This window comes from Micrasema longulum, unplaced genomic scaffold (assembly GCF_059751315.1).
Source record: "Micrasema longulum isolate JH-2025_06_02 unplaced genomic scaffold, ASM5975131v1 h1tg000200l, whole genome shotgun sequence".
Classification (NCBI taxonomy): Eukaryota; Metazoa; Arthropoda; class Insecta; order Trichoptera; family Brachycentridae; genus Micrasema; species Micrasema longulum.
In genome coordinates this window covers 1-102,741 of record NW_028277405.1, presented here as the reverse complement: position 1 = coordinate 102,741, position 102,741 = coordinate 1, and the positions used below count along the sequence as shown (strand labels likewise).

General features: G+C 34.8%; 2 protein-coding genes across 4 annotated transcripts; both read right to left on the bottom strand.

Annotated features, from left to right (window-relative positions):
* Window positions 1-1,882: 1,882 nt before the first annotated feature.
* LOC148283765 (uncharacterized) lies at window positions 1,883-27,388 on the bottom strand. 2 transcript variants are annotated; one of them, XM_088243300.1, is made up of 5 exons: window positions 27,169-27,291; window positions 19,026-19,126; window positions 18,138-18,287; window positions 9,220-9,270; window positions 1,904-2,042 (listed from the first exon to the last, which is right to left on the bottom strand). In XM_088243300.1, the coding sequence occupies exons 2-5, from the start codon at window positions 19,114-19,116 to the stop codon at window positions 1,936-1,938; spliced, it is 399 nt and encodes a 132-aa protein (XP_088099426.1). In that variant the 5' UTR covers window positions 19,117-19,126; window positions 27,169-27,291; the 3' UTR covers window positions 1,904-1,935. The 2 variants fall into 2 exon arrangements, with proteins under 2 accessions (XP_088099427.1, XP_088099426.1); XM_088243301.1 differs by lacking the exon at window positions 9,220-9,270 and having other exon boundaries at window positions 1,883-2,042; window positions 27,169-27,388.
* Window positions 27,389-32,955: 5,567 nt separating this feature from the next.
* On the bottom strand, window positions 32,956-96,094 carry LOC148283764 (tyrosyl-DNA phosphodiesterase 1-like). 2 transcript variants are annotated; one of them, XM_088243302.1, is made up of 20 exons: window positions 96,009-96,094; window positions 90,124-90,339; window positions 89,232-89,390; window positions 88,849-88,935; window positions 88,167-88,376; window positions 81,592-81,678; window positions 78,118-78,339; window positions 77,291-77,380; window positions 70,622-70,750; window positions 53,870-53,971; window positions 51,578-51,934; window positions 49,437-49,622; window positions 47,056-47,158; window positions 45,846-45,968; window positions 42,681-42,776; window positions 40,815-40,985; window positions 39,213-39,381; window positions 38,474-38,676; window positions 36,736-36,946; window positions 32,956-34,221 (listed from the first exon to the last, which is right to left on the bottom strand). In XM_088243302.1, exons 1-20 carry the CDS (start codon window positions 96,088-96,090, stop codon window positions 34,096-34,098), a joined length of 3,129 nt encoding a protein of 1,042 aa, XP_088099428.1. In that variant the 5' UTR covers window positions 96,091-96,094; the 3' UTR covers window positions 32,956-34,095. The 2 variants fall into 2 exon arrangements, with proteins under 2 accessions (XP_088099428.1, XP_088099429.1); XM_088243303.1 differs by lacking the exons at window positions 70,622-70,750; window positions 77,291-77,380; window positions 78,118-78,339; ... (4 more) ...; window positions 90,124-90,339; window positions 96,009-96,094 and adding an exon at window positions 54,062-54,226.
* Between the last annotated feature and the right edge of the window lie 6,647 nt (window positions 96,095-102,741).

Here is a 102,741-nt window from a genome sequence, read left to right as displayed (position 1 = left end):
CTTGTAGGGACCGCCACCGCGCTAGACTAAGTGTAAAGCTAGGGTTTCCTAGGACAGCGGTGCCCGTATTTTAACGGCCGTAGTGAACGGTGATGCAATGGACAGCCGTCGTAAAGGTGACTAGAGTGTGGTTTTCTAGGAAAACGGTGTTATCAACACCATTTAACACCGTTTTCCTAGGAAACCACTCTCTAATCACCTTTACGACGGCTGTCCACTGCATCACCGTTCACTACGGCCGTTAAAATACGGGCACCGCTGTCCTAGGAAACCCTAGCTTTAGAGTTAGGGATCTCGGTATGTGTTCGAAATGAGCTGCCTCTCCAATAAAGACTAGTATTTGTCACATTCGGAGGTAGCCTTTTCCATACCAATGCATTTAGAATAAGCATCTTGTATCTTTAAGTGGCGAAATGGAGTTCCGAGGGTTGCCCTCACACCCCCATAGTCTATGGTGAGTCATGGCTTTGGGATGGGTTGTATTGTCCCCGATATACGGGGTGCCTCATAGGTCTTTTGATGGTGGGCAAATATATATTTATATTTTTTTATTTACTTATTTGGTTATCTTTTAAAGAAATATTATAAAAGAAAGAAGTTTTTTTTTTTAATACATTTTAAATTTAAGAAATCCAAAACGTATTTTTTTTTTTAATTTTTACCTCTTTTCTCCGTATATCAGGGGACGGGAGGGGTTGGGTAAATGATGGATATTGGTCCTAGTTTGTAAATTAGTTTAAGTATATTTTTGAATGTTCATTGTTTCGCGCTGCGCTGCCACCGCTAGAATGCCGTTAGAACTGGAGGGGGGAAGCCTATATACGTGGAGGGAGGGAGACAGACAGAGATTCCTCACATTGATACCATCACTAATAAGGCAATGAAATGTCTTGGATATTTGCAGCGAACTGTAAAAAAATTTTATTCCATCACTACCTTGGTTAGAATTTGGAAGTTATTTACTGCCTTGGTTAGAAGTAATTTAGAATTCAATTCAACAATTTGGTCACCTTATTGCAATGTTCATATTTTAAAGTTAGAAAGAGTACAATGTAAATTCCTTAGATTCATCAATTACAAACTTAATATACCCACTGAAAATAGTAATTATGATAATTTATTATCTACACTAAATATGTCAACTCTTTGTAAAAGATTTATTAAATTTATATAAAATAGCAAATGGCGTATTGGACGTCCCGGAATTAACTAGTGTTATCAGCTTGAAAGTACCAGTTCGAAATACACGGCAGCTAACGTTATTTTTTTAATCTCCAGGGCTGGTATTCCAAACGAAATTATAGCGCGGTATAGCGCGTTTTTACGTACTAAATACGCATTATAGCGCGCTGTAAACGCGTTCGGAATACCAGCCCTGGGCTGGTATTCCAAACGAAATTATAGCGCGGTATAGCGCGTTTTTACGTACTAAATACGCATTATAGCGCGCTGTAAACGCGTTCGGAATACCAGCCCTGGCAGTCACAATTATTATTACAATTCACCAATACCTAGACTACACCGGCTAGGTAATGAGTATGGCGACGTTGATATATTTCGTCTGTCTTTATATAAATATAGGTTAAGTATTCAAAAGGTTATAAATTAATTTGTATAAAATTTCTTAATATTGTTCTTTATTTACTATTTTTTTTCTCATGTATCTCTATAATAATGTATAAACTTATATGTATGTATATGTATGCGTGTATGTTTTCATATGTGAATTTATTAAATATTTTTCTATGTACCATATACCTATGTTGGTACATTTCCTGATTTTTACTTATTATTGTATCTTTTAGCTTTTCTTATGTTATCTTTAATTTTAACTAAATTTACAAACTCATGTTTCACTGCTGCACTTGAATGTAATTTCTAAAATATGTAAAAGCCCGTAGGGCGTGTAAATTAATAAATAAATAAAATATATTTTTATAACAGTGCAAACTTACAGTGAGGGTGCAAATTGGATTGTAAGTGTGCGACCTTAAGACTTTTGCACATTTCACTCTTCGTGCACTTGGGGATTTTCATCTCATCTGCAAAAAAAGTACAATTAAAAAACATAATTTTATGTTATTTTAATTTCTGTTATTTTGTTTTATTTAAATTTACGGACAATGTCCAATTTAAACAAATTATATCGCAAAACAATAAAAAGGCAGTAACAAATAATAGAAGCGATACAACAAAGAAAAGCAAAGACAAGTTAATACATTAGACAGGCATTATGGAATCCAGGTTCATTCTAAAAATATACAGTCAATTTATTGGGAATATTTCTTCAGTCTTATTGTAAAAAAACTCAATTTACAATCAAAATCATTTTGATCTTGATTTTCATTTACAAATCTCATCATTCTGGGTAGAGGCGCATGGAAACCATAATTAGTCTTATGATGACCGAGGAACCGAATTTCATTATTTCTGAGTCCACGTGAAGGAACATTAAGAGATATTTGTTGGAGAATAGTCGGGACATCGAATAAACTATTAAATCTACATTAAATCGACGATGTGAGAGACTGGATATATTCAGGAAAAGTTCCATGTCGGTATACGAATAGTGATATCTTGTGATTTCTTACTTTATATGCAATTTTTCTTATAAATTTATGCTGAACTGATTCGATGCGATTTATATGAGTAACATATTAAGGAGACCATATTACGGAGGCGTGTTCAAGAATGGGACGAACCAATGAGCAGTAAAGTGTTTTTAGAGTTAATATGTTTTCAAAATCGGATGTAGACCTATTAACAAATCCAAAGAATTTAAGAGATTTTTTAATGATATGGTCAATGTCATAATTATCAGATCAGTCCATAAGTTTGTTAAGTGCTAACCTTTTGCCTTTTGTTATATTCAAAACTAGCTCAAACCCTTGTTAGATAATTGCCATCTCCCACACCTTAATAACTTATATGGTATCGTAACTATTTTATTTTTGATCTTTAGCTTGACATTTTATTTTAGCCAAGGGTTATTTATTAGTCGTAGTCTCTACTCATTTGACGATTTATATCTAAAGTCTATACGCGTCTAATATTTTACCTATCTTAATGCTCCACCTGCAAGGGGCGGATGTCCCAAGGGCAATATTGTCTTTTTGGATTGACTATTTAGATACACCTTGCGATGCTCCAAACTGAACCTTTCTTAAATTAACCTATTATAATCCCCTCCATTTACTGAAAATGCACACTTTATAACCCAATACATTGGTTCCAGGAGGACACATTGAAATTAGATTCCTAACTTAGTACGTCGTGACTACGACAATTTATTATTAAATGTAAACTTGAATATTATTAAATTATAAGTACAGTAAACCCAACGAGTGTAGTTGGACACATCTTGTTCTCTTCAAAAGTGAACTAAATAAAACAATACCATCTTCGAAGCTGCCTTTTATTGACTACTGGAGGGCGATTCAATTACTCATTACAAAGTGCCCCTCAACACCTTACACGGCACATAACAAGTTCGTGCGCATTTTTCAATGCATTTTTTATTTGAACTGAAAAATACATCATTGGAAAGCTTCATTTCTTAACTATTTTTCAACATAATCACCAGATTTTTCAAAGCATTTTTGCTGACGACTAATCCACTTTTGGAATCCAGCTTCAAAGAAGCCCACCGCCAGTCCGTGGAGGAATTTGGTGACCGTTTCCTGCGCTCTTTCATGAGTCTCGAAACGCTGTCCACCCAAGTGTTGCTTTAATTTTGGAAACAAGTGAACAAGTGACTCAAAAGGGACATAAGTGGAAAGCAATTTTCCACTGTGAAGGAGGTAAAACAAAAATCGCTGGAAGGCCTAAAAAACATCCAGATAAGTGAATTCATTTTTTTTTTGAAATACGGAAGGATCGTTTGCAAATGTGCGTTGTGTTCAAGGGAGAATATTTGAAAAGTGATCAAAACTTGGTGCAAAATATCAAAAATAAAGAAGTTATGACGAAACTCCCGTTTTTTTTGGGTCCCCCCTCGTACACACGTAACGTTGCCATACGCCATGCCAAGCGCAATAATGAGTATTGAGTTTGATTACAAAGCATGAAAAATAATCACTTAAGGGACGACAAAAAGCACAAACTACAACAAAAATTAGTAATATCTTAACAAGTAAATATTGTTTTATTCTAAATATGAGGCAGTGCCTTATGGACCGAAATTTTTGACCTGTGATGCTAAAAGGAAAATTTCTGTGAGAATGGCGATTTTTTTAAACTTAACAGTGCCCTATGGATTGAAATGAGGTGGTGCGCTATGGACGAAATAATAAAATATTAATTATAAAGTGATTTAACGGCCATTTACAAAAATTAAATGTTTTCTATGGAGTTATCATTATTATTCCCTTTTCGCACCTTATGGTGAAGAGGGCACTGCATTGGTACAGTACAGTGTATCTTAATCATTTTTGTTACATGTAGGTAAGATGATCAGTCTTACGCCAGTCCAGGGACTATGAAAAATATTCAGATAAGTGAATTCATTTTTTTTTTTGAAATACGGAAGGATCTTTTGCAGATGTGCGTTGTGTTCAAGGGAGAATATTTGGAAAGTGATCAAAATTTGGTGAAAAATATCAAAAATAAAGAAGTTATGACGAAATTCCCGTTTTTTTTTGGGTCCCCCCTCGTAAACTTGTAAAAAAGCTAACAACTTTTAAAAAGAGCAAATAAAAATGAAAAAAAAAATGTTCGTGATTTACAAAAATGACGCCATCTTAATGTCAGTAAACAGTTTTTACAATTCAACTAACATATATGTAAGAGTAAAGCTAAATCTGTGCGTCCAGGTAAACTAAGTAAAAAAAACAAATAAAAAGTCTCCATGTTCCACCGTAAAATTACCGGTATTTTACTGCGCCTTTTTGCAAATTCATCCATTTTAATAAAAGTATTGAAATTTACAAATATACAGGTGGTAGGTATTACGAATACTTTAAACAGTGTAAATATTATAAAAATATTTTAATATTACATAATGCTACTTCAGGTTTGCCTGCTTAACAAGGCATCAAGTTCTCGGCGTCTTAGACCTCCACTGCTAATTACGTTGGTAGTTCATGTCACAACTACGAGATGCGAACCTGACTTGTGAGGATGCACAGGAGCTGGCAGCCGACCGAGATGCCTGGAGGATCTTTGTGAACACCATATGCTCCAACTAGGTAGCGGACATGGAATGATGATGATGATGATGACTTTTCGTAGGTCAACTATCAAATAATTAGTAAAAAGTTAGTGTAAATACCGCTTTTCCGCTATTTTTATTAAAATGTATTTGATGTTCAAACGTGTATCTTGGAAAATATTGGTACAAAGAAAAAAAAATATGACGATTTTTAAGAAAATTTTATTTTCTCGGACTTTTGTATACTTTTTTCTATAAAACCTTCAGGGCCATAATTATACATAAAAAACTGATTTTATGCACCATTTTTTCAAAATCGCGGCATGAGCGGTGGTCGTTCAAGGTCACAAACTTAAAGTTTTACTTAGGACCCTATGTCATCGATCCTGTTAAGTTTCAAAACATAATAACCTTTTTTATTAAAAAAAGTTAAAAAAGTACATACCGAATGACCTTGAACGTCCCATACTTATAATAAATCTCGACAACCACCTGATGGATCTAAACCTGGTTTTTGCAGTCATGTAAAGTGTCCTAAAACAAAGCTACTCGTATTTGTAATATCTTTGAAAAATAAAAATTAGTACGTCAAATTCGTTTCTTACCGAAAAATACCGTATTTTACCAAAATCTGGTAAAATTCCCGTAAAATACCGCGGTAATTTTACCGACTTGCATTTCTAGGCCTACCACACACTCGCGCGAGTGGCATGGGAAGTAGCGAGGAAAGTAGGCAGAGACGTAGTTTGGCAACATTGCTCGTCAGCCGCACGTCATGCTTCTCGTCGCGCTCATCGCTTCCTATTTTGTCGGTTTTTTGAGCGCGAGTCAAAGGACCGGCAATATGAGCGCTAGTGGCTGGCCACATAATCGCGCGGTCGCAGTACGCATCAAGCGCTCACACAAGACGCGCGAGTCATTTTCGAATGATGTATATTTCTTTGTATGACATTGATATAATTAGCCATACTAAAAATGCACAGTGCGCACGCTGCCACAGTTTCATCGTCCTTTGTATAGCAAAGGCAAATGACAAGTGCGGAGCGTCGCGATTAATTGCGCGAGTTGAGCAGTGTGTGGGCTGAGAGGGCAACATCGGGCGAGAGGGCGGCAGCGCGAGGAGCAAAGAGAGGAGCAACGCAAGGAGCATAGTGTGGCGGGGCTGTTTGATGCGATGAGGATGTTCTTCTATTTTTTCACTGGATGATAAAATTTACTATGAATTATTTAACTATTTATGATAACTTTCACAGCGAAGCCCAGCGCACGACGAATCCAAAAATTCGTATGCAATGTGATGTGATGTTAAAATTTTGTTTATCATCATCATCATCATTCCATGTCCGCTCCCTAGTTGGAGCATATGGTATCCACAAAGAGCCTTCATGCATCTCTATCGACTACCAACTTCTTTACATCCTCCCAAGTCAGATTCTCGTCCCGAAGTTCTGAGATAAACTACCGATGAACAATTAACAGAGGACGTCCAGCACGTCGAGAACCTAATGCCTTGTAAAGTAGGCAAGCGTGGTTAAGGCTCTCATGGCCAAGCCAACCGTATTGCCTCAGCTTGATGACAGTTGTCACAGGAGTTTGCTGCGTCCGTTTTCTTATTACTTCATTCCTCACAAAGTACAACCACCGCAAACCCAAGATTCTTCTGAGACACCTATTCGCAAAACTCCAAATTTCGCTGTTTTGAGCCTAAGTGAGGTACCATGATTCGCATCCGTAGAGGAGAATAGGTGTTATGCAGGCCTTATATAAGCGGCATTTGGTTTTTACTGAGTAAATATCCGATCTTCGGTCAGCCTTCATACTTTTGAATGTGGCACCTACTACTCCTAACCGCACTCCCAGTTATTTTTTAAAGCTGCCATTTTCTGAAACAAATACTCCCAGGTATTTGAAACTCTCGACCCTTTCGAGGATTTGGTTTTTTTTCAGGGGATTTTGAGCATCAAAGCACTAAGTATTACACAGTACATGGGTTTAAGCGATATTGATTTGAAACCTATGCATGCGGAGTACTTATTTAGATTATCCACAGTGACCTGAAGACCCCCGACTGAATCGTCAATAGTTTAACCGCATCATCGGCATACTCTAGGTCGCAGAGTTTTTGAGAGGGGGAGATGGATATTCCTCGATCTAGTGAAATTGACTTCCTAAGGATGAACCTCCATAAGGATTATAAAAAGGAACGGTGCAAGGACGCAACCTTGGTGAACTCCGGTGGTGACCTCAAACCAATCCGTGACGACATCGTTAATTCTGATTAGGCATTCACTACTTTAATGAAGGCTTTAACAAGTTCGATTAGTTTTATAGGCATCCCATATGTTTCGAGTGTAGGTCTATTCGGACTATCAAACGTTTTTTGTAATCTACGAAGCACATAGCCAAGGAACTATTAAGTTCCTTGTTCTCCTGTAGAATTCACCAAATGTTGTGGATCTGATCCACACATGACCTACGAGGTAGGAGATCCGCCTAGTTCTCTCTTGATACTCGCATAATGGGTCCTCAAACTCTTTCCAGTATTAAGTTTGCAAGTACTTTTCCCGGTACACCTAAGTGTAAACGCTTCTAAAAGCGTGATGCCTTGTTCCACATTATCTCTGGTGATGCAACGATAGTTATCACAGTTTGATGGATCACCCTTTTTATGTTTATGATGTTCCAAACTCAAATGCTCTATTTATATAAATCTTCTATCTTGATGTTAAGTAGGTACCATCGGGATGGGTCAAGAGAAGGTTGGGAAAGAAAAGTAATCGGGCAGGAATAAATCGATAAATGCTGTTTTATATTAAATACTATCCTCAACGGAGAAATGGCATGACGATAGTAGTAGCCATATAACTTATTAAAAAAAATAACAGATATTGATATAAAAAAACATTCATCCTCCGAAAATTGTAAAGATGTGGAGTCATATCACTCAATTACTTCGGGAATTACACTAGCTACGTTTTCCACAGAGGGTGGAATACAAACTCTGTTGGCTTATGTATAAATTACTGCACAACTCTGCTCCGGAATATCTAAGGGAACTATGCATTCCAGATGAACTAGCTGACGGGCGTCTTACGCTTGGATCTGCTACGTCTACAGCGAGAGAAAAAGTTATTAACTAAATTCGGTGAACGCGCATTTGCGGTCGCAGGCCCTATGGCATGGAATGCTCTCCCAGCAGAGGCAGAGGTGCGAGGCTGCGAGAGTGAAGTGATGTTTCGGAAAAAACTTAAAACCCACTTGTTCTCTAAATCATTTGAATAAATCAGCAGCATTTGAAAACAAAATAATATTTTTTAAATTAAAATACAAATTTAAAAGCATCGATTAAATTTATTTATCTATAGAATCACTATGCAAAGCGCCCTTGAGGTATTATATTACGAAAAAGGCGCTATATAAGTTTTCCATAATAATAATAATAATGATAAAGTTAAATCGGGTTGTGGTGCGGTGGCTAGTGTCTCGAACTAACGGCTCAAAGGTCCGTGGTTCGAATCCCACTCTACCCCAACTTGATTCCCATTTTCTAATAGTGAGTTATTTACAATTCGTTGAAAATGGCCCCTTAAAATTAAATATTTGGGTAAATCATAAGAACGCAAATATTTATTTAGAAATGTATTTTTTTTTAAGTTATAACTCCATTATCATTCCCCTTTCTGTACCTAGTGGTGCATAGGGCGCTACATTAGTAAACCAAATGTAGCGCACTTGGATCATCTGCTTCAGGTGCCAGTCCAGGGACAAAGGGACATTTTGTAATTTGAACAACCTTTAAAGTCATCATTTCATCATCACAGGAATCGAACCCGGGACCTCGGAATGGTAGAAAATCGCGCCAACCACTTCACAGCGAAGCGGCCTTGCCTCCGCTCGATTTCCTTATTCGGGATTTTCACCCGAGAGCCATCGAGTGGAAAACACTCATCCAGGGATCCTGTCCTATTTCGGACGCAGAGTTAATAATGGTGATCACTCAAACCAGCCAATTAATGACTTTCGCATAATAAAATCTCCGTTGAGATCCTCAAATATAATATGATAATTACCTTCACTATTACTGCTCGATGGTGTCTCGTCGCTGTGTTTCGACTTTTGTTCTAAAATTAAAAAAATATTAAGTAATTATTTGTAGCCCAGTATAAACGAAACTTTTAAGTTCCGTTGTTTTTTATTTCCTTATTATGCTGGTGAAAACGTTACTTAAAAAATAAAAAAATCAAACTGACAATATACATTCTCGGTATTGATATGAAGGAGTGCAACTATGAATAAATAGGTAATTACCTCGTTATATTACACCAATTAGTATATAAAACATTTAGTAACGAAAAAATGTTTTAAAAGACAATAAAAAATGGATAATGGAGCTAGGTAGAAGTAAAACGGATTGTCTCATTCGCCCAAACCAATATTGAATCAACCGCTCCACAAGTGTATAGCTTGTGTTAGGTTTTTGTTATTTTCATTGTGCGTTTTGTAATATAAATAATATAGATGTACATATATATCTAGTTTTTAAAACAGTCTGAATATTTTTTTTACTATCTCTGTTTATTAAGTTAGTCTTCTTTGTTTATTCTCAAATGTAAAAACATTCCAAAAAAGTATATTTTTAAGTGTCGTTGGCACGGGTAACCCCAGTGAGATCACATTATTTTTTATAGTTTGTAAGAGTAAAATATGAATAAATAAATAGGTTTCGGCCAATAACGAGTTTCGGCAACGGTTTTAATTTCGGTCAAAAGTTGACCGAAACTTCGGCTTAGCCGAAATCTGCGGTCGGGATGTGTCGGATTACATTCGGAATATATTTATTCGCCATGTAATAAATGCACCATTAAAACATCAACTTCGTGTCTTCTGTCCATCTCAACTGGGGTAGGAGCTCCGACCCTCAACGAGCAAATTCCTACACGCTTCAGGTGTAAAAACACTCTTTCAAATAAATATTTAATGTCAACCATGTTGGGAATTGAACTCAAGACCGAGATGTCTGCGATAGCATGGAGGGTATATAAGCTGACTATTATAAGCAAAAAAATTCGAGATAGAAGGATTAAGATTTTTAAATATTGAGAATGAATTAACGTATCAGATATAAACGGTATAATTCCAGAAATACTATCTTATCATTGAATTATTGCTAATCTATAAATTGCTAATAATACAAATGTTGCTAATCGAAGTGCCACTTAGAAAACAAATGAGTAATGGCGGAGAAAATAAAATGCCATGTCTTATCATTTTTTCAATGGATAAATTTAAGTCAGTTTCAGATTAAGATAACAAAACATACTGTTATTTGAATAATAAATTTTGTTTTTAAAATATTTTCTTGGATATAATGATCATCGTCATTAATTCGATACTCCAATGGCAGTGTACCTCGATGTATGTAATGATTACTCACATTAGTAAATGCTGTATGAGCTGGTAGAAATAATGCACTCCACGGGATGTACTTGGCGCCCAAATGTTTATCATTTAGCCATTTGGTGAGACAACGCATTTGCCTTGGGGCGGTACTAATCTCTTATGCAATACAAAAATTGTGCGTTTAAAGGGGTCGCTAATGGTATTCACCTGTGAACCATATGTGCTTCATCATGCGTGTGAAAAAAAAATATAAGTGTATGGGCACGCACTCACACGCTGCATTTTAACCGCTCGCAACACCGAGCGTAAGGCGTACACCGGAACTGCACGTCACCGGCGTGATCGAGGCACGGCAGACTCTCCGTGTCCCTCGTTGATCATAGTTCCTTTGCGTTTAGCCATTTCTAGGCCTTTAAATACCCACTTAATATAAATTTGTGTCACTGTTAATTCATTCAGTGTTGTACTTAATTTAATCGCTTTTTGTATAATCTTGTATTTATCTATTATCTGTTAAAACCTCAGAAAAATGTAAGTGAATCTTTAGTTTAATTTTATTCACCTCACAATAAAACTGCGGCTAGTCAAACCAACTGTTTCATTTAAACAAAAGAGTTTACTACGAGTGAATCTCAATCTATCACTTCCAAGAGGACTCAAAACTGAATTATATACCGCGAAACCGTCCAATTTTGCCCACTTTTTTGCAATTATATTGATTTTCTCAAAAAAAATGTAGGTTATGCTTTACTTTTTAACTACTAAGAATGACCTTGGTAATCATTGAATTGGGTTACAATGAGAAATTCCACTGTTTTGTAATTTATTTTTTTCTATTAGCGTACTATTTACAAAGATATGATTTTTTAAAGTTACATTTATCAAATACCGCGCCAAATGACTGTAATCAGTGAGTCACTTTTCAGTATAAACGTCATGAAACGGTTGGCGTTCTTACTTTCACTGACCGCGGTAAGTTGTACTTCTCCAGCCAATAACAAAACTGACAAGAATCTATGGAATATTGCTTTGATTACTTCATTTAGTTGATCGTAATTTGCTCATTTCTATGTTATGGTTGTTTTTACGAACGTTTCGATTTAGAAAAACGTAATAAAAACATAATTTTATTTTTACTATGACTTGTTTTTATGTCAAGTGGCAACAAATTAAATATTTTTCGAACAATATAATCCAACGTGCGTTGTCCATATTTATTTTTAAATTTTGGTACAACTAGGCCATCAACAGATGTAAATCTTGTAAGATAGCTGTGTTCTAATTTATTTTTTTATATCGAGTTGAACATCTGTTGGATAATAATTTTGCTCCATAAAATACCTTTAACTGGTAAAACATTTCATTTATTATACATAAATGGAGTTTTATTTCTCTGATTGTATATACATATAGGCAGTTTAGTAATTTCGAGGAGAAAAGTATCCGGTGACCGCTCGCAACAGACTAAAGTCCGATCTATCAAACATACGCCAATTGGCCGCAGGTTGAGGGGGCATATTTCAAACGCTTATGTTTACTCTAGTTATATACAACAATATTTTGAGTTTGTCCAAATTTTTGTAGACAAGAACTGGATTCAACTCTCTGGGGAGCTGTTTATATTAACATATTAAAACAGAGATGAAGAACATTTAAGAGAATGTAATATAGAAGTCTAGGCATCTACAGGGCTTATGACCTGTCAATGGCTGGTTTAAGTGGCCACTTTACACACTGTGTAACATTCACCATTCTGCCTATATTTGAACATCTACATTCCTTCAATTATTTCATCTGTTGATGTTTGTGAAGTTAAAGAGCTGAATCTCACCCGCATAAATAAAGGTTTCAGCTCTTTAACTCCACGCATCTATATTCCTTCAATTATTTCATCTGTTGATGTTTGTGAAGTTAAAGAGCTGAATCTCACCCGCATAAATAAAGGTTTCAGCTCTTTAACTTCACAAACATCAACAGATGAAATAATTGAAGGAATATAGATGTTCAAATATAGGCAGAATGGTGAATGTTACACAGTGTGTAAAGTGGCCACTTAAACCAGCCATTGACAGGTCATAAGCCCTGTAGATGCCTAGACTCCCATATTACCTTCTCTTAAATGTTCTTCATCTCTGTTGTAATATGATAGTTATATACCTTAATGTCTGTCCGAGGATAATTTTTGTAAATATATAATTCCTCTGTACGTGTGATGTCACCAAACTCCTCCTAAACGACTTAACCGATTTACGTGCGGTTTTCAGATAAATATAAATATTTGCGCTGTGCGTGTTCGTAGATATTAAAATCTTCAATCTAACATGTAGAAAAGAAGTAAGGACCATAAAGGTTTTATTCATCGATCTACCAAGCATCTACCAAGCATCCGAGGAGAATGCATTTACAAAAAAATAGAAAGATTTGGGTTTTTGTCTATAAAAAAGTTTGTTTTTGAATGTTTACAAACAGCATTTGTTTTTTGTGGATTTCAATCAGAATATTTCCTTAAATTCTTAATAATTTCTACCCATTAATTCATTTTTACTGGATTTTTGGTAAAACTTAAATAATATTAAAATCGATACATTTATAAAATCGTATTCTTACATAAGTACACCCCTCTGTTGGTGAGAAGACCGTAGTTTGACGTTTGCAAAAAGAATGCCATATTTAAAGATATATTTATTTTATGTTTTGGAATTCAACCATCACCAGTACCTACCTTAATTCAATATTTCAATATTAACAATTTTTAGTTTTGGAATTTAATCACAAACAAGTACCTAGGTACCTACTTATCAATGAAAAGTCTTTTTCCAAGGCAAGCCAACGTTCGGGCAGGACAACGTCTGTCGGGTCAGCTAGTTTATTATATTGGTAACTACAAATTTTCGATAATTGAGATCGATTCATAGCTGACATCAAATAATCTTTTTTTAAAACTAGTAAATAAGAATATTTCGTAGATCATAAATACAAAAAATAATCTTTTATAGCATTCAACGAGCAGTTTTATTTGAATGGTCGTTTTAAAATGAGATTTCAACTTCCATCTCACTGCTAATGTAAAAGTTACCAACTTGTTTTTTTTTTTAGCCCATCAACAGGCTTATGAAAGCCCTAAGAGATTGGCATTATTGACTATAAATTATAAAATAACACTTAATCTAAACCATCTTACTCTATTTAAATTTACAAAGGTATAATTATGGCATAATCATCGCGAGTCAGGAGTGACAACACCGCTTACTTCTTGAATGCTTGCCTTTGCTGTGGGAACACGTCGACAGTACCGTCTAATGAGTTTTTGTTCATTGTTCTGAGGATCCTAGGCAGAGGGCAAAAGAATCGGATGTTAGTTGTATAATTTCCCACAGCAAAGACAGCATTGGTTCGCAAGTTACGGCGAGGTACATTAAGGTCAATCTGAGCAAGAATATCATGAGCACCTATGCAGTTAGATATTAATTTGTGCAAGAATATCAAACCAGCCAAAATGCTTCTGAATTCCAAACTGAAGATATGAAAGTACTCTAGACGATCATAATAGTTTATTATGAAAGTATTTGATCCAATTTTAATTAGTATGAATGTATTATTATTTTATGTTTTTTCCTTATATATCCTATGTTTTTAATTTTAATTTTTCTTTCTCATGTATGTACTCGTATTTAAAAGTATATAAACTCCTATATACTTCTCCGGCGGCCTCCGTGGTGTAGTGGTCAAGGCGCTTGACTCACACATGAAAGGTTATGGGTTCGATTCCCAATAAGAACACAAAAATGTAAAAATTTGATTTTCCTCAAGCCTGGGTGTTCTGTGATGTAATTCACCACTGTAATTGGGCCTCCTGGCCTGTTGTGGTGCAAAAAAATAAAAAAATAAATGAATTAACAAATAAATAAATTAATTAATTAATAATAAATAAACAACTAAAACAGTGTAAGTCACCAAGCACAAGAGTTAGTCTCTTTTTTTGGAGAGTTACAGTGATAACATTTACTAGATGTGTAAAAGTAGATATGTTTAGAATTGTACAAAAACTTGTACTTTTTATGAAATTTATTAATATTTTTTTTTTTAATGTTTGTTTTTAATATTTATGATTTTAAAAATTTACGTTGCACCGATTCAATCCGCGATATATGAATATTATAATTAGGAGACCATATATATCTGTATATCTGGGTAGTATGTTTACTAGAGATGGAAATATGGACAAGGATATTGAAAGGAGGGTTAGTGCCGGTAACAGAGTTAATGGTGCCTTAAAGTCTGTCGTAGCAAATAAGTGTCTATCGCAAGAGGCTAAATTAGCAGTTCATAATGGAGTTCTGGTACCAACCCTAATGTATGGAAGCGAAGCATGGAGTTGGAAAAAAAGGGACGAAAGTAGACTGAATGCTGTTGAAATGCGATCCCTCGGGCGAATGTGCGGAAAAACAATGTATGATAGGTGCCCTAATGTCGAAATTAGAGCAGAATGCAAGGCTGAGTTAAGCATTATCGACAAAATTAAGAAAGGTCTTTTGCAATGGTTCGGTCATGTGGAGCGAATGAATAATGAAAGAACGGCTAAAAAGATTTATGATGCGAATGTGTCTGGTTGTAGAAGTCGAGGAAGGCCGAGAAAGACATGGCATGATCAAGTACAACAAATTCTTGAAAGTGGTCATGTGAAAAGTCGGAATAATCGACGTGCGTGCATGAGAAGATGTATGAATGTGAAGGAAGCAAAGGAAGTGTGCCAGGACAGAGTGGTGTGGCGTTCTATCCTCTCTGCCTACCCCACCGGGGAAATGGCGTGATGGTTAGTTAGTCAGTTAGTTAGGAGGCCATATTATAGAATTAAACTCAAGCAGGCTACGAACAAATGATTCATACAATGTTATTGCAATTTTTGGGCTTTTGAATGGCTTCGATATTCGCAAAATAAATCCACAGATTTTGGACGCTTTCTTTGAAATCTGGTCTATGTGACGGTTGAATTTAGGTTTGTTATCAAAAAGTTTACCAAGATCTCGAATTGTCTCGACCTAAAATTATGCTGTCGATTGAATAATTGAAAACGATTTTATTTATTTTCCTCGTGAATTTAATAGACGTACATTTATTTATATTAAAAAAAAGTTCGTTTTTCATTCATTTTGTAGTTTATGACAGTCATATATTGATTTTATAATTTTGAATTTTTTAACCCTTAGACTGCTAAACAACGATATATCGTTGTTGTTAATCCCTATCATAAAGTTCTAACTAGACTGATCCTGACGTCATAATCCCCAAAAGGGTAAATGAATTCGGGAACTGCTTGTTGCACTTAACCGTCAGTGGTATAAAACATTTTCAAAACATAAAAATTACTTATTCGACGGGTTATTATTCAGTTTCGTACCTATTTCAGCCCTACGGAAAATTTAATACAAAAAATGTTTTCTTACGCGCGGTAAAAATTTGAGCATTAAATTGTGTACAGCAAAGTTTCTCGAAAATTAATAAAAAATAATATATATAATATTTTAATAAAAACAAACTACTTTGAACGACATCACTTGTTCATATGAATCATCCTAGGTATATTTTACTCAAATTTTGTTTAGCATGCATGGAAGTGGTAGGTTTGATAATAAGGGCACTTTGCCCCGCAATCAACAAAAAAACCATCATAATACTGTCGTTTCAATAATAACTAAAAACAATGCGCCTTGAGATTGCTGTGCGAGATCATTTTTGTTTGTTTTTATTTTCGATTAAGAAAGGGTTTACAACCGCTGTACGAGAATGTGTTGCGGGCGGCACGAGTTGTCTATCTTGCTCACTCCACTGGGCTTGAATTAGATATTTATGAAATGGAAGATTTTTCTTAGAATTGCTATTAATTTTTAAAACAGTAGTGAGTTTGGAAAACAACGAATTCGATAAAATATTTTTAAAATGTATTAATATTAAGATTTCTGATTAGATTCTTGAAAAACTGCGTAGCAGCGTAAGGGTTAAGGTCATCTACGAATAAAAGATTTTTGGAAAATTTAATTTTTAAAGCAATATCATTTATAAATATCAGAAAGAGTAGAGGTCTGAGGGTGGATCCTTGGGCTTTTGAATGGCTTAGATATTCGCAAAATAAATCCACAGATTTTGGACGCTTTCTTAGAAATGTGATCAATTGATTGTAGCTGAAACCAGACGATTTTTTCTAAAGGGGGTAATCTTTTAAGCTTCTTAGTACTACAATGTTGGCCATTGGCGGTGTCAGTTTGAAACATATTAGGTTTTAATATAAGTTGTGTCCGTTTTTATCCAAATTTAAAAATTAGCGCCAAAAGTAAAACATAGTGGTAAAGGGTATACGTCATTCGAAAGGAAATTTTCTGCTCTACGAGGTATTGTCTTTGCTTTAACGTTATAAACATTATTTTATTTTATTACAAGCCTTCAAAATGGAATGTCAAGTTCACGTACGAGTAAGTGAGCATTTTCGACATGTTCTTTTGTTCGAGTTCAATCGAAGAAATAATGTTGTAAAATAATGAAGGAAAATATAATAATGTAATTTGTTGCAACAGAGAGGGAAAACATTTTTGAGAAGGGAATATGGAAGTATAGGCATTTACAGGGCCTATGACCTGTCATTGGCTAGTTTAAGTGGCCACTTTACACACTGTGTAACATTCACCGTTCTGCCTAAGTTTAAATATCCACATTATTATGAATTATGTTTCCAATAATCATGTGTTCATTGTACTATACGGCATTTCGTAGGCATCCAGATGTTTACTAACTGAGATGGATATGTTCTCATCATCACTATGGCAGCATCATCTGCATGCCATGTGATGTTAATGACCTTATCTCCCTTAGTAAATTCACTACTATTTTTTATTCTTAAAAGCGTTTTTTTAATATATTTATTCTGCTCGTGTAAGAAAAGGTTTTTGGCGTATATATTATTGTGCTATATTTAGTTATAACGGTGCTAAACTTGCTTTGTTTCTTTGTTGTTCTCAATATGTGTTATTTTCTAAATGTTAGTATTATTTATGTCCCAAATTGAGTTGTTGTAACTCCTGGGAATGTAATTCAACGTATTATGCTTGTAAAATACTTTGTGTTATATGATTTATAAATTAAAAAAAACATTTCCTCAACTCTTTCATCTGTTGATTTTTGTGAAGTAAAATATAGATGTACATAAATACCTAGTTTTTAAAACTGTCTGAATATTTTGTCAATTTTCTCTGTTTATTAAGTTAGCCTTCTTTGTTTATTCTCAAATGTAAAACCATTCCAAAAAAGTATATTTTTAAGTGTCCTCGGCACGGGAAACCCCAGTGAGGTCACATTATTTTTATTATTAATTATAGTTTGTAAGAGAAAAATATGAATAAATAAATTAATAAAAATATTTCAAAAAAGCATCCGCTAGAACCGTTATGCGTATGTTGTCAAACAAAACAAAATGGCCGCTAAATTGTTGCTAACCAACATCGCTTGCGTTCTGTGAAACATAGTGATAGGGCTTCTCTCTAGGTTACGCATTTTTAATCTGAGTTAACACCCAATATATTCAGAATACGATGTTTACCTTTGTATTTTACATCTCCTTGTGTCGAATATTTAGAGTCCTCAAGATTCAGCAAGTCGCGAATCTGCTTTTCAATTATTCCGGGAACTTTAAAGTGCTGGGGAACACGAATCACTCCATGTTTTTTGTAGCTCATCATAATTGCCTCCACTGTAAAAAAGTAACATATGGAAACAATCGATTGGCACACCGAACAATAATAGTAACAAGTGGAAGAAATATGTCTTTACAGAAAGTGAAAGAAAGCAAATAATCATAGAGTTTGTTACAGTAGTACTGGGCTATTAACTAGAGCTGGTGCGATCGCAAAACTTACGCATACCGTACGCATTTAAAACTTACAGGATGTTGATTTTAAAAAGGTTATATTGAATTCAAACCAAATGCGCTATCTTTTTTTAAAATCCTAGCTGGATTAGAGGATTGTGTATAATATGAAAAAAACACAATGGGATAAAAATATGTAATGTATTAATTTATTTTTACACGAGCACATTGTTATTTACAATAATATTTTGTGTTCATAATTTTCGACGAACACGAACTTGTGTGTGTCTGCTTTAGAATCGCAGCGCCTACTGTCGTCTGGCGTCAGCCGAACCGGGGAATCCCACGCCGGCACCAACCGGCGTAATTGTAAATCGAACCGGCGCAAAACGACGTTTACCTGTACTTATTTATGATTTTTTTTGTGTATTTTAAACCATTATTTATGCATATAATTATTTGTAGATTTAAGTATGTATATAATATGTATTATTTTATGTATATATTTTTAGACGCCATAATTTAAATAGGCAATGTAAATGAATACGAGTTGTGCCCAGTGAGGTTTTAATAAAGATTTAAAAAAATTTAAAACATGAAAATAAAAATATGAGAACTTACAATGCGGGTGAGATTGTTCAAGTAAATGCTCTTTATTAAGCCTGTAGCAATTTTCCCCGAACTCGCACAAAGGCTTTTTTGATTTTAACATTTTCCTTTATCTGTAAAAAAAACGCAAATTAGTCAAACACACACAAATTAAAAATAACCCTTAACTATCTTATTTGGAATAAATTCATCAAACAACTAAATGATCCGTCGTCTTCTTCCTGTTAACCTGTCAATCTGTTTCAGCAGACATCTGCTACGCTTGGGAAGTTGAAATCCAACCGTCCCTCCATCGTTCAGGCGGTCTACCAGGAAGACGACAGACAGACACTTCCGAGGAGTCGGCGACTTCTTCTCCGGAAAAATATCGAATAGATCACGGCTGCAATGATCAAACTCTACCTGAGATGGAACAGGATGAATTAGGACGTCTTTTGGACGGCAAGGTCGGTGCAGCGTTTGTACCCTCGATGGCGGTAGAGAACTGCCATCTAGAAAGCGCAAACTCGACGACTTCTGCCCGGTGTTTCAGGCGGAGCTCTTTGCAATAAAAGAAGCAAGAAGAAGTACTCAAAATACAAAAGTAGAAAATGAAATTAGCTCGCAAAGAGAACAAAAATATGGTGTTCCACAAGGGACAATTTTGGGTCCACTATTATTTCTGTGTGTGATGAAACCAAATGAACTATGTGATCTAAAAGAAGAAGGAGAAATTTTGTCGTATGCTGATGACACTGCTAGAAAAAACTAAGTCTTTGCCTTTTTAAATCTCAAACAAAAGTGGCCCTTCATAGAATTCGTTAATTAAAATCCACGATTTAAAATGTAATGCAGATATCTGCAATAAGCGCTACAAAATAAATTCAGGGGAAATCTATAAATATTTGGGTATACACGTGGATTATAGGCTAAAATGGGGAAAACATATAGCTAAACTAAACTAAACTTGCTGTTTGCCGATGACCTGAAGATTTTTAAAGTTATTAATAACGATGAGATTTTTTAGAATAAAAAACCCAATTAATTTGATTATTTGATGGGTAATATGCAATTAGGCTCAACTTCTGGGGTGCGCGACCTGGGTAAGGCCTGGGTAAGGCATGGCATCAGTAATGGACTGCACCTTACTTATGGACAAAAGTTTATTAAATCCTTTAAAATAATATTTTTACACTGGCAACAATGAATCATAAACTATAGATATTTATCTATCAACCGGGATGCATATCGCGACAATCGGCCATTACGTTAAAAAATAGCTAGCATTTAAAGGCACTAATCGAACGGCATTAGCGAAATTTATAATTTCTTGCAGAAATAATTAGTGAGGTGAGTAACTATTTTGTAATTAGTTGGTAGAAATTTTAGTAATTACTTATTGAAATATTAAATAATACCTTTTCTAGACATACCGTAGATACAAAATCAATTTAAATTCATACCTAGCTACTTGTATATTTTGTCAAATTTGAATGTTTATAACTGACTACCGATTTTCATCTTAGACCAGTGATGGACAAAATGTCCATAAATTGAGTCAAATAGTGTATCTGTGTTTTCATCGCAGTTACCTTCAATTTAAGTCTGTCATGCCGTCTTTGTTGTACATTATGTTTGCGGTACTGATAAGTGTACGCAATTTAGTCATGGACATGGGTGTCCAATACTGGTTGTCCATGAGTGGATCTTAAATAAAGGTTTATTTTGTGTTTTCTTTTCTAGCCATGGCACCTAAAAAAAATTATACGCCAAAACAAATGGGACGTGCCGTAGATGCAGTGAACAGGGGGGAAGCAGTAGGGGCAGCAGCGTTAAAATGTGGTGTACCACGAATAACTCTTCTCACCGGCATTTGATGTCGAGTCAGTAAACCTCGTTTAACGATTAGAACTGCTGACAATCCTGAGAAAAATATTATTTTTTTATCTTTTGAGGAGTCAGAGCAACACAAGTCATCATTGAATACTGATTATTTAACTGACAAATCAATACCGGCTGCATCTAATGTAGAGTCAAATAAGTGTAAAATCGACGAGAGAAACTGATGAGCCAAAATATATTACACCAGGAGCATTTACTATGGAATAAGAGCAGCTTGAGTCGACTAGAATTACTGACGCAGTAAAGGACTTTACATCAACTGCATCTGGTATTTAATTACTAGGCCCTAAGCCTTTTCATTCCCATAGCCTTATATTCTAATCTCGACCTAGCACTTCCCGTACTAATCCAGCAACAAAATATTGTACACCTTTGAAAAATATATTAAGCGATGTGTTAGGTATTACAGTGCCGTCGCCGTTCGAAAGAAATTGAGGATAAGAAAAAAAACAGAAAAAAGAAAGAAAAGCTACCATCGGCAGTTACAAGTAAATTATGGAAGCAGTATTAAGAAAAAAAAGATGAAGAAAAACGTAAATTACAAGAAGAAAAAGGAAATAAAACCAAGAAAGAGCAGAAAAAATAGTTTTGAAAGAGAAAATTGCCAAAGAAAAGAAAAATATGAATAAGAATAAAATGAAAAAGTTATAACAATGTTCGTCTTCAGACAACACCGACTTGGAAATCGAATATGCCGAAAGTGGTGAAAGTGAGTGGAATGAACACAGTGACTTTATTGTAGAGAATAAGGGATGTGAAAAATATTTCACGAAAGGACAAAAACGATTACCGAATGTTTCTTCTTATAAAGGACAAAAAACAAAAGAAAAAAAACTCTTCCCCTAAATCTTGACTCTGAATCAGATCTAGAAAATGTACCTTTGAATGAATTTACGTCCTCCAGCAGTGAAGCTCTTGTACAATACATAAAAAGGGGATGTTACCTAATAATTAGATATGAGGGAGAATATTTCCCAGGAATAATTGAAAACAAAGAGAAAAGTTTGTTTGAAATTAGTACAATGACGTTATCTATTGGAAACACCTTCAGATGGCCGGAAAGAACCGATAAGATTTGGTACAAAATAGAAGGCATTGTGGAAAGGATAAATGATCCTGTGCGTAAAGTAATGAAGATGGAAAAATATTTACCTAATATCTATATGACCTAAAGAGATTTTGTTACTCATACGTCCAATGCTGGACGTCCATTACTGGACGTTGTCCATTAATGGGTGTCCATAATTAGATTTTGTCTGTCCATCACTGATGATTAGAAGTAACTATGGTTTTTATATTTTTTTATTTAAACCTGTAACCTGTTATTAATTTTATAATTAAAAAACGATTTCTAACATACCGTACTATTATTATTTCACATCGTCTGATTTAATTTTGTTAAAAATGGATCGTAGGGTTATGCCATTTATTATTGATGAACAACATGGGTTCAGGAAAGACCGCTCGGTTGAAACCAATCTAATGGTTTTTACAAACTACGTCACGGAAGCTCTGGATGCAGGACATCAGGTAGACTGTTCATATAATGACTTCGCCAAGGCCTTTGATACTGTCGACCATGATGTCTTATTAAATAAGCTGTATGAGATCGGTTTCTCGGATGGTATGTTAAAATTAATGGCGAGCTACCTCCAAAACAGAAACCAATACGTCTCCTACGGTCTATTCGCGTCAGAGTGTTTCCATACTTTCTCGGGTGTCCCGCAAGGCTCTAACCTGGGTCCATTGTTGTTCTCAATTTTCATTAATAATATTAAAAATGTAATTTTGAACTCGCGTTTTCTGTTGTTTGCGGATGACTTAAAACTGTTTTTAAAGGTGACAACTTCTGACGATTTTCGTCTTCTCCAAGCGGATATTTCTAATATATCTGAATGGGGAAGGCGAAACAAACTTGGGTTTAATGTTTCCAAGTGTTCGGTCACGTCCTTCACTAGGGCCCAAAAAACTCTTTTTTTTCGCTACAAAATGAATGACCAGAATCTGATACGAACATCGAATGTTAAGGATCTGGGCGTTAGATTTGTAAGCACTCTGACATTTCATGAACACATAGAGACAATCAGTGGTAATGCATTGAAGATGTTAGGATTTGTTCTGCGTACTGCCAGGGTTTTCGAAAATACCCGCGTACTGAGAACTCTTTACAACTCCTTGGTGCGAAGTAGACTCGAGAGTGGCTCGATGATTTGGGGGCCACATGAACTGAAGTACTCTCTTATGATAGAGAAAATCCAAAAGAAGTTTCTGAGATATCTCTACATGAGAGAGTGCGGGTATTATCCTTGGCTCTACCCAACCGAGTTTCTCCAGGGTATGCTTGGCTACAACAGTTTAGAGACTAGAAGGAATGTGTATTTGACCACACATTTCTATCGATTGTTGCGCGGTATGATCGATAATTCTGAAATTATGATGAGCATTGGTTTGTATGTTCCTGATAATTACCTAAGACAGCGTCAGCATAGATTGTTTCATATTCCGATATTCAGGACCAACCTGCCTATGGTTATGCCTGTTGGAAGAGCTACCGCTATGTTGAACAACATCGCTCTGGATATTGATCTGTTCCATGTATCCGAAGGGGTTTTCCGGAGCAGGATTCTTCGACTCCTTTGACATGAGTCTCTTTCGTGTATTTTTTTTCCTTTTTTATAATATGTACGTATTGAATATATTTTTGTAATGTATATGTTATATTTAAAATAAATAAATTGAAATTGAGAAAATTAAAATTGAAAAAAATGAAGTCTAAAAACATTTTCTAAAACTGTCCATCACTGGTGCCTTTACCTTATCGTTTTTGATCAAAAATTATCCTTCATTAGTCACATAAATAACATTACCAGTAAATCTCTAAAAATGTTAGGCTTCATGTTACGTGTGACTAAGGAATTCAAAAACAAAGGCACTGTAACGGACGGTTAGAAATGTGAATAGAATATGCAATAATATAGTTAGGGCCCCCGGTATCTGTAGGCTAAATGTTGGACCTACAATAAAGGATGAATATTCCACTTTCGGGTCTGACTTTAGCGATACCGGGGTACTATAGAGTAGAAATTTGTATTACAGCTTGAAAGGAAATTAGTGGGGCCAAAGTCTTGAAAAAGGTTCTTCTTCTTCAAAACGACAATCGCAAATGGGGGAGTCAAAGACACCAATTCTCGCAGGGCGAGTCCTCGTACAGCAATGCCCTATCCTCATTCAACAAATGGTGGATGTATCTGATTTTATGTTCAGCAAAATTTTCTCAAACCAAAGACGTGGTGGGATATTAGGTTGACTGAGAGCGTAATGTTTTCCTTTTGAAATTTTGGAGGCGTTCCATTTGTGGGACCAGCTTAGTACAAGTAATAAGGACAATAAATGATAACAGGACACAAGTGAAATGGAAGGCCTACTGATGCCTATCAATGGTCCGGTCTGGCTTCTCTCGAATGAGTTTTTTTCTTCATTGAGCAAATGCGGAAAAGTTCCTATAAAGGTCCACAGGCGAAATTCCCTCCCTTTGCCAACACTTCTTAGATAAAGGTAGATACTAGTCCGGGAGGTAGCGTTGCATTTGAGGTAGCGTTTTAACGCCGATCTAATGTCTTATTCGATAGATCTGGCATGACTTTTAATTAAACCGAGTGTCAGCCGACTTTAGCTGATAAAAAAAGTGATTGACTATCTTTTAAAAAACGTTTAAGGCGTACTACCGCTTATTTTTTTACCACTTTCGCAGCCTCCCACTCCTAGGCCCACCGCTACTCGAGCAGCTGACGGTCGGTTATCTGATTAGTTGTACGAGATCAACTATCGATTTCAAAATCAGCCGGCTTACTGTGACTTTTTCATTTGCAGCGTTACCTCCCGGACTAAACAGTTTCACAGAAAATAATGCGCTATACATAGAATTAAGAATAGTCCAGAAACCGCATACGCACATCAAACAGAAGGCGACTAAACTACTCATAAATGAGTAGGTTTACGTTTTGACCTATTAGTTTATTTGTAGACGTCGCTCAGTACGCAACTCTTGATTTGAATTCAACTATGCCGTGTTGTGTCCTTTTAAAGTGCAGAAATACTGCTAGGACCTTAAAGCAACGAGGTGCAATCACATTTCACGTGTAATTAGCAAATGAATGTGTATGTAACAAATGCATTAATTAAAAATTGAATTATTTTTCTATCTGTCAAGTTGTCGAAGAAACAAAATGAACATTTCGTTAGTGTTGCCAGGGTAGTAAATTTTTTTACCATACTTTGCTCATCTAATGAGAGAACTAATGAAAATTGGATATCGGATTAAACAACTCTGCGGTGAGCATTTGACCGACATTATCTTTAAAACATCAAACATTATTTAACATCATATAAAAATATCCGTTTTATGTAAAATAAAATTTGTTTTATATTTTATGTTTAAAGTTCATTAATTCAATTACTCTTCTTAAATGACCCTTTACGTATCTAATCTGTTGTTTCAATGAATATTTCCGCGTGCACAATAAAATTTTAGAAAAATTAACAGATTGCTTTTTTTTAACCTTACATTTGTGTTATAATTTTATTTTTTCCCATCGTGCAACATTACGCGGCGGCATCACGAATGCGCGCGGCAAGTGGGGCAAAGTGGGGGAATTTTCGAACACAGTTCGATGTATTCAAATATGATTCTACGCTCCTTCTGGACTATTCTTAATTCTATGGTGTGGTTGTATTATGAAGCGAATAAAAAAAAATCTTCAAATTAATCACTCTCTAAACTGAATTTGCAAACTACGATTATGGACTTCGTATTTTATTTTATTTCATTGGAAATCCAACAGACATTTATACATTTATAAGAATCAATTATACCATAAATACATATCATAAAGTCCAATTAGAGGCTTCCACATAATATTGTTATTGTAAATGTTGTCACATAAAATTATACCTACATACTATAAAATAACTAATCATACAAAACTTATAATATTTCTAGAAATATAATACATATTATTCAAAATCGGTCACACAGTTGCACATTATTATTATTTTTTTTTATTTAATTTTGCACCACAACAGGCCAGGAGGCCCAATTACAGTGGTGAATTACATCACAGAACACCCAGGCTTGAGAAAATACACATTTTAATTTTTGTGTTCTCACCGGGAATCGAACCCGGAACCTTTCGTGTGTGAGTCAAGCGTCTTGACCACTACACCACGGAGGCCGCCAAATAATATATAATGCAACTATAGTTGACCATACAGTGTACATTTATAATGTGCCCACGTTCAGAACTGCACATAACCTGCATAATATAGGCTGCGGATTAGAGTGGGGCCGATGATGTATGAAGTTTTTTTTTTTGATATCAAAGTGAAAGGAGTCTAAAAAGTTGCCTTTTGGATCGCATTGAACGTAATCATTTCCATACTAATTTTGGCCCTCAACAGAAGTTTGAAGTTTATAACTGTCTGAACATTTCTTAATTATCTATATTGATAAAATTATTTTTCTGTTCGTAAAGATATAACTTAATCACATTACAAATTCAAACAAGTTTTAAAACTACCGAAATGCAAAAAGTTTACACTCCGCGGAACTGATTCCGTTGAGCACCTGACGAATATTGACGAAAACAATGGCACATTAAAACAATGCTACCCATTTATTACAAAACAAAGTGCAACTCACGCCCTTGGATGCTTATATAATAAGATTCAATGCAGATTATACAATTTAATTAGACTGATTTTCTTACTTAAATACGAAATGACAGCCAGTTTAGGGCAAAAATTGACTTTTTCTTAAACTTCGAGCTCTGGTTGAGAGCCAAAAGTAATATCAAATATTTTTTAATATACTGTTTGCATCCCGAGTAATCCAAAAGGCAACTTTTAGACCCCTTTCATTTCAAAATTCGGAAAAAAAAGTTATCGGCCCCCCCTACTGCGGATTCAAGGAGCAACATCATAACTTGAATTATTTTTGGAAATTTCACTTTTAAAGGAAGTGAAAGATATGTTATTAATATCAATACAATTTAATTTCGGTATACACATGTTGCAGGTTCTATTTACAAATGAATTTTGAAAAGATTTAGTGGAACATTTGGAAATTTTAAAAAGAGATTGGTTTCTGGTCTGCGTTACTGGGACTCTAAAATAAATAAGTTACTGGGACTCTAAAATAAATAAGTGATAGATATCTTATAAATATCTTTATTTGTAACATTTTAACAAAGCCGTTAAAATTAATGAAATGAATAACCTTTTGATATCAGTATGAATCACAACTTTCAACAGAACAAATTTCACTCTGGCTCTGTGTAGTTTATCGGGTGACAGATACTGCCTACTGACGACTGTGACAAGTACTTTTAAGAATTGCATTTATTAATAAACTACTTATCAAATTTTCAAATGGACAAAATGACGGAATAACTCAGATAACGCTACATGGTAAAATCGATCAATGTCAAATAAAAAAAAATTTTTTTAGAACTAACTTTGTGTTACGCAAGTCAACGGAGTCTAGGGGCCCTTGCGAAGGTCTTTTAATACCTTACAGCAAATCGAATTTGTTAGAGAGGGGAGTAATAATATTAATAATATTTGGTTGATAGCGCCATTTTTGTAAAAAAATCACCTCAAGGGCGCTTTACAATTGTATAACTAAACTTACATTCTACCTAAACTAAAGTGATGTATTATATTTCCAGATTTAAAATTGAGGGTATGATAGTGTAAAGAAGTGGGATTTTAGTTGGGATCTGAACTGACTGGGACTGTCAATGATTCTTAAGTTTGAAGGCAATTGGTTCCAGGCAGAGGGGCCGGCGGCGGCAAAAGCGCGATCTCCAAATCTAGTGTTTGGGGAGTGCCGGATTTCGACAAGTTTTCCTCTTCCTGAATCAATGGGAATGGGGAAGATTAGGTATTTACAGGGCTTACGAACTGTCATTGGCTGGTTTAAGTGGCCACTTTACACACTATGTAACGTTCACCGTTAAAATTGTTTTTAGGCGTAGCCTAGTATAATATAAATAATAATTCGATCAGATGAATCTCTTCGCAACAATAAATGTTTCGGCTCTTGAACTTCACTAAAATCAACAGATGGAAGAATCGAAGATATATGGATGTTCAAACAGAGGCCAAATGGTGAATGTTACAGTGTGCAGAGTGACCACTTAAACCAGCCAGTTGAAATTGAACATGTTAAATATTTGGGACTAACAATAGACAGACAATCGTCATGGAAGCTCACATCAATATTGTAAATATTTAGGACTAACAATAGACAGACAATCGTCATGGAAGCTCACATCAATATTGTAAATATTTAGGACTAACAATAGACAGACAATCGTCATGGAAGCTCACATCAATATTGTAAATATTTAGGACTAACAATAGACAGACAATCGTCATGGAAGCTCACATCAATATTGTAAATATTTAGGACTAACAATAGACAGACAATCGTCATGGAAGCTCACATCAATATTGTAAATATTTAGGACTAACAATAGACAGACAATCGTCATGGAAGCTCACATCAATATTGTAAATATTTAGGACTAACAATAGACAGACAATCGTCATGGAAGCTCACATCAATATTGTAAATATTTAGGACTAACAATAGACAGACAATCGTCATGGAAGCTCACATCAATATTGTAAATATTTAGGACTAACAATAGACAGACAATCGTCATGGAAGCTCACATCAATATTGTAAATATTTAGGACTAACAATAGACAGACAATCGTCATGGAAGCTCACATCAATATTGTAAATATTTAGGACTAACAATAGACAGACAGTCGTCATGGAAGCTCACATCAATATTGTAATCAGCAAAATGGCAACATTATCGGGTCTTTTTTCAAAAATCAAAAACTTTGTTCCAAAAACGGAAAAAAATCTTATGTATGAAGCCTATGTCAAATCAAAAATGCTACAACTATGGGGAACAGGAAACCAAAACTACATAAACAAACTACAACGACAGTAAAATAAAATATTGAAGCTAGTATATTTAATGTATGTATGTATGTGTATGCGAATGGGTATGTGTATATGTGTGTGTATATATGTATGTATATGTATGTAGTATGTATATATATATATGTTTGTCTATATGTATGTATGTATATATACATATATATATATTTATATATAGATGAGTGTATATATGTATGTATATGTATATATATAGATATATGTACGTATGTATATATGTATGTATGTGTATCAATATATGTATACGAGTAAGTTTATATTTTATTTGTCTGTTCTTTCTTTTAATTTGTAAATAATTATTATGTATTAAAATGTAATTGCCTAGCTTGGAACGGAGTATGTACCTCTATTAGCTGGGCAAAGTGTACAAAAAAATGCATGTAATATTAGAATACGTATAAAAAAATAAATAGTATTTGACCTCCCATATCTAACACCAACTAAAGAACTCTTTAAAAAAACTAAACAACTAAATCTCAATGAACTTTTTCAACTTGAATCTTTAAAATTTATTCATAAGTTAGCAACTGATATTATTGTAGACAAAGAACTAAAACTTGAAAAATATTGTGATATACGTGGACAATACAAGAATATCAGAACAATATCACATACAACATTTCAAAACGAGACAAGGACAATCGAGACTAATAAATCAGGGACTGAAATTATACAATAAACTACCAGACAAAACTAAACAAATGGCTCAGGCAAACTTTTTACAAGATGTAAAAAATATTATTATCAACAGAGTATGAATAAAAAAAAAAATGTATTTTTGTAAAATGAATGTATCCGTAAAAGTCAATAAATAAATTTTCAAATAAAAAACGATAGGTCATAAGACCTGTAATTACCTAGACATACAGTATTTTTTGCTATCATTGGGTACTTGATACAAGTTCCAGGAAGCCTTATCAATATTCACACATACTCTGTGGATATACATACACAACACTTCTATACTGGGTCAATCATTTTATATTCTCAAATAATAACAGGAAAAATATGTTTTATCTTTCTAGATAAGGATAGCTGTAGTCCTTAAAATGTAGCTTGATTAGAATGACATTTATCAGAAAAAGTGACGACATAAATTTGTAGCAACGTCAAAGGAGTTATTTATATTGACACACGAAAAATCATTTGTATCTGGCGTGTTAATTTATTTTTTTAATACAATGCTTGACACATAAATCAACATAAATATATAAAATCAGCTTAAAACTAAAACAAACCTAATTATTAACGACGTTCTTACAAGGTTACATCATTTTGCAAAAATGTTAGAGATAGGACAAATTGATCAATGTAAATTGATCGAATAAAAAAATAATTCATTGGATGTTGTTCATGAAAAAAGTATGAACGTCTTGTTTTTTGGTAATTAATTGTGTTAAACACACTACAAAAAGCTTGTTTTTTGCGTTTTTTATATCAATTTTCGGAAACAGAGTTTCGTGATTGCATGAAATAACTGATAAAATCGATTTGATCAGTGATCAGTAATTTCCCATCACTAATGAAATTAGTTTGACAGCTGTCATTCTAATCAAGCTATATTTTAATCAAGATAAAACCTGAACTGTATTTCTTGACTCGAAACAGAGTTTATACCTCAGAGTAATAATGCGTACCTAGAGAGGAGCCCAAACATAGGAAAACCATTCAATTAACAAATTACAACAGGGATGGAGAATACCTTAAACAAGGGAATATGGAAGTCTAGGCATTTACAGGGCTTATGACCTGTCATTGGCTGGTTTAAGTGGCCACTTTACACACTGTGTAACATTCACCATTTCGCCTATGTTTAAACATCCATATTTCTTCAATTCTTCCTTTTTTCCATTTGTAATGAAACCATTCTATGATTAACAATATTTTGAGTTTGTCCAAATTTTTGTAGACAAGGACTGGATTCAACTTCCTGGGGAGCTGTTAATATTAACATATTACAACAGAGATGAAGAACATTTAAGAAAAGGAAATATAGAAGTCTAGGCATCTACAGGGCTTATGACCTGTCAATGGCTGCTTTAAGTGGCCACTTTACACACTGTGTAACATTCACCATTCTGCCTATATTTGAACATCTATATTCCTTAAATTCTTTCATCTGTTGATGTTTGTGAAGTTAAAGAGCTGAAACCTTTATTTATGCGGGTGAGATTCATCTAATTGAATTATTTCACCTACATACTAGGCAACGCCTGAAAATGTTATTTTTTCAATTTCTATACTTCTTCGTGGACCAGGTAATTTATCATCCTTAATCCTTAAGCCCACCATCCACCCGCAGCTGTTATAGTTTATAGTCCTGGGGGACTCTCTGTCATAGAGGAAAGTTATTAAAAATATTCCTAAGGAATACAAACTCTATGCAAATTAAGGAGGGGGGAGGAGGATGTATGGACAGAGGCCAACACGTCGTCCCCACCCCTCAGGATCCCCTCAAGGCCTCTGTTTTTTACAAACAATTAACATAAATAAACGTATCCAAATATACAAAAACAATTTCTTAAAACTGTAGTAACACAACAAACATAACTTACACAACAAACATAAGAAAAAACATGGATATTTACAATGAGAGAACGGCCTTGAATAAAGAAGGACTCCCTGGGTGGTGAGAGACAGAGGATCCGAATACCACCCCCGTAAGGAGAGGACAGCAGAGAAGGAAGCGCAGTCCCAACTGAATGGGCATCCCACAGGAACAGCTGCCTGTCCCACCTAGGCGTCCGCGCATCTGAGGAGCTCCCAACGCGATGCCCAAGTCCGGACAAACTGATGGAAGAGTGCAAAATTCGTACTGTTGGCCATCAGATCCACATTCCACGCTGGTCGCATGACCTCTGTCAGACCATTCTGGCATCATACAATAGCGCACAGTGCCACAGGATGTGTTTGGCCGATTGATGGTTATCTCCGCAAGCTCAGCTCGAGACAGGGGCAAGTCCAAGCTTATTGTCTCTAAACTCTCCATGTCCCGAAACCATTTGTGCGGTATGATGGTCAAACACCAAGAACTTACTACACATCCTGTGTCTGATGGAAGGTAAAAAAGACCACGTCCATCTCCCCGTACATGCCATGTCCCATCTATTCTGCCATTGATTGAGAGTTACGCCTAGCATAATTTCACATAGTACGCTAAATCTTGTCTAAATCTAAATCTTGTAAAGTGAAATATTGCAGTGTTAAACCACCTTATCAACAAATATTTCATGTTGACCCCACAGGAGTCGATCCCAGGGCCTCTAACAAGGTGGGCGAACACGCCGACCACTACACGTTTTTTACCCGAGAGGCTATCGAATCAAAAAAAGCAGTCCGAAATTCAGGTTCTATTTCACACCCATGCCCGGATACAGATATTCTGAAAACTGATCAGATTTTGCACAATGAGTTTTTCCGCGTGTAGTTTGGTCTCATCAACAATTTTGACTTCAACAATATACATCAACCCCGATGATGGACGCTGTATTGCGATACAAAATTTCGGAAGAGAGCGCGAACAACACACCGCATAATAACCCAGAAGTTCTCGTGCATCTGAACGGCTGTGAAAATCTAAGAAATATAATCAGATTTTGACTCAGGTCGTATATTACACAACGCTACATGGCTGCCATGACACTTTAAAGATAAACATTCTTATATGATTCTTTTAATTATGTTTTTCTGTAAAATTCATTATTTCTTGTTTTCTTACTATTGATATTTTTGTTTAATTTTTTTAAGATTTATTTTCATAGATTGAATTTCTACAAGGTCAATGAAAATAAAATGTGTTTTTAAAAATGTATATTTTGAATTTGGCGGAGCGCAATTTTTGTTAAATTTTTCACTAAAATAAATCACTTTTACTCTTTGTTTTCGGACTTAAGAATTTATTTAAACCGGCTGATGACATAAGCTCCGTAAATGCCGGGACTTCCGAATTCCTTGATAAATCCTTCATCTCAGGAAAGCTTCTTTCTATAACAATCACGGGGTATTACGTTTGAAAATAAAACTGCATTTATGTTTTTTCTTCCTTTTATTGATATTTATTTGATAATGAAAGACGCAGGTGGATAAAAGTATTATGTGACGGAAACAAAACGCAGGGATATCTGGGGTTAAAGTTTTGAACACCAGTATAATTATTAACAACACCTTCGTTCACTGTTAAAATCGGTTTCCCGCTACTTTTCGATGATATAGTTGATTTTATAAAATCTTTATCTATCTACAAAAAAGTACATTTTAAAAAATTAGCGACATAACTCCTTCTGAACTATAGTCCTTAAAATATAGCTTGATTAGAATGACAGCTGTCAAACTAATGTCATTAGTGATGGGAAATTACTGATCACCGATCAAATCGATTTCATCAGTTTTTTCATGCAATCATAAAACTTTCCGAAAATTGATATAAAAACGCAAAAACAAGCCTATTATAGTGTGTTTAACATAATTATTCTCCAAAAAATAATACATTTATACTTTTTTCATGAACAACATCGAATGAATTTTTATTTTATTCGATCAATTTGTCCCATCTCTAACGTTTTTGCAAACCTTGTAAGAACGTTGTTAATAATTATGTTTATTTTAGTTCTTTTTAGTTTTAAAGCTGATTTTATATATTTATGTGTCAAGCATTGTATTGAAAAAATAAATTAACACGCCAGATACTAATGATTTTTTGTGTGTCAATATAAATAACTTCTTAGACGTTACTACAAAGTTATGTCGTCACTTTTTCTGACAAATGTCATTCTAATTAAGCTATATTTTAAGGACTTTAATAACATTTTCATTTTTCACATTTTATCTCTTTCAGTAAACAAACCTATGTCAAAAGAGATAAATTTACACATGAAATGAAATTTTTCTTAACATTCAAATAGTTGGATTGCGTAAAACTAGAATAGCTTCTAGAGCATACCCAGTCCGCGTTAAACTAGAATAGCTTCTAGAGCATACCCAGTCCGCGTTAAACCACAGAATATCATTTGAGGATCAAAAGCAAGAACACCAACAAAGCCAGTAGCGAAAAGACTACTCGCGTGAAGTTCAATGGGGAGATTTGAATGAATACCTGGCCTAAAATGGTTCAATTGCCGGAACACGGGAAGTAACAGTAGATAATAAAGAACTAGCGTTGATATGCGACTATTGGTGGAGGTATTCGAAGACCCAGGGAACTTTGTCCGAAGTGTAGGGGGCAGGGGGCAGATCGTAGGGGACCGGAAGCCTGTCAGGGTCGCTCAGCATGATGGAAAAATACTTCTGTTTGGTCTAAAAACAAACGAAAACATAATCTTTTTAGTAATGACGATAAAAGTTAAACTTTCTTTTACAATTCATATTTATTTATTTATATATCAATGGTTCAAGGAACCTTTTACAATAAAAAGTTTAACAGAAATAATCACAGCATTGAACAATTCATTATGTAATATATAATATGAAATGTGTAAAATAATGAATAATTTACACTAAACAAATTAGTTAAAGTAAAATATTTTTTTTTTTTAAAACTACAAAAAAGTTAAAAAGAAACATAACATATCCAAGATGACAAATAAAAAATAACAATTAAATTGAGAATAATTTAACATAAACATAAAGTGGCTAGTATTTAGCAAGGTAATAATGAAAAAAGAAAAATAATGCTACAATAATACTTTATAAATAATACGTTTTTTGGATCAATATGAAAGCTTAAATAATCTAAATAACACCTTTATTTTATCAGTTGGAATTTGGCAATAAATCCACAAATGTATAATTTATATATAAAGAAATAAGCAAAAATAAGTACCCAAGAAAACAAAGTTAAATTTAATAATGTATTTTTAAATGAATTCATTCCTTTTCCAAAAAATAACGAGTGAGATTACACTTTAATGTATTAACAGAGTAAGTATTGAAAATATCAAATATATTTTTTAACTTATTTCCATACCTATGTATTCTGGATATAGGTGAATGCATTTCGAAGTTGGTACGAGAATTGTTACAGTAAAATGATTCTGTACTTCTAGTGCACCTACCGGGTATTCGAATTTGAATTAGTTCAAGTAAAGCAGGGCTGTCAATTATTGATTTCATTATTTTAAATAGGAATAACAAATCAGCTATAACTCTTCGGTCTGACAATTCAGGTAATTTCATTTAACTTCTAAGAAAATAATAATTTAAGGCTTCAACGGGTATTTTTAATTTGTAGTTTATAAAGCGCAAGAATTTATTTTGTACCCTTTCTATTGAAAGTTTTTACCCTTGCTATTGCATGAGAATGAATTTCATAATAGGGTGAACAAGTTATCAATAAATCCTTAAAACTTTTTGGATTTATTAACGGAAGCACAGCTGACTTCAAAATATCAATACCCTTAAAACTCTTCTGTTCCCTAGTTCCCCCGCACCTTGAGTATTCCTCTGTTATTTGGTCTCCATATTGTGATGTTCACATTAAGAATATTGAATCAGTTCAACATCGATTTTTGAGAAAGATAGGCTGGAGGTTGGGCTTATCCAGAGACCTATACACGTATAAAGAGTTAGAAACTACCTTCAATATATCTTCTCTTTAAGACCGTCGAAATAAATCCGACCTTCTAGTCCTACTTAAAATTCTCAACTCACTCTTTGATGCGCCTAAACTACTGAGCTCAGTAAAATTAAATATCCCAACTAGAAACCTCAGACAAAACTTACTCTATCATACCGATAACCATAGAACTAACTATGGTTTTCATTCGCCTAAGCCCAGAATTCTCAGGTCTGCCAACAAACATACCAGTCTTGATTTCTTTGATAACAAGTTGTCTTTTTTCAAACGATCACTGAATATAATTCAATTATAAACGCCTCTCTCCCACTTCCACTCCCACAAAGTCTTCTATATACCATAGAGTCTTTCTACATTTTTGTAATAATTTTATATGTATAAATGTGTCCATAAAAATGCCCATTGGGCGTATATATAAATAAAAATAATTTTTTTTTTTTTAATAAATTTCATAAAATTTCAATGAAATTTCACAGTTATATATTACTTTAAATTTGTTGCTACAGAGAGGGAAAACATTTTTAAGAAAGGATTATAGGAGTCTAGGCATTTAGAGGGCTTATGACCTGTCATTGGCTGGTTTAAGTGGCCACTTTACACATTATATATTTTCTCTCATGAATTGGTTCAGCCGGCTGAATCTCACCCGCATGATAAAGGTTTAAGCTTTTTTACATCACAAAAATCAACAGGTGGAAGAGTTAAGGAAATGTTTTTTTTTTTTATAAATCATATAACACAAAGTATTTTACAAGTATAATACGTTGAATTACATTCCCAAGAGTTACAACAAATCGATTCGGGACATAAATAATATTATCATTTAGAAAATAACACATACAGAGAACAACAAAGAAACAAAGCAAGTTTAGCACCTTTATAACTAAATATAGCACAATATATACGCCAAGGACCTTTGCTTACGCCAAGTACCAACTCATCTTTTATTTCTATATCAGAAAAGGAAAAAGAAGAAGAAGAAAAAGAAAAAGAAGAAAAAGAAAAAGAAAAAGAAGAAAAAGAAGATGAAGAAGAAGAAGAAGAAAATGAAGGGGAAGAAAAAGAAGATGATGAAGGAGAAGAAGAAAAAAACGATTACGAAGAAGAAGAAAAAGAAGATGAAGAAGAAGAAAAATAAGAAAAAGAAGATAATGAAGAGGATATAAAAAAAAGAAGAACATAAAGATGAAACAGAAGTAGAGGGAGAAGAAGACAAATGTAATGTATGAACTCACCACAAAAGTTGGAATGAAGAGCACTCCCACCTCGTAGGAGTTGATTCGCAGGGCTCCGTTGCCCTTGTTGAAGACGCCCCAGGCGGACTTGGACACGTTGGCCGACGTCAGTAGGAAGTAGGCGGCCATGGCGCCGTCGGGCGACAGGCGCAGGTAGCTCTTGATGTGCGGCATGGCGTGCTGACGCCCCGAGTGCCGAGCATTCCACTCACTGTCGACGTTAATTCTGAGATTATGATGAGCATTGGTTTGTATGTCAGTAAAGATTGCTTCATATTCCGATATGCAGGAGCACCCTGCCTGTTGGAAAGGCTACCTCTACGCTGAACAACATCGCTCTAGATGTTGATCTGTTCCATGTATCCGAAGGGGTTTTCCGAAGCAGGATTCTCCTACTATTTTGACAAGAGTCTATTTATGTATTTTTTGTCTTTTTATAATATGTAAGTCTTAAACTTTACTTTGTAATATATGTATTATTTTAAATAAATTAATTGAATTGAATGTAAAAACATTAGTTTGCATTTAAAAACAAATGGTTGGACTCGTACCACTTAAGAAGTATATGGATATTCCCTTGAAGGTGAAGTAAGTCATTTGCGCAATTTATTTTTGTAAATAGTTGGTTGGTTAATAAATGCTATGATCAAAATTTTATTTCATATGTAATTTGGGGAATGTTTCAAAATGTTTTCCTCGGCACGGGAAATTATTTTGTCTCAAGCAAAATACAACATTGTAAAATAATAAATGTATTCTTTTACAATTTTCAAGGAAGCTCATGGGATATTGTAATTGAAAAAGCTGAAAATGACGAACTTAGTAAAAAATGGTTAGACTCAAATTATCTAACACTAAATCACTCAAAAACAAAATACATAACATTTAAAATTATATTGCGCAATTAGTCAATCAGTTTTGTAAAATGGAATAATTGGATGGGGATGTGCAAATTTTTTTTTTTTTAAAGGAAAAAAAATATATGCGTTTTTATGATTTACCCAAATATTTCATTTTGAGGGCCATTTTCAACGAGTTGTAAATAACTCACTACATTGATCAAACAAATAATCATTGCAGAAAAAGATTGAATAAAAATTATCTTACGAGTCCCAATCAGAACTGGCTCCCTCGGTATATTCGTAAATCTTAATGTTACATCTGTGTAAAACTACAACTTTATGTAAAAGCTCTGTTACTGTACGCGCACAAACATTATTCTCTACTTTCCAAAACTCAGTACGCAAATACCAGTTACTGGATTCTCCACCCTGATGCTGCAAAAACAACTCACTACTACTCGGTTAAAGTGTACAATCTACCTCCATTGTCCATAAGGACAATCAGTAAGTATTGACAATATAAAATTGCAATTAAGAAATGGATAGTGGAGGTGGGTTGCGCGCGGATCGATGAGTAGATCAAGGAAAATAGGTAAAAATTTGTTTCCTGATTATGAAATTATGTCTACAAGTCTATATGAATTTGTTATGTTTTTTATGATTATTTTAGTTTGTATTGCTTATTATGTTTAAGATGATTATTTGGTTAATTAGATTAATTAAGTGTTTATTTTCTTATTGTGTTAACTATGTTAAATCACTAATTTAAGGCATGTTTCATTGTACTTATTGTAAAATGTTTTCCTCGGCACGGGACACCCCAGTGAGGGAACATTATTTTCAATCAAGTGAAATACAAAATTGCAAAAGAATAAACGTATTTGGAATAGTGTTACTGGAGGAATCCATTGAGCCAAGTCTGCTTCACGTGAACGCTGTTGGAGTACGGCAGGCAGCCGCCGCCCAGCAAGTTGTCGTGGGAGTGCTTGACGGCCTTCAGGGAGGGGTAGATGAAGCGCAGGGCCGGCCGGCGCGCCTGCAGCGGCGCCGCCGTGCTGCTGCGACACATGCGGCTTTGGAAGTCTCCCGTCAGCCACAGCTGCATCGAAGACAGTCAATATTGTAAATGTTACGGACGTACCATAACCTCTAAAATAACTAGCCAGAATAGAAACCTCGGTATAATGTAACACGAAATACCAACTCCTCAATAAAGACTTTATTTGTTACCTTCGGGGATGGTTTTCGTTATACCGAGGCCTATGGAATTAAGTATATTATTCGAATTTAATAAATATATCGCTGCGTCATACTCAATTTAATAATAAAATTATTAAAACCTTATTGTGTAAATTGTATCAAAAACGAGGTAATTTTCTTATTTTTTAAGACAAAATTATACATTGCTACCATCTTTTGGAGTAAAAGTAAACCTTTCCCATAAACAAAGTAAAAAATACTTGATAAATCAGATTTCTATTTGGAAATAGGGGACAAAATAAATTAAATTCTTACAAGTGTCATTCGATATTTGAACAATGGCCGGCCCGGTAATTAAGATCTTAATTATACCCTAGGGAGTAAATTCCAGCCTACCTAGAAACATTTAGACACACTTTTTTGAAATACTGTTACCTTGGGTTCCTTTCCATAGCTTCCTATGCTGGAGGCCTGGATGACGAGGTCCCAGGCGCCCTCTTCACCGGCGGGCAGCTCGCAGTACTTGCCCAGCAGGCTGCCCACACGGGCCAGCCCCCACTGGGAGTCGGTATGCCCCCCCGGAACCGAGGCCACCAGAAACACGCTGGAAGCGACACAAACACACGTGAACTTTAGTCAAAGAGACGGCGTGATCTGGAGCGTGCGGGCCGCGGTCTCAATTTGGAAACTAACACTGTATTCCTCCACTGTCATACTGGGAAATTAGAAAAAGGTGATTGTGCTGACCATCGGGCGCGTGCGGTGACTTTTATCAGTTGGGATACTGACAAAAAATAATCATGTTCATATTTTTAGTAGGTATGCTCGTAGATATACATACAAACTTATATCATAAACTTTACACATCAATCATTTATGTTGTATACGTTTATTTATGGTTTTACAAAATTTTGATTTGAATAAATTCTCAGCGTGTGATGACAAAATAATTTGTTTTTCTAAAAATTATTCCTTAAATTTTAAGTTAAATTAAATTCAGTAGTGCATATAATCACTTTCGTAAAGCACGCTTAAGGAATTATGTAATACGCTATATAAGTTATCCATTACAATAGTAAAAATTAATAATTAACGATCAATAAATTGACGGAGCACAGGCGCATCTAGAGGGGAAGCTGTAGGTGTTCTTATTTTCTTCTTTATGTGGACATCACCCTTCAGCCTTCACGAGGCTGTACCGTTAGCCGGCACTTTCGCCTCCTTAAACGTCGATTCCGCGTTTCTTAATTCCGCCGAATAAAGCTGAAAGATCAGTTTTTACCCCCCACAGTGGCTATGTTGTCGGACCATCTTTTTTTAAGCTCTTCCGACGCCCCTCTTATTCTCTTATACTCCCAAGGTCTCCATCTTAAAATTTTAGGGGTCCATCTTGCGGGGTCTTGTCTCGCAATGTCCTGCCCATTGCCACTTTAGTCTTGTGACGCGATCCGCTATTCTGGTTCTGTTCCTAATTTCCTCATTTCATATTCTGTCTCTTAGGCTTAAACCGAGCATGGATCGCTGTGAACGAATGACACACCGCATAATAACCCAGAAAAACTTATTGCCCATGAAATTAACCGATGAAACTAGTCAAAAAACCACTAAAGCCCAACTCACTTTGATGCAAAATCCACGATGTCCTTTTTAAGAGGTTTACGCTAAAAGAATTTTAAAAATTTAAACATGATTTCGTTCTGCAATGAGTATAACAAAGGGTCATTCAAAGTGGCACCGATAGCTGAAAAGCTGAAAGGAAGCAGGGTGAGACGGTATGATCGCGTCATGCGTAGAGATGAGAACTGTTCAGTAAGAAGAGCGCTCAACATTCCATCTGAATGAAGAGGTGGGGGCAGACCCCCAGCAAAATGGTGGTCTAACATTGAGAAGGAGGTAGTGGAAACCTAGCACAGAAGATTCTGCCGCTTTCGTACAAAAAGGCATGACCCTGGATTCACCGGGGTAGAGGGGCAGGTAGAAATAGATATTACGATAGATATGGTTTCTGTTCTTTGCTGAGGATAATGTTTTACTTACTTGATAGCTGAGAAGTCGGCCTGCCTCGCATGCTCTATATAGGGAGACAGGCAAGCCATGGAGTAGGAGCTCAAGTAACTGATGAGGGAACGCTTGAACCCGGTGGGAGACTCTCCCTTCTGAAGGTCCGATTGGTCTGACAGCTTGGGGCAGCTTGGGCTAAGCCATAACCTAGAATGTTCAATATAAAAGTAAGTCCTTCTCAGCTTGCTCTTTTTTTGGAGAAGCACAGAGTTATATAACATATCGAAAAATAAAAAAAATTGACAAATATCACTTATCTGTTTTTTTTTTCATTTTATAGCTTTTTTTAGTTTATTAGTTTTGTTCATTTATTGGTGTTGTTTATATGTTTAATGTGTTGGTTTCTTTTATTCATTTGTTTGTTTGTTTCTACTATTCATTTGTTTGTCTTTTTTTAATTTTTTAGTATATTTTATTCATTTGTTTCTACTGTTCATTTGTTTGTTTGTTATTTGTTTTTACTGTTCATTTGTTTGTTTGTTACTTGTTTTTGTTTCTACTGTTCATTTGTTTTTTTGTCATTTGTTTTCTGTTTCTACTGTTCATTTGTTGGTTTGTTATTTGTTTTTACTGTTCATTTGTTTGTTTGTCATTTGTTTTTTGTTTCTACTGTTCATTTGTTTGTTTGTTATTTGTTTTTTTGTTTCTACTGTTCGTTTGTTTGTTTGTCATTTGTTTTTACTGTTCATTTGTTTGTTTGTTATTTGTTTTAACTGTTCATTTGTTTGTTTGTCATTTGTTTTTTGTTTCTACTGTTCATTTGTTTGTTTGTTATTTGTTTTATCTGTTCATTTGTTTGTTTGTCATTTGTTTTTTGTTTCTACTGTTCATTTGTTTGTTTGTCATTTGTTTTTTGTTTCTACTGTTCATTTGTTTGTGTGTTATTTTTTTTTTGTTTCTACTGTTCATTTGTTTGTTTGTTATTTGTTTTAACTGTTCATTTGTTTGTTTGTCATTTGTTTTTTGTTTCTACTGTTCATTTGTTTGTTTGTTATTTGTTTTATCTGTTCATTTGTTTGTTTGTCATTTGTTTTTTGTTTCTACTGTTCATTTGTTTGTTTGTCATTTGTTTTTTGTTTCTACTGTTCATTTGTTGGTTTGTTATTTGTTTTTACTGTTCATTTGTTTGTTTGTTACTTGTTTTTGTTTCTACTGTTCATTTGTTTTTTTGTCATTTGTTTTCTGTTTCTACTGTTCATTTGTTGGTTTGTTATTTGTTTTTACTGTTCATTTGTTTGTTTGTCATTTGTTTTTTGTTTCTACTGTTCATTTGTTTGTTTGTTATTTGTTTTAACTGTTCATTTGTTTGTTTGTCATTTGTTTTTTGTTTCTACTGTTCATTTGTTTGTTTGTCATTTGTTTTTACTGTTCATTTGTTTGTTTGTTATTTGTTTTAACTGTTCATTTGTTTGTTTGTCATTTGTTTTTTGTTTCTACTGTTCATTTGTTTGTGTGTTATTTTTTTTTACTGCTCATTTGTTTTGTTCCTTTAGTTGTTTTGTTTATCTGTTGGATTAGTTTATTGTGCTTGCTTTGTTGGTTTCGTTTGTCCTATTTGATTAGTTTAAATTATAAAAACCATTAATTTCAAATCAACCTCAAGCAAAGTTGACTTACATAATGTACTTTGTTTTACAGAATGATTATAAACACTCTAAACACATTTATTTTAAAAACGAATTTATTTATCAATGCTAATTTAATCTATATCTTCTTGAAAAAAATAACTCTTCATGTCACAAATGAAGTTATAGTTAAAAATAATAATGATGTCGTTATCTTGCATCCATTTTAAATCCTTTGCATTACATTCGAACGTTGAAGCGTAAAAATAAGAGTTACCCTTGCATTCTGTTCTCCCAATCGTCCATGTAAAGGTTTGCCGTAGATACTGCAACTCTGACGGAGCCATCTTCGTAAACTAACAGCGCCATCTTTCTGTAATTATTTCATTATGATTAACCATTTTTATAAACTGGACCCACTTATTTATGTACTTGTTTATTTCACATAAAACTTTATTTTTTCTTTTATATATGAACACTTCACTGGGCACAGCCCGTGTCGAGGAATTCATTTACATTATTTTTGTATTACGTTTCAGTTACAGTACTATAATAATATACAAGTATACACACACAGAAATGTATACATAGATAAACACATACTTTGACTCCCTTGCCAAAGATGCCATTACTTGTGGAAACACTAAATATTCCATATCCCCATCGAAGACATTCTCGTCGCCGCTAAAGAAGAATTGCTGGTAAGTGGAACATTATAGTCCTTCAAATTTAGCTTGATTAAAATGACAGCTGTCAAACTGATGTCACTGGTGATGGGAAATTATTGATCATTGATCATGTACCGATAAAATCAATTTTATAATTTTATTCATGCAAACATGAGACTCTGTTTCCGAAAATTGATATAAAAACGCAAAAACAAGCCTATTATAGTGCGTTGAAGATAATCATTTACTAAAAAATAAGACATGAAAATTTTCAAAACTCATGCGATCTGTCGAAAAACGAGCCGCGAAATAAAAATAAAAAAATGTGTAAATTATTGTCTCAAACTAAATTCAAAGTAGGTGCAGTGTAATTGACCATTTTGTTTAAGTGTCTAATTTTGGCATTTACTGAATAGTGACATGCACTTGATGCATGTTTACGAAGAATAAATTCTTTACATCAATAAATTACTATGCAGAAAATTCAAAAATTTGGTAAAAGGAATATTATTTGAATTTATAAACATCTGAACGGAAGATAGTTTTGCCGCGATGTAAATGACAGTTAAAATTTTGTGGTGCCATACTAAAAAAAGTAATACCATAAAAATAAAATTTCCGAATATTTAGGGAAAAAATCGTTGCATGCATTTTATGCAAATTAAAAATTTTATTTTAGTCTTTTTAAGGTTGAGTACCAGCATAATATTATTTAAACATGTTTTTTTTAACAATGTTTGAGTATGTCCAAATGCTTGCAGACTGGCTGGATTTTCGCCCTAGGGAGTTGTTCATATTTAAATTTATTTCAACAGAGAGGGAAAACGTTTTTGAGAAGAGAATATGAAAATCTAGGCATTTACAGGGCTTATGACCTTATGACCTTGGTTCAGCCGGATGAATCTCACCAACATAATAAAGGTTTCAGCTCCTTTACTTCACAAAAGTCAACAGATGGAAGAGTTGAGGAAATGTGGAAGTTCAAACATGGGCAGAATGGTGAATGTTACACAGTGTGTAAAGTGGCCACTTAAACCAGCCAATGACAGGTCATAAGCAATGTAAATGCCTAGACTTCCATATTCTCTTCTCAAAAACGTTTTCCTTCTCTGTTGAAATAAATTTAAATGTTTTTTTTTAACAAAATTTTATTTTTAACTAAAATTTAATATAGTCTAGTACAATAATTATATTTTTATGTAATTTTTATTTTTCCATACATTTTTAATTTCCTCTTTTAGAGTTTTCCTCAGTTTTACACTTTTTTGTTGCTCCCTTGAAAAACGTAAAACAGGGATTTTTCAAAAACTATTCTTACTTAAGTGAAAGACATAACCCCACAACAATACATCATATACAAATAATATAATCACTAGATCCTCAACACAAAGACAACTTAAACAAATACAAACTAATACCACTTTCGGATAAAGGGATTTTGAGTACTATGCAATTAAAATCTAGAACCTACTTCCACGGTCTATTAAAACAATTAGTAACGAAAAAATGTTCAAAAAGGCTATAAAAAATGGATAGTGGAGCTAGGTAGAAATAAAATGGATTGTTAATTTGGATTGCTCATTTTATAAATTAGATTTTTATTTTGTTTTTAAAATATCACTTAAACTCTAAGCTTCATTTTCAAATAAAAAAATAAAAATGTTAATAGGGGCTAGATTTCTTATTGGCCATGCGCTCTGTAGCTGCAAGGTGTTTTGTTATCTAGCTCATTTATATCATAATTGTAATATACCGTAATTGGAGACGAGGAACTAGAATCCCAACCGTCCATGCGCTCTGTAGCTGCAAGACATTTATTATATACATACGGCCTAAGCCAATTACAACAGTTACATGAAGAAACATAAATGCAAGAAACTGAACAAAAAGAACATAAAACTATTTAGCAAAGACAAACAAGGGCAAAACAATAATAGTATACAATATATTCAAAAAAACAAAAGACCAAAAACTTTTAACTAAACCATGCCAATCCAACTTCATCCCACACTGTTTAGTCGCGAAGAGATCTACGAAAAGCCGGAAGATCTACCCCAAAGAATTCCAAGTCGTGTGATGAATTGACTAATCTACACATTCTGGACATTGGGGCATAAAAACCAAAGTTGCTCTTAGAAGATTTTATAAATAGCAGATTTTGACTTCTGGTGACACGGTAGGGAACATGAAAAGAAATTGGTCGCAACAGAGATGGGACATCACTTAAAGCATTAAGTATTTTGAAAATGCATATAAGGTCCATCTCAGTTCTACGTCTCTCTAATGAAGATAACATGTTGGGATATTTATTTATTGTACAGCGCCCTTGAGGTGATTTTCACAAAAAATGGCGCTATATAAATTATCCAAACATTATTATTATTATTGTCTCATTTGCCCAAACCAATATTGAATCAACTGTTCCACAAATGTTTAGTTTACGTTATGTTTTTGTACTTTTATTGTGCATTTTGTAATATAAATAATAGAGGTGTACATAAATTAATTATAAACATAAATATGTAATGTTTAAAACTGTCTGAACCTTTTGTTAATTATCTCTGTTTATTAAGTCTTCTTTGTTTATTCTCACAAGTAAAAATATTTTTGTTAAAAGTATATTGTTAAGTGTCCTCGGCACGGGTAACCCCGGAGTGAGGTCACATTATTTTTATGATTAATTATTGTTTATAATGGAAAAAATATGAATAAATAAATGTGCCCTGTAAAATAAATAAAATAACACCCAATAAATAATAGAAAACAGTGTTTACGTGTGATGTTTCCCGAAGGCATTCTTCATAGGAACCAAATGCGCTTTTACATTTGGCTTCTTTGTGTTAATCGTCCTCAAGTCCTCGGAATCTTCTCCGTATAATATTGTCAGCGGTTTATTACTGAAAACATAAAGAAAAAAGCATTGGTAAACCGGGTACGGAATGGGAAGATAAGGACGTCATACTTTCGCTATGACGGTATAGTTGAAGATAGAATTCTCTCGAGCGATTATGAAGATTCACTACCGACACCCCACCTTCAAGTTTTGGGTAGGTACATCGTTATAAAACAAGGGAAGCATACGTCACGGTACACATATCTACGCACTAAAATGACATAGCTTCAGTATGATTTCATAGTTAAAAATAAAATTCTCCCGACCGATAATTAAGATACACTACCGATCCCCCACCATCAAGTTTTGATGTAAGTACATCATACCGACAAGTCTAGAACCCCTCAATATGTTTATCTACGCATTAGAAGTGATAATTTTTTTTCCACCAACCAATTTTATTTGAACATTTTTGCTATATTTTATTTTTTTTAATTTTATTTTATTCAAAAAACATACAGTCATACATAATAAGTATTAAAAACAAAAAAAAATAACATAAAAAGACCAATCAAGTTTTCATAAATTATGCAAAAGATGTAAACATTAAATGTGACAAAAAAAATAAATAAATAAGAAATTCAAGTGAGAAAAGAATAATTGTTAACATTTTGAGTCCATTATAACTTCTACAGGTACGCCTAATGAATGAATTCGAGGTATAATTGTTTTTACAAGTTGGTATTTATAAAAAGGGAATTTAATCTGGTATAGCGAAGAGGACAACGGAAACCAATATTTTGTAAAAGGTACGGCAAATTAACCATATTATTTAGAATTTTTATATGAAAAATTAAATCACATGTAAGATGCCTTTTTTGTAGTCTATATTCAAATTAATCAAAGATGCGCCGTAATTATTTTCAATGTTACCAAAACGATATTTTATATTTTATTTCAACTAAATTGCATAGTTTTAATTATTTTACTACATTTTTATATTATGTATTACTTTACAAATTATTCACTGCCGTGATTATTTCTGTAAAACATTTTTTTTTGTAAAAGGTTCCTCGAACCGTTGATGAACAAATAAACATCCTGTTTAAAATAAAGTACCAAAACACTGTTAGAAAAAAGTCAGTACTTACTTGTAGCCAGCAAAATAGTAGTGTGCCAACAGCCATCCCAAATCAACCATAAAGTTTATTTGGAGAGAGTTTTGTAAAATCCCCAAACTGGGATCTAAAATTTCTGGAATAAACACTCCCCTTTAAAAAACATGAATGCACCGCAAATAACATAGCGTATATTTATATTTTTAATTATGATAACACTAGCTTTTATCCACAGCTTTGCTCACGTTGTGTATTAGGGAGAAATTAGTTTTGTTGTTTAGCAATAAAAAAAATCTGACGGAACGATATATTTTTTTCTGATTGCCGGCCCTCCAACTATCGCTATGAAAAACATACTATAATCCGTTAATCTATGGTGATGTAGCATCATTATTCTGTTCACAAATCCAAAATCCTACTACAATATCAAAACGAAAAGCCAACCAAACAAACCATAGATAAAGCAAGTCAATTATAGAAATTTAAAGATATAGAATTAAGAATAGTCCAGAAGGAGCGTAGAATCATATTTGAATACATCAGACTGTCTTTATAAAACCCCCCACTTTCGTTGCGCGCATGCGTGAAGTCGCCGCGTAATGTTGCCGGATCGCGAAAAAATATAATCATATGTAAAAAAAAAGCAATTTGTTAATATCTCAAATATTTCATTGTACACGTGGAAACATTGATTGACACAACAGAGTCTATAAGTAAAGGGTCATTTAATAAAAGTTATTTAATTAATGAACTTTGAACTTAAAAAATAAAAGAAATTTAATTTTACATAAAATGGATATTTTTATGTCATGTTAAATAATATTTGATGTTTTAAAGATAATGTCGGTCAAATGTCCACCACAGCGTTGTTTAATCCGAGAGGTCCAATTTTCGTTAGTTCTCTCATTAGATGAGCAAAGTAGAGTAAAAAATTTGTCTTACAGTCTGCATTAAACAGCCCGTAAAGTAATGCAGATAACAATTGTCAAATAATAAATAAACAATAGCTACGATCGACAAGTTGAACGCAATCGACCAGTTAGCCACCGCAGATATATACTACTTTCCTAAGATTTCTACTCTGCATCGTATGAGCCGGCACCCATAAATATTGGACGTAAGTTTTGGCGTTTGCATAAAAAACCCAACAGATTTATGACACAAAATTGTACTTATTTTTATGAATCATAGTTTATATTTTACATTAAAAAATGTATTCGGTATTTATCCTACATAGCCCTTAAAATTGTACACAACACCTGTCTTACTTACGTTGTATTGGAATGAGGAAGTTCAATGCTACAGGAAATCGGATATAAAAAAAAGTCTCTCAAAATTTTATGAAAAAAATTAACCAATCAACTATAGCGTTATTATGTATCGTGATAGATTTCCGAATTCCGGATAGCCATGTCTTTCAATATTTAGTGTGTTTTGACAGGTACGGGGTTATCCTTTTAAATGTCAGGAAAACTCACCGACTTACTCGCGACGCTACGGGTGGAGTAATTTCAAAATTACAAAAAATTAAATAAAAAGATTTTTGTTTTATTATAGAAATAAAAGACGAGTGATACTTTAATCCACAAATTTGGAATATCTAGTGACCGGTTTCATTGCTTTCGCGACATCTTGAGGGCCATAAACTTGATAAACTAGAATTCTCGAAATTAATAGATTTAAAAATAAACCCGACGTAGAATTACTCAATGAACAGATAACACATGTGCATTCTCCATTACTATACCCATTGTAATATATTTTTACTAATGACTTTTTACCCTTTGTTTTTCAGAAATCATAATTGACAAAAATCACACTCACGAAGGACACTAAAAATAAATTCAATATCTATACAATACTAAAACTCATTAAAATAGCATTATATTAACTCATTAGTTAACCTGAAAAATAAAATTGTCAATGATCCTTAAGATATTTTTTTTAAAATTAAATTTACTTTCATACAATTTTGAATTCTCTATTCTTACCTCTGTTTTGTATAAATACACTGAACTCCTTAATAAAGATACCAGTCTCAAAGATGTCGTGAAAGCGATGAAACTGGTCACTGGATATTCCAAATTTGTGGATTAAAGTATCACTCGTCTTTTATTATAATAAATTACAATGAATTTCCATCAAGAATTTTCACTTACAAACTTAAATGTTTTAAAAGATTTTTGGCTTAGTTTGATTTGGCCTGAACACCCGAGTTAAGAGGTGAAACGGCCCTAAAAAACGAAGAAGAAGAAGGCTCCATTCGAACGTCCATAAAATAATTTTTTGATTCTTTTTTTAACTTCCTCATTGATTCGAAATAAAAAAAATTATGCTCTTTTTTCATTTAGAAAATCTTTAATAAGTATCTTGCAAAATTCACAAAACAATAATAATAAGTCCATTTTACTAACCTTGAAAGGTAATAGACAAGGGTTGAGTATGTGTCTGAGGAGCCGAGGTAATTGTTGTAAAGAACATATAGTATGGAGCAGCGAGACGATGCTTTTCTGCCATTTGTCCTTTGGGGGCGACAACAGTGAAAAAATCTTCTATTTTTTTTTTATCATTATTGGATGAATCCGACTGCTGACTTGTTTCTGAAATGTTAATTTACTTTATTTTTAATGTTCAAATAGGGCACACATATTAACATACTCTCATATGTGCTCTAATAATAACAATGTGCATATATTTAATTTATAAGTTATTTGACACATATTTCTTAAACTAATGTTTAAATTTCGATTTTTTTTTCATCGTGTGTTGTTTGTTTGAAATTTTTTTTCCCATTTCATAATATTGTTTTACTACCTTATATAAAATTTGATTTTGTGACTAGATTGACAATACTATCTACATGAAGGAGTGCGGATATTATCCATGGCTTTATCCCACTGAGTTCCTCCAGGGTATGCTCGGTTACAGCAGTTTGAAGACCAGAAGGACTGTGTATTTAACTGCGCACTTCTTTCGATTGTTGGGCGGTATTATTGACAGCCCTGAAATTAGCTTTTATGCTCCGGATACCTTAGACAGCGTCAGCATAGACTGTTTCATATTCCAGTATACAGGACAAACCTGCCAATGGTTATGCCTGTTGGAAGGGATATCTCTATGTTGAACAATATTACTTTGGACATTGACATTTTTCACAACTTTTCACGAGTTTTTCGTTACAAGATTCTCTTACTTTTTTAACATATTGTATACTAATGTGTTATCTTTATATATACCTAATTTCACCTTATTATTTTAATTATTTCTATATGTATGAATTAAGATATTCCATTTTGTAATGTACTTATATATGACTAATATTTTAAATGTAAACAAATGTTTTCACATGTCTTTTTGTCATTCACGAAACCTCATTCCAACATCATACTCAATTAACGACACTTAAATAACTACTGTCCCACAAATCAAGAGATCTCGGGGTAACTTTTGATGAAAAGCTAACCTTTATGCACCATAGAATGAAAATTGCTAATAAGGCTTTGCAGATGCTGGGCTTTTTTATCCCGAATATGAAAAATTTTAGAAGCATCTTTTCTATAAAATCTCTGCATTGTGCCCTGGTCCGATCATAACTGGAATATGCATTTCCAGTCTGGAGCCCTTTGTACAACTGCAACTCCTTTAACTTGGAAAGAGTTCAGCGGAAGTTTTTACGCTACATACAGTTCAAAAAAGGTAAACCTATAACTGAAATTTGCTACCAAACTTTGATGTCTGAGTTCAGGTTACTATTGCTTTCCACCAGAAGGACAATTGCTGACCTTATTCTAATGCACAAAGCGAAATGCACCATAATAGATTGCCCAAAATTACTGTCCCTGATAAACTTTCCTGCACCCACAAGACCAGACCAGACTCCGACACATGTTCCAGTGTGAGTACAATAGGGCTAACTTCGCCCACCATTCTCCCCTCCCCTAGTGAGCATCCACAGAACAGCTAATAATTACGCTGAGCTGTTGGACTTGCTCCACACCACTCCTGCTGCTATAAAATTAGTTATCCTATCTATCGAATGGCCATCCTCTCGAATCTCCCCTTTTTAATGTGTTTCTCTATTCAAACAAACAAACAAACTATCACGCCGTTTCCCCGAAGGTTGAGGCAGAGAGGATAGAATGCCATATCACTCTGTCTTTGCATACAGACTTCGCTTCCTCTACATTCATATATCTTCTCATGCACGCACGCCGATTATTCCTACTTTTGACATGTCCATCTTCAAGCATTTGATGGACTTGATTGTGCCATGTCTTTCTTGGTCTTCCTCGTTTTCTGCATCCATCAACATTCGCATCGTAGATCCTATTTCATTTTCACTTTATTTCTTTTTGTTTTTCAGAATTAATTACACGTCAAGTTATGATTTTATTTTTGTTACTTTCCATAATAGTTTATGTGCTTTTAACTGTATATTGTAAGAGCCCTCTGTACGTTTATTAAATAAATAATTTATTACATCATTTACAATGGAGTTTTATCAATTTATATCTACAAAAAACATAAATATACATCAACGAAAAATAAGACTCACCTGTTTTAGGTAATTTGGGGGAAGGTTGGTTAACGAGGCAATTCGCTTTCTCGGGGACAGGTCGATCTCGGCTGGTACTTTGGTCTCCAGCCAATGTATTCTGTATATCTCGTTTAGAAGTGGCGACATTCTTTCTATCAGAAGTATCCACTACGGCAGATGACTGCATCATTTTTTCCTTGGTTGGTCGGATGTCTTTACTATCTTCATTGGCAGATAATGTTCCACCCCGAGTAGAATACAAATTATTGTCTATCATGAGAGTGAGTTGCTGTTCGATAATCTGTTTTTGAAACTCTAAATTGTTTGGAATGTCAAAGGGGCCATGTCCTCTGTAATCTAGTAAGATTTTTTCTACTGAAATAAAAACTTTATTTTAATGAATTTGTTTGATCAGAATACGGAATACAGGATAAGAATTTAGCGTTAAATAAAAATTAGTATATTTAAATTTAAGAAGAACTAACTTTGTGGTTATTCATTATAAAATAAAATAAATAAAACAACTTTGTTTATAACCACAATTTTTTTTTTTCCTCCGACCAGTTTCAAAGCTAAAACAAGCTTCTTTCTCGGGGTTTACTAAACTTAGTTTAAATAAAATAAGATAGAATTTGTTAGTTAAGTAAACCTTGGAAAAGAAGCTTGTTCAGCTTTGAAACCGGTCTGTAGGAGAAAAAAAAATAGTGGTTAACCCATTCCACCACTAATAAAGATGACATAATTTGTTCATACAACACACTTTTTAATTTAGACACATTTAGTCTTAATGTTATTACAATAACATTAAGACTAAATTAATATTTTGTAATAAATTGTGATAATTATATTTTATTACGAAATCAGTAGCTTGCCCACCACATACCGCACACCACATCTGAGGACATAAGTCTCCTCGGCGGTGCCCACATACACGGAAAATTTGCTCGTTGTCAAACGAGAAAAGCTGCCCGAAGAAGCTCTCTGAAATCTGGTAGCCTTAGCATCTTTGTGCTGAAAGAAAGTAATCCAGAAGTACATAATATGTACTTCATTGGATTGAGAAGATAGGGAAGTGAATTCTGCACTGACTGGGATTCAATTGATTGGACATGATCAATTCGCCGAAATGATTACAAAACTTTTTAAAAGCCTTGAAATTCTTTTTAGAAGCCACCAGATCTGTATATCCGACAGGACCTATAACAGGGCCACGGATAGTAGCGAGAAGCTCCATTAATAGTAATCATAGAGAAGGGGAAAGGGACAAGACCACAGGATGTGTTCAGAAGATTGGTTAGGATATCCGCAGCAGCACGAAGGGGAGTCAACAATATTAAAAACAAATCATTTTTGATTAAATTTACCATGACCTGATAAAAACTGTGTAGTCCAGTGATACGAAATCAGTAACCAAAATATACTTATTTATGTCATTTTTATGAATAAACTTATTGTCATTCAGTTTTAATGTAAAAAAAAATCAATTCAGAGACAAACCGGCGATTCGCCGGCTTTGTGTTGCAATGGGTTAAAAAAAAATTAGTTTAATTTATTTTACTAAAAATTATCCTATTGTTTTTTTTCTCTCCAACTTCAGACCGAATAAATCAATTTGACGAAATTCATTTGATTAGTTTAATCCTCAAATACTACATACAATATTTGTTCTAGGCTCCGAGTAATAACGCACTGCCCGCCTATAGAGGTGCCATTTCACTCTTTGCGTAGGACAAAAGCATTGCAAACTTTTGGTTTAACAGAAGTGTAATGGACACTTTCGTCGCTGTGCTTGGCTTTAATCGTAAATACTGTGAAAATTTCCATATTATAATAATAAAAGAAGAAATATGAACTAGAATAACCCTGCAATAATAAATATATAATACCTTTTAAGGAAATAAATAGTAAAGTTTGGCGATTCTCGACCTGGGCCCCGATTACAATGGGAAGTTGTCATTTATCTTCAATTTTATCTACCAAGTAAAATTAAGTTTTCTGTGTGAGAAGCAGAATATGCACACAAATTTTTCTTCTAAACTTGTTCAATTAAGTATAGGTTACTGACGAAGATACGTTAAATGTTCATGCAAATATACTCAAATTCGTACATAATTATCGGTTTTTCTTTATACAGTCGAAGATAACTCTGTTAACTTCCAATTGTAATGGGGGCCCTGAGTACAGCCCATTGTTTTGCTGCAAACTATAGCTAACTTCGTAATTGGCTCCATAGGTGGTAGCGCGTTATAACTCCACTACGATACTTAAGGTTATGGCCTTTGAATTTGAAATAAAAATAAATTAACTTACAATGAGGGTGAGCATAATCTCTAAAGTGATCTGGATTTTTTCTGTAACAATTCTCGCCATAATTACATTCAGTTTTTGACTTCTTGGTCGTATTACCCTCACCTGTAAAAGATAAAACTCGGCAATAGATAAATACGATACATTATTTCCTCTTGCAAATAATTTAAGCAACATGTTGACGTGAAACCATACTTGTGTGGATGTTTCTTTTCAGTTTGTTTTTGTCCATAATATAATGAAATAAAAACGTTAAAGTGTAGTATGAGAAACTGCATGTAATAATTTTTTAAAATTGGAGGAAAATCTTTAAAAAGTCGACGCGGCGCGGCGAATATTGAAAATTGACACACAAATGTCAGATTGACAGCTGTTTTCAGTTTCTCATAGATAAAAATAACAGTAAATATTTTTTTCCAAACATGAGAAAATCGATTGAAAGTTCTATTTTTCAGGTTACGTATTTACAAATTCTCATATTCTATAAATGAAATTCATTAAATTAACAGGAAAACACGTGATGAAGGAGACGCAACACGCAACTTCATGTAAATCAAGAATATTGGGTAGCCTCCTCCCTAGCAAAGGGTAATAGAAAAGCCATGGTTTTTCAAAGTGATTCTGAACAAGTTTGAGACACCCTCCATATGCATAACGCGCATTGGGCACTGCTGCTATGGTTTTCACCTGTTCAGAATCCATATTCGGAGCTCTGCCACAAGCGAATGTCAGCTCGAAGAAAAAAACTTGAACCATGTTTTTTTTTAATGCCCCATAAATTATAATTATCCTCAGTTCTTATGCGACATATTCGATTTTAACATTTCATTCCCTACTAATATTTTAATGTTTCTGTCCCCCACCCAATAAACTTTTATACAAAACTCTATGTAAATATATCTGTAGGAGTTTGAAAGTGTTGGCTGAGTCCCTACACTAGGCGAAGCGTAGACAAAAAAAAATAATTTGGAGTTTAAAATTGCTGTTTAATTACATTTTAATAAAAGTTACATATTATTACAAACAAAGACGACAGGAATAGTAACGCCCGCGAAAAAGTACTGGGGAGATGTGGATGTAGTTTATGGAGCGGATCTTCTTTTTATAGAATGGAAATCCTCTGCCCCATATCTGTATTCATTGTAATGATGGGAATAATCGAGATTTATTTATTTTATTTTATTTTATTTTATTTTATTTAGAAAACATACAGTCAAAATAAGTACTAAAAACAACAATTTTTTAACATAAAAAGACCAATTAAGTTTTCATAAATTAAAAAGATATAAACATTAAATGTGACATAAAATAAAAAATAAATAAGAATTTTAAGTGAAAAAAGGATAATTGTTGACATTTGCGTTATCCATGGAGGTAATAAATTAAAATAAATAAAAATACCGAATGCACACTCCGAGCCATCCACGCACACACATGAACGCACATATAAAACATACACAAACATATACATTACATGCGGCACATATACATAGCATAAACCACTCAAGATGTACATTCAGCAACTATCCCAAATAATCGACCCCATGAAGAAATTATCTGTACAAATGCAACGTGCAGTTAAAAATGTCTACATCAATACTGAGTCCGTTATAATTTCTACAGGTACGTCTAATGAATGAATTTTAGGTATAATTGTTTTTACAAGTTGGTACATAAAAAAGGGAATTTAATCTAGTATAGCGAAGAGGACAACGGAAACCAATATTTTGTAAAAGATACGGCGAATCAACTATGTTATTGAGAATTTTGAAAAGAAAAATTAAATCATATCTAAGGCGCCTTTTTTGTAGTGATTCTATATTAAAATTGATCAAAGATGCGCCGTAATCATTTTCAATGTTACCAAAACGATATTCCAGGCTCCTTACAAATTTCTATTGAATGTTTTCAATTTGATTAATATAAACAATATATTGAGGGGACCATACTAATGAAGCGAATTCGAGTTGACTTCGCACAAAAGTATAGTAAAGAAGTTTTAATGTATTTGGTGATGAGAATGGCTTGGAGATTCGTAAGATAAACCCTAGAAGTCTGTACGCCTTATCTACTATTGTATTTATGTGATCTCTAAATAAAAGCTTATCATCCATCAGTACACCCAAATCTCTCGCTTTCATTGAACGATTGACAATTTTCCCAGATAGTTTGTAGTCAAATAGTATACTTTTTTTCTTTCGAGTAAATGACATGACAAGACATTTATCAGAATTCAATAATAACTGATTGTCCTTGCAATAGCAACAGATTCTATCTAAGTCAGCTTGAAGAACTTCGCAATCATTTATTGAAGACACAATTTTAAATACTTTATTGTCATCAGCGTATAGCAAAAAAATTGAGTTTTGAATGCATAAACTTATATCATTGATATAAATAATAAAAAATAAGGGTCCAAGATGCGAACCTTGAGGGACACCTGATGGGATTGGTTTAAATGATGAATTAAATCCCTTGAGTGAGACCGATTGACTGCGGTTACTAATGTAGGAACATATCCAACGATACAGATTCCCTCGTATACCAATGTTCCAAAGCTTGCGAAGTAAGACCGAATGACTTATTTTATCGAAAGCCTTTGAATAATCCGTATATAAAACGTCTACCTGAAAACCTGCATCCATTGCATTCAAAACAATATCGGTAAATTCACAAAGATTTGATTCAACTGACCGTTTCTTATAGAATCCATGTTGATTGGGATTAATATGTGGTTTTATAACATCGAAGAGCTGATCGGTTACTATATTTTCAAGGATTTTACTAAAAATGGGAAGAAGAGAAATGGGTCGATAATTTACTACAAGACTCTTATTTCCCTTTTTATGCACAGGTGTAATATTTGCCTTTTTCCATATTTCAGGAAACGTGCCTTCCTTTATTGATAATTGAAAAAGATAAGTAAGAGGACGCGCAAGCTGTTTAATACATTTAGAAATAAAAAAAGGGTGTATGCCATCAAAGCCAGCACCTTTGCTGACTTTAAGTTTTTTGAGATATTTTGTTACCAATGACTCATTTATTTCTATAGCATTAAGATCAATTAAACTATTTTCTTCGGCAGGAACACTACAACTAGATGCATTAGTTTCCAAAAATTCAGAATGGAAATATTCCGCAAAAGCATTACAAATATTCTGACCGCCAATTACCAAATTATCTTTGTAGGACATTTGAAGAGGCACATCACACCCAGCTCGCTTGGACTTGACAAAAGACCAGAAAAGTTTAGGTTCTCGGTTAATGTTTAGATAATCGAAATACAAGCATTCGAGACATGCAAATAATCGAATTCAAAAATCGAATCAATCGATCTTTTTACCGTGAAAAAAAAAAAAAAAAACAATATTGGTAATTGTTGGGTGGGGGGATAAAAATACATCTGTAATAACAAAGTTCTTCAAAATAATTACGAGGAAGTTCAGCCCTACGGGAAATTTTATATAAAACATGTTTATTACGCACGGTAAAGATTAGAACAATAAATTGTAAATTTCTTGAAAATGTATGAAAGAAAGTTCGCCAAAATCAACCAATAATATAGCGTTGTGATAGTTATATGTCGGCCTCGTGGTGTAATGGTCAGCGCGTTTCCTTACTATGCAAGAGGTCTTTGACATGGTTAATTTGAAATATTTATTTATAAGGCTGTTTTCACACTAAAATATTTCATAGTCTCTGAACTGGTATCTGAAGCGTAAGACTAATCATCTGACCTTCATGTAACACAAAATGATCAAAATACGCTGCGATTAGTTTACCAATACAGTGCCCTATGCACCATTAGGTGTGGAAAGGGAATGATGATGACGATGATAGTTATCCTATTTTCGGGAAACAAACTAACAGACGTGAACTTAATACGTCACACGCAGAGTAATTTCAAAATAAAATCAAAATTAAAATCATAGTGCTGATGATACGACACACAAAAATGTTAAAAGTTGTGAATGTTTACCCACATGTCAGAATTCATATCTCGATTGTCTCGAAATGTCAAGTCCGAAATCATATTTCGATTGTCTCGAAATCTCAAGTCCAAAATCACATTTCGATTGTCTCGAAATCTCAAGTCTGAAATCATATTTTGATTGTCTCGAAATGTCAAGATCGAAATCTTATTTCGATTGCATCGAAATGTCAAGATCGAAATTATATTTCGATTGTCTCGAAATGTCAAGATCAAAATCATATTTCGATTGTCTCGAAATCTCAAGTCCGAATTCATATCTCGATTGTCTCGGAAAACCATTTCGAATGAATTCACTCGAGATATCTTGATTATTTTTCCGATTAGTACGAGTGAACTCGATTAGTTGTAAGCATTTTGAAATGTCTCGATCTTTTTAATAATCGAATATTTCGATTATTTTAATTAGATTCTTCCCACCATTAAATTCATTGTTTATTTTGTCCGTGGCAGCTGCTAAGGTTAGACGTGTTTGGTGTGCTCGGCAATTTTCGTATTGGCAATCCAAAATGCCTCCACTAGGACGATTAAGCCTTAGTTTTGACGTCATGTCTGTAGACCCATGTTTTGTTACCTGTTATAGCACGTTTCAGTAATGTTGCATCGTCGTTGACTTCATTTAGTCACACCTAAGCAACTTCCATTCGCCGCTGTTTTTGTTATAAATTTAACAATTTTAAAACAAATTTTACTGCCACGCGTTTCATACCCAAAACATTCGAAAAAATTTCATGACATAAGCCAATCGATATGCCAATATCATCAGCAACTTCTATGATTGTGATTTGGCGATCGTTCATAACCATTTCATTAACTTTTTCCACGTTTTCGTTGGTTGTTGATGTGCTGGGGCGTCCGGGCTGTTCATCATATTCAACGTCTTCACGGCCATCTTGGAAACGCTTATACCACTCGTAAACTCTTGTTTTACTCAAAGCAGACTCATCGTAGGCCTTTATTAAAATTTCACACACTTTGATACACTTGATTGAATTTTTTACACAAAATTTGATACAAATTTTTTGATCCATTTTTTAACAAACGAAAACCGCCGAGCTTGTAAAAACACGTCTTCAGGGGCATATATACCAACATAATTTAAAAAAATTATAATCGGATCACCCAAACCCGCAAAATTGAAAAATTCCCGTTATTTTCTGAACAGACCCGTGTAAACGAAATTTTATAATAATTATAAAATTTGACAATTTTATCAAATAAACCGTGTTGTTGAGTTGCAAATATTTACACTTTTGTAAATGTCTAAATAAACGGAAAAACGAAAAATCGATACTAGTTAGAACATCCCAGTATAAAGGTGAAAACGTCATAAAAAACAACGAAGAAGAATTCGTTTTCTTCGTTCGTTTTCTAATGGCCTTTTCACCTCTCAACTCGGATGTTCTGGCCAACCAAAAAAGAAGAATAGACCAATGGGAACAATAAAGACCTTTTTTTTTACAAAAAAAAAAAATTGTTTGAACTAAAAAAAAGCACTTTGTATAAAAAATAGTTGAGGTAAAAGTAATTGGAAAAGTTATATAAAACATGAGTAAAATATCAAATAATTTTTCCCTCATTCAGAAGTCAAATTTAGATATTGCCAATCCATTCTGAATTTCAAACATCCAATTTCTATTTCTAATCATTCACGCTTTTCATGTACTCGATATCTATGCTGAGTTATCTCTGGTTATTATTTTTTTAATGATCAGACGTCAAAGTCAGTCAAAGTTTTATTCCTAATTCCAATATTATCTTTGCAAACTAAACGATTTTATTTTGTTATTATTTTTAAACATATCATTTAAAATAAACATCGTAAAATAACTTTTGATTGTCAGACGTTTAAACGAGTAGAAAATGAAAGCCGACTTATTATTGCAGAAAATTTTTATTTAATCAATTAAAAAAGCTTTATAAATACATAATATTTGTAAAATCGCACATGTTGGTTATGTGTTCATATTTTAAAGGAAATATGGAATATAGTAATAGCGATGAAAATGTTTTGTCTGCGGACCAAAGCATCGAAATCCCTTCCTGTGATAGTGAGCCTCATCTCTTAATTTCCTCTGTAAGTTAGTCTTGCTATTATTTTTCAACCGGCACACCTCTGATTTTTTAACGCGCCCTTTCGTAAAATATAATGAAGAAAATTATTTCGTTTACATTGTATTTATTTAATAATTCATTTAGAATTAAAATTAGTTTTTAAATAAACAGTTAACAATGGAGTTCTGGTGCCGACCCTTGAATATAAAGATTTTATTTCGTCGTCACATTCCATTTCCGCATCTAATGGTGCATAAGGCACTGCATTGGTTTACCAGATTTTATTTATATAACTTTAAACTTAATTTTCCAGCTAAACAGATTGACTATAACTTTTTAAACTTCAATTGTTATTTAACGAGACTGAAAAGTATCGAAGTACCAAATAGATGCGCAAGATTGCAGTCTACCTTTGTTGTGGCGTTTGATAGACAGAGTTGTTTTGTAAATTCTCCAATCGTCAGACTACACCGGCTCGGAAATAAGTATAGAGAAATTGGTATATTTCGTTTTCCATTGTCAATTTTTTTGCACCACAACAGGCCAGGAGCCCCAATTACAGTAATAAATTACATCACAAAACAACCCAGGCTTGAGAAATTTATTTGAATTTTTGTGTTCTCACCGGGAATCGAACCCGGAACCTTCCGTGAGTGAGTCAAGTGTCTTGACCACTACACCACGGAGGCCGCCAGTTTTTAGATTAAAAAAATCATAGGCCAATAAAATCTTAGTTCTTCATCTCTCTCATCTTCCCATCGCAGCCTCGGTCTACCGACCTTTCTTCTGCCTCCTCGGTGTCCATCTGAGACCCTCCTTTCTTTCTGGAACCCTAACGATGGCATTCTCTGCACATGTCCGTCTCATCTCACCCTATTCAGTCAGACGTGTGCAGAGAGCCCGGGAGATCTATAAATGTCGTATAGCTCATCGTGGCATCTGATTCTACAGGTTCCTCCATCACACACGGGATCCAGGACTTTTAGAATTATTATTAAAATTATTATTAATAATACACTACCAGCTATTAAGCTGATGCGTGTATATCAAGTGTACAACTGTACATGGTTATTAAACATTATACATTGCTGTGTGCATCTAGTTAACATTCACTGAACTAGCACCAATCACTTTCTCGGGAAGGCCATTCCATTTCTCCACGACTCGGTTTGTCAGGATGTTCTTCCTGGGGTTGGATGAGAAGGAGGTAGTCTTGAGTTTTAATGAATGACCTCTGAGATGGCGGTTTTCATTAAGAGTGAACATTGATTTCAACTTGGCTACATTATATTGCTCAGTTAAGATTTTGAACGTTTCAATCGAGTCACCACGCTGCCTCCGCTCTTCCAGTGAACTTAACCCGAGCTCCCTTAAGTGGTCCTTGTATGATTTATTTCTTAGAGAATCTACAATTTTAGTTGCTCTTCTCTGAACTTTCTCCAACAACTCTATGTCTTTTTTAAAATAGGGACTCCAGATTTGGTAGGCATACTCTGGAGTGGACAAAAATCTGTTTTATAAATTTTGCGGAACAAATCTTCGGTGATGTGAGCGAATGTTTTCCTTATTAAGTATAAGAGGGAATTGTAACAGTTAATCAAGATACAGTGCGTTTGGTACTTCTATGCTTTAGCAGTCTGGTAATAATAAACTGCTATTATACTTAGGTCCGCAAGAGTTACCTGAAGTACATGATTCGCCTGTTCTGCGAGAACTATGTCGGCTGGTGCGGAGAGAGGGCTCCCAGGGAAGTGGTCAGAGCGGCCCGGGATGTGGAGCTGAGGGCTGCTAGCAGAGCCATGCTGGTGCCTCTATACCGGGAAGCCATACTGCCCATGGTAGGGACTCTATTTTATTTATTTACGGACTCATTCCGTCCATTCAACAATGGCAAACACATTTCATTATTACACATACAGGTACAAATGAAATAAAATACAACTAAAGAAAATTAAAGCTAGAACAAAAAAATAAGTAATAATGACTACCTCAATACAAGATCTGTAGCTCAATCTCAAATAACTATCGGCGTGCTAATAAGCGACGTGATAAAAATTTCTCACTATGGTGTTTATCGTATTCGCGATCACAGTGGAACATCCGTGAACATCTAATATTAAATGTCAAAATATCGACATTTCATGACGTATAATCCTGCTGAATTTCACCAGTGTAAATATATTTTTTTTTTACAAAACTGTTGTTTTTATTTATTTATTTATTATTTATCATGCTATTTGTTGCATTTAGCCAGGGGGTGGCAAGCCAAATGTCAAGAAAAGCAGTCGCCATAGTAATTGTAATTTAATTTTCACTTTTTTGTATTAGATACTCCTTACTATTTTGCAAATGAAATATGTATATTGTATTATTTTTTATAATAAATGCCGATTACAGATTACACACACGATGACTTATGACTGCGATAACTTAAGCATGTTCATTATTGTTTATTGTGATCGCTTAAATGCTTAGCATGTTTTTAAGGACGTCGTTAGTTATTTGTGATTGAGATACTGGTCTATCTTAGCGATTGTTTAAATTAAATTAGTCTACAGCTGATGATAAAATATTTTTAAAACTACAATTGAATTGTATAATAAAAACACCAGTCTCGAAGATGTCCTAACGAAACCGGTCACTGGTTATTTAAAATTTCTGCATCTAAGTATCACTATGTAGCTATGTGTGTACCTACTGCATATAAGCGCAGTGTTTACCCGTGTTATAAGAACGGAGTCGTGGTTACGTGTCAACAAAACAAATCTAGAAATCTTATCCCTTACGCCTTGCTTTTAAGTACTAACCCTTTAAACCCCGATTAGTAGAGTTTTTGAACATTCTCTTTTTTAATTATGTTATTTATAGCTTAAAAACGATTTTCTTTTCTTATTTATTTTAGAACTTTTTAAGAAAAAAATTGTTGACCAAATTTGCACTGTCGGGGAATTGCAATACAAAAAGTTGTTATTTTTCCAGTACAATATTTTCAAAAATTAATGAAAAACCTGCGTTATAATCAAACCACAAATATATTTGAAAATAAAAAACGGGTGACAGTTCTACGCAAAACTGATCTCCGGGAGACATTTTTTGGAACTAATCACTTCAAAATGGCCGAAACTACTAAAAAATGACCAAATATGTACCGACAGCGATTAGTTATGTCAAATGTATCGAGTTATTTTACACCAGGGCCTCGATTATGATGGGAAGATAAAGACGTCATACCTTCACCTTAGAAACCGCCATAGAAACAGTTTCAATATTCTCAAATAAAACAATCAACCTATTAATACACATATACGCACCCGGAACCCTCTAAAATTGTGACACTTAACTCATGCCCAAACGCTTAGTCCTACCCTACGCGTATTTAGTCGTTATTTAACCGCTAGACGGATTTCGACGTGAGCTTGATATTTAAATCGAAACGAAAATGCTCGGTTGTGTCGTGAAAGCGTGTAAAAACCATTCGAATAAACGTAAAAAATATGGTGTAACTTTTAGTTGTTTTTATTTTCATTTGTTTTAGGTATACCTTATTTCAACTTGGTAATTTTTCAATAAAAATGAATTCAAGCTGATGCTTTAAATAATTTAATAATTTTGAATGCTTCTATGTAAATAGCGTTTTTTACTGTAAAATAGTTTAAATGCTTTCTGAATCCAAAAATACACACAAATTAAATGAATATTTATGTCATATTGCATCATATCTTATTTGATTGTATACTTTCCTATTGACCAAATTGCGAAGATTATTTTTTACTATGATATGCTTGTTTTAAAAATAGAAATTATTTCTGCCGTTATTATGTGCATGACATGTGCTCCATTGAAAACAAATATTACTGAATAATTTGAAAGGTGTCGATTTACATAAAATAAAGATAAGTAGGTACCTAGGTACTTGTTTGCGTGTGATATTTTTAAATATAGAATTTAAGTAGGTACTTAAGTACTTGTTTATGTTTGAATTCAAATACTTTACATAATTCATTTTCAAATATAGAATTCTTTTTGCCAATTCCAAACTCTGCTCTGGGATTCGTCAGGAATGCGGTTTTCAAAAATTTATCGAATGTCAGTTAATATTATTTAAGACATAGAATTAAGAAAAGTCCAGAAACCGCATACGAGCATCTAACAGAAGGCGACTAAACTACTAAAAAATGAGTAGTTTTACGTTTTGACCCATTCGTTTCTTTGTAGACGTCGCTCAGTGATAGGTAATAAAGAACTCACACGAGAGGTAGTATCATACATGATAAATATAGCGCAGGAAATTGGTAAAATAAACCAAAGTAGGGAACAAAATGCCGAACACTCCTCTAGTGGAACGGAAGGCCCGTTGACTACTGCCAACAGGCCGGCTTCTCCTGAAGAGTTTTAAGTGGTTTCCTCTCCACGTGAGCAAATGCTGAGAAGTTCCTGATTAGCCCACATTAATATATCCCTCCTGATCCCAATAGTTTAGATAAATTTAAAGATATTTAATTGCAGAAAAATCCACTTTTTGAAATATAAACCTTGTATATTATAAGCGAGGTAAATAATAAAGCAACTCCCATATAAAAAATTTTTTAAAAAAAGACGTCGCTCAGTACGCAACTCCTGATTTGAATTCAACTATGCCGTGTTGTGTTCTTTTAAAGTGTAGAAATACTGCTAGGATCTTAAAGAAACAGGATGGGATCACATTTTATGTGTAATGAGCTAACGAGTGTGTAACAAGTAGCAAATACATTACATAAAAATTAAATTATTTTTCCATCTGTCAGATTGTCGAAGAAATCCAAATGGACATTTTGTTAGTGTTGCCAGGGTAGTAATTTTTTTACCCTACTTTGCTCATCTAATGAAAATTGGACCTCGGATTAAACAACTCTGTGGTGGACATTCGACCGACATTATCTTTAAAACATCAAATATTATTTAACATGATATAAAAATATCCGTTTTATATAAGTTCAATGTTCATTAATTCAATTACTCTCATTAAATAACCCTTTACTTATATACTATGTTGTTTCAATCAATATTTTGTAGTGCATAATAAAATTTTAGAGAAATTAACAGATTGCTTTTTTTTTACCTTACATATGTGTTATGATTATATTTTTTCTCATCGTGCAACATTACGCGGTGACATCACAAATGCGCGCGGCGAAAGTGGGGCATAGTGGGGGGGATTTTTGGACACAGTCCGATGTATTCAAATATGATTCTACGCTCCTTCTGGACTATTCTTAATTCTATGGTTTTAGTATTACCAAAAATCCAGTAAAATAAATAAATGGAAACAAATTATAATAAATTTAAGGAAATAATTTAATTGTAATCCATAAAACAATAATGTTGTTTGTAAACATGCAGAAACTAGTTTTTTCTTTACACAAAAAAATAACCGCCATCATTTTTTTTTGTATCATCATTCGATGGATAAAAAAAACATTTACGCTCTTAACTTCCAACTGAAAAATGGAAGATATTATGAGTCATAAACCTTTTCGTGGCAAAGATGTACATTTATCTGAAAACCGCACGTAAATCGGTCCGGTAGTTATTCAGTCCATCGAGAACAACCATTAGAGCATTGCCTTTTATATATATATGGACAAGCGGACCCGCAAGACGTTGTCCTTCCCGAAAGTTAGCTTGCCTGCTATTAGCTAGTTGAACAAACATTTCTTTTGTAATTAATTACACACGTTATTTATTTTGGACTTTTTAAGCTATTTATATATTCGTAATAAGGGTTTGTTTTTCTGTTTTATTTCCACGTGTGATTGCCTAAGAGGCCTGATTGTGCTTAAATCAAAATCGTGCAAAAATCACTACTCTAGTCCACAACCAATGGAGAAAACATGTGAATGCGTGTTGATGAAGAAAAGTCAGACAGCGTTTTACCCTGAGCCTTCTAAAATTATGACACTCAACTCATGCCCAACGTGAATTTAGTCATTCTTTAATCGCCAGCCGTGTTTTGATGTGAGATTAACATTTAATTCGAAACCAAAATAAATTACGAAAATGACAAAATGCATAGTTTTAATCAAAATGATGTAACCTTAACATATTACAACAGAGATGAAGAACATTTAAGAGAAGGCAATGTAGAAGTCTAGGCATCTACAGGGCTTATGACCTGTCATTGGCTGGTTTAAGTGGCCACTACACACTATGTAACATTCACCGTTAAAATTGTGTTCAGGCGTTGCCTAGTATAATATTAATAATAATTCGATCAGATGAATCTCTTCGCAACAATAAAAGTTTCATCTCTGAAACTTCACTAAAATCAACAGATGTAAGAATCGAAGATATATGGATGTTTAAACAGAGGCAAAAAGTGTGAATGTTACCCAGTGTATAGAGTGACCACATAAACTAGCCAATTGAAATTGAACAAAAAAAACACAAAATACAAAAACAATGTAATGTAATGAAATATGTAAAGTTAAAACGGTGTCAACAATATTTTGAGTTTGTCCAAATTTTTGTCGACAAGGACTGGATTTAACTCCCTGGGGAGCTGTTAACATTGACATATTACAACAGAGATGAAGAACATTTAAGAGAACGCAATATGGAAGTCTAGGCAACTACAAGGCTTATGACCTGTCATTGGCTGGTCTAAGTGGCCCCTTTACACACTGTGTAACATTCACCATTCTGCTCTTATTTGAGCATCTATATTCCTTCAATTCTTTCATCTGTTGATGTTTGTGAAGTTAAAAAGCTGAAACCTTTTTTTTTGCGGGTGAGATTCATCTAATTGCTTTATTTTACCTACATACCGGGCAACGCCTGAAATTTTTATTTTTCCAATTTCTATACTTCCAATTTTTTTGGAATATGCATTTTAGTCGAATGCAACCCTGGAAAATCGATGAAAACACGTATATGCTTGCAACTTTTTTTCTACTGAACATATTGAAGATGTTATTGTTTGTAAACCTTAAGAACGTAAATTAGAACATTTTGCAAAAAACCGCACATACGTTTGTCAAGCCATTTCGAGTTGATATGAGTGAAATAATTCACTCATAATGATCTCTCAATCAGGCACCGGGTCTCGATTATGATGGGAAGATAAAGACGTCATACCTTCACCTTAACGGTATAGTTGAAGATAAATTCCCTCTAGCGATTACATAGATATACTACTGACCCCCCACTATCAAGTTTTGATGTAAGTACATCGGTTTACACCGACGGGTCTAGAACCCATCGATACGTTTATCTTCGCATTAAAAGTGTCAAAGTGCAATTTTTCTTTTAATTATGATTTATTAAAAATTTTTGACGTTGGCACTTTTTTTCTTAAAAGCCTATTAAAAATATGAAAGAGAAATAAGTCAATTTTGAAGTCAAATTAAATTCCGACATAACTGTCAGTTTAATAAAACGGACGCCTAGGCGAATCTAGATGCGAAAATAATTTCGCTAGGTTCTGTCCAATTAACACATAAGAGTATCTAGGCGTTATACTGTAAAAAAATATTGTAGTTATCATATTTTTTCCATCTTTTTTACTAACTTTCTGAAAAAACGTATCGAGAGTCGGCCTCGTAATCGCTCAGTACTACCTCAGTAGATTAATGCAAATGATCGTTTAGCATATCGTTTTGGCAATGGTTAAAAGTCATATAAAAATCATTTTTAAGCGAGCTTTTTTTGCTTAAATTAGGAATTATTGGAGTTTATAATCGCTTTGAAGTGGGCACTTTCTATCACAGAAGCCTATTCAAAATATAAATGAGAACTATTTGAAATGTTAATGACGTAAGGAACGCGGACTAATTGTTTGCGGTCATTTCATTGGCTTGTTTCGATCATATGATGTCGATATGACAAGAATGTAGAACCATAGAATTAAGATTAGTCCAGAAACCGCATACACACATCAAACAGAAGGCGACTAAACTACTCACAAATGAGTAGGTTTACGTTTTGACCTATAAGTTTCTTTGTAGACGTCGCTCAGATTCCTCCTCCTTATTTCTCTCCTGATTTGAATTCAACTATGCCGTGTTGTGTCCTTTTAAAGTGTAGAAATACTGCTAAGATCTTAAAGAAACCGGATAGGGTCACATTTCATGTGTAATTAGAAAATGAATGTGTAAGTAGCAAATGCATTAATTAAAAATTGAATTATTTTTCCATTTGTCAGATTGCCAAAGAAACAAAATGAACATTTCGTCAGTGTTGCCAGGGTAGTAAATTTGTTTACCCTACTTTGCTCATCTAATGAGAGAACTAATGAAAATTGGATCTCCGATTAAACAACTTAATCGTGTACATTTGACCGACATTATATTTAAAACATCAAATATTATTTAACATGATATGAAAATATCCGTTTTATGTCAAATAAATTTTCTCCTATATTTTAAGTTTAAAGTTCATTGATTCAATTACTCTTATTAAATGACCCTTTACTTACTTGTATTTACTCTGTTGTGTCAATCAATATTTCCACGTGCACAATAAAATTTAAGAGAAATTATTAGATTGCTTTTTTTACCTTACATTTGTGTTATGATTTTTTTCCCATCAAGCGACATTTTTTTTATTTTTTTTTACTTGAAAATTTATTTATAAACCTTTACGGATTATCACATTCATTTTACATAAAATAATAAACACATTTTTCATTTATTCTCTGTCGTTCAAAATAATATTTTTTACATCTTTTGAAAAGTTTATCTGTCTTTTGTTTAGTTTTGTCTGGTAGTTTATTGTATAATTTCAGTCCCTGGTTCATAAGTCTTGATTGTCCTTGTCTTGTTTTAGAACGTTGTATATGGTATTTGTCTGATATTCTCGTATTATGTCCATGTTGACTACAATTTTTTACAAGTTTTGGTTCTTCGTCTACAATTACATTAGTGGCTAATTTATGGATAAATTTTAATGATTCTAATTGAAAGAGTTCAGTTGTATTTAATGGCTTAGTTTGTTTAAAAAGTTCTCTTGTTGCGGTTAAATAGGGAAGGTCATATACTAACTTTAATATTTTATTTTGTTGTCTTTGTAGTCTGTTTATGTCATTTTGATATCCTGCTCCCCATAGTGGTATTACGCTGCGACCTCACGAATGCGCGCGGCGAAAGTAGGGCATAGTGGGGGAACCATTGGACACAGTCCGATGTATTCAAATATGATTATACGCTCTTTCAAGACTATTCTTAACTCTATGGTTAGAACATACCGAGGTAAGATACAGATAGTACAGAAATTAAGTATACCGTCTCGATATGTACAGATGAAGATAGCGTTCATAATCGAGGCACAGCAGTATGTGGGCCAGCCTGCAGTACCGCCTCCGCTTTGTGTCACTGGAGTTTGCTGCGTCTTTTTCTTATTACTTCATTCCCTACAAAGTCAGACCACCCCGCACCCGAGATCCTTCCGAGACACCTATTCTCAAAACTCAGTATTTTGCCGTTTCGGGCCCTATTGAGGTGCCGCGATCCATGATCCACGAATCACATCCGTAGATTAGAATAGATGTTTTGCAGTCCTTATAAGGCGTGCAATAGTCTTCCGTTCAAAAAATATTCACGCAGTTCCAAATTTATTTAATCAAACCATCTTTGGAAAGTTGTTCCCATTTGAAACCACTCTTCGGGGAGAAAACTTTTTTCAAAACGTTGTGTGGCCGGCGTGTGTTGATACAATGTTTTTAAGAATAAGTTTTTAATGATCAAATCGGTATTCACATTTGAGAAACCTATATAATATAACAAAGGAAACTTAACTGTAACTGTAGGTTCGGTTTCAGTAATAGTTTCCAGTTACAAATTTCCAATCATAGAATTTAGAATCGTCCAGAAACCGCACACGCGCATTAAACACAAGGCGGCTAAAGTACTCTTAAATAAGTAGTTTTATGTTTTGACCATTAGTTTATTAGGAGACGTCGCTCAGTACGCAACTCCCAATTTATATTCAACTATGCCGTGTTGTGTCGTTTTAAAGTGTACAAATACTCCTGGGATCTGGGATTTTACGTTTGAGTAGCAAATGCATGTGTAAGTAGCAAATGCATTACTTCAAAATGTAATTCTTTTTCCATCTGTCAGATTGTCAAAGAAAACAAATGGAGATTTTGTTAGTGTTGCCAGGGTAGTCAAATTTTTCACGCTACTTTACTCATCAAATATTATTTAACAAGACAAAAAAATATCTGCTTTAGGTAAAAAAAAAATTGTTACATTTTTAGTGTTCAAAGTTCATTAATATGACCCTTTACTTATCAACTCTGTTCTGCCAATCGAGGTTTCCGCGTGTACAATAAAATTTTAGAAAAGTTTATAAAAATAAAAAATTATCTTACATATGTGTTTTGACTATATTTTTCGCGATCTGGCAACATTGGCGGCTTCCGTGGTGTACCGGTCAAGACGCTTGACTCACGCACGGAAGGCTCCGGGTTCAATTCCCGGTGAGAACACAAAAAAATAAAATGGGATTTTTCTCAAGCCTGGGTGTTCTGTGATGTAATTCACCACTGTAATTGGGCCTCCTGGCCTGTTGTGGTGCAAAAAAAAATTACGCGGCGACTTCACGAATGCGCGCGGCGAAAGTGGGGGGTTTTTCGGACACAGTCCGATTTATTCAAATATGATTTTACGCTCCTTCTGGACTATTCTAAATTCTATGTTTCCAACGTTGATAATGATTCGTAAGTTACTCACCTTTGTTAACTTTTATTTCGTGTATGTTTACGAGCAATTCCAGTTGATCTGCGATCGCTTTATTTTCCCGTACGTACGCTGGGATTTCCATCTCTCCGCTTTCTTTGTACTTTAGCAAGACCATTTCCACTATAAACAGAAATCAACTTTATAAATTTCTCTGCGATGCAAAGACCAAGTAACTCTCTAAAGGGTGCAAGTTCGCAATTATCACCCGAGAGAAAGGAAATGTAAACTCCCTTTTCTGTATTTATTTACAGAATAGAGAGTTTTTAGTAATTATAGTCCTTAAATAAAGCTTGATTAGAATGACAGCTGTCAAAACTATTTACAAAGCAATTATTGAACCACACGTTAACTACTGTAGTAGCATTTTATTTTTATCAAACAAAGAAAACATAGATAAACTAACTGTATTACAAAATAAAGCCTTTAGAATCATTTTGAAAAAAAACAGATATACGAGGGTAAAATCGATGGTAAATGAAATGAAATTATTAACATATAAACAAAGAATATTTTACAATACAATGATATTTGTTCATAAAATTATAAACTCTAATAAAAAAACAGAATTTTGGAAAAAAATTGATCGGAACCAGCATGAACACGATCACAATACTAGAGAAAAGAACAAAATTAGACTTCCATTTAGGAAAAAGGCAAAGTCACAAAATTCAATTTTATTTAAAGCAATTAAAAAGTATTACGAAATGGAAAAAAATATTTATGAAGAAAAAAACATATCAAAATTTAAAATAATGGTCAAGACATATGTGATAAACAATTTATAAATTTAATATATTTGCAATGTTATTATTAGAACACACATAACAATATGTATGATATGTGTGCCCTACTTTAAGATTTGAATAAAAATAAAAAATAAAAAAAACTTATTTCATTAGTGATGGAAAATTGCTGATCACTGATCAAATCGATTTTATCAGTTATTTCGTGCAATTATAAAACTCTGTTTCCGAAAATTGGTATAAAAAACGAAAAAACAATCTTACTATAGTGTGTAAAACATAATTGTTCACCAAAAATGAGACATTTATACTTTTTTCATGACCAACATCAAACGAATAATTTTTTTATTCGATTGATCTGTCCCATCTCTAACGTTTTTGCAAAATGATGTAACCTTGTAAGAACATCGTTAATAATTAGGTTTATTTTAGTTTTAAAGCTGATTTTATATATTAATGTTGAATTATGTTTCAAGCATTGTAATAAAAAAATCAATGAACACGCCAGATACAAATGATTTTTCGTGTGTCAATATAAATAACTCCTTTGACGTTACTACAAAGTTATGTCGTCACTTTTTCTGACAACTGTCATTCTAATCATGTTACATTTTAAGGACTATAGTAAGTTTAAAATAGTGCAGGGCTTCGATTATGATGGGAAGATAAAGACGTCATACCTTCACCTTGACGGTATAGTTGAAGATAACTTCCCTCTAGCGATTATAAAGATACACTACCGACCCCCCTCCCTCCTTTAAGTTTTGGGTAGGTACATCGATATGAATCAGGGGGAAGCATACGTCACGGTACACATATCTACGCTCTAATGACATAGCTTCAACATGACGTCATAGTTAAAAATATAAGTCTCCTGACCGACTACAAAGGTATAGTACCGATAACCATCAAGTTTTGATGTAAGTAAATCATTTTATACCCAGAAGTCTAGAACCCCTCGATACGTTTATCTACGCATTAAAAGTGTCAAAAAATTTTCTCCGCCGAGCAATTTTTCCTTTAATTATGATTTCTACAGTTTTAATCGTTATGATTTTTGAAAAGTTTTAATCGTTTTGAGGTTGGCACTTTTTTTTCTTAAAAGCCTATTAAAATATGAAAGAGAAATAAGTCCGTTTTAAAGTCGAATTCAATTCCGACATAACTGTCACTTTAATAAAACGAACGCCTAGAAAATAATGTCGATATTTCTCTCCTATTAACAAATAAGAGTATCTAGGGGTCAGACACAAATTACTTGCGTCAGAAAGTTACCACTCTAAAAAAATAATTTAGTTATTATATTTTTTCCATCTGCTTTACTATCTTTCCGAATGCATGTACCGATAAGTTATAGGAGCCGGCTTTGAAGTCGATCGGTAGATACATACAGATGATCGTCAAGCGTACCGTCTAGGTGATTTCCAAAAGTCATGCAAAATTCATGCGAGCAATTTTTGCTTGAATTGGGATTTATTGGAGATTAAAATCACTTTGAAGTGAGTACTTTTTATTACAGAAGCCTATTTAAAATATACGTGAGTACTATTTTAAATGTTAATGACGTAAGAAACGTGAACTAATTGTTTGCGGTCATTCCGTTGGCTTGTTTCGATCATATGATGTCGATATGACAAGTAGGTAGAACATACTGAGGAAGATACAGATAGTACAGAAGTTAAGAATACCGTCTCGATATATACAGATGAAGATAGCGTTCACAATCGAGGCACAGGTGGCTCATAAATCCGCCATGGCCCGTGAGGATTTATGTGAGTTCGAAGCTCATACGTTGGCATAAAAAATAGAAGGAAGGAATACTTTAGTTATCTGTACTGTGGTTTCGTTCAAATAACGTTCATTCCAGAGTTGCAGAGTCCTGCTTCTAATGTTTATTTTAGCGAAACTTAGATGAAATTAGGCGAAATCGGGAGCTGTCTTTTTAAGCTTAGCTGCCCGAGCCTTTTTATATGCTCTTTCGTCATCTATGTTCTCTTACCCATCCAATATATTCATTTAGAGACCTAATTCGTAATTTATGGACTTCGAAATGGATGTCCATCACAATAGGTCAACCGAATTCCGATCAGTTATTGCATGCCCACCGGACATACAATCTGTGAGGATAGTTTCCATCTTGTATTTGTGGCTTCTTCGTGACAGATAGATCAGTGATTTTATTTATTATTTTTTTGTGCCCTTGTGTCGGATATTGTCATTCTTCCTCATGACCATATTGCAAACACAAATGGTTGAAAATTATATGCAGGACTTATGTCGGATATTGTCATTGTTCCTCATGACCATATTGCAAACACAAATGGTTGAAAATTATATGCAGGACTTATGTCGGATATTGTCATTCTTCCTCATGACCATATTGCAAACACAAATGGTTGAAAATTATATGCAGGACTTATGTCGGATATTGTCATTCTTCCTCATGACCATATTGCAAACACAAATGGTTGAAAATTATATGCAGGACTTATGTCGGATATTGTCATTCTTCCTCATGACCATATTGCAAACACAAATGGTTGAAAATTATATGCAGGACTTATGTCGGATATTGTCATTGTTCCTCATGACCATATTGCAAACACAAATGGTGGCAAATTATATGCAGGGCTTATGTCGGATATTGTCACTCTTCCTCATGACCATATTGCAAACACAAATGGTGGCAAATTATATGCAGAGCTTATGTCGGATATTGTCATTCTTCCTCATGACCATATTGCAAACACAAATGGTGGCAAATTGTATGCAGGGCTTATGTCGGATATTGTCACTCTTCCTCATGACCATATTGCAAAAACAAATGGTGGCAAATTATATGCAGGGCTTATGTCAGATATTGTCACTCTTCCTCATGACCATATTGCAAACACAAATGGTGGCAAGTTATATGCAGGGCTTATGTCAGATATTGTCACTCTTCCTCATGACCATATTTTTTTTTTTTTTTTTTTTATTTTTTTTTCTTTTTTTAAATTCTAAACAATTTTTTTTTTTTTTAATTCCCGCCAAACTGCAAAAGCAGTTTTTTTGCAGGGATTTCTCTCTTTGAACACTTTTGTAACACAATATAATAAATGTTTACATAAAATATTTTTAAAAAAAAAATCTTAAAAATATCAATAAAATAAAAGTTTAAAAAAAATTCAATACAAGTTAATCAAGTCTTTTTTGAAAACGAAATAAATACAAAATAATAAACAAACACTTTTTTGACACTGTTTTAAATTGTTTGGTTTCCCCATTTTTTTATAATTTTTTTTTTTTTTTTTTTTAGACTAAACTTAGAATTTAAGAAAAAGATTTTTAAAACCAATTTTACTTTGTTTTTATTCATATCACTATTTTTTATTTCGTCCGGGAGTCTCTTTACTATGCGAGGGAGTATATACGCCCTGGTCCTTTCTCCATACGCATTTATGGCTCTTCTTTCTATGAAGTTTCCTCTCGCTTTTTGGCGCGTTTCATGCTTATGTGATATTGGCGTTTTATAGAAATCCATGAAGTCCTCTGTTACCAGGCGATAGTATATCATATTCTGTACCGTCAAAACTTTACACATCGGGAAAAGATTTTCGTAGTCATTTTGACAAGTTATTAAGTTGGTTTTACTTGCTAACATTTTAAGGAATCTAGTTTGTAATTTTTTTATCCTATTTGTATACGTTGTAAATGTTAGCCCGTAACAACTCACTCCATACGATATAATTGACTCAACCAGCGCATGGTATAAACAGTACAAGGTGGCCCGCGGAACACAGAATTTCAAATAATTAAATTTTATAAGTACCGCTTTTAGTTTTTGGCAAACACTTTCTACATGTAATTTCCAATGAAAATTATTTTCGATAGTTAAGCCTAGATATGTATATTGTTTGACCATTTCTATCGTTTGACAGGCACAAGGTGATTTTTTTAAATGGAGACATTCATAATCGTGACCTTTAACATTAAGTATTTTGTTTTTTTTACTTGTATGCGTAGAATGAATAAGCATCACTTTTGTTTTATTTATGTTCAGTATTATCCCATTATCGTGAGCCCATTTCATGATATTGTTTAAGTCCGATTGAATATTTTTCTCAACATGTGTAATATCTTTGTCAGCGCACAAGATGCAAGTGTCGTCAGCAAATATGTATTTGGTACATTTTTCGATAACATTGGGAAGACTATTTACCTGCATTATGTAGCAAACTGGTCCTGATATTGAGCCTGTTGCCACACCAGTATTTGAGGTGGTTGGATTACTTTGTTCGTCATTTATCTTGACTTGTATTTTCCTGTTTTGTAGATAATTTTGGAACCACAATTTTAATGGTCCTCGTATTCCACATTCATCCATTGCTATTGCCAAGGTTTGATGATCCAGGGTATCAAATGCCTTTTTAAAATCGATAAAAAGTACTCCCACGTACTTTCCTTCATTTAAGTATTTATTTATTTCATCAGTAAATTTAGACAGTAGTGTTGAAGTACTTTTGTTTTTTTGAAATCCATATTGAACTGAGTTTATAATATTATTTTCATTTAAAAAGGACTGTATCTGGCTGACAACAGCTCTTTCGATTATTTTATCTATACACGAAAGGATGGCTATAGGTCTGTAGTTAGTAAACTCCTTATGGTCCCCTGCTTTAAAGATAGGTCTTATTATTGCAAACACAAATGGTAGCAAATTATATGCAGGGCTTATGTCGGATATTGTCACTCTTCCTCATGACCATATTGCAAACACAAATGGTGGCAAATTATATGCAGGGCTTATGTCGGATATTGTCACTCTTCCTCATGACCATATTGCAAACACAAATGGTGGCAAATTATATGCAGGGCTTATGTCAGATATTGTCACTCTTCCTCATGACCATATTGCAAACACAAATGGTGGCAAGTTATATGCAGGGCTTATGTCAGATATTGTCACTCTTCCTCGTGACCATATTGCAAACACAAATGGTAGCAAATTATATGCAGGGCTTATGTCGGATATTGTCACTCTTCCTCATGACCATATTGCAAACACAAATGGTTGAAAATTATATGCAGGACTTATGTCGGATATTGTCATTGTTCCTCATGACCATATTGCAAACACAAATGGTTGAAAATTATATGCAGGACTTATGTCGGATATTGTCATTCTTCCTCATGACCATATTGCAAACACAAATGGTTGAAAATTATATGCAGGACTTATGTCGGATATTGTCATTGTTCCTCATGACCATATTGCAAACACAAATGGTGGCAAATTATATGCAGGGCTTATGTCGGATATTGTCACTCTTCCTCATGACCATATTGCAAACACAAATGGTGGCAAATTATATGCAGAGCTTATGTCGGATATTGTCATTCTTCCTCATGACCATATTGCAAACACAAATGGTGGCAAATTGTATGCAGGGCTTATGTCGGATATTGTCACTCTTCCTCATGACCATATTGCAAACACAAATGGTGGCAAATTATATGCAGGGCTTATGTCAGATATTGTCACTCTTCCTCATGACCATATTGCAAACACAAATGGTAGCAAATTATATGCAGGGCTTATGTCGGATATTGTCACTCTTCCTCATGACCATATTGCAAACACAAATGGTGGCAAATTATATGCAGGGCTTATGTCGGATATTGTCACTCTTCCTCATGACCATATTGCAAACACAAATGGTAGCAAAAACCATGTTTACTCGAATAATTCAGTAACAAAAGTGTATTTCCATAAAAACATTTTTATACCAATTTAGGTTATTATCAGCAGTATTTTTTCAATAACTTTACTCCGATCCTTTTCATACAAGTCACCAAAAGATTAATAGCATAATCATGCACGTTTGCACGTAGCACCGCTTGTTTCAAGGTATAAATGATCAGTAATTGTACTTACGATGGGGATGAGCGTAATTCCTGAAGTGAGTCTCGTCCTTTCTGGAACACTTCACACCGTACTGGCAAGCAGTCGAGGGAACTTCCTCATCTAGATATAAAATTAAGTCAGTGATGATCTTTTCAACGATGACAGAAAAATTTTACATTACAACAGCAATCGAAGCGAACTTATTATTTTTTTGCACCACAACAGGCCAGGAGGCCCAGTTATAGTGGTGAATTACATCACAGAATACCCAGGCTTGAGAATAATCACATTTAATTTTTGTGTTCTCACCGGGAATCGAACCCGGAACCTTCCATGTGTGAGTCAAGCGTCTTGACCGCTACACCACGGAGGCCGCCAATTTACCGTAAATATTGGATAAAATTAAGTTAGATTTTTAAAAAGCCTTTGATACGGTAAATGTTAAGACCATGATAAAAAAAATTAAACGATATTGGAGTAAAATCTCAAGAATGCAAACTATTCAAATCATACTTAACTAATCGGAAGCAGTATACCTTAGTAAATGAAAAAAAAAAGTAAAATACAAACAGTAAAAACCGTGTTATAATTATTTACAATTCTGGGCAAAGATGCATTCTTATTATAACTCGTGCTTGAAATACCAACATGAAATAATTGTTGCAGCCGAGTTGTACGTTGAGGAATACGAATTTTAATTTTTCGAACAGTTGAGGGCAATCTAAGTTATTATTACATGTGTTGTAAAGGAAAGCAGTATCATTGATGATTCTTCGAGATTGTAAGGTATCGATTTTATGATGTACCGCAGCTTCTTCATAGTTATTGAAATATTATCTTCATAGTTAATACTTTACCTTCCTTGGAAGAACGTCCATACGAATAGGTGGAGGTCGTTTGCTTTGTTTTATTTCCACCCACGTTATAAGTTGTTGTTTTCTTGACGTTAAAATAACCATCATCCTCTTCATCAGAATATGCCATCATTTCCAACTGTTTCTTTATGAAATGATTAGTTTTCAAGTTTTTCGGAATACAAGATTCGCCGTTATTCTTGTAACTCCATAAGAGATTTTCCACTGAAAGAAAAATAATATTGGACGGCTGAAAGAGGCTGGAAAATCTATTCAATACTTTATCTCGAAGCTACAGCTATTGTTTTGATAAAGCTAAAGCTGAAATTGACTTAATATAGCTCCGTCACCCTACGCTCCTTGCGCTGCTCCTCGCGCTGCCGCCCTCTCGCCCGATGTTGCCCTCTCCACCCACACACTGCTCTACTCGCGCAATTAGTCGCGACGTTCCGCACTTGTCATTTGTCTTTCTATACAATGGACGATGAAACTGTGGCAGAGTGCGCGCTATGCGTTTTTAGTATGGCTAATTATATCAATGTCATACGAAGAAATATGCATCGTTCAAAAATGACGCGTGCGTCTTGTGTGAGCGCTTGATGCGTACTGCGACCGCGCGATTATGTGGCCAGTTACTCGCGCTCATATTGCCGGTCCTTTGACTCGCGCTCAAAAACCGACAAAATAGTGGGCACGACGAGGAGCATGACGTGCGGCATGACGAGTAATGTTGCCACACTACGTCTCTGCCTCCTTTCCTCGCTACTTCCCATGCCACTCGTCGAGTGTGTAGCAGGCCTAATAGAGATAACAATAGAGATCGCCTAACTTTTTTCAAAATGGACAGCCTTGAAATTAGACGAAACATAATAGACCTCACCTGGCTATACAAAATTCTTAATTATCGCGTTGACACGTCACTCATTAGCAATATTAACTTACACGCTAATATACGACTGCGTGAAGTTGAACGCTTTTCATCAGCTCCATCGCATGTGCAGGGAGTACAATAAGATTAATAAGTGTGACGCGAAAGATATAGACATATTTGGGAATTTCTTAAGTCAATTTAAAAAGAACTTTTTATCTGTTATAAATATTCAGATATAATATGTAGAGATGACACTCCATACATATCCCAGCTAAAAAACCGTCCCCAAATGAAAGTAAATGACATATCTCGTCGACTTTGGCAAGCAAAACACGTAGTACAGTAAAAAGCACCGACTGTTTACATCGGTCTACTGTAAGTTCTATTCAGAATGTCGCTTCCTTCCGCATACGCGTCACCTTTGTTTATCGTTTCACTATACGCTCGACTAACTGAGCAGGACAGAGACAGGAGATAACTCACAACTAGTAACACATATCATCGCTTTGGTTTGTTTTTGTCTAACAGATCATTTTTCAAGTACACAGGAGTTCTGAGAAAGCCTTTATTTATACTACTAAAACGAAAAATATATATTTTTGAAATTATTTCAATGGTTTTTCAACAATTTTCTTTAAAGTTGCGGTCATTATTTATGCCTATTTTGTTAAAAAAAGCTTTGAAGACACAAACGAACTGAAGCGACGACATGCCAATTAGCCGCAGGTAGAGGGACTATATTTTGAACGCTCATGCTAACACTTTAGTTATGTACCTCAATGATTATTACAAGTAACCATAGTGTATTTTTTATCTTCGTTTTATTTTTATTAATTTTCCTAATTTTTTTATAACGAGGTTTACTATAGCTTAAATGTCCTTCTTTTTTTGTTATTTATTTTTTTGTTTTTATTTTCTTAAAAGCATGTTCTCTTGGCTTTTATATTTAACTATTACTTTAATTAATTTGTAATTTGTAACACATTGCATGGCTGTGAACAATTATAAAAGGTGAGGGGTCTAATAATAATACATATCAACAATGTTTTGGCTCGATTTACTCCCTATTAGTTATTTAGATTAACATCTGTTTTGACAGGGGTAAAACTGGTCTGGGCATTTAGAGGGCTTATCTACGACAGGTCATAAGCCCTATAAATGCCTGGACTTCCATATTCCCTTCTCGAAAATGTTTTCCCGCTGTTGCAAAAAAATTAGAATATTACATATCTTGATGTTATCTATGTATGTATGTCCAGTTACAGTATTGTGCGAATTAATGGAATAAGAGTAATTTTTGACATTTTTTACGTATAGCAACACTCACATGTCAATTTGACAGTTGTTTAGCTCCAAAATTAGAACTTACAGTTCATTCTTTGGGAGCTCATAATGGTGTTTGTTGGTGTACTATCTGTTGTTTTTTTTACATTTTCTCAATAAAGGACTAATTTTATAAATTGCTCGTATATTAATCAGTGTTTTTGGGTTGGTTTAAATCATGGATATCAAGCCGGGGAAAAGGGAAAAGATTATAACCTTAAGAGAACATACATCAATGGCTCAGAAGGAGATTGCAAATGAATGTTTTGTGAGTCAGGGAGCAGTCAGCGAGATTATTAAGCAGAAGAAAGAAACAGGGTCCGTTAAAGCAAAGATAATTGGAAATGTGGAAGAAACCGGAAAACGAGTGTCCGAGATGAAATATCTTTAGTCAAAAATAGTAAGTTAAGCCCCAGAAAAACAAGTTATGAACTTCAACGAGATTTGGCAGCCTCTGGGGTGATGATACATGACTCAACAGTACGAAGAAGACTCATTGAATCTGGAAGAAAAGCAATTCGACCACAGAAGAAACAACTCCTGACGGCAATTATGATAAATGAAAGGCTCGTTTGGGCTAGAAAATATACCAAATGAACTATTAAAAACTGGAAAAGGGTGCTGTTTAGATGATACCAACTTTCTCGTGCAGGGATATCGCACAAAATTTGTTAGAAAAAGTGAGGATGAAAAACTTACTATGGCTCATATTGACCGAACGGTAAAATATTATGTGAGTAGATGTGTGGGGCTGCTTTTCGTATATGGGGACCGGACCTTTGATACCAATAGAAATAATGATGAATAGCCTAAAGTATAAAGCTCTATTGGAGCAGCACTGAGTAAAGTTTGTCCTAATGGTGGGGATGTATTTAAACAGGATTCAGCTCCTTGTCACGTATCGAAGTTTATGCTTAGGTATTTCAATGATAAAAAGATAACTCTTTTAGACTGGCCTGTAAATTCACCTGACCTTCACCCTATAGAAAATTTGTGGGCGATTTGTAAACCTAGGATACAAAAATTAGACTGCACTACATAGATAAAGACGATAGAAGCTGTTATTAAGATGCCGTGTCGAGAAAAAAAAGGGCATACATCCAATTGAATCAAAAATATTTAATGGTTGTACGTCACCTGTAACTCAAAATACTAATAAAAAACGTATTTTATGATCACAAGGAATTTTATTCAATTAATTCGCACAATACCACGTCTGTTATTGTTAGCTAGTAAAATAATGAAGAACCCGTAAAATATTTTATAGTTCATTAAATACTTACAATGGGGATGTTCAAATTTTTGTAAGTGTCTTATATTTTCAGATTTACATTTCACTCCATCTCTGCACGTAGTTCCAGAATGATCATCTGCAATACAAGAAGAACCGGCATTCATCTAAAATGTATTATTTTATTTACTCTTCTTACGGACGTCGTATAGACTCAGCAGCCCTTCCTAGGGCCTCTTGAATAATGAATAATGTACAAACTCGGTATATGTAACACGAAATGCTCCTCCCCAATAAAGACTTTATTTTGTTATCTTCAGGATTTTATTATTTGATTTATAAATATATCGCATTACCCTTATTTGATTAAAAATAATATTTTCTCCGTACATGTTTCTTACCGCGCGGTCTGCACCATAGTGCGGGCGGGTGGCGGGAGGAGGTAGTCCTTATACGTGGCGAGAGAGAGATAGATAGAGCGGGCGACAGCGCGCTATCTCTCTCGCGACGGGATTGGTCGGCTTACTCCCGCCCGCCATTGGCCGGCCGGTGTCGGCCGCGCAGATTTGTTGTGTATAAAAGGACGCAGTGCCGTCAAATAATTCAGTCTTAATCAATCACTCAATCATCTCCAGCTCTACTCTCCGACGATACCGATCACGCTACAAGACCTTCGCCAGCCCTTGGATTCAACTTCTGGACTTCTCACCTTACGGACCCTGACCACGGCGCTCTCTTGGTATTAAAATTCCTTTTCAGGACTACTAGTCAAATCGGCTTTTCGCTGCAGTGAACCGGTGCTTGTGCTTCGCCCTTCGGTTCCCGCCGCCAGTGAAATTAAGTGTGTGCTTCGTTCTTCGGTTTCCGCTGCCTTACAAACAGCGGAAGGGATGACCTCGTGAAGAGTGCTGGGCTCCCTAACTCATCGGTAGCGCGTCAGCTACAACTCTCATACATAAATATTGTCTATGTAAGCTCAACACCCCGCCGTACGAGCCAGAAAAATAAAAAAAAAGGATTTTTGGCATTTTCGTTTGAATGGGACAAGCCGCATGATTCAACTACCAGCCAGGCGTGACGTTTAGAATTGAAACAAAAATGCCTACTTGTGCCATGAAAACGTGTTAAAACCTTACGGATTAACATTGTAAAAAAATTGAGTAGCTTTTCATTGGTAAATATTTGTTTAAAAGTGATTAACAAAGCTTAAAATAATTATTATTCAAATAGAATTATTATTTTTTTGTCAACCTCAAACTATAAAAGGGTACTCGCAATGGTTTGCCTTTGACCTAATAAAGCTCAGTCAAAATCAAGTGAGGGTTATCACTAGAGCCCGCCCAGAGCACTGCAGATTAAACAAACACCTTGCTAGAATGAACCTTCCCGAAACTTCTCGATGTAAGTTCTGCAGTGACGATGAGGAAACACCTATACACATTCTATGTGAATTTCCTAATCTAATAGCCCGATAATTTACGGATCTGGGCTTGGAGGGGATGATTTAGCAAAATGTAAACTCTCGCCTTCCAGACAGTAGCCAGGCTCTTTATAGACCTGGGCTTGGATGGGGAGATTTGGCAAAATGTAAACTCTCGCCTTCCACACAACAGGCAGGCTCTTTATAGACCTGGGCTTAGAGGGCTAGAACTATTCACAATAGATATTCACAGGTTGCAGTGACGTCAGAAGCTTGAATAGCACTGATCTCCCACATCTAAGAATAAGAATAACACATCAAACTACGCCTAGGCGTTAGCAGGCCGTTAGCGGCGCAATTGCGAAGCTCTTCTTAGTTACAGTGATGGACAGATAGGAATACGTTTTTAAAATATAATAAACGTGAGTTAATATTTATTTATTTATACCAAAAACGAATCTTGATTGAAGTTAAAATACAAACTTTTTTATGAACCAAAAATGATATGACTTTTGGTAGCATATACTCGTACATGCTCGTTGAACGCAACCCTGGTCCGAGATTAGGACAACTATCTTCATCGATATATACTGAGATGGTATAAACTATAGTCCTTAAAATATAGCTGATTAAAATGACAGCTGCCAAACTAATGTGACTAGTGATAGGAAAGTAATGATCACTGACCATGAACCGATCAAATCGATTTTATCAGTTTTTTCATGCAAACATAAAACTTTGTTTCCGAAAATTGATATAAAAACGCAAAAGCAAGCCTATTATAGTGTGCTTAAGACAATTATTCACCATAACATAAGACATTTGTACTTTTATTTTATGGACAACATCAAATGAATTATTTTTTATTCGATCGATTTACATTGATCAATTTGTCCGATCTCTAACATTTTTGCAAAATGATGTAATCTTGTAAGAACGTCGTTAATAATTAGGTTTAGTTTAACAATGTTTGAGTATTTTTTCCAAATGCTTGCAGACTGGCTGGATTTCCTCCCTAGGGAGTTGTTCATATTTAAATTTATTTCAACAGAGAGGGAAAACATGTTTATTCTCACGATGCATGAATTTGCAAAATTGTTTCTAAATCCAATTACTACTTACCGACTTCAGCACACGTAGCTCAATAAACACACCTAATAAACCAGATTAACGCTGATTAAGCTTTTAAATCGTCAGAGAGGTTGTTTGACAGTGCAACGATGACATAACAATGGCGGATTGACAGCCGTATTTCACTCTGCTGACCCAAACGTTAAGATGGGTCCGTATGCTCCGGTGTCCGTATGCCCCTGGGTTCCCTTGTACCAGAAAGGCGTTTTCTAGTATCAGAAAGTTCCAAACAAGAAAAGCAGACTTATTAAGCCAGGAGAGCCCTAAGAAGGTGTCTTTACCAGAGAGAACCAAAAAGATAGGTAAGCAAAATGGTAGAAGACGACTTGAGTTACTCTGCCTTCTGGAGCTAGAAATCTGCTTTATAAAGGCCAAAATTAAGGGGGGGGTGACAAATTTAGGGGTCTCACGGGGAGTAGGGTAACCGCGGTGGCCCTTGCGTTTGAATGCGAGAGTATGCAAACCTACTGCACATGTTGGAGAAGTCGTTAATACGTAACTATTTTGTAAGAGTAGGATAGCAAAATGCGAAAAAATGTATTGGAATTAAAGCGGGTGCTCTATAACCCGTTTTATCAAATATGTGAATCCACTGACAAACAAGACTTTTATGAATCTGTTTGCTCTCCTGTGAGATGAATTATTAGTCAATAAGCCCATTTTTACCGTGTACCCTTCATAAAGTAATGGAAATAATCGTAAATATTAGCTGATATATAAATGTAATATATTTATATGTACATTTTAAAAATCACAATACCATTAACAAATAATACATGGACGTGCCCTATAAAGTTTAGAGAATTGGTGGAATGATGTTGAGGTTATTGTATTTGCGGCTCATAGGAACGTTTTAACGTTCAGACGGCACCAAAAACGTGACTAATAGCGCCATTAAAAAAAAATATTACAAATTATAAAACATTGTCTCACGGGGCAAACAGACAGTCGCAAAACGGGGCAACGGACCCCATACTTTGTAAGGATTTTTTTAATGATTTATTTTCGTTTTTGGTTAAGATTTGGTCCGTAATAGACCAAGGATGTCTTATTGCTGCTCTTGGGATAATTAGGCGATGCAAGCAGCCACAACGGCTCTAAAACTTCACAAAATGCCTCTTCAGATAGAAGCGACCACATATGTGGTGCCAAGGAATACACTCCGTAGGCGAGTGGTAACTGATCAAAATATGCCAAAATTGAGAGGCCACACTACTGGGGTGTAGATAACGAGATCGAAATGGTGAAATACTTAATACATCTGGATAAAATCGGGTAAGGCTTTCTACTTTCGGGATTTGCGCCAGCTTGTTTATCGTTTTGTTTTGGTGAACGAAATCAGATATCCATTTAATAATGATGATCAGATGGCTGGAGAAGACTGGTGCAGGGATTTCGGTACGTGTTTCTGAAATGATGTGTGCTGTGTGCTGTGTGCTATGTGCTGTGTGCTGTGTGTTGTGTGCTGTGTGCTGTGTGCTGTGTGCTGTGTGCTGTGTGCTGTGTGCTGTGTGCTGTGTGCTGTGTGCTGTGTGCTGTGTGCTGTGTGCTGTGTGCTGTGTGCTGTGTGCTGTGTGCTGTGTGCTGTGTGCTGTGTGCTGTGTGCTGTGTGCTGTGTGCTGTGTGCTGTGTGCTGTGTGCTGTGTGCTGTGTGCTGTGTGCTGTGTGCTGTGTGCTGTGTGCTGTGTGCTGTGTGCTGTGTGCTGTGTGCTGTGTGCTGTGTGCTGTGTGCTGTGTGCTGTGTGCTGTGTGCTGTGTGCTGTGTGCTGTGTACTGTGTGCTGTGTGTTGCAAAATAATTAACGTGCGCTGTGGCTGCTAAAGTTTATTTTATTTTATTTATTTCGAATACAAACAGATGTACAGGTTAAATTAATATTTTTTAAAAAAAACTTTGTTAAATGTATACATAGTAGAGCCTGCCATCCAATTATATGTATTTACTAAATAATACTGTAATAAAGCGACGACGGCTTGAAGTTTAAACTATATAAATAATAAATATACCACGTGTAAAAATGTGTTAAAATATGGACAAAATAAGGAGATAGTGGAAAGGAAAATAAGTAAATTGATAAGGAGTGGTAAAGGATGATTGAAGGAAAGTAAGAGTAGAAAATTGTATTTGATTTAATGATTAAATGAATTATGAATGAAGAGCATGAATCAAGCCTATTAATTCTCTTCTGTACATATTGTATGGAGTGTTAAATATATCAAGACTATTAAATTTTTTGTTAAATGTTTCACATATACGAGGGATCGTAGAATGTTTCCGATGATCAGTTTTAATTTTACCAATATAGAAAATATCAGAGAGTCTAGTTGGCCTGGAGGGGACACGGTAAGCAAGTAGATTAATGAGTTCCGGGGAATCGAATTTGCTATTTACAATTTTATAAAGCAGGATTTGATCAAACATATCTCTTCTGTGAGCTAAAGAATCAAGGTTATAAAATTTTAATGAAGCTAAATAATTTGGAAAATGCAAATGAAATTTGTATTCTAGTTTTTTCAGGAATTTTTTTTGAACACTCTCGATTCTATTAATATTTAATTTATAAACAGGAGACCAGATAGCAGTGCAATATTCAAGATGGGGGCGTACGTATGTGATAACCCCTCCAAGATGATGACGGAACTACCCTCCCGTGCCCGTTGCTCCCGCGGCCATCGCACCATTGTATACTGCAGCTTCTTCTTTTACGCCTTAACCCAATGCTCTTGTGCCCACTGCACCACCGTGTATCTCTCCATTGCTCACTTCTACTTCACCACTACCGTCTTTATAAGTGTCTACTGCACCAAAAAATGTATTTCATTACATTACATTACATTTTTTTTTTGCACCACAACAGGCCAGGAGGCCTAATTACAGTGGTGAATTACATCACAGAGCACCCTGGCTTGAGAAAAATCACAGCTTTATTTTTTTGTGTTCTCACCGGGAATCGAACCCGGAACCTTCCGTGAGTGAGTCAAGCGTCTTGACCACTACACCACGGAGGCCGCCAATCATTTGATCATATCAGCCCTCGACCAAGAACTTTTAGAGGCACCGGCGTATTCGGAAGGGGGTGCAAGAAGACTTAATCAAATATTTCAACGTCAAAAGATTTCATTTTGAAAGTCTAAAATAAAAAAGAGCCCGCAAAGACAAGGAAAATTAAAACAAACAAAAAAACTGCCGCAGTACACAATCTCGATCTGAATTTTAAGCATCCTGTAGGAAGCGCTACTTTGATGAAGAGGATGGGTGCAGTGAACTAACTGTTGAAATTGGTGTCATCGAAAGTGTGACGCTAATGGAAAAGACCCAAATTTCGGGTGCATTCAATGTGAAAACGATGACTAAAATGTCATATCCGTTTGCCCCGTGTCAAGGAGCAAACAGGCGTTTGCTTCTTTTTTATTTTTTTAAATATTTTGTAGTAGTCATTAAGTTTATGTGTGAAATAAACATTTTATGTGATGCTGTAATAGCTTACTTAATTTTTAGTACATATTATTTATATTTTTAACAATAAATTGCCGTGTGCATAACAAAAAACCTTTAGACGGTCCGTTTGCCCCTGGGTATATTTAAAAAAAATAATTTAACAAAAAAAATGTATTTACTTGTACTAAAACAAAAAAAAATTGAATAAATAAAATAAAACTAGGATTTACTATGTTTTTTTTACTAATTTTTTTACTGTGTTTACTACCTTTTTCTGAAAATATTGTTTTCAATTTATTTTTTCTTTGTGTTGTTTTAATATTTTTATGGTCAGAACGGGTTGAGAAGGGAAGAGAGTCAATGCAACTTTATATAAATGTTTAATTTTATGTTATAAAAGCCGTGAAACCCTTACTACGGCACTTAATTCACTCGTTTGGTTGTTAGTTATCAAGTCAGCAACTCTCGCGTCCATTACCGATTCCATATTATATTACTCAACATGCAATAAATACACATCGGAGCTTAACGTCGTTTTTTTCTATTACCTCCAACTGGGGTAGGAGCTGCCTGCATCCATGGCACTTCACGGCACAAGAACAACTAACAACTTGGGAGTTTTACAAAAATTTCTTTACCTTCCCTGCTTGAAGATGATTCCTTGCTGGCTTTATTTTTCCTCTTTCCGGCGGATTCCGAGGATTTTGGCTTAGAAGAATCAGAATCAAGATCATCTTCTTGCCCGAAACTTGACATCAGCTCTAATTGTTTCGCTACCAAACCTTTGTCCATGTGTTTAGGAATGGAAGATGGACCACGAACCTTGAATTTCCATAAAAGGTTTTCCACTAAAAAAAAAGTTTAGATTGCTCATAAAATCAATTGAAACGAATAATCTTTTTGAGAAATAAACATAGTATATAAAGAGCTTAAGACCAGTCTTCGGCTGGTTCAAGTGTTCAGTTCAACATTCACCAATCTGCAAATGTTTTTAACATATTTACATTTATTGGGCATGCAAAGACAAGATGAAAATTGTCCGCCAGAGTCGATCTTAATAGATCTTTTGGCGCTAGGATAGAATATAATGTTGTACCAGTATAATGTTGCAATGGATCCCTGGACTTTGAATTTACGGACACGTATTTTGACTTGGCAATGCACTGCACTTGCTTATACTAAGGAACAGCCTCTGGTCACAAGGAATCTCAGGATATACACTTGTGACATTCTATTCCCTCTGCCTACCCCATCGAGGAAAGCCGTGATGGTAACAGTAGTATAATATGAGGATAGAAAATAAATAGTAGAGCTACTTACGATGCTCGTGTTCGTAACGTTTGAAGTGTTCAACATTAGTCATGGAGCAATCGGATGCATATTTGCAATCAATTTCATTTCGCTTTCCTGTAACAAAATATTGTTAATAAATATTTCAACAGTGGTGGCAAATTCTATTAAGAAGGCTATTTTTCATTTTATGAACGAACAACGAAACATAATATTGAAAAACATAAATATTTACATAAAATAAGACTGATATTTCTCATCAATTTCATGTAAACACAATAAAATATATATATTAATTCATAACAAAACAATCTCGGGTCGACAATATCAATCTCCGGGCTAGTTGATCTGCACATTACTTATTTATTTAAAAAGCCTGCATCACAAAATGAAACTTCAACAATATTCTTTACCTTCCCTGCTTGAAAATGATTCCTTGCTGACTTTAGGTTTCCCCTTCTTGGCAGGTCCTGAGGCTTTTGGCTTAGAAGAATCAGAATCATCTTCATTCTCGGAACTTGACAAAACCTCTGATTGTTTCTTTGCGAAACCTGTTTTTAAGTTTTGGGTCCCTAAAATCATGGCCATTAGAGTATTTACTTTGATATTACACAAAAAGCAAAAACATCATACCGTTAATCTTAAACAAATATAAAAAGGTAATTTAATTTTCTTTTACTATTCTTTTTCTTTCTGGCTGTACGGGTCAGCCCTGCTAGTCCTCTGTAAACACGTTGGACTAGGAAATGTTTGGATTTTTTACGACCGGTTGTCACCTGACGCCGAAAAAGTGACCGGTGACCCCTCTCGCTAACTGGGGCTCAGGCCTTGGGCAAGGGATCGCGTTATACCCCGCAATACTGGGTCCTCGTCCAAACTTAGCAACCTAAACCCTCCGGTCTACTGAAGTGAAAGGTGCCCATCCCCGCATTGTGGACGCGCTGAATGAAAATCACTCCAGTGAGAACTAAGAAGGGGACTCAGTCCCCCAGGAGTCGGGTTAATGGTCTCGTCGAGGCGTGACCGGCAAATAATTGAAATTGAAAGAACCACTATTCTTTCTTGTTCTTAAGAGTACAGCGAAAAAGTTTTACAATTTACATTTAAACATTAATAGGCTTAAAAAACAAGTTGTGGTATTCTCTGGATTGTGAGAAATCCACCAAATAACATTCAGATGGCAGCCCAAGAACAATAAAATATTGCAGTTAACTGTAACCACTATTTTAATTTAGCCTAAGATTCAAAAATGCAGCTGACTCTACGGGGATTAAATTATCTCAAAATATTGTAGAAATGCCTCACCTGATCCAGACATTTTCTCTTTGGCTTTTTTGCCTTTTCCACTTGGTCCTGAAGCAGATTGATCTTTTCCTCCTGGACCAGTATTTGGCTCAGAAAGAGAATGCTGAATTTCATTGTCTATCATAATATTGAGCTGTTCTTCTATCTTATCATTTTGAAGATGGGTCGGAATATTGTATGAACCAAATCCCCGGTATTTCAACAATATATCTTCCACTGAAATCACATAACAAATTAGCATTATCATTTGAAGTACCCGAAAAGAGTTTGTTAAGTTAGAAGGTTGAGTAAGAACATATATAAACGTGTGTTCCATATAAAAAATAGCATTAATGAGGAAGTTCGATGTTTTTTTTTTTAAATCATGCAAAGGAACTGATGAAAGGGTGCTCGCAAAGTTTTGCTTTTGACCAAATAAAACTCAGCCGAAATCAAGTGAGGGTTATCACTAGAGCTCTTACAGGGCACTGCAGATTGAACAAACACCTTGCTAAAATGAACCTTCCCGAAACTTCTAGATGTAAGTTCTGCAGTGCGGGTGAGGAAACACCTATCCACATTCTATTTGGAATTCTATTCATCCTATGCGGTCTCAATTTGTAACGAACACTGTATTCCTTCACTGTCATACTTGAAAATTAGGAAAAGGTGATTGTGCTGACCATGTGTATTTGATTGATCACAAATTGACAACACTGCTGAGGGGTACAACGAAAGCTTGATGTATGGAAAAACACCAAAGCGGTGTTTACCAATAAAACCATTGGCAAAAAAAGGTAACAAATAAAATTGGGTTTTAACTAAGGATGCCGATAGTGATAAATAATCATGCACGTGCGTTTTGGTAAATTTTGAAAGCTAAAGTAAATTCCTTGCAACTAGCCACGGTTAAATAATTGGGTTTTTGCACTTATTACAGAGGTAATAAAACACGACTCTGTCCAGCGGAGTAAACCGTGAAATTCTTCCAAGGGACCGGACTTAATCCTACCCATCATAAAATGTAAAATCCCATCTCCGGAACGTGAGAAACCTTGCCCGGATTATCTGCGTACAGAAAGATGCATAGGGCACTAACGCGGTCGACAGATATTCCGGTCACTCATATGTATGGAGGCAAGATGGTCAGTTTTACGCTTCAGGTTCCAATCAAGGAACGATAAAAACATTGCAGCGTAGAATTAAATATAAAAATCAATATTTCACATCTTCCTTGCCGGGAATCGAACCCGACGTTTTATTCGACATGTATATCTGTATTCATCCTCATTTCTCTATCTGCACTTGGTGGTGCATATAGCACCGGATCAGTTCGTTAAGTGATTCCCATTTACATAGAAGGTAAGGCGATCAGCTTTACGCTTCAGGTTCCGGTCCAGGAACCTCTATCAACCATCAACCACGAGGCGAAATTATAAATAAATTATATCTTAATATCCATGTTTGTATTTAAGTTGATTTAATTAAATTAATGTAAGTTAATTATAAATATTATTATAGTTTTGTCAGATATAAGTTAAGATGTAAGATTTGTGTAGTAATAACGGTTGAAAAGGACAACATTCTAATTGTGCTATATGTGTGAAGGGGAAAGGAGACAGACACAATCGGGTGGTTCTATAAAATGGGCCACAGCCCTTACATTTTTTTAGTCGAGGGAAGTTAGTCGAGTGGTAGTTGTGAGTCAGTGGTGAGTAATCGTAAGCAGTCGGGTGTCAACACACAGAGAAGAAAGTCGCGAAACTCGTCGCGGGACAAGTACTCGGACTTGTCCCAGCCCTTCGTTTGATCTCCGAAGTTCTCTGGCCCAATCTGCCAGCATTCACCACGTGGCCGCCTGCAGCTATGCCCAAGGCATCCGCCTACCGCCAGCGAAGGAATCATCTCCGCGCCTCTTGCCGCCGCAAACAACTCCGCCTGCAACACACAGCTCCACGCGTCGTCTACAGACACGACGCCGCCTACGCGCTGACCGCGCGTCCTCGCCGCAGCTAGATGCTGCCGCCTTGGCTACCCACGCTACACCTTGCAGCTGGAAGCTGCTGCCTCCAGATCGTTTTTCGGTAATATTAAGTTTAGTTATAAGTCCGTAATTTTAAGAATTAATTTAAGACATAGGTTAAAAATATTTTCGTTAATTATAGGGATTGTTATCCTTTAATTGTTAAAAACTATAAAACCTACATAGAATCTTTTATCAAGCACTCTTTCATTATTATATACCCCTTCCTCTCAACATAATATTACAAGGCAATCTAATTAATTTTTACTAAATTCGTAGAACGTAGAACTAATATTGACTCCATATACATGTTCGGCATACTAAATGGTATAATCGATGGTCCATCATTGGCGGCCTCCGTGGTGTAGTGGTCAAGACGCTTGACTCACGCACAGAAGGTTCCGGGTTCGATTCCCGGTGAGAACACAAAAATTGAAAATATGATTTTTCTCAAGCCTGGTTGTTCTGTAATGTAATTCACCACTGTAATTGGGCCTCCTGGCCTGTTGTGGTGCATAAATAAAAAATAAAATAAATTACTGGGACAAGTAAATTTCAATATTCCGACTCGTAGATTGAGAAACAATGAAGTACTGTTCATCGATCAGCATAGAACAAACTATGGCCTAAATTCTCCAAAGATCTGGACTTTTTTGGTTTAAGTTTACTTCGATTTAAACGAGCACTAAATAAATAGTCCAGATCTTGTCTCGATGTCCCTTATGTTTGTCAATGCTTCTTTTCTTTTTTTGAATGTTTTAAACTATTCTTTTATTGTAATATTTAAACCTTATAAATTGTATTCATGGACAATGTCCATGAATACAGAAATAGAAATAAATAAATTCTTTTAATAATTAAGATTAACGATAGAATGAAATAAAAAACAGGAAATCCCATATTTCTACTGTGTTAAGCTTTTAAAGTTTCTTAATTTTGTTATTTCCGTGGTTTGATTGTAAAGAAATATTAAATTTTCGTTTAATCAGTTTTAAAAAAAATGATATTGACATGCGAAACTGAAGAAAGACACAAGTCTTTATGAACAGTTTCGGGAAAGGGGTGGATGCTTTCATTCTGTGTGAATGTGATGATGTAACATCGTAAAAGGAGCCCCATTCTCGAGGGACCTCTGGTTAAACCTGAGAATGTTAAAGAGCTCACCCTTTACCTAATAGCCTGATGCTTTTAGGGATCTGGGCTCGGAGGGGGAGATTCATCAAAATGTAAACTCTCGCTTTCCACACAGTAGCCAGGCTCTTTAAAGACCTGGGCTTGGAAGGCGAGAACTATTCACGGGGACCCGTCACAATAGATCTTCACAGATCGCAGCGACGTCAGGAGCTAGCATAGTACTGACACCCACCACAAGAATAAGAATGTATGTATAAAATAGCACCAATCAAGAAGTTCAGTCGCTTTTTTTTCTTTTTCTATAGACAAGCCAAGAAAACAAATGTTTTTATGTATTGCACTTTCTTTGCCACAATTTTATTTTTTTTGCTTTGTAAAATAATGCAAGAAACGTTTATTCTCTCGGGCTTATTAAATTGTTCTAAATTCGCTACAGTAATATCGAACTTAGACATTAGGTAATATCCCATACACGTCCGTAGATTTTTTGATTTCATAATCGCCCTAGCTTGTCGAAAATTGTTGATAACTTATTCAATGAGAGAACTCCAATTTTTGACAGCTTTAGGAGGAACATTTAAACCCTGTTTTTTTAATGCTTCATAAATATATATATATTTTTTAATATACATTATAAAGTAATGCCTAGTAGAAGAAGACCCGTGCTAAGGTACACTAACATATCATATGTTCATTTATATATCTCCATATACATACGCACACACACGTGCACCCTTATAAACATTCATACACATACACACATACTGTTACGGACGTCAATACGAAAAGCGGCCCTTGTAGGGACCGCCACCGCGCTAGACTAAGTGTAAAGCTAGGGTTTCCTAGGACAGCGGTGCCCGTATTTTAACGGCCGTAGTGAACGGTGATGCAATGGACAGCCGTCGTAAAGGTGACTAGAGTGTGGTTTTCTAGGAAAACGGTGTTATCAACACCATTTAACACCGTTTTCCTAGGAAACCACTCTCTAATCACCTTTACGACGGCTGTCCACTGCATCACCGTTCACTACGGCCGTTAAAATACGGGCACCGCTGTCCTAGGAAACCCTAGCTTTAGAGTTAGGGATCTCGGTATGTGTTCGAAATGAGCTGCCTCTCCAATAAAGACTAGTATTTGTCACATTCGGAGGTAGCCTTTTCCATACCAATGCATTTAGAATAAGCATCTTGTATCTTTAAGTGGCGAAATGGAGTTCCGAGGGTTGCCCTCACACCCCCATAGTCTATGGTGAGTCATGGCTTTGGGATGGGTTGTATTGTCCCCGATATACGGGGTGCCTCATAGGTCTTTTGATGGTGGGCAAATATATATTTATATTTTTTTATTTACTTATTTGGTTATCTTTTAAAGAAATATTATAAAAGAAAGAAGTTTTTTTTTTTAATACATTTTAAATTTAAGAAATCCAAAACGTATTTTTTTTTTTAATTTTTACCTCTTTTCTCCGTATATCAGGGGACGGGAGGGGTTGGGTAAATGATGGATATTGGTCCTAGTTTGTAAATTAGTTTAAGTATATTTTTGAATGTTCATTGTTTCGCGCTGCGCTGCCACCGCTAGAATGCCGTTAGAACTGGAGGGGGGAAGCCTATATACGTGGAGGGAGGGAGACAGACAGAGATTCCTCACATTGATACCATCACTAATAAGGCAATGAAATGTCTTGGATATTTGCAGCGAACTGTAAAAAAATTTTATTCCATCACTACCTTGGTTAGAATTTGGAAGTTATTTACTGCCTTGGTTAGAAGTAATTTAGAATTCAATTCAACAATTTGGTCACCTTATTGCAATGTTCATATTTTAAAGTTAGAAAGAGTACAATGTAAATTCCTTAGATTCATCAATTACAAACTTAATATACCCACTGAAAATAGTAATTATGATAATTTATTATCTACACTAAATATGTCAACTCTTTGTAAAAGATTTATTAAATTTATATAAAATAGCAAATGGCGTATTGGACGTCCCGGAATTAACTAGTGTTATCAGCTTGAAAGTACCAGTTCGAAATACACGGCAGCTAACGTTATTTTTTTAATCTCCAGGGCTGGTATTCCAAACGAAATTATAGCGCGGTATAGCGCGTTTTTACGTACTAAATACGCATTATAGCGCGCTGTAAACGCGTTCGGAATACCAGCCCTGGGCTGGTATTCCAAACGAAATTATAGCGCGGTATAGCGCGTTTTTACGTACTAAATACGCATTATAGCGCGCTGTAAACGCGTTCGGAATACCAGCCCTGGCAGTCACAATTATTATTACAATTCACCAATACCTAGACTACACCGGCTAGGTAATGAGTATGGCGACGTTGATATATTTCGTCTGTCTTTATATAAATATAGGTTAAGTATTCAAAAGGTTATAAATTAATTTGTATAAAATTTCTTAATATTGTTCTTTATTTACTATTTTTTTTCTCATGTATCTCTATAATAATGTATAAACTTATATGTATGTATATGTATGCGTGTATGTTTTCATATGTGAATTTATTAAATATTTTTCTATGTACCATATACCTATGTTGGTACATTTCCTGATTTTTACTTATTATTGTATCTTTTAGCTTTTCTTATGTTATCTTTAATTTTAACTAAATTTACAAACTCATGTTTCACTGCTGCACTTGAATGTAATTTCTAAAATATGTAAAAGCCCGTAGGGCGTGTAAATTAATAAATAAATAAAATATATTTTTATAACAGTGCAAACTTACAGTGAGGGTGCAAATTGGATTGTAAGTGTGCGACCTTAAGACTTTTGCACATTTCACTCTTCGTGCACTTGGGGATTTTCATCTCATCTGCAAAAAAAGTACAATTAAAAAACATAATTTTATGTTATTTTAATTTCTGTTATTTTGTTTTATTTAAATTTACGGACAATGTCCAATTTAAACAAATTATATCGCAAAACAATAAAAAGGCAGTAACAAATAATAGAAGCGATACAACAAAGAAAAGCAAAGACAAGTTAATACATTAGACAGGCATTATGGAATCCAGGTTCATTCTAAAAATATACAGTCAATTTATTGGGAATATTTCTTCAGTCTTATTGTAAAAAAACTCAATTTACAATCAAAATCATTTTGATCTTGATTTTCATTTACAAATCTCATCATTCTGGGTAGAGGCGCATGGAAACCATAATTAGTCTTATGATGACCGAGGAACCGAATTTCATTATTTCTGAGTCCACGTGAAGGAACATTAAGAGATATTTGTTGGAGAATAGTCGGGACATCGAATAAACTATTAAATCTACATTAAATCGACGATGTGAGAGACTGGATATATTCAGGAAAAGTTCCATGTCGGTATACGAATAGTGATATCTTGTGATTTCTTACTTTATATGCAATTTTTCTTATAAATTTATGCTGAACTGATTCGATGCGATTTATATGAGTAACATATTAAGGAGACCATATTACGGAGGCGTGTTCAAGAATGGGACGAACCAATGAGCAGTAAAGTGTTTTTAGAGTTAATATGTTTTCAAAATCGGATGTAGACCTATTAACAAATCCAAAGAATTTAAGAGATTTTTTAATGATATGGTCAATGTCATAATTATCAGATCAGTCCATAAGTTTGTTAAGTGCTAACCTTTTGCCTTTTGTTATATTCAAAACTAGCTCAAACCCTTGTTAGATAATTGCCATCTCCCACACCTTAATAACTTATATGGTATCGTAACTATTTTATTTTTGATCTTTAGCTTGACATTTTATTTTAGCCAAGGGTTATTTATTAGTCGTAGTCTCTACTCATTTGACGATTTATATCTAAAGTCTATACGCGTCTAATATTTTACCTATCTTAATGCTCCACCTGCAAGGGGCGGATGTCCCAAGGGCAATATTGTCTTTTTGGATTGACTATTTAGATACACCTTGCGATGCTCCAAACTGAACCTTTCTTAAATTAACCTATTATAATCCCCTCCATTTACTGAAAATGCACACTTTATAACCCAATACATTGGTTCCAGGAGGACACATTGAAATTAGATTCCTAACTTAGTACGTCGTGACTACGACAATTTATTATTAAATGTAAACTTGAATATTATTAAATTATAAGTACAGTAAACCCAACGAGTGTAGTTGGACACATCTTGTTCTCTTCAAAAGTGAACTAAATAAAACAATACCATCTTCGAAGCTGCCTTTTATTGACTACTGGAGGGCGATTCAATTACTCATTACAAAGTGCCCCTCAACACCTTACACGGCACATAACAAGTTCGTGCGCATTTTTCAATGCATTTTTTATTTGAACTGAAAAATACATCATTGGAAAGCTTCATTTCTTAACTATTTTTCAACATAATCACCAGATTTTTCAAAGCATTTTTGCTGACGACTAATCCACTTTTGGAATCCAGCTTCAAAGAAGCCCACCGCCAGTCCGTGGAGGAATTTGGTGACCGTTTCCTGCGCTCTTTCATGAGTCTCGAAACGCTGTCCACCCAAGTGTTGCTTTAATTTTGGAAACAAGTGAACAAGTGACTCAAAAGGGACATAAGTGGAAAGCAATTTTCCACTGTGAAGGAGGTAAAACAAAAATCGCTGGAAGGCCTAAAAAACATCCAGATAAGTGAATTCATTTTTTTTTTGAAATACGGAAGGATCGTTTGCAAATGTGCGTTGTGTTCAAGGGAGAATATTTGAAAAGTGATCAAAACTTGGTGCAAAATATCAAAAATAAAGAAGTTATGACGAAACTCCCGTTTTTTTTGGGTCCCCCCTCGTACACACGTAACGTTGCCATACGCCATGCCAAGCGCAATAATGAGTATTGAGTTTGATTACAAAGCATGAAAAATAATCACTTAAGGGACGACAAAAAGCACAAACTACAACAAAAATTAGTAATATCTTAACAAGTAAATATTGTTTTATTCTAAATATGAGGCAGTGCCTTATGGACCGAAATTTTTGACCTGTGATGCTAAAAGGAAAATTTCTGTGAGAATGGCGATTTTTTTAAACTTAACAGTGCCCTATGGATTGAAATGAGGTGGTGCGCTATGGACGAAATAATAAAATATTAATTATAAAGTGATTTAACGGCCATTTACAAAAATTAAATGTTTTCTATGGAGTTATCATTATTATTCCCTTTTCGCACCTTATGGTGAAGAGGGCACTGCATTGGTACAGTACAGTGTATCTTAATCATTTTTGTTACATGTAGGTAAGATGATCAGTCTTACGCCAGTCCAGGGACTATGAAAAATATTCAGATAAGTGAATTCATTTTTTTTTTTGAAATACGGAAGGATCTTTTGCAGATGTGCGTTGTGTTCAAGGGAGAATATTTGGAAAGTGATCAAAATTTGGTGAAAAATATCAAAAATAAAGAAGTTATGACGAAATTCCCGTTTTTTTTTGGGTCCCCCCTCGTAAACTTGTAAAAAAGCTAACAACTTTTAAAAAGAGCAAATAAAAATGAAAAAAAAAATGTTCGTGATTTACAAAAATGACGCCATCTTAATGTCAGTAAACAGTTTTTACAATTCAACTAACATATATGTAAGAGTAAAGCTAAATCTGTGCGTCCAGGTAAACTAAGTAAAAAAAACAAATAAAAAGTCTCCATGTTCCACCGTAAAATTACCGGTATTTTACTGCGCCTTTTTGCAAATTCATCCATTTTAATAAAAGTATTGAAATTTACAAATATACAGGTGGTAGGTATTACGAATACTTTAAACAGTGTAAATATTATAAAAATATTTTAATATTACATAATGCTACTTCAGGTTTGCCTGCTTAACAAGGCATCAAGTTCTCGGCGTCTTAGACCTCCACTGCTAATTACGTTGGTAGTTCATGTCACAACTACGAGATGCGAACCTGACTTGTGAGGATGCACAGGAGCTGGCAGCCGACCGAGATGCCTGGAGGATCTTTGTGAACACCATATGCTCCAACTAGGTAGCGGACATGGAATGATGATGATGATGATGACTTTTCGTAGGTCAACTATCAAATAATTAGTAAAAAGTTAGTGTAAATACCGCTTTTCCGCTATTTTTATTAAAATGTATTTGATGTTCAAACGTGTATCTTGGAAAATATTGGTACAAAGAAAAAAAAATATGACGATTTTTAAGAAAATTTTATTTTCTCGGACTTTTGTATACTTTTTTCTATAAAACCTTCAGGGCCATAATTATACATAAAAAACTGATTTTATGCACCATTTTTTCAAAATCGCGGCATGAGCGGTGGTCGTTCAAGGTCACAAACTTAAAGTTTTACTTAGGACCCTATGTCATCGATCCTGTTAAGTTTCAAAACATAATAACCTTTTTTATTAAAAAAAGTTAAAAAAGTACATACCGAATGACCTTGAACGTCCCATACTTATAATAAATCTCGACAACCACCTGATGGATCTAAACCTGGTTTTTGCAGTCATGTAAAGTGTCCTAAAACAAAGCTACTCGTATTTGTAATATCTTTGAAAAATAAAAATTAGTACGTCAAATTCGTTTCTTACCGAAAAATACCGTATTTTACCAAAATCTGGTAAAATTCCCGTAAAATACCGCGGTAATTTTACCGACTTGCATTTCTAGGCCTACCACACACTCGCGCGAGTGGCATGGGAAGTAGCGAGGAAAGTAGGCAGAGACGTAGTTTGGCAACATTGCTCGTCAGCCGCACGTCATGCTTCTCGTCGCGCTCATCGCTTCCTATTTTGTCGGTTTTTTGAGCGCGAGTCAAAGGACCGGCAATATGAGCGCTAGTGGCTGGCCACATAATCGCGCGGTCGCAGTACGCATCAAGCGCTCACACAAGACGCGCGAGTCATTTTCGAATGATGTATATTTCTTTGTATGACATTGATATAATTAGCCATACTAAAAATGCACAGTGCGCACGCTGCCACAGTTTCATCGTCCTTTGTATAGCAAAGGCAAATGACAAGTGCGGAGCGTCGCGATTAATTGCGCGAGTTGAGCAGTGTGTGGGCTGAGAGGGCAACATCGGGCGAGAGGGCGGCAGCGCGAGGAGCAAAGAGAGGAGCAACGCAAGGAGCATAGTGTGGCGGGGCTGTTTGATGCGATGAGGATGTTCTTCTATTTTTTCACTGGATGATAAAATTTACTATGAATTATTTAACTATTTATGATAACTTTCACAGCGAAGCCCAGCGCACGACGAATCCAAAAATTCGTATGCAATGTGATGTGATGTTAAAATTTTGTTTATCATCATCATCATCATTCCATGTCCGCTCCCTAGTTGGAGCATATGGTATCCACAAAGAGCCTTCATGCATCTCTATCGACTACCAACTTCTTTACATCCTCCCAAGTCAGATTCTCGTCCCGAAGTTCTGAGATAAACTACCGATGAACAATTAACAGAGGACGTCCAGCACGTCGAGAACCTAATGCCTTGTAAAGTAGGCAAGCGTGGTTAAGGCTCTCATGGCCAAGCCAACCGTATTGCCTCAGCTTGATGACAGTTGTCACAGGAGTTTGCTGCGTCCGTTTTCTTATTACTTCATTCCTCACAAAGTACAACCACCGCAAACCCAAGATTCTTCTGAGACACCTATTCGCAAAACTCCAAATTTCGCTGTTTTGAGCCTAAGTGAGGTACCATGATTCGCATCCGTAGAGGAGAATAGGTGTTATGCAGGCCTTATATAAGCGGCATTTGGTTTTTACTGAGTAAATATCCGATCTTCGGTCAGCCTTCATACTTTTGAATGTGGCACCTACTACTCCTAACCGCACTCCCAGTTATTTTTTAAAGCTGCCATTTTCTGAAACAAATACTCCCAGGTATTTGAAACTCTCGACCCTTTCGAGGATTTGGTTTTTTTTCAGGGGATTTTGAGCATCAAAGCACTAAGTATTACACAGTACATGGGTTTAAGCGATATTGATTTGAAACCTATGCATGCGGAGTACTTATTTAGATTATCCACAGTGACCTGAAGACCCCCGACTGAATCGTCAATAGTTTAACCGCATCATCGGCATACTCTAGGTCGCAGAGTTTTTGAGAGGGGGAGATGGATATTCCTCGATCTAGTGAAATTGACTTCCTAAGGATGAACCTCCATAAGGATTATAAAAAGGAACGGTGCAAGGACGCAACCTTGGTGAACTCCGGTGGTGACCTCAAACCAATCCGTGACGACATCGTTAATTCTGATTAGGCATTCACTACTTTAATGAAGGCTTTAACAAGTTCGATTAGTTTTATAGGCATCCCATATGTTTCGAGTGTAGGTCTATTCGGACTATCAAACGTTTTTTGTAATCTACGAAGCACATAGCCAAGGAACTATTAAGTTCCTTGTTCTCCTGTAGAATTCACCAAATGTTGTGGATCTGATCCACACATGACCTACGAGGTAGGAGATCCGCCTAGTTCTCTCTTGATACTCGCATAATGGGTCCTCAAACTCTTTCCAGTATTAAGTTTGCAAGTACTTTTCCCGGTACACCTAAGTGTAAACGCTTCTAAAAGCGTGATGCCTTGTTCCACATTATCTCTGGTGATGCAACGATAGTTATCACAGTTTGATGGATCACCCTTTTTATGTTTATGATGTTCCAAACTCAAATGCTCTATTTATATAAATCTTCTATCTTGATGTTAAGTAGGTACCATCGGGATGGGTCAAGAGAAGGTTGGGAAAGAAAAGTAATCGGGCAGGAATAAATCGATAAATGCTGTTTTATATTAAATACTATCCTCAACGGAGAAATGGCATGACGATAGTAGTAGCCATATAACTTATTAAAAAAAATAACAGATATTGATATAAAAAAACATTCATCCTCCGAAAATTGTAAAGATGTGGAGTCATATCACTCAATTACTTCGGGAATTACACTAGCTACGTTTTCCACAGAGGGTGGAATACAAACTCTGTTGGCTTATGTATAAATTACTGCACAACTCTGCTCCGGAATATCTAAGGGAACTATGCATTCCAGATGAACTAGCTGACGGGCGTCTTACGCTTGGATCTGCTACGTCTACAGCGAGAGAAAAAGTTATTAACTAAATTCGGTGAACGCGCATTTGCGGTCGCAGGCCCTATGGCATGGAATGCTCTCCCAGCAGAGGCAGAGGTGCGAGGCTGCGAGAGTGAAGTGATGTTTCGGAAAAAACTTAAAACCCACTTGTTCTCTAAATCATTTGAATAAATCAGCAGCATTTGAAAACAAAATAATATTTTTTAAATTAAAATACAAATTTAAAAGCATCGATTAAATTTATTTATCTATAGAATCACTATGCAAAGCGCCCTTGAGGTATTATATTACGAAAAAGGCGCTATATAAGTTTTCCATAATAATAATAATAATGATAAAGTTAAATCGGGTTGTGGTGCGGTGGCTAGTGTCTCGAACTAACGGCTCAAAGGTCCGTGGTTCGAATCCCACTCTACCCCAACTTGATT

Excerpts from the sequence above, each read along its gene's own strand:
- LOC148283764 (XM_088243302.1), bottom strand. The coding sequence starts at position 96,090 with ATGAAAATCCCCAAGTGCACGAAGAGTGAAATGTGCAAAAGTCTTAAG. Across the intron at positions 42,777-45,845 it reads GCCTTCGGGAAACATCACAC|AAAGATGGCGCTGTTAGTTT; the intron begins GTAAACACTGTT and ends AAATAATTACAG. Across the intron at positions 36,947-38,473 it reads TGGCTCAATGGATTCCTCCA|TGAGTGGAATGCTCGGCACT; the intron begins GTAACACTATTC and ends TAACGTCGACAG.
- LOC148283765 (XM_088243300.1), bottom strand. The coding sequence starts at position 19,116 with ATGTTAAAATCAAAAAAGCCTTTGTGCGAGTTCGGGGAAAATTGCTAC. Across the intron at positions 9,271-18,137 it reads AGGAGATGTAAAATACAAAG|AACAAAAGTCGAAACACAGC; the intron begins GTAAACATCGTA and ends TTTTAATTTTAG. Across the intron at positions 2,043-9,219 it reads ATCGAGCAGTAATAGTGAAG|ATGAGATGAAAATCCCCAAG; the intron begins GTAATTATCATA and ends CTTTTTTTGCAG.